Source organism: Mustela erminea, chromosome 11, assembly GCF_009829155.1.
Source record: "Mustela erminea isolate mMusErm1 chromosome 11, mMusErm1.Pri, whole genome shotgun sequence".
In the NCBI taxonomy this organism is placed as follows: Eukaryota; Metazoa; Chordata; class Mammalia; order Carnivora; family Mustelidae; genus Mustela; species Mustela erminea.
In genome coordinates, this window is record NC_045624.1 from 93,480,900 (window position 1) to 93,615,699 (window position 134,800).

Genomic DNA, 134,800 nt, shown 5'->3' on the forward strand with positions numbered 1-134,800 from the left:
GGACATGTGCCGACTGCTTGGTGGGGACAGAGGGAAGGGTGGTGCATGGGAGCTGCCGCCAAGCCGGCCACCCTGTCCCCGGGACCCTGAGCCTCCCGCCTACTCTCTGCCCGGACCATCGTCCCCCAGTTTGCTCAGCTCCGGGAAGATGTAAGCGGAGCGGAAGCTCGTGCTCACTCAGATGTGGTTTCTAGACTATTCTGACCTTTCGTAGCCCCCGAATGTACTTTCCTGGGTGAGAGTAAAGCCCGGCCTGTGAACTGATCTCTGGGGGTGGGAGGAAAGGGACAGAGCCCCATGACTCCCAGCTGGCCTACTGTGCAAGCTCACCAAGGCCAGAGCCGGCCCATGAGACGTGGGACGTCTGCTGGGACCTTTTTCCCCGTAGCTGAGCACCTGGGGACGTCCCTGCCGAGGACACTTGTGATGATGTTGGCCCCAAGGTCTCACTGCAGCTCACTCGGGGCCCTGCACTGGCCCTGCTCCCTGCACCAGCCCTGCACTGGCTCTGCACCGTCCTACATGCCCATGGCCTTGTCTGGGTTCCTGGGAGGGACCGTGAGGCCTGGTGCCCGGTGACTCAAGGGCTCGTAAGGATGGGACACAGGGCGCCTCCCCTGTGACCATGACAGAGCTTCCTGAAGGTACTACCGCATTTTCCAGGAGGGGCAGGGAGTGCTTCCGGGTGTGGTCTGCAAGGGCTCAGGATCGGTGACCGCAGAGGACAGTGGGAGTGTCTGTGCCCACCTGCAGGGCTGACAACCCGGTGTCTGCTGGAGCGCCGGCCATCCACTCTGCGCTGCTGGGGAGACTTCTCTGTGAAGAGGGGCTGGGCCTGCTGCTCTGGCTAGCAGGAACCCCTCTGTGAGCGCCCGAGAAGGGCCCGTGGCCCACGTATCACCGTGGATAACTCTTGAGAAAAACAGTGCTCACACCTCCCCTCCCGGCAGACTCATGGGGCTGAACACCAGCTCACAGGCCACAGGGGAGCCCCAGCGCAGGCTGTCACCTGGAATCGGGTGCCAACTTTGCGCTGATAAGTGATGGCACCTAGTGTTTCAGGTGTGCACTGATAAGCTGCCCCCCATATTCAGTGCAGCTCTGGTTTTTAGCTGGTACACAAAGCAAAATAAATAAATAAATAAAGCTTTAGGACACCTGGGGGGCTCAGTCGGTGAAGCGTCTGCTTTCCACTCAGGTCAGATCTTGGGGTCCTGGGATCGAGCCCTCCATCCGGCTCCCTGCTCAGTGGGGAGCCTGCCTGTCCATCTCCCTCTGCCCCTCCCCTGCTCGTACTCTCACACTCTTTCTCTCAAATAAGCAAATAAATAAATATATTTATTTTTTACTTATAAAAATGTGGCAGAGCATCCAGAATATACAAGGAAGTCCTCCAACTCAGTCATAAAAACAACCACTTTAAAAGTGGGCAAAAGCCTGGCGTTAGCATTTCTCCAAAGAGGATGTGCATGTAGTCCATAAGCTCACAGAAGGTTGCCCAACCCCAGTCATCAGGGAAACGAAAATCAAAACTTCAGCAAGCTACCACCGTACACTTCTTTTTTTTTTTTTTAAGATTTTTATTTATTTATTTGAGAGAGAGAACAAGCTGGGAGAGTGGCAGAGGGAGAGGGAGAAGCAGGCTCCCCACTGAGCAGGGAGCCTGATGCGGGGCTCGATCCCAGGACCCTGAGATCATGACCTGAGTCGAAGGCAGACGCCCAGCCGGCTGAGCCCCCCAGGCGCCGCCCGGACCGCCGCACACTGTCTAGCATGGCTATCTAAGCGAAATGGACAACGGGGCGCCTGGGGGGCTCAGTCTGAGCATCCAACTCTTGGTTTCAGTTCAGGTCATGATCTCCGGGTCATGAGATCCGGCCCTGTGTCAGGCTCTGCCCTCACCCGGGAGTCTGCTTGAGATTCGCGCTCTCCCTCTGCTCTTCCCTCTGCTTGCTCTCTCTCTCTCTCTCTCAAATGAATAAATAAATCCTCCCTCCCCCCCCAAAAAAGAATGAATTCGTGAACATGTGCTCGATACGGTTGAAGTCTGAGCGAAGTAAGGCAGAGGAAGGAGCTCCTGGTTACCGTTATGTGAACTGTCCAGAGCAGGCCAGTCTACGGAGGTGGACAGTAGACTCGTGGTTGCCGGGCACTGGAGAAGGGGAGGGGGTGCTACTCTTGGGGACAAGCTTCTTCTGGGGCCATGAAAAATTTTAACATTCGATGACCCTGTTGGCCGATAGACTCAAACCACGAAATACACTAACGATACTAAAAACACTGGATTGCATGTTAAAATGGTGAATCTTGCAGCATGTGAATTATACCGCAAGAAGAAACAGAGGACAGGCCAACGGTATGGTTGTTTCCTCATCTGCTCCATGGAGATAGCCCTGCCCATGCCCGGAGCTGTGGGGGCAGGGACAGTGAGGGGAGCCAACCCCAGGGCCGCGTGTGGGGGTCTCCTGTCCCCGCGTCCAGGATGAGGGCCAGCCCTGTGTTCTGGACACCTCCCCACAGCCTCCTGCCTCCCTGAGCTTCTGGAGACTCGTTCCGCGGACAGGAAGCAGCGAGGAGGCTAGCATCTGGGCTCAGGATTCTGACGGGAAGAGCTGGGATTCAAGTCCCGGCCGCGGAGCTCGGGGGTGGCTGCGTCTGGTCCTTGCCTCACCTCCCAGACTTTGCCTTCAATTAAGCTTTGGGCCCAGAAGTGCCCCACCCCTTCTGATTAAAGCCACTCACTCCCAGGGCCAGCACAGACTCCGGGGAGCCCACGTGGGCTCCTACCCTGGGGGCTGGAAGGGACTCAGGAGCCGAGCTGGACTCAGAGGCAGCAAACGTTCAGGACCACAGTTCCCTGTGCAAAGCCCGGACCTCTGCTGGCGTGGGGCCTGCAAGCCTGAATCTGCCCCACCCAGCAGACCAAGGGCCCCAGCAAATCACAGAGCCCGTGTCCCCCACCGTCGCAGCACAGGATAAAGCTGACACCAACCCGGCCGCTAGAGGGCAAGGTGTAGTTTGCAAAGCGCTTCATAAACTTCAAGTACAAGGATGTATGGAGTGACTATAATGCGTGGCAATAGGCTCATGGGAAGTCAGGGTTGAATAAGGAGGTTCTAGCTCCTTCCTCGTCCTGGCCCGTTGATCAACCCCTCTGACCGGATCTCAGGATCCTGCAGCCCCAGGAACCTACCCGGCAGCCACCACCGGTCTCTCGGGATGCTGGAGAATCCGTGTCTGGCTCTGGGCCTTCAGCATGCACTGTCCCCCAGCAGGGCAGGACCCCCAAATGTTGCCAGGTGGTGCGTGAGGCACCTCCCTCTGGGCTCCACGAAGCCCTGCCCTCAGCGGGGCAGCCAGGAGGTCATGGAGAATCTGGAAAGGAAGCAGGCCGGGCTGACCACTTCTGGCGAGCCACCTACTGGAAAGGGAATTTACAACCTGCCAGAGCACCTGCTGTCTAGAGCCACTTAGCATCTCCGACCCCAGCGGACCTCAGCACCCTTCACAGCCGGCTTGCTCTTCAAGAGAACAGCTGGCTTGTCTCGAAGCCACCAGCGCCGGGGACAGATGCTGGAGAGGGCTACGTGGGGGCGTCCAGGGGCCTCCATGCTGGGCTCTACAAGGTGACTCCCCAAACCCCCCAGAGAGGGGAGTCAGCAGTGACCAGGGGAAGCCTCGGGAGCTGTGAGCCATTCAATGACACACTCGACGGCCATGATGGATAGTCGCCAAACTCCCTCCACATCAACAGGGCACAATGAGGCAAGGATGGCACCCAAATTTGGTGTGTCCCAGTGGGGAGGGAGCAGCTTTGAAAGCCACGGGGCCATCTATAGAGTGACAAGAGTCAGTGGAGGTGGCAGAATGGGGCAGAGAGTAGGGCTGGGGCATTGCAGGGTCAGAGGATCTGGAGAGGAAGGGAGGCTGCTGGTGAGACGGAGTGGAGCTGTGTCCACTCTGGCCTTTCTTTGGCTTCTGAGATGCCCCAGACACAAGGTCCTGTCCTAGACTGTGGGAGGTCCTGGCTTAGAAGTCCCCAAGGTAGGGTTCCTGGGGTCTGGGATGCCCACGCCTAGCAGGGACACAGCCAACAGCTGGGACAGTGTCTGTCCCAGTGTGTGCTCAGTGATAGCCCTGCCCAGGGGGGTGGCCTTGAGACCCACAAGCTTCTCCAATAGTCAGTTGGCCCAGTGGCCATTCCCCCCCACAAGGCAAGGAGCACCCTTGGCGACTCAAGGAGACTTAGGGGAGGGGGATTGGTGGGAGGAGGAGACCTCAGCTGTGGGACGTAAAGGGCACGGTTTCCGCTCTGACCGTGGACTCCACCGCCAGGGGGTTCACAGGCTAGGGCCCAGGGGAAATGCAGTCTTGCTGCCCCACCAGATTGGGCTCCTAGGCCTTCTCCTCCAGTTCAGGACCCCTCAGGGGTCATCAGAGGACGTGGGGGTGACATTTGCCAGGTTGCTGGCCGCTATGCGGACGTCCACCCAAAGACACAACAAGTCTCACAGACACAGATACCCTTTATTGCAGGGCGCACGGGTGTCGGGCGTGGGGCTGGCCTGGAGGGCTGCCTGGGTGCGGCATGCCAGGTCAGCCACTCGGCCAGAGGAGCGTGAAGGCACCACGGCTGCAGCGGAAGTCCGGCTCTGGCTGCTCCGGCTTGGGCTCCACTGAGACGAGGCGACGGGCCCCGCGCTGGCTCAGAGGGATGCAGTCGGAGACACGGACCTCCAGGGCCCTTCCCTTTCTGAAGCGGGGGCGGGTGGGCAGGGAGGGAGACCGGTCAGCGGGCAGGGCAGACGGTCTGGGGCACCGAGAGCCAGAGCGGGAGGGCAGTCAGGAGCCGGGTGGGGGGGCGACCAGGGGTGGAACGAGGTGTCAGGGGCGGGACAGAAGGGCGGCCAGGGGGCGGGGCAGGGGCGGGGCCCGACTCACCCCTGGCAGTGCGCGGCCAGCACGCCCACCAGCTCCCCCACGCGGTTGTCCAGCGGCGGCCGGCAGCGGTGCAGACACACCACCAGGTCGTCCTGGCCGCGCGCGTGCAGCACCACCAGCTGGTCCCGGCCGCTGGTCACGCTCAGCCCGGTCACCTGCGCGGCGCGCCCGGGGCTGGGGTCAGGGGAGCGGCAGGCCCTCCTCCTCGCCCCCAGCAGTCTCCCGGAGTCTGCCGCCCGCCCTGTCCAGGCCCCCTTCCTCCCTCTCCAGCTCCACCCACAAACGGGCCGGCCGAGGCCCTGCTCCGGAGAACGAGCTCCGGATGGAGTGTTCGCGGTCCGTGCCGCTAATCCGGCACCACCGCCCTCCGGGGGCTCCCGAGTTCCCGCGGACGTGCAGGTGCTGCCGGGGCGCTGAGCCTTCTGCTTCCCTCCCACCACGTCTAGAGGGCACACAGGCGTGGCCGGCGCCCCAGACAGGCCCCCACTCGGTTCCGGGGACCCCAGGGAGAGACCGCTGCTCACGGCAACAGGTCCCACGGTCGGGCGGGAGCCCCACCACCACCACGCCGCCACGGATGTGGGTAAGAGGGGCCCGTGGCTCGGCACCCTGTCCGCCCTGAGCAGCAGAAAGGCCCGGCATCCTGAGCTGATGCTGGGTTCTAGGAAGCTGGGGCATTCTCAGGTAGGTGCCAGTGGAGACGCCCATCCCCCCCTCCCGGGCTCACCGCTTCCAGGGGCATGGCCCGCATCACCCGGTACTGGCGGCCCGGGTCCAGCTTGTAGACGTGTCGGTCAGTGAGCAGAAGCGCCCGGTCCCGGCTCTTGTTGAAGCGGTTCACCTGCGGGACAGGCATGTTCAGGCTCACCTGGCCAGCCTCCTCTCCCTGGACCCCTTTTCTCACGGACTGGGTTGGATCTGACCACTTCTGAAACCTCTGCTCTGGGCCTGGGCTGGGGCTGTCGCTCCTTGCCCAGCCGCAGGCCTCACCTTCCGGACATGACTGGAGAACAGCACAGCCCCAAAGCTGTCCTTCTCACGGAGTGCCTTCAGTCGCTCTGCGAACAGGCCGGAGGCTGTGGGGTTGTCCGTGGCCTGAGGACAGATGGGAGCTGCTTGGCCACGCTGGACCGACAGGAAGTCTGATAAATGGGCACTGCTGTCCCTCACCTTGCGAGCCGAACCGAGTCAGGCCTTGTGCCAGCCTCCCTGGCTCATCTGAGGGCCCTGTGCCCACATCCCTGCAGCTCTAGCTTCTGGTCATGCCTGAGCCCGCCATAGCTGCCCACCAAAGCAGAAGCTGAGAAGGCAGCGTCCCGGGGTCCAGGGAAGCCCTTCAGCCCCTGAGCCTTCATCCCCCGTAGAATGGAGCCAGGGGCACGGCTCACTGTGCCTGTGTGAGGGCCAGGGGAACTAGGGCATGGGTGCAGGTTGTGGAGGGGGTTGGGGGGCACCTCTACCTGACACACATGGAGAAGAGGGAGGGGCAGAGGGGCATGGCCCACAGGCTGGACAGCCAGGCAGGCCCAGGGAGAGGACGTCTGGGATGGACACCAGTAAGGTCCCAGCCCTGAGCCCCTCCTTGGTGCCCAGACTTCATGGCCCCAATACTCACAGAGGACAAGTAGTCCCTGACCCAGGCCCGACGGCAGCCCCAGTCCTGCCGTAGCTCCTGTAGGACTGTCATGGCCGCCACCTTGGCCTTGATCTGGGCCATGTCTGAAGGTGGGATGTTCTTCACCAGCTGCCGGGCCCGCCACCTAGAGGGAACCGGGTGGTCAGATGGACCTCGTGCAGCCCTAGCTTCCCCACCCCTGTCCTGCTTCCCTCACATCCATGCCCTTCTCTTGCTTCCGCTCCCCCAGCGGAGAAGGCCAAGCCTCTCTGCCTGGCCCTGGCTGTCGGGGTGTCCCCTTCCCCGGCTGGGTAGGAGGTGGCCCCGCCCACTCTGTGCCGCTCCTCCTGGAGAACTACTGGCCTTCAAAGTGCTGCTTAGACGCACTGTCCCCCCAGGGCCTGGTCCCAGCCAGCCACCCTCCCCTGCGGGCCTCCAGCAAGGAGCTGGCAGGGCTCTGCCCTGACTGTGGGGTGTGGGGACCCAGTTACTAGGCACTGCCTCCTGTTTTCCTGTTTATGAATGGGGCTTGTGGGATGCAGGCGGCTGCGTGCAGGTAGCGGGTCGAATGGGGAGAAGCGGAGGGGCGGTGGCTGGGGCCCGCACCTGCAGAACAGCGCCTGGCAGGTGTCCTGGAAGGGCTGCAGCACCGCGGGGGGCGGCGGCCAGATGAGGTCCCGGCCGTAGAGCGGGGGCTGCCTCGCCGCCTGGAACCGCCGCTGCAGCTCTGCCAGATGAGCGCGCACCTTGTGCCTCCGGAACCAGCGCATGATGGTGTAGACCGCCCGCAGTCGCCGACAACGCTGCCTGGCCAGCGTGCCACGCCAGGCCTGGGGGCCAGCCGGGCTTTCCGTCAGTCTCGGCCAGGCCCCGCCTCCCCGCCTGTTTCCCTCCCTCCCCACCCCTGCGGACCGCCCACCTCCCCCACCCTGGGAGGGGGGCGCGGGGCCAGGCTGATCTGCCCATGACTCCTGGGAGCCACCTCCACCTGGCTGCAGGGTGGCTTCCCAGGTGGGCACAGAGCCCTGCTGCGGTCTCTGCCTAACTCCTGGGAGAGCGGCTCTCCCCATTCCATGTCCTTCTGCCTGGCACCCCCAGACGGGGGCAATTCCCCCTCACCCGGGACAGCTGCCAACTGTCCACCTGGAATCCACGCTGGCCCAGGTCTGACCTCCAACTCGTAGAGGCCCCAGACATAGAGGGGTACCCCAATAATACAACCATTAAAACCCAGACTGGAAACCCTACGGCAGGGAGCCCAGGGGACCCACAGATGAAAGCAGATGTAAGGAACCTGACTCAGACCGGGGACAGGATGGCAGTGCGGTCGGTCCTAGAAATGGTGGGGCCGCGAAGACCCAGCGTGAGTGTCCCAAGTCCTACTTCTGTGACCATGGCATGGTGTCGTGTCACAGCTAAATGCGGGGTCACCACGGGTAATAGTGGGACACTGCGGAAATTCGAATATGGACTGCATATTGTTCAGATATGTAGACTGTTTAGTCGGTGTTAGGGTTCTCGTCTGCTGACCTCAGCATGGTCAGAAAAAGGAACGTAGTTGTCCTTGAGACGTGTGCTGAAATACGGAGTGGCCTCATTACTGGTATGGTTCAGGAGATCATATAAATATACCTATACATGGGTGTGGGGACAGACACATGGACACACAGACCTGGGGTGGGGGAGCGCACCACGGTAGCAACCCGGGTGGATGGTAAGTCATCACAGGCATCTCTGACTTTTCAGTCGGTTTGAAACATTGAAAATAAAAAGAGATGGAGGAATTCCTGTCCTTTGCTTACTAAAATGGCTCTAAACACAATGATTTGACAGGGCGCCTGTGGGGCTCGGTCGGTCAAGTGTCCGACTCTTGATTTCGGCTCAGGTCACGATCTCAGGGTCCTGAGAGCGAGCCCCTGAGTCCGTGTTCAGCGGAGAATCCGCTTGGTGTTTTCTCTCCCTCTCCTCAGCCCAGCCCCAGCTCACATGCTCGAGGCCTCTAAGATGAATAAATAAGTCTTTAAAGACATGTTTTGCTGAAAAATAACTGGGATGGGCTGCAGGTGTCTGACTCAAACCACACACTGGTCAGGGCAGCACAGCTGATGCTGGGAGTAGGAGGGGGAAGTTGGTGCTCTGTTCTGCATGCTTTTCTCTAGGTCTGAGATCTTTCTGAGACAAGAAAAGAAGGGAAGAAAAAAGGAAGGGGGCGCCTGGGGAGCTCAGGTGGTGTCGGCTCAGGTTCTGATCTTAGGGGTGTGGGATCAAGCCCAGCATTGGGCTCCTTGCTCAGCGGGGAGCCTGTTTCTCCCTCTCCCTCTGTCACTCCCCCTGCTTACCCACACACACTCCCTGTCTCAAACAAATAAATACAATCTTAAAAAAAAAAAAAAAAGGCTCAGTTGGTTAAGCATCTGCCTTCAGTTCAGGTCATGATCTCAGGGTCCTGGGATGGAGCCCTGCATTAGGCTCTCTGCTCAGCAGGCAGTCTGCTTCTCTCTCCCTCTCCCTCTGCTCTTTCTCAAGTAAACAAAATCTTAAAAAAGAAAAAGGAAGAAAGGGAGAAAGAAAGAAAAGTAAAGGAGGGAAGCCACATTGCTGAAAATCGTATTTTGAACACCTGGATCCACCTGGGCCTGAAGCTGGTGACCACAGGACTGAGGTAAACTAACCACATCCACACTTTTTGCTTAAGTCAATTTCGGTCCTGGTCAATCTCCTGGTAGAGGGGATTCCTGTGGGCCCCGCCAGTGTGTGCACAACTTCCCCACTCCAGGTGGCGCACACCCATTCCTCCCATCCCCCCACCCAGTGCACACCCCCCTCTCTCCCTCCCCTCCAGGTATATAGATAGCTCTCCCTCTACACCCTCTACACCCTCTCCCTCTACACCCCTCCCCCTCTATCCTCCATTTTAAGTAGGCTTCCAGCCAGGCCCCACCTTCTGCAGCAGCAGCACAATGATGGGGATAAGGCGAGCACGGCTCTGCTCCAGCATGACCAAAGTCTGAGGCGAGCGGATGAAGAGCTTGGTGTGGCCAAAGGCCACGTCCCCTTGCAGCCCGTGCTGCTCCAGGAGGGCACTCACAGCTGCCTTGTCAGAGCCCAGCAGGTGATTGGGCCACGTGTACTCACAGGTCATCTTGTACCTGTCACCACAGGACAGGGCAGTGGGCACCGAGCTCTGGGGAGAGGTGGGGAGCTGCCCCAATCGGATCCCATCCCACACACCAAGCTCATGCCACCCCCACGTGCCACTCACCCTAGCACCTGCCCACCCCATCCCATGTCACACAGGGGTCCTCGCTGTCTGTGTCGTGTGCGTCTGCAGCTGAGAAGCACTGGCTGGGTTTGGGACCCTCTGGCCTCCCCGTCTGACTCCTCATGGGACTCTGGCCCATGAGAGACACACATGGGCAGGGAGATGCAGCTCTGGGGTAGCAGGGAGTCCTACCTGAGCAGGAATCGGGGGTAGGGCTGGCGGGAAGCGAAGCCCGCCCTCCGGACCCGCACATTCTCCAGCAGCCCCAGGTACGCAACCTGATGGCGACAGTGGTCCTCGTCCAGCCTGGAAGCCACCTTGTCCTCATTGGGCTTGATGCAGCGGACATAGAAAGGCTCCTGCCACAACAAAGGACACTCAGAGCCACCAGCATCAGCTTCCGTGGCCACAGGGCAGGTGTGCAGCTGTCCCCCCGCCTGCCGGCTGCCCAGGGAAGAGGCTCTTGCAGGGGGAGGGGGGCGGAGGGGCCGGGTCAGGACGTGGTAGGGCAGCCCGGAGCCGTGTGGACCTGCAGGGGCCAGGCTGTGTCTCTGGATGTTCTGTGGTTAAGCGGGCTCTGGTGTCCCCCTGCTGCCCCCTCTGCCTTCCAGCCTGTGAGCCCCGCCCAAGAGGCAGGGAGGAGCTGGGCAGGCTGGTTCAAACTTCACGGTTACTCCAGCTTCAGCCTGACCCAGGACATCTGAATTGCAAGGTGCTGGGTTCCCCCTGGCTGGACTGGGGGTGGGGGAGCAGCCGACAGGAAGTGACCACCTTCCCCGTGATGTGCAGGGCGGTGGGCGCCCAGGACGCCGGCCAGGCACAGCCGAGAGGCCCTGCGCAGATGGGGGTGGGGGACGGTACCTTGGAAGCCAGGTTTTCCACCAGAGCCACCATGGAGTTCTTGAAGAGCGTGCCCGCGGTCAGGGGACGCTTGGTCACCTCTGTGATGTCCTGCTGCCCATCCGGCCACATAGCCCTCAGGGTGGGGTCTGAGCTGTGGACACAGGTCACATCGCCAGGCACCCTCTGGAGGGCAGCCCTTGCCCCAGCTCTGCCACTGGTGAGCCTTGTGGCCTCAGGGTCAAACCTCAGGCTGTCAGCCCACCGGGCAGGTGTCAGACCTGAGTGTGCGAAGGCCTTTCCAGCCTCGGGCCCCCACGCACCTGTTGTACATCAGCCGCTTAAAGTCTTGGAAAAGGTGGTCTCTGTTCTTGTCGATGAAGCCCTCCACTGAGTACCTGGGGGGCCGGGGCTGGTGAGGGGCGGGGGCCTCTGACAGTCCCCAGGAAGCCCCTCCCCCACCCCTGTTTTTCTGGGTCAGCCTCCCTGCCTCCCTCCCTCCCCTCCCACACCAGCTTTCTGAGCATGTTCGACTCCCGCCCTCAGAGCTGCCTCTCTGGGAGCAGGAGTTGGTGCTTGTGCCCACTGCACTGGACCCTGGCTCTCGCACATTCGTGCTACGTGACCTGGGACCAGGGACTTAACCCGTCTGTGCCCCAGTATACACCACAGGCCCAGATCAGTGCCTACTGAGTTTCGGGAACTCCTGCGGCAGGGGACTGCTTCGATTGTGCGGCACTGAGAACCTCGGGGTCCTTGTCTTGCCCTTTGATGACAAAAGGCAAGAAAGCTCGGTGCCAAAATCTTGCCACACCTGCAGCTCCTGTGCAGACTCAGGACACGGGGTCTGACCTCTGGGTGCACTGTCCTCTCTATTTGTCCTTGTGAAGGACACATGAGTCACGTGTGTACGCTGTGAGTCACCTCAAGTCCCATTCGGGAGGAGGGGAGCACAGGAAAATTAACAGTAATGTCACAGAGATTTCTGGAGGACTCCTGAGGATGTGCCCCAAGCATGGGCAGCTCCTGGCTGGGGGGCTTGCTGGGAATGCAGTCCGTGGTCTGCCTGTTCCCTACCCCCCAGCTAACCCGCGCTGCCGTAACAGTGTGCCCCTCACTGAGGCACTCCCCAAAGTGGAGCCTAGATATGGGCATTGTTTTAAAGCTTCCAGAAGCTTCTATGATGCATCCAGAGGCCAGAGCTCTGATCTTAAAAGCTCCATTTCACGCTTTCCACTTGTGAATCTGGTGTCAGGCACATCTTCAGCTGCTAAAAAGTGGGGAGGGCCTTACGTGACGTCCCCCGCATAGTGCTTGATCCGGAAGTCTCGGCCAAACTCCATGGTCTTGTCTGTGGGGCAGAGCTGGGGGATGGGGGGCAGGCCAGGGTCAAGGCACAGGGCGGGGGTCTGTGCAGCGGACAGTGCTGGAGAGGAGGCTGGGCCCCGCCAAGGTGGGCAGCACTATGCCTGGGCCGGGGGGGGGGTGCGGGGACCAGCGCGGGTACCAGGCTGCGGGCAAGGGCCGGGGCAGGGGAGCACCTGGCGGCTGGTGTAGTGGGGGTGGTGGCGGTGGTGCGTGTCCAGGCTCTGCAGGAAGATGCGGTCAGTGATAGTGCCCGCGGCGCTGCAGGCCTCGTCCAGCACGGCCAGCACGCCCCGGTGGGGCCGCTCTACCAGCTCCACGATGGTGGCATTGTTGAAGTAGTCTACCTGCGCGGGGGGCACATGGCGGCTCCCAGTCTGCCCGCGCATCGCCCCACAGCCCTGGCGCCCCGGCCCGTGAGGCCCCACTGGTGCTCACGGTCTGCCAGGTGATGCCCTCGCGCTGGTACTCCTCCTGCTCCTGCTTTAGGATGAGCTGGATGAAGAGCTGCTGCAGCTTCTCATTGCAGTAGTTGATGCACAGCTGCTCGAAGCTGCGGGCGGCACCGGGCACAGTCATGTCCTGCCCACAGGGCCCGGTGCCGGGGCAGGCCCCTCCCTGAGAGCCCCACCATGGGGGTGGTCCTCCCGCTGTGGCCCCAGCTCTGACAGGCATGCTCCACAGTGGATTTGGTGGTCATGGCCAGGGTACGTGAGTCCCCAGTTTGCCTTCGAGGGCACTGCTGGACAGGGGGCACAGCTGGAGCAGGCATGGGGCCTGAGCCCGGGGCTGGGGACAGGCCGGGACAGCTGCTGGAGGTCCTGCTCCCCAGCCCAGCAGAGCTCTGTGGGACCAAGGTGGCCCTAGGGTTTGGGGTCAGAGCCAGACATGTGGTGGCCAGGCTCCCCACCTGTTGACAGGGAACACCTCAAAACCGTAGATATCCAGCACACCGATGACCGTGTCCTTGCCGTCTCGCCGGGGGTCCCGGTCCCGGGTTTCCATGACACTGTTGATCCGGCTCACCACCCATTCAAACAGCCGCTGGTACACTGCCTGGGGGGAGGCCAGGAGCCAGCTCCTTCGGGCTGTCTCAGTCCTTGCCTCCTCCAGGAAGGCCCCCTGAGTGTCCCCGTCTCGCTCCCCACAGCTTGCCCCCAAGAGGACCTTGGCACAGGCGTCCCGGGCGTAGCTGGCCTCAGCCGCAGTGTGGCCCTTCTCAATGAGCTCCCTGCCTCCAGAGGCCACCGTGCGAGAGAGCAGGCAGCGCAGCACCAACTCCCGGGGCGTGGCCGTCAGCTCAGCCACGTGGTCTACCAGCTGCTCCTCAGCCACCTCCAGGTGCCCCTGCTCCAGCCCGGCCTCCTCCGTCTCTACGAACTCGATGTTCCCCTGGGGATGGGGAGCCAGGACAGTCAGGCTCCAGGTCCCAGCAGAGCTTGCCTGCACAGCTCTCCTGGGGGAGAAGGAAGGAATGGCAGGGCTGGGGGTGTGGCGGGGCCTGGCTTCTGCCCTGGTCGTGGGAACGGCCCTGGGAGCATAGCAGAGTCTTCTCTAAGGCTTCCTGCCCAGAACGTCAGGTCCGTGGTCCCACGGCTGCCACCTGCAGCCGCAAGACACTCCCTGCGCTCAGGCCACCTGGCAGCGAAGGGAGGCTCAGCGGTGGTGGAACCATCCAGCCGTCCAGACCGCCTTCGGGAGAGGCGTCACAGCACAGCGGCACTACAGAGCTCTCAGCTCTGGGCCGGGCCTCCGGGAGCCCCCCCACGCATTCAGCCTCCCCGGGGGTGGGATGGGCCAGTCGCATGACTGGGCCCATGGAGCTCAGTCTCCCTCTCCAGGGGCCATGGCCCTGCAGCCCCGGCCAGGCTCACCAGGTGCAGTACGGCCGCCAGGATCCGGTGCACAGATCGCACTTCCTCAGAACTGAAGCCGATCACCCGCATGGCCTCCATCACGGCCAGGTAGTGGCTCCTCTCGTCGCTCTCCAAGGCCTGCAAGACAAGGGGCTCAGCACTCGAGGGCCACGCTGGGCCTCCGAGCCCTCCCAGGGAGTGCCTGTTAAATCGGGGCCCAGCAGTCCGGCTGAGCGCCCGCGGAGCCCTGCCCCCACTCACGTTGAGCCCTGCGCCCTGCCGGGTGAAGTTGTACACCGCGGGGTTCCTCTGCAAGTGCAGGTTCCGCAGCTCTGCGTCCTCACAGCCCCGAAGCACCTGGGAGCCCACACACCCCTGCCTCAGGCCCTCAGAACTGCAAACACCCCGCCCAAATGAGCCGGAGGACCCACCTACAGACAGACCGAGAGGATCCGTCCCAAGTCCCAGCAGACCGCATCTCACCCAGCATAGACACCACCCTGCTGGTGTCCCGGGACAGTCCCCTCCAGTGAGGGCGGGGCACTGGCGGTGTCACAGCAGGGAGGAGCAGGGAGGGGAAAGGGACTGAGGGCAGGGCAATCGATCAGAAGGGCTTCGCAGGCAGCCTCACACAGCTGCTTTGGCTCACCTGGTAGAAGGCATGGAAGTTCCGTTCGCCCACGTGCTGCTTAAGGACTCGAGACTGTGGAGGGAGGGGCAGCTGGGACCTTGCCTGGGTTGCAACGCCACCCAGGGGAGCCACCCAGCCCCTGGCGCAGTGCTGGCAGAGGGGCTCAGGCAGGCCTGGCACGGAGGAGCCCCACCTACAAGCCTGGGACCTCAGAGAAAGTGCCCCCGCCCCACCACTGGGGATCCAGGCCTGGAAGGGCCAGCGCGTGAGGCCTGTGGCTGCAGGGCCCACCTTCTCCAGCAGATAGCTGTGGATGTGCCCCCCGATGGGGTCCCCTTTAAAATCGAAGTTGATGTCCATGTACTTGCCAAAGCGGCTGGAATTGTGGTTGCGGTTGGTGCGCGCGTTGCCAAAGGCCTCCAGCACACACGTGGACTTGAGCAGCACGTCCTTGACCCTGTGCGGGGCAGAGGGGCCCGGGCGGTAGGGCACAGGCCTCCTCCAGGGACTTTCCCTGCCCAGCATCCCTGCCCCAGGCCTCCCAGGGCACAGGCTGGGGACTGGCTGGGAAGGCCACCTGCCTGGGCTGTGCAGGGGTGTGGCAAGACCGGTGGCTCCGCTCCTGGGTGTGCTGCCGCCTGCAGGGAGCAGCTGGAGCCGCACACTCTGTCCTCTGTCTCCTCCGCAGGGTGGGCAGCCACCAGCCTCGCGTGCCCCCCCAACCCCACCTTGCCCCTCCCGACAGGAAGAGCCAGGGCGCTCACACAGGAAGCTGTGCCCACGGAGGCCCCACTGGTAACAGCTGGCAGTCCAGGCCCTTCCTGACCATCATGCCGGCTTCTCCCCTCTGTGGGATCTCCCAGAAGGGTCACAGTCCCCGTCTGTTGGCCCTGTGCACCTTGCCTCTTCCCTGTTCCTTGTGGCGGCACCCACCCTCACCCGTGGTACCCGGCCTTGCCTCTGCTGGGTGGACGGGTTCTGGGCGGGTCACCAGCAGAGGAGCCCTGTGAACTTGGCCGGAGGCATGCTGACTTAGATCTCTCTCCTCTCCAGGCCTGAGGCCCAGGGCCGGCCCTGCGCCAGCCCTGCCCGCTCTCACCTGTCCACCTCGGCCCTTTGGCTGGGGTTGGTCACGGCCGCAATGTACTGCATGATGTGCTTGCTGGCCTCTGTCTTCCCTGCCCCGCTCTCCCCTGCCGGACAGATGGGTGGATGGATGGTCAGACAGAAAGGGTGGCCCACGCTCCACTTGACCAAGCCCCTGGACGCCCCCTCCCAGGTGGGGTCGTGCAAGGCAGCCGGGCCTAGGCCCATACCTGAGATAACAATGCAGGTGTCCCTGGAGCGGCGCTTCATCGCCCTGTAGGCGGCGTTGGCCACGGCGTAGAGGTGCGGCGGCCGCTCATAGAGCTCGCGGCCTTGGTACTTGGCGATGGCCTCAGGCCCGTACAGGGGCAGCTCCTGGTAGGGGTTCACTGACACCAGCACCTCGCCGATGTAGGTGTAGATGCGGCCCTTCTCGAACCTGGCACAGGCGGGCCGAGCCTCAGCGCTCAGGGATGTGGGGAACACCCCAGGTGCTGGGGCGCTGGGCCCCTGTTGGGAGTCTGGGGGGGCCCTGGCCCAGCGCAGGACTGAGAGTGGGAAGGAGTGTGGGTTGACCTGACACTTCCCAGTGCCATCTTGCCGGAATCCTACCCCCAATGCAGGGTAGTGCTGGGGCCCACGCTGCTCCCTGGGTGGTGGTCAGGCCCCACCTGGGTGGGGGGGAGACCTGTTGGAGCAGGAATCTCCAGCACCTGATTTTTGAAGGGACAGGTAGAGCCGAGGGCTGGAGGTGGAGGAGAGAAAGGGCTGGAGGCCAAGGGAGGGGCCTCCAGCTATTTCCTGTCTTGGGGCCTGGGTGGGGACCCAGAGGCAGCAGGGAACCCCGCCTGGCCCCACCCAGGTGGCTGGGACCAGGCGGGGCACAGGGAGGGGGCCTGGGGATGCAGGGGCTGTCCTCCCCCAGCACATCCTCCTACTTCTCCACCCTTCCTTTCGGGAGCTCTGGCTCCTGGACCTGGGTCTGTCCATCTCTTGACCTCTCTGCCCTGGAAGTTACGCCCGCCAGCCCGCTCAGCGCCCCCTTTGTCTGGGACCCGCCCTTCCCTGGTGGCTTGTGGTCCGTCCCCTGTCAGGGGTTCCTCTTCCTCTGCCACTGCCTCGGACGAGGGAGTTCCCCCAGCTCCCCTCCACACCCTCTCTCATCTGCCCCGGGCCTGCCCCCCTGCATGCCGCCAGGGCTCAGTACTCCATTGTTAAAAAGGACATGGTCATGCCTGTCTCACAAGCTAGTGTAGAAGAACGATGTGAAATTACGCTTAGCTTCCCCCCGCCATACAAAATAGCCCATTTCCTGTCCTCTGCCTTCAACAATGTGTGCTCAAGGGGCCCCATCCCCTAACCCTGTGCTCCCGCTGGCTGTCCGGGATAAAGCCACCCTGCTGTCCAGCTCCTGGTGGCCATCCCATCTCACCATCCCCTGGCTCCTCCAGGGCAACCAGTCCCCATGTTACTTGTACCAGCCACGCCCTGGGGCACCCCATGCACCCCCAAGTGTCATCTCAGCTTGTCCAGCTCCACCCCGGGACAGCGCCTGACCCCTTCCCTTAGAGCCCACAGGGCACAGCATGACCCCCAGTGGCAGACGGACAGTGCACCCCAGTCAGCGGGGCTGGCTCCTGCCTTTCCCTGTCGGGCAGGAGGAGCAGAAGGCACCCAGGCCATGATGGGGGCAGGGATCTGGGAAGCCCGCTGCAGCACTGGCTGGCCGCCCTGGCCTTGGGAGGTGGGTCCGGCCCCACCAGGGCCCTCTGCTGTCACCCACACAGTGGTGCGGTGGGTGTGTGTACTGTGTGAGGCCCCACCTCAGGCTCCCACCCTGGGCTGATGGAGACCGGGGAGCCTGGGGGCTGGGGTAAGGGAGCCTGAGCCCTTCGTCTACCTGAGTTTTAGGTTCTCCATGAAGTCCTCCATGGTCACTTGGTCCAAAAGCACAAAGTCGGGTTTGCCGCACTCAGGGCCCTCCTCGTCCATCCTGCCAGCAGGAGCCCCCCAGGCGGGGTTGCCCCAACCTTCCTCTGCAGAACTGTGGAGGGGAGGGTGCTCTGAGCAGGCTCAGCCCTCCCAGCCGCCTCCCCAGCCGTGTGGTGAAGTAGGAAGTGGGTTCTGGTCCCAGGGAGGGGCTGCCCTCCAGGCTTGCCGCTCGCTCCCTCCGGAGGGGCTCTGACCCTGGCTTCCTGGTTCCCGCACCCTGAGGGCGGGCGCGCCTGAGAGTCCAGGTGCCCGGTGCACTGGCGGGCTCCTACTGGCCTCCCCGGTAAGTTTGGAGCCTCTATGGTCTCCACACCAGCCCCTGACCCCAACCAGGCGCGTCACCTGTCCCAGCTACCAAACCTCTGTTAACAGCCAGAGCTCCGAACTAGGGGCAACGTGGGCTTGCTACCTTGTATCTGATAAAAAGTGGGCCTTTGGGGCGGGGCCTCGGGTAACTTCAACGTGTGCAAGACCATACCAGGATGTAAATGACAAAACCACCCTCCCATCACTGTCACACTGCACCGCAGGGCTGGCGGTCTGGTTCCGCAGACAGATTTGGAGTTGGCTGCAGCCCCAGGCCTCTGGATGTCACCCGGAAAGCCACCCCTGACGTCCCCCAACCTGTCCCACTCCGCTCTCATGGCCCCATTAGAAGCCGCAGACTGGCTGGCTCAGATTTGTCCCCAGCCAGCCTCCTTGACCCCATGCACCCTCCAAGCAGGCATTTCTCTCTCAACACTCCTGGGGAGGAGAAAGTATTTGGCAAAAGTGAGTCATCCACATGCTGCCTTGGGGAACCCGCATTCAAGAGCCAGCGTGATTGTCTTTCTTTTTTTTAAAGATTTTATTTATTTATTCGACAGAGATCACAAGTAGGCAGAGAGGCAGGGAAGCAGGCTCCCCGCTGAGCAGAGCGCCCAATGCGGGGTTCGATCCCAGGACCCTGGGATAACGACCTGAGCCAAAGGCAGAGGCTTAACCCATTGAGCCACCTTGTCTTACAGATACACACTGTAAGACAAGGACGTGCTTACTCCAAAGCCTGATGGTCTGGGCTTGCACCCCATCCTCTGGGCGGGGGGCTGTTGGCCTGACCATTCCCTCAAGATGTAGTCATCATCCCAGCTCCGGGAATCCCCTCTGCGGCTGGTGCTTTTGAAGGGCTTTTCCACACCAGCACTTCAGAACATCTGGTCCCGGGGTTTTACTTCCCCAGCCTCCCAGCCAATGGGGTCCCTCAGCCCCCGGCTTCAATGGAGAGGAACAACTCCGCCTGTGCGGTGAAACCTCAGCTTGATATAGTTTGCACGGCACTGGATGGCTTCTGGTTTTTTTCTGGTAGAAACATCCAGACCTTCTGAGGTTCGGGATTTGGCCCCTGGGCGGAGCTTGGCTTAAGGCATGGCCACCCTGTGATCTGGACCCTAAATGCAGTCTGCACGCTCAGGATTCAGGCCCATGCCTTTGTCCAGAGGCTGAGGCGACACGGCATGTCTTCTCTTCCTGTCTCCTGTCCTCTTGGGACAAACCCCTTGGGAGGATCTCTGCTGGAGGACTGAGGAGGGCAGAGGACTGCCCCTGCTGATGCCACTGGTTTGCTGGAGATGCCAAGCTCCCTCCAGTTCCCCGGCTCCCTGAAGATGCAGGTCCACTGCATCTCAGGACATGTGGAACTACAGGCTGCTGCATGAAAGGGCCCCACCAGGCACCGTGGAGGCCACCTCCCCCTCTTCCCATCAAGCAGGTGTATGTGTCAAGGGTGCCAGGACATCAGGAATACACCGAATGTAGAAGTGTCTGGCTATGTGTGGGCGTGTTACTTCTCAAACCACGCCAACCATGTGCACGCCCATGGCCGAGATGAGCCTCGCTCCCAGGTCCGACCCACACTGGGGCCAAGGACAAGAGGCAGACGAGCCTGCCAAGACAGCAGAACCCATCCAGGATCCCCAGGGCAAGTGCCCAGTGGCAGGTGCCGGTAGCCAATCACCCACTCAGCACTTCGCGAAGACTGGGCGGAAGGAGTTTGGCTACCACTCCCTTCATGGGCAGGGCGCCCGCTCCTCGTATCGAGCACATGGAAAGGACACAAGCCAGCCGCATCACCCGCTGAGAAGGCTTTATTAACCGCCCCTCTGCCGCACACAAGATGCACAGCAAGGATCTTCGTTTTGGAACCAGACAGTGCGGCACCCAAACCTGGGGGCAAAGAAACGTCCGTCGGATGTGCACATCAGGCCCCGAGCCGCCCACTCCCCAGCCTGGGCCCGACCCAGAAACGCCCCCTCACCTCCCTGCATGGGAGCCAGAGAGGAACATACCTGCTTAGAGAGACGGGTGCACGAGCGACCTTGTGGGGCATGTCCGTGCGCAGGCCACACCCCAGGGTCCACTTCCTCAGACACGAGGCAGCGGCACATGCGGACAGCGTGAAGGCCGGCTGTGAACACGAGTGACCTGAGCACACAGCCAGGGACTAAATGCTGGTTGCACTGAGAGGTGGAAGGGGACTGAACCCGGAACCCCTCCTGACCCTACAGTGGGCGGAGGTCTCTGTGATGGCACATGGCAGCAGCCTGACCTTCCCAGGCCAATACCCCACTGACCCAGCAGGGTCCTGGGGAAACGGTGGCAGGTTGGCTGCACCACAGAACCGCGGCTGCAGGAGTCCAGATACGAGACCACCGCTGGCCAAAACCAGTGCTGTGAGCTTGAAGCCAGTGAACCCTTCTGGGCCTCAATCGCCTGACTCAGGAGATGGGACGGGCTTGTGGAAATGAACGGACACAGGCGTCCAGAGCATACTTACTGCCGCAGATCCCAGATCAGCCCCGCCGACACGGACCAGGCCACCTCCTGGCGCTCTCCACTGGGACCTGGGCACTCCAGCCGCTGGAGCAGTGGGGAAGGGCAGACGCCACGTGTCCTGTGCTGGGACAGGGACCCAGAGCAGAGCCTGCTGGGGTGGGGGTGCTGCCAGTCAGAAGCAGTGGTGGGTCTGACATCACCCCTGGCCCTCTGCCCCCCCCCCCGCTAGCAAGGTAGCCCCCCAGTTGCAGGGATGCTGACAGGACACATGAGGCTCACTGATTAGACACAAAGACCCCCGATTCTTCCCACGGGGCAACACAGGGGGCAGCCAGCGCATGCGGTGGCCGCGGGGGACAGGCAGGCCAGACCTCTCCCAGCAGAGAGCAGGCCCGCTCTGGAGGGAGGCACTACCTGGTCCACACTGAGGCCATCTGCTGCTCCAGCATCCTTGAGAAGAGGGCTGGGGTTCAGCCAGCGCCCTGCTCCCAGGACCACAGACCCAGGAGCCTCAGGGACTGGCTTCCCAGTGCCACCGGCAGGCTGCGATGTTCAGTGTCTGCACCTGGACGGGAGAGGCAGACCGCAAGTTGGCCAGAAGCCTCCACGTCTGAGGGAGATGTGATGTGACCCGCCACCCAGAGGAGCCCCCGAGCTTCTCCGCCCTGCCAGGAGCGTCCCGGCCCATCCCCCACGGGTAACACTCGTTCCCACCCAGGCAGATTCCCAAGGTAATCTCCCGCCACCTACGCTTCCCACGCCCTTCCGGATGCCCGGCTCCCTCCCGGGCTGGCATCTGGGAAGGTGGCCTGGGGCGGCCGGCAGGGCGACCCTGCGCCCCTGTTCTGCACTGGACCCGAGACCACCTCACGGTGGTGCTCAAAGGTCTGAATTGGGCGGAGAATGAAGGTTGAAGAGTGGACTCGGCAGGGGTGCTCGCTCGCTCTCCGGAGGACCCCCCGCCGCAGCCCTGCAAGAAACCGAACTCAACCACCAACGCAGCTTCCTGCGACTGCAAGCGGCAGGAGGCCCGGCCCGGACGCACGCCTGTCTGAAATTTCTATAACCTCGCTCTGGACGGAGCAGGGCAAGGCCTCAAACCGTTTCAGGATGCTCTGGCAAGCGCTGCAGGAATGCACAGGGTCACCGCAGACCCAAGCACGCTGGAGGCTTGCGGCGCAGGATCCGGGCTCTGTGCGCTCCTTCGGGGGGTGGCGGAGGGCGCGCGGGCGGAGGGCACGGGGTCCGGACGCCAGCTCGCTGACTGGGGCAGCGCGGGACGGGACCCCCGGTCGGGGAGCGTTAGCGAGAGGACCGGAAGGGAGCAGCGGCCTTCCGCGGGGCTCCGGCGACCCCGACACCCCGGGACAGAAACCCCTCAAGTCGCAAGCCCACGGGGCACCCGCACGCCCAGCATTACCCAGAGCGGCCTCTTCCCGCAGTCCTCTCGGCGTGGAGGCCGCCGCTCCGCTTGCACTCTGCAGCCGCAGGCCGGGCGGGTTCAAGGGCCTCCCGCGACAGCCGGGGGCCGGGCACCTCCGCGAGAGGGGACAGCGGTCCGCCCACGCCGCGCTCGGCAGCCGCGCGACCCCATCCCCTCGCCGCCGGCCCGCACCCCGGCCGGACCTCACCCGGCTTCAGTCGGGAGCGCTGGCCGCCTGCATACACCGGCGGCCTCGGATGGCCTCGGATGTCCGCGGCCCCCTGAAGTTGGCCGCTGCTGGAAACACATGGCGCCGGCTCGTACACCCGCGCGCTGCGTCATCGCGCAGCCGCCGGAAGCCGGAAGCAGTGACGTCAGGCGAGGCGCGGGGCGCGGGTACGGCCGCGGGCCGAAGTCCTTTAACGGCTGTGGCGGGCCGGGGTTGAGAGCGGGATGCCGCGTCCTCCGGGTTCACATCGAGGCGCACGTCGCCCGGGCCTCCAATGCTCTGCCCTCTGCGGACCAGTGCGCGTCCCGGGAGGCCCCGCTGTCGCCCGGTGTCCCGAAGACTTAAGGGCCCCCTGCCCGCCGTGGGGCTGGGTCCGCCGAGCCACGCAGGACGGCGAGGTCGCGCTCTGCCCTCGCATCTCTTCAGCGGGTTGCCCGGGATGCGCGCCACTTTCTGGTTTAATGAAAGTATCTTCTCTTCTGCCTCTGTGGAGAGGTCCTCTGTGTTGGGAGGAGATTTGGGTCTTAACTCGATCCCCACCCCCACCTCCACCCGCCGAGGAGGGCGCCAGGGAAGGTGCGGGTTGTTGGAGACAGAGCGAAGCGTGGTAGGGGGGCAGGTGTTCTCCGAGAGGGGTGGCAAGGGCTGCACACGCCAGACTCTTGAACATCAGACTGGGAAGGCGAGGACTTGCTCTGTAGGTAAAGAAGCCGAGCAGTGCTTGAAGCTTGTTTTGCTCCTGCTAAATTCATCCATGCATCCTAATATACAAATCCCATAATGTATTTTACTAAATCTGTCGAGACCCGGCAGGAATATTCCTTCCGGATTGCTACCAGGAGAATAACGTTCAGCCAGAGGTTACCTAGGACTAGTTAGGCGCCAGGACTTGGAGCAGGTTGTTTGCCTTCCAACTCTCTGTCATGACATGAAGAGAACCGGGAAGGCACATGGTCGTGGATATAGAGGAGCAGGGTGTAGCTGTGACGGTCTACATGTGTGACCCAAAAGTTGGGCTCCCTGAGGACTGAAAGAGAAAAGCTTGTTTTCTAAAATGGTGATAAAATTCATTGGAGACTGTTAGATGCTCCATGGAACCCCCCCCCCGCAAGTAATAAGGGAGCCAAAATATTAAAAACCACATAATCAAAGCTCAGTTGCATAGTACAGGGAGGCTGCATGAGACTGACAGAGACCGACCTCTCAGCAGTTCTCAACCACCAGGCTGTCGGAAAGAACTTTCTCCAGATCCACATCTCAAAAGAATAACTCCCATTATTCTTCCAAGTCAACTGGGATGTCTGCCTGAAGAGAATATTAGCAGTTTGGCTCTGGAAGGATACACAGAGAATTAGAGCCAAGGAGACGCCAAAGTACAGCTCACGGGGTCTCCCACAGGAGGCTACAGAGCGTGGTTGTGCTTCTGGGGTTTGGTTGGTCATCATGTACAGGGCCTGAAACTCGAAGTTAAAAAGTCATTGAGAATTCACCAGAAGTGATTGAAGAAATTCTTTTCTTCACTAAGCAAGCCAACTGGTTGGATTTACCATGGGCACAGTGTGGTATGAAGTACTGCATGGCATGTGTCAAGAACAACCCAGAGACATCTAGTTAGTTATCTGCTGTTTTGTTCTCACGAGTGGGATAGTGGATGGGTGAGAGGGACAAGAAAGAAAACACTGAAGTCTTCCCAGCCTTGGGAACAGGGAAAAGATTAACTAAAACCAAACAGCAACAACCCCACACCAATTAATGGGAATCTGGCCAGGATGTGAGTCTGGGAAAACCATCTTTGAGCGGCCAGTTGAAGATAAATCTTCAGTTGTTCAGGGCTTTCTTGAAAACTCCAGTCTAGTGGGAAGGCATCTGTCTGAGACCTTGTCTGGGTAACCTCAGTGCCCTCCCATCTTAGTCTCACGTGCCTATCATTTGTCTTGCTAGAGCTTCTTGGATGCAAAGAGGAATCCCACACAGTCTCTAAAGGACGAGTAGAGGAAATGGCATATCATGGCTAACTCTAGCGTCAGGACATGCAAAGAAAGTGCTCTGGGGCTGAAGGAGGGAAGAATTGTATCCAGAGATTTAGTGGAAGAGGTGATACTTGAGCTGGGTGCGAAAAAACCCAACAGCTAGGTCCAACAGGGACAAACCAGGCATCCAACAAAGTGGTTTATTAACCTGCTGTAAAGAGAGAACCCTAGAAAAATCTGGGTTCTGTCTCATTGTGAGAGTAGAAAGAAAATTTTGTAAGCTTTGGGATTGCACTGAATACTTTTTAAAGATTAAAAAAAAAGATTTTATTTGTCAGAGCACAATCAGGGGAAACAGCAGGCAGAGAGAGAAGTAGGCTTCTCAATGAGCAGGGAGCCTGATGCGGGACTTGATCCCAGCACCTGGGATCATGACCCAAGCTGAAGGCAGTCGGTGAACCAACTGAGCCAGCCAGGCATCCCTGAATAACTTTTTAAAAGATTATTTTATTTATTTATTTTAAAAAGATTTTATTTATTCATTTGACAGACAGATCGCAAGTAGGCAGAGAGGCAGGCAGAGAGAGGGGAAGAGAAGCAGGTTCCCCCCTGAGAAGAGAGCCTGATGTGGGGCTTGATCCCCTGGGATCAAGACCTGAGCCAAAGGTAGAGGCTTTAACCCACTGAGTCACCCAGGTGCACCAGAGATTATTTTATTTTTAAAAAACATTTGTCAGAGTGCACAAGGAGGCAGGGGTGGTGTGTGGCAGGCAGAGCGAGAAGCAGGCTCCCCACTGAACGAGGAGTCCATTGTGGGACTTGATCCTAGGACCCTGGGAAGCCCAGGAGGCCAGCTGCTGGAATTCAGACCACTGTATCTAGTGATGGCCTGGGAAGCTGCACAGCACCCCGGCACAATCCACTAGATGGATGTGCCAGCACTCGGTCGATGCCCACTTTTGTTCCGCCTCAGCCCCATAGCCCCCATCAGGGCACCCCTGAATCCCCCTTTTTCCGCCACGAAGTCTCTCCCCCACTGCCTGCCTTTGGGCCTCGGCCCGTCCAAGGGATGCACTGTCTCCATTAGAGCAGCCTCTGCACAAATAGCCTTTGCTTATTCTCATTTGGTTGGTGCTCATTATTCTCCCAACCGATAGTATGGGGGGCGCAGAGAATTTCCGGGCTGGCGAGCACGTGGAGGTGCTGGTTGAGCAGCACACCTCGAGGGGCCCGGAAGCTCCATGTGCCCTTCCCTACACCTTGCCCTTGGCATCTCTTTCATCTGGATGTTTCCCTGTACCCTTTATCATGTCCTTTTAGGATGACTGGTGATCAGTGGGTAGACGCTTCTCCTGAGTTCTGTGAGCACTCTAGCAGGCTCATTGAACCCGAGGGAGGATCTTGGGAACCCCGATTCATAGCCAGTTAGTCAGAAGCACAGGTAACAGCTTGGACTTGCTGTTGGCATCTGAAGTGTGTGTGTGGGTTCTTGTGGGACCGAGCCCTCAACCTGTGGGATCCGATGCCATATCTGGGTAGATGGTGCCAGAGTGAGTTCAAGTGTGGGACACCCAGCTGATGTCACAGAATTGCTTGTTGTGGGGAAAGCCCTCACACATCTGAGTGCTGAGGGCAGGGCGCCTGGGTGGCTCAGTTGTTTAAGCCTCTGTCTTCGGCTCAGGTCATGATCTCAGGGTTGTGAGATCGAGTCCTGCAACGGGCTCCTTGCTCTGCAGGAAGCCTGCTTCTCCCTCTCCCTACTACTCCCCCTGTTGTGCCCTCTCCCTCTGTCAAATGAGTAAGAAAGAATCCCCCCCCACCCCGCAAAAAAAGAAGGGTTGAGAGCACTTCTTTTGAGTTGAGATGGAGGAGGAGAGTGGGTTTTTCCCAAAACACAAGCTAATAGGAGTAGTGTTCTTGGCTGCATCGCCACCTGAGTGGGAGACCGGGATGGTCAGGCCTCTGTGCAGCGGTGGGAGACTAGGTATCAGACGCACTGCCCCGTCTTGCGTTTGAAGGAGCAGAGAAGGTCCAGTGGAAGGTTTCACCTGCAGCCGCTTTATGTGCCAAAGGGGCTGGAATTCTTTGGGGCTGCTTGAGACTATCAACTAGGGTCCAATCAGGAGACAGAAACAGGGTACAGGAAAGGTTTAATATAAAGAATCGTTAAGTATCATAGGGGATGAGGGTCACAAGGGATTGCCTAATAAAAGAAAAGAAAATCCTGAAGATACGAGAAGCAGCTGCCATTCTGAAGGCTGAGAGAACTCTCCCAGGGAGGAAACCCCGTCACCCTCAGGGCTGAGATCCAGCTTCGTGGGAGAGAGCCTCGCCAGCTAACGGAGCCCACCGAAGGTGGAGAAGCGCCCGCAGGACTTGCTGGGCGTCCCTCTAGAGTGCAGGGAAAGCTGCTCAGGGCGCGCGGCCTTGCGGACGTGAGGAAGGCGCTCGCCGGAGGTGGAAGGAGCTGGAAGGAGCTGGGCTCGATGCGGGGAGGCGGGCGCCGAGGAGGCCTCTGACTCTGCAGGTGCCCGCCCAGGACCTCCCGGAGCCAGGCCGCAAAGCCCTTTCCTGCCGCGCCGCCTCCCAGCGGCCCCGTTGGCTCAGCGCTGCGGTGCCGGGTGAGCGCTCAGAGGGCCGGGCTCCGCCGGGCGGAGCAGGAGCGAGTGCGCCGGGAGCCGGAGGTCACACGCTGCGCCCCGCCGGAGGACGGAAGCCGAGACGAGGACCGGTCCGCCGTCCAGCGGCCCGCAGGCTCTTACTGGCAGCGCGGCTGGTGGCGACACCGTGGCCAGTGGCCGCGGACTCCTGCCTGCAGCTGGCGGGCAGCCCTGCGGCCCGCCCGGACTCCGCTGTGAAGGGGCGGTTGTCCCAGGCGCTGCTGAGGGGCCACGTGTGTTCGGGCAGAGCCCAGGCGCCGTTGTGCCCGCACCTCCGCCGTCCTCGGAGTCGGAGTGACGGGCGCTGGCGCGGGCAGGTCTCAGAAGGGGCCTCACTGGGGCCCCGGAACCGCCGGGCAAACCGAGAGACAGAAAGGAGGGGGCTTTGCCCCCGCAGGCCCTGCCCCGCCTGCTGGCCACGCCCAACGCCCTGTCTTCCCGTTGGCCACGCCCCCTCCCCAGCCGGTCCTCCCAGTCCTGCGGCCCCGTCCCTCCCCGCCCGGCCCTCTACTCCCCACCGGCCCCGCCCCATCGCGTAGGCTCCGCCTCCTTCCTGCCAGCCCCGCCCTTTTCCCCATCCGGTCCCCCCTTTCCTGCCGGCCTAGCCCCTTCCCCACAGATCCCCCCTCACCTTCCCGCCAGCCCCGCCCCTTCCCGATAGCCCCCTTCTTCCCACCAGCGCTGCCTCTTCTCTTTTCCTGTCCTCCACCTTGCTGCCGCCCCGCCGCCCTGCCTCCCTGCTAGTCCCGCCTCCTTCCCGCAGGCCCCGCCTTCCAGCCCTCCCCTCCCACCGGCCATGCCCTCACCTTACCCATAGCCCTTCCCGCGAGTCCGGCCCCTCCCACTGGCCCCTCCCCACCGGCCACACCCCTCACCTTCTGGCTAGCCCCTCCCTCCGTTTCCTGTGGGCCTGTGCGTGGCCTTCCCGAGCGCGAGGCAGGCCGGGAAGTTGACTGCCTTAAAGATGGCGGCAGAATTGAAAAGTTGGAGCCGGTCTTGCGGCCTTGACGGGCTGGAGACGGATCCGGGGCGGGGCAGGCGCGCTCTCGTCCTCTCTGAAGGGCGTGGGGCGGGGTTGGGGAGTGGCAGGCGCGATCCCGTGGCCGTGAGGGGGCGGGGCCAGGCGGGCGCGTTCCCGGCGGCCCTGAGGCATGGGGGCGGGGCGCGGGGCGGGGCGCGGGGCGGGGCCGCTCCTCGGCCCGGAAGTGCGGGGTGTGGGGTGCAGGGCGCGGACGTCCCCTGGCGGCCGCGGCCGGAGAGTGCGGCCGCGCGGGCGGGAGGCACAGGAGCGGCGGCGGCGGCGGCGGCGGCCGCGGGGCCGGGCGAGCATGTAGCGGCCACGGGCGGCGCGGGGCTCCCGGGGCGGGCCGGGCCGCGGGGGCCGCTCGCGGCAACATGGAGGAGGAGGGCAAGAAGGGCAAGAAGGTGAGCCTGCGAGGGCGGGCGCTCCTGAGTCGGGCGGGGGGCGGGGGGCGGGCTGGACCCCGGAGCGGGGCGGCGGGGCGGGCGCCGGGGGTGGACTGGGAGTTCCCCCGGGGTTGCGCTGACGGCCGGCCGGCGCTGGGCGTTGGGCGGTCCCACGGGGGGAGGTTAGATGTGAGGTCAGGCGTGGGACGGTCGGGGGCGCACACTCTTGGGGGTAGAGGGCGGCCGGCAGGCCGGGGTTCCCCAGGGGAGCCGCGCGCTCGGGCCCGGCGCTGGGCCGCGGGCGTCGGGCTCCGCGGATGGGCCGGGAGACGAACCCCCGGACAATGGGGTTAGGTGGTCCTCCGGTCGGGCCGCGCGGCGGGGGAGGAAGGAGCCACGCCTTTCCGCCCCTTCCGGTCAGTGGGTCCCCCAACCCCGGCTCTGCACATGGCTGGGCCGGCAGCGCAGGGCGCAGGGGCTGCGGAGGGGCCGGCCCGCCGCGGCGCCGGAAAGTTTCCAGGGCCGGTGTCTGGGAGACAATGGGGAGTCCGCCCCGTGCAGAGCGGGGCCGCTCGGTGCCTCGGGTTTCGTGGTGCCGCGCACACGCGCACGGTGCGCCTCCGGGCCGCCGCGCTCGGCCCTGCTCGACCCGCCGCGCCGCTCCGGGCACGCTCCGTCGGCGGCTGCATTTCGGACATAGTTCAGGGGACTCCTCGGTTTCTCTGGTCTTCCAAGATGTGGTCTTCCTTACCGGCCGGAGTGGCTGATAACGTCACTCTCGTTTCGGGAGACCGTCGTAGCTCGGCTGCCACTGAAGTGCAGAACGGTTTGAGCGCAATTTCTCTTTCAGGTAGAGGACTTAACGACGCGCTGGGTTTCGTTAGTGTGCGCTTCTGTGTGCAGATCTCAGACAGGCTTGGGTAGGTCCTCTGGTCGCACAGCCTGTGCTGGCCCGAGCCAGCTGTGCCCTCAGCGGACTCATCCCCTTGTTTCCCAAGATGCTCCACTCTTGAAAGGTTGTGCTTGAAATCCGTGTGGCCCCTGGTGGCCCTCCACGGATGGGGGGGGGGGGTGCTTTTCCCTCACTTTCTTTCCTCCTTGTTGTGTTATGTCGGCAACGTGTTGTGTTATGTCTAATTAAAGTGTGGTACCAGCTGCAGATACCCAAGTCTGGAAAACAGCCCGAGAAAGTGATTCAGCCTGCAGGCGCTAGACAGCCGAGAGATGCTGCCCAACCTGAAGGGGAGAGCTGAGTTGAATGTTTCTGCCACAGCCGGTAGAAGGCTCCAGAAGAAAGTCACTCCACGGCCTCCTTCCCTGCTGCAGGCAGGTGGGCCAGGACCCGCACAGGAGATGGCCTGTCCCCAGCGCTCTGGGCTGCCAGCGTTGCTCCTGGCCCAGCGGGTCACCAGTCTTGGCCTCAAAGCATCTTCCACACTCAGACCAGACGGGGCTGGCTGAGCAGGGTCCCTCCCTTCCCACGGAGGCTAACCTGGTTCTGTGATAAGAAGCATGGGATAGACTGACGGACTTCAGAGCCCTCTATGAGGTTTGGTAGAAACATTAGAATATTCAGCGACGTTGGGAGAGATGAAGAATCAGTGGGACATTCCTGAAATAGAAGTGAGAAGCCAGTGAAACTCAAGAATTTTTGAAGTGTGGGCCGTGTGAAGATTTAGGCCTAGAGAAGGTTAATGATGAATGTCATTGTGTCTGTTAGAGAAGATAATCACTTGTTACATGATTGCCTAACACAAGAGTTCTGTGTTTTCTCTGTATTAGGCCCCTGCCCTAGCTCATTTTCCCATAGGCAGGCCAGCAGACAGCTCTGGGGCGGGAGTTCCTATTCAGGCCACAACTTAGCACACTTTCCTTCTTGCTCTTTGCCAGTCTCAAGCAGTCAGAGCCTTTCTGCTCTGCTCCTCCGTTTAGTGTGAGGTCACCGCCAGCTCATGACCCTTGGTGCTTATGTTAACCAGATTGATCTATTTTAAAAGTTATACCCCAATTCAAGCTAAAATAGCAGAAATAATGATCTAATAGTTTTATGAAAGTACAGTTTGGGGGCACCTGAGGGACTCAGTGGGTTAAGCGTCTGCCTTGGACTCAGGTCATGATCCCAGGGTCCTGGGATGGAGTCCTGGTTCGAACTCCCTCCTCAGTGGGGAGCCTGCTTCTCCCTCTATGATCCGCCCTGCACACCCCCTTCCCCTGCTTGTGCAAGCTCTCTTTGTCAAATAAATAACATTTTCGAAAGAAAGTACAGTTTGCTATTTTGTTTTTAAAGATTATTTATTTATTTATTTGACAGATCTCACAAGTAGGCAGAGAGGCAGGCAGAGGGAGGGGGAGAAGCAGGCTTCCCACTGAGCAGAGAGCCCGATGTGGGACTCGATCCCGGGACCTGGACCCACGACCTGAGCCGAAGGCAGCGGCCTCTTAACCAACTGAGCCACCCAGGCGCCCAGAAAGTACAGTTCAGACATTTAAATTTCTCTTCAGGTTAGCTCTCTCAACATTGCAGGTTTTTTTTTTAAAGATTTATTTATTTATTTATTTGACAGAGAGATCACAAGTAGACAGAGAGGCAGGCAGAGAGGGAGAGAAGCAGGCTCCCTGCTGAGCAGAGAGCCCGACATGGGACTCGATCCCAGGACCCCGAGATCATGACCTGAGCTGAAGGCAGCGGCTTAACCCACTGAGCCACCCAGGCGCCCCTCAACATTGCAGTTTTAACCTTTATTTTTAATTTCTATTTTAATTTTTTTTTAAAGTAAGCTCTCGGCGCATCATGGGGCTTGAACTCATGACCCCGAGATCCAGAGTCGTATCTGTACTGAGCCAGTGAGCCAGGCGCCCCAGATTTAACCTTTAGAGCTGTGGACGGTTAGGCCTCTTCAGGCCTTCAGACACTTGTGCTTGGGCTTTCTCGGGCAGTTGTTCAGGTGTGTTGTAATGTGGCCTGTTATTTCCTCAGCACCGGAGGCGGTGAGCTGTAGAGCTCACCAGAGAGTAAGTAGAATAGGGTGGGTTTCATATCAAGTGGCCCCAGGCACAGCTCCGTCCTTTCTTTCTTGAGCAGCGCAGGAGGAGAGGGAGAGGGAATCCTAAGCGGACTCCATGCCCAGCACAGAGCCTGACACAGGGCTTGATCTCACCATCCTGAGATGATGAAATGGGCCGAAATCAGGGGTAGGCTGCTGAGCTGACTGAGCCACCCAGGTGCCCCCAGCCCTGTCCTTTCTTAGGCTACCCTGGCACATAGGATGAGGGTGACCGGAGCCCCTGTAATGTCCCATGGAAAGTTCTGGGTGATGAGGTAGTGGGAGGAGCCGGTCCTGGTACATCTGGGGGATGCATGTGTGTGTACCAGCAAGTCCACTGGCTGCTAGAGGCATGGGGCCTGGGGAGTAGGAGTGACCACGGGGGGCCACTCTCCCCGCCACATGTCCCCAGAGTGACTGCTATCTCTCAGACCACAAGTCCTGATTTGGTTTTGGAGAATAATGTTGCCACCTTATAAAATGGACCCAAGTTCCATGAGTTCTGACCCTGTTCTGTCAGGATGTAATTATTTTTTGTGAGAAGCTTAGGTGTACGCATGAGTTGGACTGTATGCTTGACTAGATGAGGACCCCAGGCCATGGGAGCTCACCACCAGGCCTCTGTGCGGTTCGGGCCCGGCTTCTGCTGCTGCTGGTCACCCCTCCAGCGGCCGGGCTTTCATCCTGAATGGTTAAATATTTTTACGTTGGGTGACTTTATTGTGCTTTCTGTAAATGTAAATAAAGAAAGGCTATAAGGTACTCTGGAAATGTAGGCCTGGGTGTTAGGTAGTAGCAGGGAGTTATTGCTAATTTTGTGGCATATAATGTCTGTATTACGTGTGGCTGAGTTCTGAGCTGGTAGACCTCCACGCTGACCTGTTTATAGGTAAAATGGTGGGACGCCTGAGACTGGCTTTACCCAGATAAGAAACAAAACAGAGGGGAGATAGTGGAATGCGCTGGTCATGGGTCTTCCTCATCCATTATTCTGTTCACTTGTGTGAATTTTTGAGTTTTCATATAAAAAGTGGGGAGTAAACAGGCCCACTTGGCCGTCAGCTCCAGTAGCTGCTGGACTTTCCATCAGGTGGTGTCTGTGAGGAACTGGGGGCTTGGCTGGACCAGTGTCTTTACACCTTTGTCTCCAGATGTCAGGCAGTCTTCTCCACAGGTGTGTGTGTGTGTGTGTATAGCTGAAATGAGAATTTAAGAAAATGGTACTTCATATAAGCAATGCACTGTGAGTTTTTTACTCTCTTCTCTCCCATTAAACAACGGCCAGGGTGCGCCTGGGTGGCTCAGTGGGTTAAGCCTCTGCCTTCAGCTCGGGTTATGATCTCAGGGTCCTGGGATCGAGCCCCGCATTGGGCTCTCTGCTCGGGGGGAGCCTGCTCCCCTATCCGCCCCCGCCTGCCTCTCTGCCTACTTGTGATCTCTGTCCGTCAAATAAATAAAATTAAAAAAAAAGAACCACAAAAAGCAATGGTCAGTCACGACATGTCACAGTTGTAACAGGGGGTAACACAGGGGCTTTGGGGTCTGTGCCTTGTTTTTTTTTTTTTTTTTTTTTTAAAGATTTTATTTATTTATTTGACAGAGAGAAATCACAAGTAGGCAGAGAGGCAGGCAGAGAGAGAGAGGAGGAAGCAGGCTCCCCACTGAGCAGAGAGCCTGACGTGGGACTCGATCCCAGGACCCTGAGATCATGACCCGAGCCGAAGGCAGCAGCTTAACCCACTGAGCCACCCAGGCGCCCCTGTGCCTTGTTTTGTCTTGCCTCTCAGTCAGTTTCACAGGGACTCTTGGTGTGGTGCCACCGAGCTGGGAGGTGCCGGGCAGGGACCGTAGGCCCAGCAGCCAGCGGACGAGCCCAGGGAGGCCAGCAGTCACGAGACATGCCTGACATCGGGAGACAAACGTGTCCTCTCTGATTTGGAGAGTTGCTGTTTCCATCGTACCTGTATTTATTAGTTTCCAATGTGAAGAACTGTAGAGTCCCCTGCCGTCTCCAGACCCCATGACCCGCTGGCCGTGCCAGTGGCCCAAAACTCACGGTGCCTCTTTGCTATGGCTCGGAACATCACTCGGGAGGAACATCCTGGAGAGAAACACATTTCTTTCAGAGATGGTACCACCAAGTGGACCGCTGTGAAGCGAGGGGAGCCATCAGCACTGTGCCTGTGAGGTCGGGGACCAGTGCCTTCTGTAGCGATGGGCTTGGTGACCGCGGTCCCTGTGGCTTTCCTGCGTCTTCCTTCCTGTCGGCAGCACCAGCCCGGTTCATCCCCACTCTGTGGGGAGTCAGCTGCCACCCTTAAGTCCTGCGGAGCCAGCAGCGTGAGCCCCTCCTGTTCCCTTATCCCAGTGCCCAGGACATGCTTTGTGCCATGCGAAGCAGGGCTGGGGCCGCTGCATCCTGCTTGGAGAGCAGGTGCCCACATGGCGTGGGAGAAGGGGATGCAGTGGGCGCCAGCTCGCCCCACATGGGCCCGTGTGCATGCTGTTCAGGAGCCGGGGCCCCCGAGGTGCAGGGAGGGGTGGGGCGGAAGCTACTGGGCTGTTTGTCGCTCCCTGTAACAGCTCTTCCCTGGTGCCGACCGAGTGCCAGGACCAGATGTGGGGACACAGATGAGCTCTGTGGTCACAGCTGGAAGTGGGGCTCGGAGGACCCACGAGAGTGGAAGTTCAGAGAAAGCGCACTTTGATGAGAGCAAATGGCAAACCCTTTTTGTTGTGAAGGCATCAAGGACAAGCGTAGAGAAAATCCTTAAATAAAGCTTCTTTGCCCCAACTTCTAATACCTTCGGTGCACCGCAGCATGTTCCTTGTCTACCGCTGCTCCCCAGGTGCTCTGGGCTGAACCTTTCCCTGCCAAATCCACAGGGTGAAGGTTCCCTGGGACCTCAGAAAGGGACTGTACTTGGAGAGGGCTCTTAAAGAGGTGATTGAGGCAAAACAAGGTCACTAGGGCAGGTTCTACCCCAGTGTGACTGGGATCCTCATCAGAGGAGGACGTCGGGGTGCAGACACGCACGGAGGGACGACCACATGAGGACAAGGGGAGGAGACACTGTTCCCACACCCAGGAGAGGCCTCAGGGGTGGGGGCACCGGCCCTGCCACGCCTGGATCTGGGGCGTCCAGGCTGAGGGAGAACCGTGTGTGTGTGCTGCCTGGTCCCTGGCTTTGTGAAAGCAGACTCAGGTGGTTTGGAGGCAAACCCTGGAGATCGGGGAGGTGTGGCGGGAGTCCTGTGCAAGGACCATCTTGGGGGGAATTGGTCTCGGTCTCACCCAGAGGTTCTGAGCACCTGGTCTTCATGGTCACCTGACGCACAGACAGGCTGCTCAGGGTCACAGGACGACCTGTGCTGTGCTCTGCTGACCAGAAATGTTACTTTTTCCTCCTAAGCGTGCCTGAATAGTGGTGTTTTTTGGCCGGGCTTGTGCCAAGAATTAAGACATTTGATTGTGGGGATTGGATGCGTGCAGTGGGACTAATCTGCTTCACCAAGTGCAGCCGGACGTGGGGATTTAGGCTTTTGTTTGAGGCTTAGGAAGGTGGGTGTCTTGTAACCTGGAGGCGGGAAGGATCCTTGCACTCTGAAAGGGAGCACCGTGGGTGTGGACGAGCGAACTCTTGTCCTTTCGTGTGGAGCTGCTCCCTCGTGTTGGACCCGCTGATTCACCTGCTGCCACTCGTGACTCTGGGGAGAAAGACACTTACTTCTTTACTGTAGTTCCCCGCACTGTTGGACCCACAAGCCAGTGTGCCTCCTGTGGTGTCCTTACCATTAACTCTGCAGTCCTGGGTGCTCTAGAACATTCCATTTTCCCTCACTGTCTACCTGGTGGGGATGCAGTTTATGAATCTAATGCTTGGACAGACCATGTGGCAGGTCTCTCACCCTGCTGGTCACATGTCAGCAAATGTCCCAGGTCTAACTGCCAGGAGACATGTCCCTCTCAATGACTGTCACCCGTGTACATTCTGCGGTGTAACAGTAGCCGAAACCGACCCAACCTTCCTACGTGGAGGTCAGGCCCATGCCAGGTCACATTAGGCCTCCTCTCGGGGATGCTCGGGTGACTCAGTTGGCCAAGCTTCTGACTTCAGCTCCGGTGGTGATCGCAGGGTCCTGGGATGGAGCCCTGCATCGGGCTCCTAGCTCGTCGGGGAGCTTGCTTCTCCCTCTCCTTTTGTCCTTCCTCCCGCTTGTGCTCTCTCTATCTCTCCCTGTCAAATAAAGAAATAAAATCTATTAAAAAAAGAAGAAGGCTCCTCTCTCCCAGGATTGAATCTTAGCCTCCTCCGTGGAAGAAGACTGTGCAGTCCGCCCCCCAGCATTTGATTGTGAACCTTCTTGAATCCAGCAGAGTTGAAAGGATTTTACAGCAAATCTCTGTCCACCCACCACGTAGATTCTGCCATTAACATTTGTTACGCACACCTACCTGTATACCTCTGAGCCCGCCCGAACCCTCACCCTGCCTCTCTGGTGCATTTCAGGGTCAGTTACGGACACCATTCCACTCCGGTCTGGGTGCTTCAGCACGCTTGTCAGTAGCTGGGGCTCAATATCGTTTCCGGTTTTCTTTTGCTATAAAAGTTACACAGACCGAAACATACGCATCTTAGAAGTACATTAGCTAAGTTTTAACAGCTGTGTACACTTGTGCATCCCGAAGCCCTGCAAGAAACAGACCATTGTCATCACTCAGAAGGTCCCTTGTACCTCCTAGGATGCCTTCCCCTCCCCCGAGTCAGCCGCTGTTCTGATGGTTGGCACTGTAGATGGCCCATCGGGATTGGTTTCTGTTCGAGAACTTCACACACATGGATTCAGGCAGTATGTACTCCTTTTTTTTTTTTTTTTTTTTTTTTTAAAGATTTTATTTATTTATTTGAGAGGCGAGTGTGAGCAGGGCAGGAGAGGGAGAAGCAGAAGCAGACTCCCCTGCTGAGCAAGGAGCCTGATGCGGGCTTGATCCCAGGACCCCAAGATCATGACCTGAGTCAGAGGCAGATCCTTACTCCCGACCTACCCCGGCGCCCCCAGGCTGGGCATATTCTTTTGTTCAGGGACCCTTCACTCACCCGTGATGTCGAATGGCAGTCTACTGTACATCTACGCCATGGCCTGTTGCTGGGCGTCAGGTGCTCTCGGGTCTTGTATTCCTGTGGAAAGCTGTGAGCGTTTGTGAACGGGTCATTGCATGGACACATGTGGCCATTTCTTTTGGGTAAATACCTAATAACTGAGTTGCCATTTATGTGGTAGCTATGTATCGAACTTTGTAAGACATCGCCAAACAGCTCCCTGGGGAACTGCGTGCAGCTCTGCCAGTTACTGAGGGAGTGGTCATCAAAGCTCTAGTTGTCTCGGATTTGTTTCTCCTCATGGTTCTGTGTGTTTGGGCTTCACGTGTTTTGTTGTTAAGTACCTACACATTCTAGGATAGTTATGTCTCGTTGAAATGAGTCTCTTTCATCGTGAAATGACCGTCTTTATTTGTGGTAATGTTTCTCGTTTTGAGTTCTATTCGCCTGACGTTAATAGAGCAGTACCGCCTCGCTTGCTTTTATTTTCCTCGTAATGGTTGTGGGACTCTCCTTATTGTCTGGATGGACAGCAGACAGTGGGGTTGTCCTGTCTGCGCCTGAGCTCAATCTGTTGCTGTGTGTCATGTGTATGTATGTGTGTGTGTAGGAAATCTGGCCTCACACAGCCATGTAGCTGGAAAAGGGAGCAGTGTTTTCAGTCTTTTCAGAGAATGGTGGATTGTCCTTTCTTTTATTTTTTTTTTAATTTTCATCCTTTTTAAATTTTTAATTTTTTTCATCCTTTTTTTTTTTTTTTTTAAAGATTTATTTATTTATTTATTTGACAGAGAGATCACAAGTCGGTGGAGAGTCAGGCAGAGAGAGAGAGAGAGAGAAGCAGGCTCCCGCTGAGCAAAGAGCCCGATGTGGGGCTCGATCCCAGGACACTGAGATCATGACCTGAGCCGAAGGCAGCGGCTTAATCCACTGAGCCACCCAGGCGCCCCCTTTTTTTTTTTTTTTTTTTTTTTTTTTTTTTTTAAATCATTGCTGTATTTGTTTAATTTGTGTTTGAGTGGGCTCCACACCCAGCGTGGGGCTTGAACTCACAACCCCGGGATCAGGAGTTGTGTGCTTTACCAACTGAGCCAGCCTGTGCCCCAGTGGTGAGTTCTTTTTTAAAAAAGACTTTTTTTTTTTTAAGATTTTATTTTGACAGACAAAGATTACAAGTAGGCAGAGAGGCAGGCAGAGAGAGAGAGGGGGGAGGAAGCAGGCTCCCTGCTGAGCAAAGAGCCCGATGCGGAGCTCGATCCCAGGACCCTGGGATCATGACCTGAGCCGAAGGTAGAGGCTTTAACCCACTGAGCCACCCAGGCACCCCTAAAAAAGACTTTCTTTATTTGAGAGAGAGAGAGTGAGTGAGCATGAGTCGGGGAGGGACAGAGGGAGAGGGACAAACAGGCTTCCCGCTGAAGCTCAGGTGGACCCGGGGCTCTATCCCAGGACCCTGACATCATGACCTGAGCCGAAACCAAGTACTGGAGGCTCAGCCGACAGAGCACCCCAGGCGCCCCTTGTTACAGCTTTTTAATCTAGTCTGACACTTGCACCTTTTGGTTCTGCTTCGTGGCGAGTGTAATTATTGATAGGTTTGTGTTTGTTGGCCACATCCCCATTTGCTTTCTGTTTCTCTTGTGCTCTGTTCCTCCATCATTGGTCTGCTTTTAGGTTGAGTGCTTGTATGGTTTGTGGTGTTGCTAGCCGGTTCATGGTGTTGCTAGCTGCCGCCTGTCGCAGACAGTGTGAGCCCCTGCTGTGCTTTCTTGTGGGCCGCAGGAGCCCGTTGGCAGGAGCGCTGCACGGCTGCCGCCGCCTGTCTTTGCAGAGCTCTTGGCAGTCCTGCACGCGCAGTCAAGCCAACAGTATTAGTTTTGCTGTAGACAATTGAATTTTTACCTTTTTGTATAGAAACAATGTTAAGTTTACAAAGAAGTTGCATGAAGAGTGCACAGGGTACTCAGAGACCTTTCACCCAGATTCCCAAGTATTACCATTTCTAACCCATTTAAGAAGCAATTGCTTGGGACACCTGGGTGGCTCAGTCAGTTAAGTGTCTGCATTCAGCCCGGGTCATGATCTCAGGGTCCTGGGATCGAGCCCCATGTCAGGCCCTCTGCTCCGCAGGGAGCCCGCTTCTCCCTCTCCATCCCCCTGCTCGTGCTCTCTCTCTCTCTCAAATAAACAAATAAGTAAGTAAAAATCCTAAAAAAAAAAAATTGCAGACGTGATGTTCCATGACCCTTCTTCCTTCAGTGTGTGCTTTCTTTTTTTTAATTAGAAGATTTTATTTATTTATTAGAGAGAGAGAGACTGCACAAGCAGGGGGAGCGTTAGAGGGAGAGAGAAGCAGGTTTCCCACTGAGCAGGGAACCCAATGCAGGGCTTGATCCTGGGACCCTGCGATCATGACCTGAGCTGAAGGCAGATGCTTAACCGACTGAGCCACCCGGGCGCCCCCAGCGTGTGTTTTCTTGATACAAGGACCACTGTCCTCAGACCATTCAGTCAGGAAATTCACATCAATCCTCTATTGCCACATGATTCACAAACTGCACCCAGACTTGCTGATCAAGGTCTGTTTGCTCCATTCCTGGTGAAGCTGACTCACCACTTGCCATGTTTCTGCATTTTTCTTTTTAAGATTTATTTATTAGAGAGAGTGAGCATACAGGGTAGAGGGACAGAAGGAGAGGAGAGAGCCTCAAGCCAACTCCCCACTGAGTGCAGAGCCTGACCTGGGGCTTGATCCCATGACCCTGAGATCATGACTTGAGGTGAAATCTGGAGATAGATGCTCAACCAACTGAGCCACCCATGTGCCCCAGCCAGGTTTCTGCTTTATTTTATTTAATTTATTTCAGAGAGAGAGCAAGAGAGAGCGCACACGCACTAGTGGGGAAGGGGCAGAGGGAGAGGGAGAAGCATACTCCTTGCTGAGCGGAGGGCCCGATGTTGGGGAGCCACTGTGGGCTGGCTCTGGTGTCTGTCTTTATTTATTTATTTTTAATTTTTTTTTTTTTAAGATTTTATTTATTCATTTGACAGACAGAGATCACAAGTAGGCAGAGAGGCAGGCAGAGAGAGAGAGAGGAGGAAACAGGTTCCCCGCTGAGCAGAGAGCCTGACATGGGGCTCGATCCCAGGAACCTGGGATCATGACCCGAGCCGAAGGCAGAGGCTTTAACCTACTGAGCCACCCAGGTGCCCCATCTGGTGTCTTTATTTTTAATTGCGGTCAAAACCCCATAACCTACCATTTACCATCTTAACTATTTTTAAGGGCAGTTCAGTCCTGTTCAGTGTATTCACGTTGGCATGTGGCCGGTGACTTTTGACTAGTCCTCAGTACCCTGAGCTCTCGGTTACATTTGCTCCAAGATGTTCTAGGCTATTCTCTTGCTTTCCTGCCCCGGCCCGTCTGGAACCAGACATTAGTCCGAGAAGCCTGGTTGCTTTCAGTGGAAATGGTATCTAGGAACCAAGATCTGCCCGTAGGTATGCTCATTGTTGTGGAGGTGTTATTTCTGTTAGGAGACTAGGGACCTCTTTTGGGTTATTTCTTCTTGACGGTGTTTTGGAGATCTTGCATTATACATATGCAGTTTCTTTAGTCCTCACTGGGGCTTGGTGGCGTTTTTCCTTATGGATTGGTCCAATTCATTTCAACAGTAGCCTGTTGATAGAATTTTATGTCGCCCTTTTGCTCTCACACAAAATGCAGAGATGAGCTGTCTGCTAAGCTTTCAGGTGTGTACGTGTATCTATAGGATTAAGCCCTGAAAATGCCATTATTAGGAAGCTTTATGTACATTTGTAATTTTAGTACACACTGATAAATTGTTCTCCACAGTAGTGCCCGTTTGTATTCCAAATAGTCACTTATCAGAATGCGGGTTTTAAAATATCCTTGCTCACGTGACACATTATCAGATTGTTGAATACTTGCCAACCCAATAGATGAAATGGTATTTGCTAACAATTTTGGGTTTTATTTTCCAAAATGAACTTAAGATTTTTCCTTACTAAAAAAAAAAATACATTTACAGCTTAGAAAAATAGCAAAGTATAATCAAGAAAAAATGAAGAAAATAATCCTCTCCACCAGGAACAACTATTATTAGAGCTTTTCAGATCACTTTCCTACATGTGTCTACTTTTCTGTACACATACATGGTTTTACTTCCTTGACCTCATTTATTTCAGATACATGTTTAGTGCCCACTGGGTCCAGTGCTTTCTGGGGAGTTGTTGCCGCCTTCCTGAAACTCCTTTACCATGTTTGGGGAGGCTTAGTGCTATAAGATAGACCCGAGTGTTGTAGGAAGGAGCACAGGGTGGTGGGTCAGGATGTGCACTGTGCAGAGTGAGTAGATTCTCCAAAGGGCCCACCCCCCCCTTCTCCATCCCCTTGTCGCTTGAACTTTGTCATGTGGTTAAGTAGGGCCCACCCTGGCCAGCCTTGCTGGGGTGTGTTTATTGGCCTGCACAGATTTCTGTAGCTACATCCGGCAGGGATAGAGATAAGGTGACGGATCGCACCTGATTAAGTATCAGGAACAGTTCTTTATCCTGGAGGGGGGTTGAAGAGCCAGGGTTACTGGTTATGCATACCCCTTACAAAGATTCTGCTGTTTTGACACCTGTTACACAGAGACATCTATGGCCCTTGTGTGTCTACATCGCATGCTCTCGTGAGTTCATTCTTAGAGCTGGAACTTTGCTGTAGTCACCAGGGGCAGAAAGTCCTGTCACTGGTATCTTATCACCTGGTGTATGCAGGCGCCAGAAGTTCCCTGCGTGGGAACCTTCATTTCCAGAGCTCTTTGCACATGTCAGGGTTGTGCGTGTCCTAAGAAGCTTGTGCTTGGCTCCCAGTGGCAAGGCGTTTTGAGGGGGGGCACGATGTGACCCTTTTGGCGGTCCTGGACGCTGGCCGACATCATGGCCTCACCTCCCTCTTCCTCCGTGGCTGGGTCTTGGCCGCAGCAGGAGGGGGGCACCTCTGATGGGTCTTCCGTTTGTTTTTCTCATGTGCTTCACTGCCCTTTTCTCTGACCCCCGGGGGCAAGTTCTTTCGCAGTGGCAAACGTCTAGGCCTGTGTCACGCGGGTCCTGGCGTGTGCAGTCTTGTGGGACGAGCGCTGTTTCCATGCGTCTCTACCTCTCTCTTTATTTCGTGAGAACTTCACACGGAGGAATTGCAGGAGGAGTACCGGGCGCTCCCGTGTACCGGCAGTACGTTAACGCGGGCGGCCCGCAGCTGCTGGGAGTCTGTGCGTGTCTGCCGCGCGGCCCTGTCGCCCTCACTGCCGGATCGCCGGGCGCGCCAGCTTTTCACACGCTCTCCTGCTGGTCTCCCTCGGGGCGCCCGTCTCGGCGGGGTCAGGCCCAGGCCATGCTCTCACCAGCCGGGTTCCTTTTAGCGCACGCAGGTGCTCGCTGGCCAGGCGCTAGCCGGCCCGGCGGGCGCGCGCTCCGAGGAGGAGCCTGTGTGGCCCCGCCCCTGGGCGTGGCGTCGACTCCTGGCGGAGAGCTCGCGGGTCTGCAGTGCCCGCGGCCCGGCCAAGGCCGAGGTGTGGGGTGCAGGGTAGGAGGGCCGCCGTCTGCGTGCAGAGCGCCTGGTCCCTGCTCACGGACACCGCCAGCTGTGTCCCTCGGGGAAGGAGCCCTCCCTCTCCTGCTGGGCGCCGCTGGCCAGGCTTTCCCTTGCCGGCATGAGGTGGGGGACTCGTCAGAACTGGGCTGACCGGTCCCTGCCTTTGTTCTGGACGCTGCTCCTCACCCCTCCCTCTGGGGGCGCTCCTCTCCCTCACCTCTCCTTCTGGGGGCGCTCCTCCCCCCACAATGCTCCTCCTTTGGTTTCTGTGTGTTTGGCTTACAGCAGCAGGGGCAGCTCTGGGGTCAGGAGGTTGGAAGAAGATGGGTGCTGGGGAGGCCCGAGCTAGGCCCGGCTGTTGCCAGAGCTCCTGGCAGCAGTGAGGCAGGTCCCAGGTAGCTGGAAGTCGCGGGGCTTGGCCTCAGCGCTGCCTATCCTTCTGCTGAGGAGTGCGCAGGCATTTGGCCGCGCTGGGAGGAAGCAGCCAAAGGCCCACATGTGGATGCAGTGTGTCCCAAGAGGTTGTAAGGTGCTGGGCGTCCTCTCTTGATGGTGGCCATGGCCGTGGCCGCAGCCCTGGCCTCGCATGCTGAGCTCTCCATGGTGCTGTCCAGCTGGCTCTCGGGTGACCTGCGGAAGCAGGACCTTACACTCTGCCTGTGCAGGCATGCCCTGCACAGGTGTGCAGAAAGGACAGGTGACCCTCGCAGGTGGTTCTTTGGAAGCCACCAGTCTGCCCTGACTCCTGCCTGGTGGAGGCCACCATGCCTCGGCCCGTGCTGGCTTTGTGTGGCCAAAGGAGAGCTCCCATGGGGCACCACGGCTGGGCGCAGGCAAGCTGATTTCCAGCTTCTCCGAGGGCACAGCTTTCCTGCAGAAGGCACGGGCAGTGTCCGAGGTGGCAGACCATGCCCAGCACTGTGGGGCCAGCAGCCCTGCTCTTCCAGGCTCCGTGAAACAATGGCTTCTGGCCACGTGGGACCTCGGGCACAGACGTGGGCTCAGTAGCGCATCTGGGCCCCTGCAGGGGTGCTGGCCACTCTCCCCGAGCATAATGCCCTGCGGCTTCTCTTCCAGTTGCCTGGGTCAGTAGAAACAGCAAGTCCCGACGTACCACAGCCTGCCTTCATGTCAGTACAGGAATGCGCGGGGTGTGGGGGCCTGGGGGCCAACCCTGCTCCACAGTTCCTGCACCCCAGGCTGGGCTCTGGCTCAGATGCCATGTCCTATGCCTGCCTCCAGCAGCCCCTCCAGCTAGCTTTGCTAGTCCCTCTGTCCCACTGGAGCTCTGGCCTATCACAGAGGAGAAGGTCCTGGTCCCTAGGGTGAGTGGGTGCTCTAGGGTAAACTTAGCAGGAACATCTGAGATGTCTGTGGGACAAACTCCCAAAATACGGAAAAACAGGTTAGAAGAAGTGGGGAGACATCTCGTGTTTGGCTGGGATTGGCGGCCTCATGACTGGGTCTGTTCCCCCCAAATTAATTTATGATCCCAGTGAAAAGGCCACCAGGCTCTTCTCTGGAACCGGACTACTTGAGTGGAAGCTTCCCCGAGCTACGAGCAAGCAAGAACGAGAAAACCGTGGAAAAGAAGAGCAACTCGGGAACAGGCCCAGAGTGGCCATTCCCCTGCCGGCCGGTGTGGGGTTCTTCTGTGCGAAGCTGCAGGCACAGAGGGGCAGAGTCAGAACTAGGCCCCGCTCTGCGAGGAGCTGAGTGTGCAGGAGAGTGGGGAGATCTGACTCTTCGTGAGTGGCATGGGGAACCTGGGTCACCGTACAGAAAAGGGTGAAATGGGTCCATCCTTCGTACTGGACACCAGGATGAGCAACAAATGGGCTCTGGAATGTAAATAAAAACAAATAAATAAAAATAAATAACCCATAAAAGGAAAGACAAAAAGACCTGACCACATAAGCACAAGCAAAGTAAAAAGATGTATCAAGAAAACATTATCTGCACCTTATAAAACAGAAGGTAAATGTCCCTAAATAAGATGCTTCTAAAAAGGGAAACCGACAGACTCTTGAATAGCAAGAGACGCAAATTCAGATCACTTGGGGCCACCTGTTTCCCTAGGGCCGCAGAAACCCCTGAGCTGGTCAGGCTTGAGGGAAGGGGCCTGTGCAACCCCAGCCAGGGCATAAGGGTGACACCTGGCTCACCTGGTGTGTTGACTGACCCAGCATCCCACTTCCCAGAGACCTACCCCAAGGACACAGTGGCAAGAACAGGACATGGTCTTTGTGTTGTGTCCCTACTCTGTGTGCAGGGCGCAGGTTCTCCAAGCTATGCTGCGCCCACATGGTGGGGTTTGGGGCCATGCGGCCACGGGGGTCCCTTGGGTCCCATGAGCGGGCTCCAGGACATGCATGAGCCGGTATTCACTCTGTTGGTTTTTAAACGGTTACCCGGAGGCCAGGACGGTGTGACCTCTGAGCATAGGGTTCGTGCCTGTGCAACCATGTTATGTTTTATAATATTGCAGATGGAGTAAAAGCTTCTTAAAATGTCACTTAGGGGTGCCTGGGTGGCTCAGTGGGTTAAGCCTCTGCCTTCAGCTCAGATCATGATCCCAGGGTCCTGGGGTTGAGCCCCGCATGGGGCTCCCTGCTCATCAGGGAGCCTGCTTCTCTCTCTGCCTGCCTCTCTGCCTACTTGTGATCTGTGTCTGTCAGATAAATAAAATCTTTTTAAAAAAAGTATTAAAAATGGCATAAAGCAACACAAAGGCATAACCCCTCAGAGAAGAGTTATTTCAAGTAATGAGATCATAGACATGTGACAGCACAGCCCCAACGGGATTTACACTGAGGACAAGAAGTACCAAAAAGCCCCAGATTGTTTTCAGTAATCGTATTAGTAATAATAGTGATACTGTTATCTTGCAACTGTCTTGTAGATTTTCGCACGCAGTGTCTGTGTAGTTAGCATCCTTACACACGGAGCGCCAGCACGGGACACAGGGCGGAGCATCTGGAAGGAGGGAACCCATAACTCTGGAATCCCAAGTTTGAGCTGGAAGTGTCAGGCTGCGCTCCTAAGGGTCTCTTCCACACGGAAAGCTCATGTCCTTGCTTCCTGGTTGAAAAGCCCCAGAAATACGCACCGGTGAGCACCCTTGGTGCCAGTGGGACCTGAAATAGCATTTCCTGCAGAGGCGACTGCCCCGCGGCTTGCGCTGCTCCCCCCGCTCCCAGCCCCAGCGGTCCCCTTCCTGAGATGTTCTCCTCCAGAGCTGTCCCTTATCTGAGCTGGGGCCACCTGAGCATCCGCAGGCCACGGGTGCGGCTTGTTCCTATTCATCTTGGGCCAGTTGTTAAGGAACAGTGTCGCTTTGACAGCTTTGACCAGAGGGCAAGGAGGAAGCATTTCACCTGGCTTTTCTGGCCGAGATGAGGATGTGTGGTGGGTGACAGATGACACGGGTTCCACACTGAACACTCACCCCGTTTCTCGTGGGTTTGTGCTAAGCTAGTTTTACTGGGGGAGTGGGGGCGCCGGGGTCCATCAGTGCCGTGAGCCCCGGAGAGCTCAGACCGCGGGTCGGAGCCTGTGTCCACCTTCATCCACTGGCTCCTCACTTTCTTCTTTCCCTTTTAAACCTTTTGTCAGTTTTGTCAGTTAATTTTTTTTTTTAAGATTTTATTTATTTATTTGACAGACAGATCACAAGTAGGCAGAGGCAGGCAGAGAGAGAGGAAGGGAAGCAGGCTCCCTGCTGAGCAGAGAGCCTGATGTGGGGCTCAATCCCAGGACCCCGGGATCATGACCTGAGCCAAAGGCAGGGGCTTTAACCCACTGAGCCACCCAGGCGCTCCTGTCAGTTAATTTCTTAAAAAGAAAAAACAAAAAACAAAACTCTAGGGGCGCCTGGGTGGCTCAGTGGGTTGAGCCTCTGCCTTCAGCTCAGGTCATGATCTCAGGGTCCTGGGATCGAGCCCCACATTGGGCTCTCTGCTCGGCGGGGAGCCTGCTTCCTCCTCTCTCTCTGTCTGCCTCTCTGCCTACTTGAGACCTCTCTCTCTGTGTCAAATACATAAATAAAATCTAAAAACAAAAGAAAAAAAAATCAACCAAAACTCTAGGGTCAGATTATGTTTGGCCCTTGCTCCAGTTTTTGGTCTGGTGGAGAATATTGGAGAATATATCTTTTTTATTTTTTAAATTTGTTCTGGGGTAAAGTATACATAGTCTTTGAGACCTTAGTAATTTTGTTTTGTTATGTTAAGTCCTCTCTACACCCGTCATGGGGCTTGAACTCACACCCCAGATCCTGAGCTACACGCTCCACCCACTCAGCCAGCGGGGCGCCCCCCAGTGGAGAATATTTTTTACTTCCTATTTTTTTTTTTTTTTAAAGATTTTATTTATTTATTTGACAGAGAGATAGAGATCACAAGTAGGCAGAGAGGCAGGCAGAGAGCCTAATGCAGGGCTTGATCCCAGGACCCTGGGATCATGACCTGAGCTGAAGGCAGAGGCATAACCCACTGAGCTGCCCAGGTGCCCCTTGACTTCCTAATTGTAAGGGTGTTTTTTTTTTTTGTTTGTTTTGTTTTGTTTTTTAATTTTTATTTATTTAATTGACAGAAAGAGAGAGATCACAAGTAGGCAGAGAGGCAGGCAGGAAGCAGGCTCCCTGCTGAGCAGAGAGCCCGATGTGGGGCTTGATTCCAGGACTCTGAGATCATGACATGAGCTGAAAGCAGAGGCTTTAACCCACTGAGCCACCCAGGTGCCCCTATAAGGGTGTTTAAGAGGATCAGAACCTGTCTTCCCTCCTTGGAGCGGCGTCTGAGGCTGGAAGGTGGTGCAGGTCCGGCTGTGGTCACCTTACCCCCACACAGAACAGAGCTGCAGACGCGAGGCGCTGAGGAGGTGGCTGTGCGGGGTGAATTAGAATTCTCAGTTTGAATTCATGATCTCTCTTATTTATTTATTTATTTATTTATTTATTTTTTAAGATTTTATTTATCTATTTGACAGAGAGAAATCACAAGTAGACAGAGAGGCAGGCAGAGAGAGAGAGGGAAGCAGGCTCCCTGCCGAGCAGAGAGCCCGATGCGGGACTCGATCCCAGGACCCTGAGATCATGACCTGAGCCGAAGGCAGCGGCTTAACCCACTGAGCCACCCAGACGCCCCATGATCTCTCTTTTTAAAGCACGCATGTCTGGGGACACCAGCGTGGCTCAGTGGGTTGAGCGTCTGCCTGCGGCTCAGGTCATGATCTCAGGGCCCTGGGATCGAGTCCCACATTGGGCTCCTTTCTCATGGGGGAGTCTGCTTCTCTCCACCACCATCCCCCCAGCTCGTGCTCTACCTCCCTCCCTCTAAAATGAATGAATAAAGTCTAAAAAAAAACCCCTGAAAACCATGGATTTCTTAGATGCAGAGACACCCGGAGCAGTGCATGCGCCCGGCCCCTCGGGCTGGTCTGTGTTCTGCGTGTGCAGTCCGACCAAGCAGGACGTGTCATTTCTGCCACAGGATCTGTGCTTCCGCAGTTGTTGTCTTGCTGTGTCCAGTGTTCAGAACCAGGCCGTGCCGTAGTATCACACAGCTTGTGTCTGTGAGGACCAACTTTGGTTTTCTAGAGTTTTTAATTATTTTTCTGTATTTACTTGTGTGTCACCGCTACATCTGGGGGCACAGCCCTCCCCAGACGCCTGCAAGGGCCGCGTGTCTACCCCCGTGTCTTGAATGCGGTGTCTGCCCGTGCGCTCGCTGGCCTTGCTCTTTCTCACCCACCGGGCGACCGTGACATCTGTGAAAGCAGGCCACCTGGCTGGGGGGGCGCCACTGGGGTGTCCCGTAGGCGTGCCTGTCCCACGGGCCGCTCTGCACCTGCCTCAGTGGCCGTGTGGGGGCCAGGGCCACCCGGTCCTGCTGCGTGGGGGCGGCTTGGAGAAAGATGTCTGTGTCCAGGCCGCCTGCTGCCCCGAGCCCCTCCAGAGACAGTCTGGTCAGTGCCGGGCATTATTCGAGCGTATCTGGTTCAGGGCTGCCTTCCTGGCCTGTGGTGCCTTCTCCATCTGGGGCACGCGTGCTTGCTGTCGGGGCGCAGAGCGATGGCTTTGGAGCCCGTGGTCTCAGAGTCAGGAAGCCTCCAGCTTCACACAGTCTAAGTGGAGCCATGTGGAAAGGCTGTTTTTCTGGGCAAAAAGCTGTTGAATGCCAGCACTTTCATTTGGTTCACCCTGGTAACAGACGTGTGTTGTGCTTGTTAAAGGCTGTGGATCTGCAAGCACACATGGCCCCTTCAGTGAACCAGACGCTTCCTTACGTAGCCTTTCCTGTTGACAGGCTGTTCTGGAATATTCCGCATCAGGCCTCATCAGCACACCAGCTTCTGCTTTTCCAGATGAGGGCGTTTGACCCTAAAGACATTGAAGGGAACTGGCTAGGAAACATGCTCATCTGTGTCACGTGGGGACCTAGAACCCTGGGGACACAGAGGCTGTTGCAGGCCAAGGGCTCTAAGGGCATGCCCTGCCCCAGCCCCAGCCTGGGCGCTTGGGGCTGAGGTGGCCACACACGGGTGGGGGCGCTCCCCGAGGGGTCAGAGGGGAGCTCTGTGGGGTCCGGGTTTGCTCAGTCACTCTTGTGGGCAGCGGATTTGCAGAGCGGTGGGGATTCCAGAATCGTGTCCTTCAGCGGACCACATAGCACTGGCCAGAGACGCAGGGAGGCCACCGCAGCACTGGCTCCTGACCGCCTTCAGCATGCACTGCTCTCCTCAGACCTCTCATGCTCGTGGACGTTTGGGTTGTGCCAGCAGTTTGAGGGCGCCGCCTGCCTCTTACCCTTTTTAAACAAACGGTAAACAGCTTCAGTGGGGTTTGCTGGAGGAAGCCGTGGTTTCTGGTCTTCCTGTGCATTCACATGTTTTGTCAGAGGGAGGGCTGACATCCGACCATATTTTTCAGCAAGATCAGAAGCAAACAGAGAGTGCACAGTAACTTTCGGCAGTGGGTTGGGACCTGAGCCCCTCCCCAGACTGTCCAGCGGGTGTCCCATGGAGAACGAGGTAGGTGCAAGCCCGGCGGGTGTGTTTGTGAGCCGGGGTGACCCGGGCCCACGACCTCCGCTTTGAGAAGAAGGGAGGAAGGTTCCCACTGGGTTCCGGGGCTGAGAAGCAGTGGCTGGCAGTGGTCGGCGAGCAGGAGAGGAGGGTCCACCCATCTTAACCTGAGGCGTGGGAGGCCCAGATGTCCCAGCTGCGGGGGAAGAGCGGGTTCACTTGGGTTCACGGTTGGTTAGGACATGGGATCTGAGTTGGAATGCGACTTGGGGAAAGGGTGGAGAGAAAGAGCCTGCGCAGCGCTGGCAGACGCACGCCCGGAATGTCGCCTGTGCTGGGACCCCGCCAGAGCGCCTGCGTGGCTCCCGCTTCGGCAAGCTGTCGGGGCCCGGAGCTGGGGGCCTTGCGGTCTGGGGAGGGCCGGAGGGCACGGGCCGTGTCCCACTCCTCCCTGGGCCTGGAGCAGGTTCTTTTCCTGGTGGGAGGCACGTCGTCCCGCAGATTGCTCTGACAGCGTGCCCGTCGACCGCGTAACTGAGAACGCCGGTGGTTAGTTGATACAAAGATGAGCACTGGGGGTGAGTCTTGAGGCCAGGGTGGGGGGGCACCTGGCTGGCTCAGTTGGAGGAGTGTGCGACTCTTGATGTTGGGGTTGTGAGTTTGAGCCCCACGTTGGCTGTAACGATGGTATAAAAATAAAATCTTGGGGCTCCTGGGTGGCTCAGTGGGTTAAAGCCTCCGCCTCTGGCTTGGGTCATGATCTCAGGGTCCTGGGATCGAGCCCCGCATCTGGTTCTCTGCTCTTCGGGGAGCCTGCTTCCTCCTCTCTCTCTCTGCCTGTCTCTCTGACTACTTGTGATCTCTGTCAAATAAATACATAAAATCTTTAAAAAAATTAAAAAAAAAATCTTTAAAAACAAAAGAAGGTGGACAGTGTTGCAGCACAGGTATGACATAAAGGGACCTTTGGTCAGGAAGCTTGCAGGAGAGGGTTCGGTGCCTTGCCACGTGCGCCCTCTGAGCTGCCCAGCGGGACAGAGCTATGCCCTTGGTTTCTGTTGCAGCAGGCCTGCGAGCAGTCTGCCTGACCACCAATCTGGCCGCCGTGCCTCCCCCAGGCTCTACTGCAGCCCTGCGTGGGCCTGACCGCTGTATGCAGCTGCCCGTCCGCTGGGCCCTGGGGAAGGGACGGAGGCCCCCTCGTTGCAGCCCCAGGGTTGGGCACCTACCAAGTACTCGGTAGATGTTTGCTGAGTGTTGGACTTGTGGACGCCCGTGGCCTTGCATATGGAAAGTGTGTGTTCAGGAGCAGTTCTGAATTACGACTAAAGGATCAGGTAAGCTATGTCCTTGAGAAGGTATAGACTTGCACCCAGGCGCTCAGGGTGCCCTGCGCCGTCCCTCCCCTCCTGGCTGCTGGGGACCCCGCAGAGTGTGCCGAGCCTAGCGCTGTGTACACACAGCCAGCTGGTGTGTCATCTTGTGATGAACTCCAGGCCGCAGGCGGGGCCCACTGCCCCGTGAGTGGTTGTGCTCATTCTTCCAGAAACACATTGCTCATAAGTCAGACACTCTGGCAGAGAAGTTAGCCTCCGAGAGCCATGGAGGAAATGCACCTGCTCCAAGCCCGGGCGCCCCAGCTGAGTGGCTAACCGAGCTTCAGCCCAGCAAATCTAGGCCAGCCTGGCCCCTGGGCGCTCCTCTGGGAAACGCTCAGCAGCCAGACCGAGTGTTTAAGAGCCACCTTCTAGGTCCCCAACTTCAAAAGTGGTTTCTAGCATAAAATGGAAGATATTATAGGATAGGTAAGGATCTGAGGCTTGTTTCCAACTAGTCCAGAAAGATCCCCCCAGTTATCGAAGCGGCCAGTAGTCTGTGTGCCGCAGAAGCCCCATGTCCCTGCCCTGGACCCTCAGGGCCCCATATCTTCACAGAAGATTCAGGCTCAGGTGGACCCCAGGCCGCACCCAGTGCGGGGCTCCATTATTGAAGGGACATCGTCTCCGTTGTGCTCCTTCTGGGGGCTGAGTTGGTCCTTGTCTTGTAGGCTCAGGGATTGTGAGATCCTTTCGGTGGGGATTGTGAGCGTCAGCACTCAGTAAAAATTCCTATGGAGTGAGGAAGGCGCACGGGCACTATCAGACGTGCTTTTAAAAACTTGACATCTTGATCTGGAGAATATTGCAAAAATTAAAGGATCTATGATTGTGTTCGGGAACCCTGCTTCTGTGTCAGGATATTCTGAATGGTCTCCCCTGTGTTTCCTTAACCAGAACGTCACTTTACATTTTTGTGTTTAGAGCAGCCTCCGTTCCCAAACCCGAGTGCCCACCTGGTTGCGGTGTTTCTGGAGAGGCAGGGGTGCGGGTGGGAGCGCTGCCTGATGCCGGCAGGGAACCCGCCCCCGACGCGGGCTCAGGTGGCCACAGGAAGGGTCAGGTTTGCCACAATCCGTGTCTCCACCCAGCGGTTTCAGCCTTCCGCCGTCAGGGAAAGCTTGTGCAACCACTGAAAGTTGCTGGAGATGTTCACAGCAGCAGCCAGAAGCCTGCAGTGTGGCTGTTCAGGGCGGAGGCTGGAAGCTGGGCACTCCTGGCCACTCCCACGGGGTCACGGTGGGCCAGTGGGTGCCCCCGTGCCTCATGGGCTTGTGCCTTGTGGCCGGGGCGGGGGCACCTTTAAAGGCGGAGCAACTGGCACTGAGCACGCCTTCCAGGCGGCAGGCTGGCGGTTTTCACTGTGGATTTAGTGCTTGTTCGCTGGCTTTGGGCTCTTCTCCGGCGTGACTGTACCCTCTTGAGGTAGGAGCTGTCTCATTCCCCGACGGGGCCTTCCCTACGCCTGGCCAGCGCGGGCACTGAATGCCCACTGACCAGCACCGGTGCTGGGAGTCCCCTGCAGGGTCCCAAGGGGTGGCGGCACAGGAGGACAGGTCGGGCTCCGCTTTGTGAGCAGGGGCCCTGGACTAGTCGGAGGCCTCTGGAGTGGGCGGTCCAGGTTTCCTCGCCACGGGGGGCCGCACATGTGCCCTGGACCCGGCGGCTGCAGGGGTGAGGCCCCGGATCCTCCCAGTGCCGACGGGCCGTGTGTGCTGACTGCCATTCCATGAGCTGTGCCTCACCCGCAGCGCATGTGGTCTGTGGCCTTGGTGATTTGGCGTGGGCCTTGCGGTGAGAGGCTGACCGTGGCAAACCTGTCCTGTCAGAGTCGTTTTCCTGGTACTCCCAGGAGCAAGGGAGTAACGAGGTGGGAGAGCGCAGTTGTGTGTGCCGCTGGTCACACTCAGGCTCAGCCTGTGCCCGGCGGGTCGTGGTCCAGGAGGGGGAGCTTTGTGGGGTGGCCAGGGAGAGAGAGGGCGTAGGCACGGGTGTCAGCATCTGTGAGGCTCGTACATTCTGACAGGGTAAGGTGTGCACGTGCCCACCTTCGTTTCTGCACCTGTCGCAGGAGCTGGGAGGTGCTCTGCACACGGAAGCGGGGGGTCCAGAAGTGCTGCTGACTGGGGTGTGGGCCAGAGGGGCAGCCCCGGTCTGGTGTGGCCTGCCAGCCTGGGGTAGGGCTGGTGAAACGTGGTGTTTGCTTTCCTACATTTCCAGGGTCATTTTCAACTTAAAATTTACTGTAGCTGTTCGGCCCATTGTGGCCGAGCGTTCCCCATCCCTCCCCATGTGAGCTGCCCACAGTGTCCACCTGCTCCCATGCAGCACCCCCCACTCTCCTCACTCTTGGCCATACCCCGAGATTGTGCGGGCTGAAACTCTAGGGGCTGAGGAGAACGGGGCCTGGACAGACCCCAAGGCGGGCAGGCTCCTCGCAGATGCTCCATCCCTTCTGCAGCCCGTCCGTGTGCCTGGGAGGCCCTGGGCATCCTGTCTTAGCTGATGTGTGAGCGGCTGCCGGCCGGAGCGGCCTCGTCCTTGCATGAAAACCTTGCTGAGGTGGAGAACAGGCAGTGTAGGCAGCTGGAGAGGCGAGTAAGCGAGGCCCCCAGCTCACACTGCGTAGGTTTCCTTGGGTGGGAGGTTAGCCTCCATGGTGTGGGTTGCGCAGTGCGGTCAGCGCCCTGGGGCAGAGAGGCCCTGGGGGTGGGAAGGGCTTGCGGAGCACAGATAGGGCACAGGGAGCGGGTGGGCTTTCGGCTGCTGAGGTGTGTCCTTTGCTGAGGCTGGGGTGCCTGCTCCCGGGTCCTGGAGCGAAGGGACCTGCTGGAGCCAGGGGCTCGGGTGATACTACGTTGCTGTCTTCTGGGGGGTCCCCCCCTTCCTGCCCTTTACCGAGCCATGAGATTACTCGCCCGGACAGCGTGCCCTCACCTTTCCGAGTGTCCGAGAGCCGGTGGAGGACGGACCCCCCACTCCATGTGCCCAAGGCGGCACCAGCCGCCCCCACCCCGACCCTGGCTGGCATTCTTGGTACCGTCCTCCCCGGGCCTCACAGGCAGCCCCTTTGCATGGGGACCGTGGTGGTGGCTCGGCCACATTGGCATGTGCGCTGTGGGGGCTGTGCGAAGCCTTCGTGAATAACAACCTCCAACCCTTGCCATTTCTGCCTGCAGCCTGGAATTGTGTCGCCTTTTAAACGAGTGTTCCTGAAAGGTGAAAAGAGTAGAGATAAGAAAGCCCATGAGAAGGTGACAGAGCGGCGCCCTCTGCACACTGTGGCGCTGTCCCTGCCCGAGCGCGTCGAGCCCGACAGGCTGCTGAGCGACTACATCGAGAAGGAGGTGAAGGTGAGTCCGGCTGCGGGGTGTGCCCCCCGCTGTCCCGCCGGCGCTGCTGTGGCAGGTGACTGTGCCCACGCTCCATGTTCCAGTTTGCTGGCCCCATTTCCAGCTCTTTCTACAGGAGCAGCCGCCTCATTTCTCTCGAGGGCGGGCGTGTGTGTGCCGAGTCCCCAAACCCTGTCCGGTCCTGTGTGCAGGCACCTACGGATAAGCGTGGCACGCCGGGCCCCCAAACACGCTGAGTGCAAGTGAACCGGGGAGAGGGGCTGTGGCCTCGAGGTCAGGGTGGTGGAGGGGCTCTGCCAGGAGTGGGGCGCCTGTGCTTGGAGAGGCTGCCCGGGAGGGTGGGGCTGCGGATTGCATGGAGCCAGTCCGCTTCGAGTCCCCTCAGGGGATGCAGAGCTGTCCAGTCCCAGCCCCAGTTGGGGAAGGTGTGGGGCGGTGGTGACCTCGGAGGGGTTTCTGCTCTTGCCTGGCCGTCAGGTGACAGGGGAGGTGGGTGGTGTCCCCATCAGAGACAGGACTGGGGAGGCTCAGCTGTGGGGACACTTGGCACAGAGGAGGGTTGGAGTAACCCCGAGTGAAGACACGAGGCTAGCCTGGGTGCGGAGTGGGAGTCTCCTGCCCCCTCCCTGCCGCGCTTCCTGAACACCTGTGTAAGCCTATCTCACACGGGGGTCCTGGGGTGCTCTCGGGGTGGGGGAGCTGGGGTTACCGCCCGCCAGGCTGAGCACAGTCGGCAACCGTGCCTGTGCGCGTGGCTTCCGTCGGGACCAGCGTGGATTTGTACACATTCAAGGAGATAGAGCCTGCAGCAAACATGGGACAGAGATGTGGGCCTGGCTGCAGCCACACGGGAAACCGGGGGTCAGTGTAACGTCCTTGGAGAGGTGAGAGCAAGCACGGTGATCTCAGAAGTTCCAGGCTTCACTTCTGAATAAAGAGGGGTGGATGGGAGTTTTTAGAATGAGATGTACGTCCATGTGTGTCTTAACACGTTCACTGGAGGGCTCAGGAGAGTCCAGAAAGGCGCCCAGAGGAGTGGCAGAAGGTGAAGAGAGGAAATCAGTCAGCGGGAGACAGAAGAGCAGATGGAGATGGAGGGCCCACGAGGGGGGCCCAGCAGGAGGGGAGGCAGCGCTCACGCGGAGACGTGGGGCCTGTCGCAGAGTGGGCCAGCGCTACCTCATGGGACGAAGGTGTCCCGCCACGGTGACCAGGTGGGCCCAGTTCTGAGGGAGACATGGGAAGACGGCTGCCTCACAGTGTGGGACACACCGTGAAGGCGGAGACGCAGGTCCAGAGCCCAGGGTTCCCCCTAGAAAGGAGCCAGGGGGGTTCCTGGTGCAGCACAAGAGCGCAGGCCCCGGCAAGACTCTGAGGGCCGAGCGTGAGCGCCTCTGGGAGAGGCAACAGGATGTTTTTATGTGTGGGGAGAGGCTGGGGAAGACCTGGGAAGAGTCAGAGCCATATGTGAGGACAGCGCAGGTGTGGGTTAAGGAAACCCTGGAAGAGAAAAGTTGGGGATTTCTGCTTCCAGAAGGTGCGGTGCATGTGCCTCTCCCTGGGCATGTCACTTTGCACAACGACAGTCCTGGATGCTCCATTAGGTGACTGTCGGCTCCTCTGCGAGGTGGACACAAGGCAGCCACACAGGGACCTGGGGTCCCCAGGGGAGGCCTCCAGCTTCTCTTTGTCCTCATGTGCCCCAGGTGTGGAGTTAAAGAGGCTGGCAATCCAGAAACACAGACAGGTGCGGCCAGACCCCACCGAAAGCGGCTCCGTCGGGACCAAAGAGCAGCAGAGGGGTGTCAGCCACGGCCGAGCAGGGCAGCACCCACCTGGGGGAGGCCGGGCCGGGAGCAGGGACTTTGGTCCCTGATGAACCCGGGTGGGACCGGAGTGTCCGTGGGGCCCCGGGGGCACCAGAAAGTCTGCCATGCCCCGAAGGACTGAGGGGCCACCTTGGCGGAAGCTGTGGGACCAGAGCACGTTCTCCAGCGTGTGTGTCGTTGGAGTCCTGGCCGGAGGGGCTGAGAAACTGTTCCGGGGAGTCGTGTCCGAAATGTCATTCATTTGGCAAAAGACAAACTTAGAGGTTTAAGAACTGGAGCGCGCTGTGAGCAGAGTGAACCCAGAGCCGTGCACGCCGGTGTGTCCCCTTGAAACTTGTCAAGAGCAAAGCCAGCAGGTCTGGAGAGCAGAGAGGGGAGCAGTTTCTCCACTGGGAGATCAGGGTGCCGGCAGCCACAGGGTCGGCCGGCACATGCACTGGCTCCCGAGGAGCGCCCCCCGCCATGTCCTGCGGGCCCTTGCGGCTGCCTTGGACCGCTCTGCGACTGACAGGGACGCTCAGGCTGTCATCTGGAATCTGCTGTCGGAAGGTCTCCAGGCCCGTCTGTTCTTACTGGAGGATGTCCTCATGTGTTCAGGGAACGGATGCCAGTGCCACAGTCTCTCCTGGAAACAGAAGGGGAGACCTTGCTCTGAAGGGGTGCAGGGCCAGCTCGGAATCCATCACATCGACAGGCCAAGGTAGAAATGTCCTGGCACCCTGTCAGTTGACGAAAGAAGCACATCTGACTTCCGATCCATGGTGAAAACTCAGAACAGGATGTGTGTGTATGCGCCACGTTACATGTCCAAACTGAGCTCAAACTTGAATATGCAGTAGTGTTTACAGGCGCTTCAGAGACAGACAGACAGGTACAGCTGGACCCGGACGTGGATGGGGTTTCCTGAGCGCACAGTAGGGGCGCAGAGAAGCACAGATCTGCGTGCTGGGAGCCTGCCACGTCCGTGGGTGGGGGACTCAACCCGATCACTGTGGCATGTGTCCCCAGACCCGTGCAGCGCTTGATATAGTTCTGACTGAAATCCCAGCGAGCTTTTCATGGATACAGAGATGACTCCAAAATGTGTGTGGAAAGGCAGAAGGAGCAGAACTGCTGAAACGGTTTTGCCGGAGCTGCTGGTCACCCCCAGAGACAGTGTGAGCTTCCGCCCACGCTCCACACCCGAATGCTCGGAAACTCACCGGGGATGGACTGCAGACGGGCCACACGGGCAGAGGGACAGCCGGACCCGCAGCTGGGGTATGCGTCCGTTCTCACCATGAAAGAGCGTTGCCCCTGCGGGGCTGACCAGCCACCTGGAGCCTGGTTGGCCCCCTTGCGGGACGGCGCCATGTGGGGCCCGTGGAATTGGCCCTGGGACAGGGACTGTGTGCTTAAGCCTGTCCCCCACTGGGTGAGCCCAGCTTGGCCTCCGCCTGCCCTCAGCTGCGCCTAGGCTGAGCTACGGGGGGGCCCGTGCGTCTCTGCTGGGGTCCTATGGCTCGGGGTGGGACCAGGACTGGGCTTTGCTCCATCCCGGGGGTGAACGGGAATGGCTCCTTGCGGCTTTGGAGAGGAATGTGTGTGTCCCCTGCACTCACTTTCTCTCACGAAGAATCCGTCCGGCTCCCTGGTGCAGGCCGTGGTCACGGCCCACCAGTTCTGCAGAGCCAGGCAGGGCGGGAGGTGAAGCCTGCTGTCCCCGTGCCACGGAAGTCCCGGAGGGCAGCTTGCCACGCTGCCGTGGCTGCTGGCAGTGACCCCGTTCCTGCTTCGGAGCCGGGACGGGGGCCTCGGCAAGACGAGTAGCTCCCACATCCTGGAGGCTACTGGGTCTGCCTGCTCCTGCTCCACAGGGGACGTGGGTCTAGATGCAAGGACACACTGTGGGCCGTCTGGGTCCGGGGGTGCTGGCTTCGTCTCCAGGTCTGTAAAGGGTGTCCTGGTCCCCAGAGCGCAGGTGCACCAGGGAGAGCCATTCCTCCGGGGCCGCTGGGGCATCTCTGCACCTCACCTGCTGGGGCGCCGTGGGGGCCTTCTCCGGGGCTCCACTTTGCTTCAGCCATGTGTCTAGAGCTGGAAGCCATCAGGGATCTGTCCCTTGTGCCCGAACAGCGCACTCAGCGGTGTCCTTGTGTGTGTGTATTAGGCGGTGCCCCGGGCTCCCGTGTCGTGGGAGCCGGCTCCAGGGCCCCTGCAGGCCACACCCCACGGCCACTCCGTGGCCTCTGCTACGGCTCCTGCAGCTGGTGCCACTGTCTGGCGCTGCTCCCTGGGGCCCTGTTGTCCCTGGGCTCCGGGGTGCCTGGTTCTGTGAGCATCTCCTGCTGTCTGCTCCTTCTCGGAGCTCCTGGGCCTTCAGAGTGGGGTGTCTTCCTGGCCCCCAGGGAGCAAGGGGAGCGGCGGCATGGGGTTCCCAGTCTTACCTGGGGGACCTGGTCCAGCAGGCCCACCTCTGAGTCTTTTCAAGCCTTCACCCACAGTTTGCCATGGCCTGTGTGTGTGTGTGTGTGTGTGTCTGTTCACGTGTGTGTGTGTGGTGTCGTCTGTTCGTGTGTCATCTGTCTTCCAGCACGTGGGGGCGGGCCACTTGTGCGAGCCTGGTGTGTTGAGAACTCGTGCACCCTCCCTGGTGTCCTTGTCCCCGTGTGGGAGTCCTGCCCTTCCTTCCATCAGGCCCCGCTCTGCTGCAAGGTTCTTGCCGACTGAGTCCAGCCGTGGGTGCATGTTATCGGAAGGCCACCTCAGGGATGTCCATGGTATCCCGTCAGCAGTGATTTTTGGAAGCACCTTCTGTGCTTGGAGCTGGAACGTGAGCTGGTTGGCACGCGTCTGCGCCAGCTGTGTCCCTGTTGGGCAGCAGGCGTGGTGCCCGAGGAGGTCTGGCTGTCTCATCTTCGGCCTCGCGGGTGCCAGGGCCATTGACAGATGTGACTGCTAGCCCTGCGTCCCCTCGGGGTCTCGGATGCATCATCACGTTCAGGCCTCTGGAACTGTGCCCTTGACTTGCTATGCCCCATGGCGGCTACGGGCCGCTGCTGACTCTGTCGGGGCACAGGGCATGCATTGGGGACCTTGCAGGACAATGGGACGCGTGTGGTAAGCCCAGTCCGGGAGGCACACCTGGTTGCATCTGGAGTGGTAACAAGGATGACAGCTGCAGTGAAAGTCTCTTACCAAGAATTCTGTGGCCGTGAAGCTCATCTCAGATGATGGCGGCTCCCCTTTCCACAAAGAAAGTAGGCCTCTCTGGAGATGTGCTGGCTGGGTTTGCAGCCAGCAGAGCTAAGGGACAGGGAGGAGATGATGGCATCATCTCCTGAGGCAGCGACGGGGGCGGGGGCAGTCCTGTGCTTGTGCATCAGGGCCCTGTGAATCAGCAAAGCCCTGAAGCCGGAGTGACCGTTCATGGACAGGATTGTACTGCTTAGGATTCAAAAAGTTGTTAGCAAACGAAATTATTGAGTAAAACTAATAAGATGATTTTTTTTTTAAAGATTTTATTTTTATTTATTTGACAGAGAGAGATATCACAAGTAGGCGGAGAGGCAGGCAGAGAGAGAGAGAGGAGGAAGCAGGCTTTCCACGGAGCAGAGAGCCCGATGTGGGGCTCGATCCCAGGACCCTGGGATCATGACCTGAGCCAAAGGCAGAGGCTTTAACCCACTGAACCACCCAGGCGCCCCGATGATTTTTTTTTTTTAAAGATTTTATTTATTAATTTGAGGGAGAATGAGTGAGAGAGAGCATGAGAGAGAAGGTCAGAGGGAGAAGCAGACTCCCCAAGGAGCCGGGAGCCCGATATGGGACTTGATCCTGAAAGTCCAGGATCATGACCTGAGCTGAAGGCAGTTGCTCAACCAACTGAGCCACCTAGGCGCCCAAGATGATTTTCTTTTCTTCCTTTCTTTTCTTTTTTTTTTTTTAAAGATTTTATTTATTTATTTGACAGAGAGAGTGAGCACAGGCAGGTAGAGTGGCAGGCAGAGGCAGAGGGAGAAGCAGGTTCCCTGCTGAGCAAGGAGCCCGATGTGGGACTCGATCCCAGGAGGCTGGGATCATGACCTGAGCCTAAGGCAGCTGCTTAACCAACTGAGCCACCCAGGCTTCCCCCAAGATGATTTTCTAATATGGTAAAATATACATGGCAGAGGGCCTGGGAGGCTCAGTCAGTTGGGCATCTGCCTTCCGTTCAGGTCATGATCCCAGGGTCTGGGGATCGAGTCCCGTATCTGACTCCCTGCTCAGCGGGGAGCCTGCCTCTCCCTCTCCCTCTCTGCCACTCTCCCAGCTTATGTGCTGTCACTCTGTCAAATGAATATATAAAATCTTTATGACAAAATTTTCATTTTAGCTCTTTTTAACCAGGTTCAAGTGTGCGGTTCACTGGCATTAAGCACGCTGCCGGTGCTGTGGGGCCACCACTGCCCATGTCCGAAACGTTCTCAGATCCCCGAACGGAAGCTCTGTCCTCACGAAACTCCAGCTCCCTGTCCTGTCCCCGGCGCCCCCCACTCTGCTCTCTCCTGTGTGGATTGGACCACGCTGGGGACTGTGTGCATGTGGAGTCACACGGTGTGTCCCTGTGTGACTGGCTCTTCCCGCTCCGTCTCACGTCCCCCTCTGGCAGCTGTGTTGTAGGAGGTGTAGGAACTTTCTTTTTAACGCTGAGGACAACTCTGTGTATATACCCCCATTTCATCGATATGTCCACACATCAGCGTGGTGACGTTTCCGTCGTTTCTGACTGTTGTGAACTTGCTGCCGTGCACATGGGACCCAAGCGTCTGTCCAGTCTCTGTTTTGGCTTTGTCGCTCTTGGTGGTGTTCAGTGGGCTCCCTGCCCAGCGTGAAGCCCAATGCTTGAACTCATGACCCCGAGATAAGACCTGAGCTAAGATTGAGAGTTGGACACTTAGCCGGCTGAGCCGCCCAGGCACCCTTTGCTTCCTTGCTGCTTTGTTTTCTCGTGTGACGATACATGTGACCGAGTTTCCTCCCTTAACCATCTTCAAGTGCACAGTTTGGAGCAGTAAGATCGTTCTTGCTGAACAAAACTGCAGGCCGATTTCAAGGAGTGCGATGCCACCGAGGCCCCTCCCTGCTGCGGCACACTGCGGGGTCCCTTCCTGTTCAGAGGCTGAGTCATGTCCCATGGCGTGGATGGGCCGCAGTCGGTGTCGCCACCGTCGGTCAAGGGTCATTGGCTGTCTTCCACATTCTCGTGGTTAGGGTGTCACTGCCGCGACAGCGGCGAGCTCTCGAAGGTCCTGCTTTCCGTCTTTCAGTTGTATCCCCGGAAGCGGGGTCGCTGGGTCCTGCGGAGACTCTGGTTCTCAGCGTTTGGGGAACTCACACCGTTTTCCGGGCCGCTGTGCCATTTTGTGCTACTGCTGGCGTGTCCTGGTCCCGCTGCGCCGCGTCCTCGCTGGCACATTACTGTAGGTCTCGCTGGGAGCCGTGGCGGTGGGTGCGCGAAGCGGCCTCTCCCTGTGGCTTTGATTTGCATTTCCGTAGGGACTAGTGATGCTAGCATCTTTTCGTGCACTTGTTGGCTGTCTGTGTCTTCAGAAAAATGTCCGCTTGGAGCCCTTTGCCTGCTTTTAATCAGCTTGGTTAGTTTCGGGTTGTTGGGATGTAGGTGATCTCTGAGTGTTCCGGGGACCACCGCGCATCACATATGGCTGCAAACACCAGCTCCCGTAGGCAGTCGTCGCCCCACTTTGTTGCTTATGGTCTTTTTTTTTTTAATTTTAAAATTTTTTTATTGTTGCTTATGGTCTTTGATGCACAAACATTTTTAATTTCGTTGAGGTCCAGTTTGTCTCTTTTGTTTTATTGCCTGTGCTTTTGGTGTCGGAACCAAGAAATCGTTGCCAAATCCAATGTCATGAAGCTATTTCTCGGTTTTCTTCTAAGACTCAGAGCTTTGGGTGTTATATTTAGATGGTTCATCCGTTTGAATTATATTTTATATACGGTGTGAGGTAAGGGACCATTTTCTTTCTTCCCTGTGTGGACCTCTCGTTTTCCCAGCACTGTTTGTTGAAAAGACTGTCCTTTCCCTATCAAGGGTCTTGGCTGCCTTGTCAGACATCAACTGACCATGTATGTGAGGGTCTCTTTCTGGACTGTGTTCCACCCCATCAGTCTGTATGTCTGTCCTTATGCCAGCACCACATTGTTCAGTCATCATAACTTTGTAGTAAGTCTGGAATCTGGAACTGTAAGAATAGATGAAACTTAATACAGACTGGTGTGAACAGGCATCTGCATTTGGTGGACACGTGCACATAGCGGATGGAAAGGCACTGGCCAGCTGCAGCACTGTGGGAACGTTCTGGAATGTTTATTGGTGAGAAGCTAAGTGTGAGCCAGCGGTTACATGTGCCGCTTATTTACTCTTAAACCGCTCTCTCAGAGGGAGATTCCTAGCCCTAGAGAGGGTAGGTAAGCCAGTGCACAGCTCAGCTTTATTCCCTTTCCTCAGTCCCCAACTGAGAGAGGATGAAATACAGAACTTCCCAGAATGAGTGTGTGTCTCCCGACAGAGCTGCCCGGCACACACGGACAGTTGCTGAAAGAAGCTTTCGTGAAGTTTCAGCCACTTGACTTGTGTCTGCTGCTGTGTTCTGGGTGCCCTGCAGCCCGTTCTCCTCGTGTGAGCAGGCGGTGGCCGGGCACAGCCCTGGGCGCACCAAATCGGGCCCGTGTCCACGTTCCTTGCACTCAGTAATCCCCAGAGGGACCTGTTTGGTTTCTCAGAGAGAGTGTCTTTGAGCACAATGGTTGGGTTTCTTCCCTCCCAGTCCGTACCTTTTCCTTCTTTTTCTTGTCTCATTGCATTAGGTGGGACTTCCGGGAGTGCTGGAAAGCAGTGGTTAGAGGGAATATGTTTATATTTCTCCTGATCTGAAGCAATCTTTAAGCATCTCACTGTTAATTAGGATGCTGGCTGTAGGTTTTTTACACGTTCTGTATCAGTTTGAGGAAGTTTCTTTCTATTCCTCGTTTGATGATATTTTTGTCATGAACGGGCATTGGATATTGTCAAATGCTTTTCTGCATCTGTTCATCTGATCATACGATTTTTCTTCTTTAGAGTGTTGGTGTGTGATGGACTACATTAACTTGTTTCTGAATTTTGAATCAGCCTTGCCTTCCTGGGATAAATGCAACCAGGTCATTGTGTATATTTGTTATCTTAAATAATTTATATCTTTATATCTCATTGGATTCGATTTGCTAATATTTTGTTCAGGATTTTCGCATTTATGTTTATGAGAAATATTGATCTGTGATTTTTCTTTTCTTGTAGTATCTTTGACTTGGATATTGGGGTTGATGTTTTCTCTGTTTTTATTTTCTGGAAGAGATTATAGAGAATTGGTATCGTTTCCTCCTTTAGTGTGTGGTAGAATTCACCTGTGAACCTGTGTGGGCCTGGTGCTGTTTTAGAAGGTTATTAATTACTAATTAATTCAGTTTCTTTTTTTTTTTTTTTTAAAGATGTTATTTATTTATTTGACAGAGAGAGATCACAAGTAGGCAGAGAGGCAGGCAGAGAGAGAGGAGGAGGAAACAGGCTCCCTGCTGAGCAGAGAGCCCGATGCGGGACTCGATCCCAGGACCCTGAGATCATGACCTGAGCCGAAGGCAGCGGCTTAACCCACTGAGCCACCCAGGCGCCCAGTTTCTTAATAGATCATGCACCTACTCAAATTTCTTTTTATGTGTGTTTTGGTAGTTGTGTCTTTCTTCCTTGGTTGCTTTTGTTTTTGTTTTGTTGATTTTATACTCATGAAAGCAACTCTCTGATAATGGATTAAAGATTTTATTCATTTATTCAGGCTCCCCATTGAGATTGAAGCATGGGCTTTGATCCCAGGACCCTGAGATCATGACCCAAGCAGAAGGCAGACACCCAACTGACTGAGCCACCCAGGTCCTCCTAAAGATTTTGAATTCCTAGAGATTTTATTTATTTGTTTGGCAGAGAGAGTGAGAGAGCACAAGCAGGAGGAACAGTAGAGGGAGAGGAAGAAGCAGGCTCCCTGTGATGTGGGACTCTATCCCAGGACCCTGGGGTCATGACCTGAACTCCAGGCAGAGGCTTCACCTTCTGAGCGACGCAGGCGCCCCTACAATTGTGTCTTTCAAAAATTGCATTGTGATTTGGGAACATACTGTGTATGGTTTCCAGGCTTTGAAATTTGTTACGGTGTGTTTTTTGGCCCAGAACAAGCTGTTTCGCGGTGAGTGGTCACGTGAGCTGAAGGAGCATGTGTTCTACCGGATGAAGTAGTCTGTAGGTGTTGGTTACATCCTGCTGGCCGAGGGTGTCCCGCTCCCCTGTGTCCTCGCTGACTTTCTGCCTGCTGGGTTGGCGCGTTTCCGACAGAGAAGGGCGCCTTGAAGTCCCTGGTTGCCATTGTGGATTCGTTTCTCTCTCCTTGAAGCTCTGTCTTCGCCTTGTGTGTTGATGCTCTGTGGTCAGGTGCGTACATGGGAAGCATTGTCATGTCTTCTCGGAGGACCACTTTCATCATGTAAGGTCGCTCTTTAAAGTGGCTTTTCTTGGGCATGTAGTTGGGTCTTGAATTTAAAAAACAATTTTAGGGGCTCCTGGCTGCCTCAGTTGTTCAGATGCACAATTCTTGATCCCAGGGTCATGAGTTTGAGTCGCATGGGGGGTGTAGAGATTATTTACATAAAACTTAAAAAAAATTTTTTTTTTTAAGATTTTATTTATTTGACAGAGATCACAAGTACGCAGAGAGGCGGGCATAGAGAGGAGGAAACAGGCTCCCCGCTGAATGGAGAGCCTGATGCGGGGCTCAATCCCAGGACCCTGGGATCATGACCTGAGCCGAAGGCAGGGGCTCCAACCCACTGAGCGACCCAGGCACACCCCCCACCAAATTTTTTTAAATAAAAAAGTTAAAATTAAAAAACATTTTTAGTAAGCTCTGTGCCCAACACGGGGCTTGAACTCACAGCCCTGAGATCAAGAGTGTGTGCACACACTCGTGCTCTCTCTCAGATCAATCAGTCAGTGTTAAAATCCCTCAAATTGTGTTTGTCAGAGAAAGGTTTTATTTCTCTGTTGCTTGAAGGACTGGTTCCCTGGGCACAGATTGCAGGGGGGATGGGTTTCCACCAACGTTTCAGGGTTTCATTCCTCTCTCGCTTTGTAGTTTCTGAAGAAAAGTCCAATATCATTCTTTTTTTTTAAAGTATTTTTATTTATTTACTTGACAGACAGAGATCACAAGTAGGCAGAGAGGCAGGCAGAGAGAGAGGGAGAAGCAGGCTCCCTGCTGAGCAGAGAGCCCTATACGGGACTCAATTCCGTCCCGACCCTGAGATCATGACCTGAGCCAAAGGCAGAGGCTTAACGACTGAGTCACTTTATTTATTTATTTTTTTAAGACTTACTTATTAAAAAAAGAGATTTATTTATTTACTTACAGAGAGTGATAGAGTGAGCTCATGTATGCGGGGGGTGGGGGAGCAGAGGAAGAGGGAAAGAATCTTAAGCAGGCGCCACAGCGGGTCTGGAGCCCCTGATGCGGGGCTGGATCATACGACCCTGAGCTCATGACCTGAGCCCAAACCCAGAGCCGGCCGCTCACTGAACTGAGCCCACAGGCGCCCCATTCTGACCCTTGTTACCCTTGTTCTGCAGGTAAGGTGCTTTTGTCCTGGGGCTTACTGCAGGTTCTCTCTGTGGTGGTTTACCGCTGGACTTTGATGTGCAGGCATTGGGCTGCTTCTGGTTTTATTCCCTTTTCTCCCCGTGTGTGTTTGCTTGGTGCTCTCGGAGTCCCCAGATCTGTGGTCTGGAGCCCGTTTGTTGTGAGTGCTTCTGGTCATCCCACCACACGCCCGGCCCCACTTTTGGAACTTAGTGACCGTTCTTGGACATCCTGTTCCATCTTCTTCATACTTTTCCCTCTTTGCTTTCCATTTTGGGAAGTTTCTGTTGACATATCTTCACACATCTGCATGCCCATTGACCCGTCCCTTGGCTGTGTCCAGCCTGCAGATGTGTCCATCAGTGGAACCGTCAGTCTGTTTCTGTTACGGTGGGTCGTTGGCATTTCGCATCGGTCCATGGTTAGCGTTTCGAGCTCTCTGCTTACATTATATACGAAGCATGATGTCCACTTTTTCTGTTAGAACCCTTAGCACAGTAATCCCACTGCTTTATTTATAAATTGTATTTTATTTTTTTAAAGATTTTATCTATTTGAGAGAGAGAGCAAAGCAGGGGGAGTGGGAGGCAGAGGGAGAGGTTGAGAAGCTGAGTCCCCACTGAGCAGGGAGTGTGTCCGACACTGGACTCGATCCCAGGACCCCGAATTCATGACCTGAGCCAAAGACAGATGCTTCACCAACTGAGCCACCCAGGCGCCCCAATGCCACTGCTTTGAACTTTAGGTCCGGTGGCCCCTGAGAACAGCCCTGCCGTGTCTGCGTCTGGTTCCAGCGCTTGCCATGTGTGTTCAGATGGCATTTTGCCCGTGAGCGTGCCTTGCCATCAGCTGGACGTGATGTACAGGGTGACAGGGGTGGTGGCGGACAGGCCTACTGTGTGAGGCTGTGTGCTTATCTGGGGAGGATGACGTGTGGGGAGGCTGCACTCCCCTGTCCTGTGGTCAGTCTGTCTTGGTCCTCCCGGGAGCCTGCGCCCCTGGACCGCGACAGTCACGCGCGCTTCTCGTTCTGTTCCCCCTTTTCCCCCTTTAGGCTGGAGCCAGGGATTTCCGTCCCTGGCAGAGCTCGTTCTCCTTGAGGAAGGGGCCCCGTTAGGGATATCGTCCTCATGGTGTGGGACAGCGGGAAGTGTGGCAGTGTCTCCTGAGCCGGGACACTTTTCCAAGAATTCAGAGCACGCTTCCTAGCAGAGGCCTCCCACCCCCGAGCCAGGCCAGAGGTCTGGTGGCAGAAGGCGGAGGCCAGGCTGTGTCCTCTGTGTGTCCACGACAGTCTGGGCTGATCTTCCCTTCCTCATGGCAGCATCTCTCCTCACTTTCTTGCAGTACTTAGGTCAGTTGACGTCCATACCGGGATACCTGAATCCCTCCAGTAGGACCGAAATCCTGCATTTCATAGACAATGCAAAGGTAACCCCATCCTTCTGACCCTGACCTCTGACCCCTGGCCTGTGACCCCCCTAACTCTGACCTCTGCCCTCGCACTCTGACCCCAGCTCTTGGTCCTCTGACGCTGGGCTTTCCTGGCTGGGAGGGATGACAGGGACGACCCCGTCCCGTTGTGGCATGGGTATGCTTGGCTCTCGGGCCGTCAAGACCAAACCTGTCTGAATGTGAGCTTTCTTCTCAGGATTTTGCTCCTTGTACTTTTGGGCTGTTTTCAGAATTCACATTGTCCAGAGCGTAGAGCACACCCCACGGGTCTGGGTGAGGGTAGCCGCGGAAGCCGCAGAGCACCCAGGGCGGGCCTGGTGCAGCTGCAGTAGGGTACGGGGCTGCGCATGGGGCAGGGAGCCTGGGGCCTGCGGCGGGCCTATGACTGACGCACTGCGGTCCCCAGCAGAGAGCCCACCAGCTCCCCGGACACCTGACCCAGGAGCACGACGCTGTCATCAGCCTGTCTGCCTACAACGTCAAGCTGGCCTGGCGGGACGGGGAGGACACCATCCTCAGGGTCCCCATTCATGACATTGCTGCCGTGTCCTACGTGCGGGATGACGCCTCACACCTGGTGGTCCTGAAGACAGGTAGGGGCTGGGGCTGGGGCGGGCGTCCTCGGGGGTGAGCCTGGGAATCCAGGGGAGCTCTGGACACAGTTTCTCCGCACTGGGCCGGCCGCCACCCGAGAGTGGGCCTTCGCTCAGTGCTGCCAGTGTGCAGGCCCTGCCTTGGGCCACAGGCGTCCCAAAGCCGGGTTCAGAGAGGAGACCGGACCATCGCGAAGCGCCTGGTCCGAGAGATGTGCTGAGCATGTCCTTGTAAGAGAGTCAGGAGGAATCTTGAACAAGGTGCTGGCCCCCAGGCCTCTGCTCCTGGTTCCCCCTGCCACCCCTGTCTTCTGGGCTCTCCGGGTGAGCCGGCCCCTTCCCACCCCCAATGCCATGGCCTCTGCCTGGTACCAAATCATTGAGACACAGGGAGAGATGTCACATCCCTCTGGGTGGGCTTCTGAGGCTGGTGCTTCTGAGACCGGTACTGACCCGGGCTCCTTTGGGTGTTCTGGGGCCCTTTGGGGTCCTGAAGCCGTCCATCGCCAAAGCGCCTGTGACAGGGGCCAAGGGGGGCTCAGGTGGTACAGAGGGTAAATTGTCTGTCTGCCTGAGGTCGGCAGATCATGGCGGATCTGAGAGATTCCCTAAGAGCCGGGCCCTGGTGAGCCTCCTCGTGTGACCCCTTGAGCTTGGGGGGCTTCCACGGCACAAATCCACTGGGCTTGCCGCGGGCCCACACACCCCTCTGCGCTCTGCTTCCCCCTCATTGCCCTTCTGCGAACATCTGTTGGACGACGGACATTACTTTAGTTTGAACAACATGAAGCGTTTTAACGTACAGAATGTACAGAAAGGGCTCACTGGCAGGAAGCCCAGACGTGGATAACCTGGTATGACATCCAGCTCAGCGGGCAGGAGGGCCGCACTCTCCTACTTCGCAGATGGATTTACCAGAGCACAGAGCTTGAGTGACCGGCAGGGGCCCCAGCAAGGCAGTGGAGGGGCCAGCCAGCCTGGGAAGTGGACGGTCCCACAGGAGGCCCGAGGTCTGGGGCATCCTGAGGGACAGAAGGCCACAGGAAGACCAACCTCTGGGCAGCGCCTGCAGGCATGGAAGCAAGTGGGTGGGGGACTGGGTCCCCCCGCAGGTTTGTTGTACGGTGGGACGCGTATCCATATTCATCTTTGGAGCGAATTGCTAAGAAAGGGGTAGCAGATTTTTTGGAGGGAGAGAATGAGCTGCATAGGAGATCCTTTGCGAAATGAGACGAAAACAGGGACCCAGAGCTTTGAGGGCTTCTGAGTTAAAGGGAGAGAAGGAATCCCTGTGTCCTGGCATCTTCCTCATTTTCGTGGGTGGCCCTGAAAGCGAGGTCCTGCGACCCTGAGTCTGTGTGGCCCCGTGGCCCCAGCGTGCCGTGTGTGAGGTCATGCACATGGTGGCCTACAGCTCAGTGGCCGTGACCCTGACATTTATTAAGTGCCCACCACACGCAGCCCCATGCGCGTGCTTCTGCAGGTCCAGGCTTGACTGGTGCCCAGGGCTGTGCGGGGTAGGGAGGGTGTGTGGGGCCGGGTCTGGCTGTAGGGGCTCTGTGTGGTGGGTGACCCGCCGTCCAGGCAGGCCAGGGTGGAGCAGACAGTGCAGACATCTCGAGGAGGGTGTCTCTGTGGGTATAGGAGTCTGAAGCCACGGCTGTGGCGACAGCTGGGGGACTGCGGTCGGGGCCCAGATGGGAGCTTTTCAGACAGCCCGTCCTTGCTGTGTGGGGCTGTCCTGACCTGAGTATAGCCCCGGAGCTACTTAGAACATTCTAGTAGCCATGGAAAAGGAGAAGGAGAAGGAAGCAAGGGAAATCAGTGTTACTAATATATTTAGCCCTTTGTGTCTACATGTATCAGCATGACTGTCATTAACAAGATGTCCCCCATCTTCTTTGTGCCGCCCCCGAGACGCCGCACATGGCACCATGGGGACTTGCCGCATTTCACGTGCTCGGTGCCGGAGGCCCGTGGCTGCGGGGGTGGCAGTGCAGTCCTTGGGTCTGATGGCGGCGTTAGTGGGGCTCACGGGGTGCCCGGCCCCGGGCTCTGCAGGCACACCTGTCCCGAGGGTGGCTTCTGCCTGGTTGCCGGCTCCCAGCCACGTCTGAGCCTCAGAGGGGCACGTCCAGAGGTAGCCGGCAGGGGCATGGGAGGCCTCACTCCCGCCCCTGCTCCCCAGTCTGCTCCCCGGTCTGCCGAGCTGATGTGCCTGTGCTTCCCAGGGTGGGAGCCTCCCTCCCTGCTGTGGGCAGGCCCGGGGTTGCCCTTGTCCGAGGAAGTGCGGAGCCTTAGAAACATGGGCCGGGGCTTGCCCGGTGCACATCCTGTCCTGGACTGTGCCCCCTCACACCCTGGGGCCCACACACCTCGGGGTCCCCGTCTGTCAGGCTTGTGCTCATGCCCATGGTTCCTGCAAGTGGAATCCGGGGAATCCCGTCTCATGTGTAGACCGAAAGCAGCTGACTACTGGGCGTTTCATGTCCTAGCCCAAGATCCGCGTACCGTCCGTGGTGGGGACGCCGGGGGGTCCTGCAGAGCGATGGTTCTCAGGAAGCACAGCCAGGGCAGCCTCCAAGGAGCGTGAGGGCAGGGGCAGCTCAGCGGAGGGGGCGAGGGGGCACTCCTGAGCCAGGTGGGCACTGCCCACAGCAGGCTGTGGAGCTCCCACAGCTGCCCTAACCTGCTGCGCTGTTGACTTCTCAGCCCAGGACCCTGGCATCTCCCCCAGCCAGAGTCTGTGTGCAGAAAGTTCCAGAGGCCTCACCACAGTCTCCCTGTCAGAGAGCGGAGTGGGGCCCGTGGAGGCCTGCTGCCTGGTGATCCTGGCCACAGAGAGCAAGGTGAGTAGAGGGCGGGACTTGGGACTCAGGCACCTGTGCTGCCCACAACCTGCCTGGTCTCTTCCTATATCTGTACCCCAAGCCCCTCCCATTACTGACCCAGGCCCCGCCCACCACAGGCCCGCCCCACAGCCCAGCCCCACAGCCCAGGCCCCTCCCACACTGACCTGGTCTCTCCCACCTCCTGACCCCTGCCCTTCCTTGTGTGTAGTTTGTCTATAAGACTGTGGGGGGGGGGGGCGCCTGGGTGGCTCAGTGGGTTAAGCCGCTGCCTTCGGCTCAGGTCATGATCTCAGAGTCCTGGGATCAAGTCCCACATCGGGCTCCCTGCTCAGCAGAGAGCCTGCTTCCCTCTCTCTCTCTCTGCCTGCCTCTCCATCTACTTGTGATTTCTCTCTGTCAAATAAATAAATAAAATCTTAAAAAAAAAAAAAAAGACTGTAGAGGGGACCTCCTGCCTTGGGGACCCTTTGATCACTGCGCCTCCTTGGCTCTGCCCGCCCTCTAGCCGGCAGTTCTTCCTCACGGGGCTGCCTCCCCAGCCTGTCCTCACTGCAGGCCCCTCTGGTGACTGCCCAGTATCAGAGAGGACTCTGCCTTAACAGCACGTGTGTGAGCCGTGTTCCCGGCTGGGAGTGCCGTCCCCGAGCCTGGGGCTGCAGCAGAAGCAGCATGTTGGTGGGCAGGTTGGGGGGACAGGAGGGCTGGCGGTGGACACACCTGGCCCCCTCGGGTCCAGAAAGCCTCCCAGCTGTGGGCTGGTCCACTCGTGGCCCGCTGGGCGGTGGGTGCTGGTGCTGGTTGGGCATCTGAGGAACCAGGGGGCCAGCAAGCTGCCCAGGAAGGCCCAGCTTTGTCCCCATGGCAGGTCGCTGCGGAGGAGCTGTGCTCCCTGCTGGGACAGGTCTTCCAGATCGTGTACACCGAGTCCACCATCGACTTTCTGGACAGAGCCATCTTTGATGGGGCCTCAACACCCACCCACCACCTATCCCTGCACAGTGGTACGTGACTGTGGGTGCAGTGATGCTGTCCTGTCCCCGTGGCTTTGCGCCAGTGCCTTGTTCCCACACCCCGTTGCTGATGTCCCCGGCGAGCCTCTTGTACCACATCCCAGGCGGGGAACGCCTGATCAGCTCAAGTCCCTTCACCTGCCTGAGAACGGGCAGGGGGAGGGGTGTGTGGGGCGGGGAGGAACCCACAGACCTCACAGCTACTGGGTGAGGGCTTTTTCCAGGACCGAGGCTGCCGGGTGCTGGCACGTGGCAGCTGCCCCCTCCTCTGAATCTGCAGAGTCCTTAGCCCCGTGTTCCACACGCCAGGAGCGCCCCGTGCTCCCGGTCACCCCAACTCCACGAGCTCAGCAGTGGCACAGAATGGTATCTGTGCCTCCCACGGTCTGTGTCACGTGGACCCAAGGTCCCCTGACCAGTGTTTCCTGAGTAGCGGCTGTGTCCAGGGCTCTTGGCGGGTGGGAGGGGCTCAGCATGCTGGGGTCCCACCTCCCTGCCTGCGCGGAGCCCACCGGCTCCAGGCTGGGGGTCAGCCCTGCCTCCAACCTTCTCTGCTCCGCCGACACCGTGCGTTGGGGCAAGTTATCCGACCTCTGGGATCCCACTCCTTGTCTGAAGTGAGTAGAGGGGACAAAGTGACACCCTGGGACACTGCACGGCAGCTCCAAGTGGCCCTTGTCCTATCTTTGGCCCTTGGGGAGTGCCCTTCAGTCCCCCATTTGGAGCTTTGTGCTCGGGCCCACACCTGCAACAGGTGGTGGCCGTCGGTGGAGAATGCCTGCAGGGGGAGCCGGTGGGGGGCTGCCTGAGGCTGCCGCTGGGTGGGGGGGCTTTGCCCAAGAAGGCCTGCAGACCCCCCGCCAGGGCCCACATCTCGTGGGGTGTGGGGCCCGGGGACTCAGGGCCCCTCCGCCCACCCGTAACCCGAAGCCTGTGTTCTGCCCCCTGCACAGACGACTCCTCCACCAAGGTGGACGTGAAGGAGCCGTACGAGACAGACGTCAGCGCTTTGTGAGTCCCCGGCCCCAGCCGGCCCCCCACGAGCATGCGGGCGCCCCGGTCGGAAGTGCAGCTCTGCGGGGGGGGGGGGGCGGGGATCCCGGGCCTCAAGGTGAGCTTGGGAGCCCCGTGCCCATGGCTCCTGTCCTTGCAGCTCCTTCCCTGAGTGCGCGCACGCAGGCGGCGTGTCGCCCTTGTCCTTCTGCATGCAGACGGCACCGCACGCCAAGACTGCCAGTGAGAGCGAGCTGAGCGCCACGGCCGCCGAGCTGCTGCAGGACTACATGCTGACGGTGTGCGCGCAGGGCTCGGAGACGGGGCGGGGCGAGGCCGGGCGAGCGGGGGGGCTTGGGCGCACGGGGGAGGGGCGGGGGGACAACCGCTGCCCCCCCAACCCCCTGCCCACCGTTGCTGACCCGCACCTGGTTCTGTACGTGTCCCTGGGCTCCTTGCGGGCGCACTCCCCGGGGTGCCCCGGGTCGAGTGGGAGCCGCTGCGTGGGCTGGCAGGGGGCACCGTGGGCACCGCTCACTGCCGGCACCCCTGCCCGCCCTGGGCAGCTGCGCACCAAGCTGTCCTCCCAGGAGATCCAGCAGTTCGCCGCGCTGCTGCACGACTACCGCGACGGGGCTTCTGTACACGAGTTCTGCATCAACCTGAGGCAGCTGTACGGGGACAGCCGCAAGTTCCTGCTGCTCGGTGAGCCCTGCGGGGGGTAGGGGTGCGGCCGGGGCATCGAGGGTTCCGCTGGGGATCCGCTGCCCAGAGCTCTTCCCAGAGAACGCTCGCTCCTGGAGCAGGGGATGGAATGGGGCTCCTGGGGCGGGGTGTGGGGGGGCATGGTTCTCGAGGGGCTTTCGGTGGGTGACCAGCAATTTGCTGGGCAGAGAAGTGGACCCTGTTTCTGGGTAGAAGCACTGTCCGTTGGGATGTTGGCCCTGAGAGCTGGGTGGGCAGGCTGTACACCTGCCCGCACCCTCCGGGTGACTGGGTGGCCTTGTCTCCCACATGCTGAGCCTAGAGACCCCATGGGCTGATGGGGGCTGGTGGAGGCTCCTGAGCCCTGCCCCCACCATGCAAGGGGGTGGGTCATACCCTTCTCAGCAGCCACCCAAGGGCTCGCCACTCACTGGGAGGTAGGGCAGGAGGCCTGGCCTGCTGCGTCCGGTCTGAGCTCCTGCTGACCCTGTGGCCTCCCCACCAGGGTCAATGCAGCCAGGGCTGGGGTCCCAGGCCCCAGCCCCAGCTCTGTTTCTTTCTGGCTTATTCTTGTAGAAGTGGGTAGTGCCCCTAGAGGTCAGCTAGCCCCTTCTGTTCTATATCCAGGCCTATGAGTGAACTTAACGCCAGCCCGAGGGAGGACATGGGGTCAGACACTTGTTGCAGTGCTGGGACCTGGTGGGCCTGCGGTGCCCGTCGAACTGGGCTGGATGCGGGCAGGCTGGGTGGGCAGACTCGTTCTCCCCATGGGAGGCCCAGCGTCAGCCCCACTCTTTGTCCACAGGTCTGCGGCCCTTCATCCCAGAGAAGGACAGCCAGCACTTCGAGAACTTCCTCGAGACCATCGGGGTGAAGGACGGCCGAGGCATCATCACCGACAGCTTTGGCAGGTACCGGCGGGCCCTGAGTTCCGCCTCCACGGGCACCGGGAACAGGGCCGCGGGTAGCTCCGACGACCAGTCTGCGCCCTCAGAAGGGGACGAGTGGGACCGCATGATTTCGGACATCAGCAACGACATCGAGGCTCTGGGCTGCAGCATGGACCGGGACTCGGCCTGATGGTGCCGGGAGGGGCCTGCCGCTGCGCCCTCTACTGTGAAGGACCGGCCCGGGCGCCAGTGCCCGCGGCCCGCTCCAAGAGGGGTCCTGGGGGTCCTTTCGGTTTTGCACACGACATTCCTGTCGAAACTCTCAGAGACCTTCAAAGAAGTTTACTGCGATGTGAATAATTCATTTCTGGTCCCAGCATGCTTCTGGTCTCATGGGGTGGGAGCCAGGCCCGCACGTCTGGGCTAGGCACTGTGGCCTGGGGGCCGGCTGCCCTTTGGTGCTCATCGTAGCAAGCCGGGTGGATGGGATTGGGGCTTTTGCTGCATGGACGTGGGGTGGGCAGCAGGGGGCCTGGGCGCTGGTGCAAGTGTCAGGTTCTTGCCCCTGGGAGTGGCTTCCGGGTTCCTGAGTGTGGTGCCTGCCTTCGGCCTCTCACCCGAGTCCCCCAGTCCTCAGTCTCATTGCCACCAAGGTGGTCTCCACTGCAAACTTGTTACCCAATCCCTCGCCAAAAGCATCTCATCTTAGAGCCCAGGGACCCAGGGTCCTGGTCTCCAGGGGGCTTAAGGCTGGGGAGGGGGGCACCGTGTTCCTAGGTCTTCCCTGAGTGGGGTGCCTCCCCTGCCGTTGGCGCATGGGAAGGCAGGGGTGGCCCTGGAGACATCCTCCTTACCTAGAAGGTGCCTCTGTCCTGGGAGGCCCCTGACAGCACGTTTGGGAAGCCCCGAACTGAGTGTGGAGGGGTGCTGGTGTCCCGGAGAAGGGAGGACAGCCCTGGGCAACTAGTGAGGCTATGGGGGGGCGAGGTGGGATCTGGCTCTTGGCCAGGGGCAGGTTGGGATGGGAGGAAGGCTCTCAGACTTGGTTCTGGTGTGGGGTGTCCAGGAGCTGGTCGTGGACGCAGGCCGGCAGAGCTAAGGGGAATGGGATAGGTCTCCAGACATGAATGCAAATCAGCCTGCTCTGGAAGCATTTGGAAGAGCTGAAGTCATCCAAGCAGGGCCAGCCCACCCTGGGTGTGAGTGGCCGTAGCAGGCAGTCCAGGGTGGGTGGACTGTGGAACCAGTTCTGAGTGTCCTGTGTAGACGGCAGGAGCCGCTCCCTTCTCTCCAGGGGCCCACCTTTGTGGGTCACTGGACTTTGGAGAAGAGGGAGCACGGAGAGCATGGACGGCCACTGCAGAGCTGGGTGCCAGGAGGACCAAGAACTGGTTGCTGCCCCTCCCCCCACCCAGGAACCGGCTTTCCCTGGTAAACCTGCCCAGCCTGAGAGTCTGGGGAGTTCCTTCCCAAACCCAGCCCCCAGGCCCAGGCTTGGGCCACAGCTGGGTGCCTGCTCACCATCTCTGGGTAGGGTGGGCACCGTGGACACAGTGGGGGTGGGGGAGGAGGGACCCCCCCCACCACCTGGAGTCACTGGACGGATCCCACCCTCTGGGGACATGGTGGGGAGAGGACTCCCAGTCTCTGGGGCCACCGGAAGGCCACACCCCCCAAGGGGGGCCAGACCTCCACCCTCTGGGACTATCTGCACGGACGGACGCAGGAAGCGTCTCTGCCCCTCTGCCCTCCACAAATCCCGTTTGGCCAGAGCACGCGCCCAGCACGGAGGAGCCAGAGTAGAGGCCGTGTGGAGACACCTGTTTATTGAGCAGTGGAGCCGGGGGCAGGGACGAAGCCGTGCGGTCGGGGCGCTCCTGGCTACATGGTGAGCTCCTGCAGAGAGAGGAGACAGAGAGAGCAGGCTGGGGAGGGGCCCGGCAGGGCCAGCAGCAGGGGGCCGAGGAGGGCCTTCCACTCACCATGATGGCGTTGACGATGTCGCTCTGGTTGTCCCTCAGGGCCCGCACGGCCCTGGCCCTCGAAACGTTGGCCTGCGCCATCACTAGCTCAATGTCACGGAGCTCCAGTCCTGCCTCATCCACCTGGACGGGGGCAAGCCGGCAGGTTCTGGGGCTGCCCCCACCCCAGGAAAAGCCATGAGACGCCTCCCCAGCCCTCTCCCGTGTCCCTGCTTCCTACCTCCTCCTCCTCTTCCTCCTCCTCTTCCTCCTCACACCCAGACCTCACCAGCGGCCCAGGTGCAGACTCGGGGACCAGGGCGGATGGCTCTGTGGGCACTTTGAACTTCTCAGCAGCAGCTCTGTGCACTTGCTGGGACAGGTCCTCGATCTGCAGGGGCACAGCGGTCAGCCCCAGCCCATGCCCCGGGCCCCCACCCCACCCCCCGTGGCCGGCCAGACCTTGGCCTCGCCGAAGACCACATAGGTGTCTGAGGCTGGGCTCTTGAAAACATCAGGCTTGGCGATGACAAACAGGATGTTCTTGGATTTCTGGATGGTGATCCTGGTGACCCCCTGGATTTGCCGTAGGCCCAGCTTGGACATTGCCTGGGGGGGGGAAGGGGGGCTCAGACCTGGGAATCAGCCTGGGGGTCCCAGGCTGGGGTGGGGAGGAGCAGGTAGGCCCGGGAGAGAGCACACTGATGGGAGAACAAGGACTCTGCCACCAACTCTAGGGGACCCTCTGTGGGCTCTGGGTAGAGCCTGTGGGGATAACCGCCCCCCAGGTGTAGGGTGGGATACCGGACCCCAGCTGTGGGCACGGTCTCAATGGTGCTCTGGCCCCAGCGGTTTCACGACCTGATGGCCCCACCCGTGGCGTCTGTCAGCCACTGGGTGTGAGGGGTCCCCTTACACAGCAGGCCTGTTCCCCGGGGAGTGGCCCTGGCAGGACCCCACCCACCTTTCGGGCCTTCTTCTCACTGCGACTCTGCTTGGCTTTGGCCACTGTTTCCTCGCTGCTGCCGCCTGCTGGGACCTGGGGAGGACAGGGTTTGAGCACCCAAGGGAGGGTTGGGTAGGGCCTTCTCAGGGCTGCAGCCTCCCCCATCCCGGGCCTGCACCTGGGTCGGGCACTGTGCCGTCTGCGCTCCCGAGAGGTCCTGCTCCTCCAGCTCCGCCGATGACTCCCCGTGGCTGTCTGAGTGCTGGCCGGATCCTGGAGCCCTCGGGGGCGAGTCTGGGCATGGGGTGGGGGCGTGTGCATGTGAGGACGGCTTCTGCCTGGTAACTCATCCCTACGGCCCGCCCACCTGCCCCCTGTGGCCCCGGGCTTGGGACACAGCTCCGGCCCCTCAGCCCCCCTCACCTTCCTCCAGGCTGTCCTGGTCATCCTGTTGCTCGGCAGCTGGGAGCCCTCGAGGGCCAGGAGGCACTTGGCAAGGGGGCGAGATCCGCCAGGCCTGGTCTTTGGCATGGGTGTCCCCCATGGGGGCCGTTTTGGGGCTGAAGAGGGGGGAGTGGGGTGGGAGGCTGACTCGATGCCCAGCCCCAGGAGGTTTTGTGGTTCCTGAGGAGGCAGCCACTGCCCGCTGGGCTCCTGCACGTGGTGGCTGGAGGCCCGGAGAGCCTGGAGGCTCCTTGGCCTCCGTCGAGTCTTCCCTAGGTCCCTGGCAAGGGCAGGGCGTGAGGGGTGCCATGGGGCATGGGGCTGCCTCTGTGGAGACCCCAGGAGCAGCGGGCTCTGGGCCAAGGGGCCTGTCTCGGGTCATGCTGGGCAGACCCCTATTAGGGCTTCCGGGGGCTTGTGGTGGGGACAAGCTGGGGCTTCCAGGGGCTACTTGAGCCCTCACTCCACTGCCTGCACCCAGCACGGGTTCCAGCCGCCAAGAGGGTGCTGGAGTGGTGGGGGCAGGCTCTTCAGGGAAGCCCCTTCCAGGCCTGACCACAAACCTTGGGGGAGACTCAGAGTAGGAAGCCAGCCCAGCTTCTGAGGCCACAGCAACAGAAGACCTGGGCTCGGGGTTGGCTCTTCCCTCCTCTGCTGGGTTCTGGGGCCATGTGTGACTGACCTCGGGGAGAGCAGCAAGATGTACCTCTGTGCCACTATCCCCAGGAGCCTTCCTAGCACTGTGGGGTGCTGATCTGAGGCCTCCAGCCCCCTGATTCTCACCCCCTGGGTCCTCCTTTGGGGGAAAATGGGGCTCAACTCCATCACCAGCAAAAACACAGGCACTGGCACAGGTTTCTTGCTTAGGTGCCAACAGACCCTCAGCTACTTCTTCTCTAATGGAGGCAGGCTTGGGTGGGTCTGTGGCCTCCATGGCAGACCCAGGGGGGCCTGTGGCAGGCTCTGAATATTCTAGGGCCTCCATGGCAGGCTCAGAAAGTCCTGGAGCTTCTGTGGCAGGCTTGGGGCATTTGAGGGCCTCTGTGGCAGGCTGTGAGCGTTCTTGGGCCTCCGTGGTAGCTTCTGGGGCTTCCGTGGCAGGCACAGAAAGTTCTGGGGCCTCCGTGGCAGGCTCTGGGCATTCTGGAGTCTCTGTGGCAGGCTCAGAATGTTCTGGGGCCTCCGTGGCAGGCTCAGAATGTTCTGGGGCCTCCGTGGCAGGCTCAGTGCGTTCTGGGGCCTCTGTGGCAGGCTCTGGGCATTCCAGAGTCTCTGTGGCAGGCTCAGAATGTTCTGGGGCCTCTGTGGCAGGCTCAGAATGTTCTGGGGCCTCTGTGGCAGGCTCTGGGCATTCCAGAGTCTCTGTGGCAGGCTCAGAATGTTCTGGGGCCTCCGTGGCAGGCTCTGGGTCTTCTGGGGCCTCCATGGCAAGCTCAGAATGTTCCGGGGTCTCCATGGAAGACTCAGAATGTTCCAGGACCTCCATGGCAGGCTGTGGGCATTCTGGGGCCTCCATGGCAGGCTCTGGGCTTTCTGGGGTCTCCATGGCAGGCTCAGAATGTTCTGGGGCCTCCATGGCAGGTTCTGGGCATTCCAGGGTCTCTGTGGCAGGCTCAGAATATCCTGGGGCTTCCATGGCAGGCTCTGGGCATTCCAGGGCCTCCGGGGCAGGCTCAGAATGGTCTAGGACCTCCATGGCAGGCTCTGGGCTTTCTGGTGTCTCCATGGCAGGCTCAGAATATCCTGGGGCTTCCATGGCAGGCTCTGGGCGTTCCGGGGCCCCTGTGTCAGGCTCTGGGAGTTCTGGGGCTTCCATGGCAGGCTCTGGGCTTTCCGGGGCCTCTGGGGCAGGCTCAGAATGTTCCAGGACCTCCGTGGCAGGGTCTGGGCATTCCAGGACCTCCGTGGCAGGCTCAGAATGTTCCAGGGTCTCCAGGGCAGGCTCAGAATGTTCTAGGGCCTCTGTGGCAGACTCAGGGTATTCTGGGGCCTCTGAGGTGGGCTCAAGGAGTTCCAGGGCCTCATTGGCAGGCTTGGTGCATTTTGGGGCCTCCATAGCATGTTCTGGGCATTCTGAGGCTTCCATGGAAGGCTTGGAATGTTCCGGGGCCTCTGTGCCAGACTCCAGGCATTCTGTAGTCTCTGTGACAGATGGTGGACATTCCGTGGCCTCCGTGGCAGACTCTGTGCATTCTGTGGTCTCCATGACAGGCTTGGGGCAATTTGTGTCCTCTGTGTCAGAGCCAGGGCATTCCACGGCATCTGTGGCAGGCCTGGGGTGTTGCAGGGCCTCAAGGGGGTCTGTGGCCTCTGTGGCAGGCTTGGGGGAGTCTAGGGCCTCCGTGGCAGGCTTGGAGGTACCCCATGAGGTCCAGGGCACCCCGGCGTCTGCAGCTGGCTCCAGTCCATCCAGCTGGGCCTGGTCCCGGGCTGGAGGCCCCAGGCCTCCCGTGCAGCTTGTGTCCCTTTCCTCAGGTGCTGGCCTCAGTTCCGAGGTCACTCGTCCTCCCTGTTGGGCTGCAGTGACCACAGGGTCGATCCCTGGCACGCAGCCTGCATCTACCCACAGGGTCTCAGGCCTGGCCTTGGCAGGAGTCCCTTGGCCTGAGGGGAGGGCTGCATCCTGCAGGGACACAGGTGTGGCCTCACAGTCAGGGCCCTGGTGTAAGGTCCTGTCCGTGTCCCCCGGCTGGGGCACAGGGCTGACTGTGGCGGCGGGCGCCTGGCCTGAGGGGAGGCCGGCGTCCTGCAGGGACAGAGGTGTGGCCTCAGATTCAGGGCCTTGGCCTGCTTCTCCTTCCAGGTTCTGCAGAGAGTCTGGGCCTGGAATGAGGGTTCCCTCTTCTGGGGAGGTCCAAGACTCTGGGCCTAAGGCCGCGCCGTCATCCTCCCATTGGGGCTGAGCCGTGCCCGCAGCAGCAGGCACCAGACCTGAGATGGAGCCCATGTCCTCCCCCCAGGTCCAGGGGCTCTCCCCGGTGAGGCCCGGGGTTTCCTGTGCTGCGGGAGGAGCGGAGGCCTGGCCCATCTCGGGAACCCGGGCGCCCGGCTCCCGGCTCTCGGAGGCTCGGCTGGCCACCCCCGCGGAGACGGTAGGAGCGGGCTCGCCGGGGGTGTCCTGGAGCAGGGCGGCAGGCTGCGCATGGGGCTCCTCGCTGTACAGCCTCTCGTCGTCTGCCCCCGCATAGGAGGCCGAGTCGGGGTCGGATGAGGCCGCCGAGGTGTCGTCCCGGAAGGCGAAGGCCTCGTCCATGCCCTCGGTGATGGAGAGGTCAGACAGGGACTGCAGGGAGGAGGCGAACGTGCTGTCGTCCTCGCCCTCCCCGGCTGGGTCCCCTCCAGGGACAGGGACCTCCTCCTCCTCCTCGGGGGCTCTTGGCGTCACCTCCACAGCCTCCACCTGCACGATGAGGCTGCCTCGGAAGGGCAGGAGGGCGGCGGGGACCATGGGGTCGTTGGCCAGGAAGTCCAGCTCGAAGAAGTGGCCCTCTTGGCCCCAGGAAGAGCTGCTGTCGGCTGAGACGCTGGATTCCGGGGACGGGGGGCCCGGGGGCCCCGCGGGAGGCAGCTCCTGCTCATCGGCCACGGAGCCCGGCGGGGAGAAGCCCCAGCCTGAGGGGACATCTAGCCCTTCGGCCGGGGCCAACAGGCTCAGGGAGCAGGACGGGGATGAGGCCCAGCTGTCTCCATCTGCTGTGATGTAGGAGCCCGATGGCGAGGCGGGCGGCGAGTCCCCTGGCTCAGCCGGGGCCTCCCTGCGGGGCCCGGGGCCAAGGAGCAGGGCAGAGGTGGTCTCGGTGGGAGTGGAGGGCGGCGTGAAGTAGGAGTCAGGGTCTGGGGCAGGGCAAGGCACAGGAGGGTCACCCTGAGAACACAACTCGGGGGGTGGGTCCAGGCTGGGGTGCCCACCCTCCCAGTCCCTGAGCTCTGGAAGGGCTGCCCTGGACGGCAGGGACACCCGGCAGGTCTCCTCGCCCATCACGATCCGGGGCTCCAGGGTGGTTGGGGGAGGGCCACCGGCAGGCTGGGCCTCGGGGGAACCCAGGCTGGGGCTGCCTTCTGTGGGGACTGCCCAGGCCGAGGGGGTGCCTCCCGGCCCTGCATCCCAGCTGGCTCCCTCGGGCGGGAGCCGGGCGCCTGGCTTGCTGGGCAGAAACTCCAGGGCCAGGGTGCTGGGTCCAGGGGTCAGGGCACAGTGCTCCAGCCGGTCCCCTTGTGGGGTGGTGGCCACGGCCACATCACAGGACGACTCTGTGGAAAGAGAGGGGTGTGAGAAGGAGAGGCATCCTCCAGGAGTGTCTGGGAGAGAATTTCCGAAAGGTGCGATGCCAGGGGAACAGCCTTGGGCTGGGGGTGGGGGGCATGGATCCTGAGGCCAGGACCAGCACCCATCTGCAGATACTGGCTGGCTGGGACCTGGCAAGTGACCTCACCTGACCTGCATCAGAAACCCCCAGGTCGGGGCGCCTGGGTGGCTCAGTGGGATAAGCCGCTGCCTTCGGCTCAGGTCATGATCCCAGGGTCCTGGGATCGAGCCCCGCATCAGGCTCTCTGCTCAGCCGGGAGCCTGCTTCCTCCTCTCTCTCTGCCTGCCTCTCTGCCTGCTTCTGATCTCTCTCTGTCAAATAAATAAATAAAATCTTAAAAAAAGAAAGAAAGAAAAAAAACCCCAGGGGCAGGACACCTGCATCCCGCTGGCTCTGTGATGATCTAGGTTTCCCACCTCCTGTGTGTGGGGGTCTCGCCTCTTGGCCTTGTCTCTCTCCTTGCTGCCCACACCTGAGGCCAGCCTCTAGGGGTGCCACCCGGCTCTGCTCTCACTCCTGCTCACAGAGAGAGAAGTGGGGCCACTGTGTGTGCGTCCTCAGGCTGCAGGTCCCACGGAGGCTGAGCTGGAGTGTGGGGGTGGGGGTGGGGTCCCATGGGAGAGGGCAGTTGTGGGAGACGGGCTCCAGGACAATAGGGCCAGCCGGCCATTCCGTGGTGGCAGCCGCCCCGCGGGGCTGGAAGGGCTCCCCCTGCCAGGAATATGCAAGCTGGTCCCAGGGCAGCATCACAGGGGCTGCCTGGGCCCCGACCACCCGTTCAGAGGGTTCCTGCTTCCTACCCATGATCACCCCACAACTATGTTTGTGCCTCAGTTGTCTCCAAAAGTCAAGAATCTGCCAGGATTAGGGATGAAGTTTTTACGAAGGGGTAGTGCCCTCCACTGCCCATTGGCCTGCAGCAATGGGGGACGCTCCCTTGGGTGCCGGGGCCATACTACTGCAATTCTGAGGTGGCCAGGGGATCCTGAGAAGGGGTCTTTCGAGTCCACTGCCGTGTGACAGACACCGAATGCCTGGAGGTGGGTGTGGTGGGCAGGGACGGGAGGAGATGGGGCTCAGAGCGGGTGGTACCCTTGCCGTCCCGTCCTGGGGCAGGGAGAGGGCAGAGCCCAGCCATGGGGGATGAGGAAGGGAAGTCAAAAGTCAAAGGTTTTTAGAAGCATTCAAGGTCATCAAGCAACTTGAGACCCTGGGTCTGAGAAGTCCTAGTCCTCCACCTGCTTTACTGGACCCCAGAGGGAGTCCAGGCCCCTGGACCCAGCTCTGCTGACACTCCCAGGTGACTGATCCACAGCAAGGTGCCCTTGGCCCTCTAGGGGTCACTCATGGGGTGGCTGGGCCACCCTTCTTGGTCCTTTCAGACCCAGGTAGACACCCTCAGCCTCCACCCAAACTTGCTGACCTCGCCTCTCCAGTGATGTTTGCCTGCGCCCTGGGGCACTGCCCCCAGACCTGCTCCCCCAGGGGATCTGACCTCCCACCCTCACAGCCTGTCGCCCAGGCTTCCCCAGGCTCTAGCTCCAGTCCTGCTCCAGCTGCCCAGGCCACCATCCCTGAGGCAGCTTCAGGCCTCTAAGGGGCGGGTGCCCCTGATGATGGGGTGCAGTGGAGAACCCCCCCACCTCTGTTCAGGGCCCGCAGCTGCTCACAGACAATGGGGCAACAGCGGCAGCCCAGAGGGCGGCACACCAGCCGAGAGCCACGGAGCCCTGGGATGCTCACAGGCCCTTGCATCGCTCCCGGCTCCGGGAGGACATCCCGTTTCCGCCCTTCCCCGCAGTCCTGAGCTGGGACGTGCGGGGTGGGGCGGGGGGGTCAGCATTCAGGTGCTCGAAAGGGCAGGGCGCCAGAAGGACCGGAGAGGGGACGGGGTGGCGGGGGAGGGGTGATTGGAGAAGGCAGAAGGACAGAGGGGACAGCAGGAGAGGGATTAGACAGGGGACAGGCAGGGACAGGGCGGCGGAGACAGCCGCAGGGGGCACAGCCCGAGGCCTCACCTGTGCGGGGCCCGGGCCTGCCCGCCTCCGGCAGCAGCAGCTCGGCGCGGGCAGCCTCCCCGGGCATGGCCTGACCGTGCGCCCTTCCCTCCGTGCCCGGTCTGTCCGTGCGTCGGTCCGGCGGAGCCTGCGCGGCCACCGCCCCTCGGCCAAGGGGTAGGGGGTGGGTGGGTCATCGGATGACGTCAGCACCGCCCCGCCTGCCCGGCGCCCCGAGTGAGCGTGCGCGTGCGCCCCAAGCACTGCAGAGCGGCTGGGGCGGGGGGCGGCCTTCCTCCTTTCCCCGACCTGGGCTTCGCCCTCCTTCCGCGCTGCCCGGCCCCGCCTTTCCTGCAGCATTCCCCTCTGGACGCCAGGGGATTCAGGGCCGGTCGGAAGCTGGACCAGGGAACATCAACCCTAAGCAGGGCCTGGAAGAGAAGGGGGTGGGGAGGGTCGCCAGCGCGCAGGGTGCAGGGGCCTCAGCGCCCCGAGGGAGGTGGCGGCGCCGACCCGGTGCCCGGCCTCCTGCGCGCCCCTTGCCTCCATCCAGGAGGTGAGCCGGAGCCGCAGCTCCGCGCCGATTGGCTGCGCGCGCTGGTCTCCGTGGCAACCGCCTCCCGGCTCCATGGAAACTGGAGACCGAGCAGTGCGGGAAGGCGAGGGTGGGGGCGCGCCCCGCAGCTCGGCTCCCGGACAGGCGGAGGAAGAGGAGAGCCACGCCCCCGCACCGCTTCCGCGGCCGCCTACGCCTCCGCCGCACCCTAGAGCCGCAAGCCCTCTCGAGCCTCCCCGAGTCGTGCCCTTGCTTCCTCCCGGGCCCTCCCGCGCTCGCACCCGCCTAGTGCCAGGCTCCGGCTCCAGGAGACAGATGACCATTGTCGCCACCCAGAGCTGGACGGGGGCAGGGAATCAGAGCGGTCATTGTCATGGGGGTGGGGCTGGGCGTCTCCCCAACCTGTCTCTGCGTGGCCGCCCGGGATGCACCGTGGAGCTAACCCCCTTGCCTGCCCTAGGCAGCAGCCCCGCCTTGCCCAGCCTGAGCCGGCATCCTGCACCCCTCTCAGGCTGTGGAAACGCTGGAGACCCGTTCATCTATCCCCGACCAGGACCCTCCTCTTCCCCTCCTTCCCCACACCTTCATCCGCGCCTCCCAGACTCCTCTAAGTTGCCTCCGCCCCCTCCACTCCCGCCCTTCGCCGGTGCTGCAGCCGGGGCTGAGTCCTTCTTAGCCCCACTGCTCCACGGACCCTACTATCTGGCCTGCACACACTTTCCGGAAACCAAAAGCCCTTCAGCATGCCCTGAGGGCCTTCTAGCTTTGTCTGCTTTGTGGCCTAGCTTTGTCTCTTTGCCCGACTGCCAATAAATGCAGGAAACCAGAACAACTCTCTGACATGAAAAGCGTGAGGTGACATGGTGGGGGTCCCCAGGGCTGGAGGAACAACAGAACAGCCCCACATAAGGGGGTCCAGGATCACGTTTCTTGACCTCCCCCTGCCCGCCCCCATCCTGCTACCAGGAAGAGGACCAGGGGTGTGTATTCATCCCCATGTGGGGCTGGAGTTCCACTGCGACTCTAGGGGTGTCTGCCAGAACTGGCAGGAGGATCAGGGAGAGGCCCATTCCTTCCCCACCCGGCTCACTGTCCCTCTGCCCCACCAAGATGCCCCAACCTGAGCACTGGTTAGGGGGTGCCCACAACAGGCTTTCAGCCCAGGAAGTACTCCTCGAGGACCAGATTCCCCAGCCCCCGGCCAGAGTTCCAGGTTTCCACCGAAACCACAGGCCACTAGAGCATACCCAGGACCCGCCTGGGGAGCCCGAACAGGACGGCCACCTGCTAAAATACAGAATGTGAACCGAAATTACCCGACTGTTCAGGGGACAATAAAAAATCCCCATCCTACCAGGAAACTCAAGGAAACCCCAGACCCAGGAAAGGCACATCAGAATAAGAAAGAGGAACCGGCTGATGCCCAAACAGGGGCGGAGATGCTAGGATTATCAGACAGGGACTTTAAATCAGTCGTGCTCGAAAAGCTTCCATAAGGAATAACAGTTTATCTTGGAGCAAATGGAAAATGTCAGCAAAGAAAGAGACATAACACAGAAGAAAACCAAAATCACAGCACGATACAGACTCATCGAAATGAAACACTTGCTGGGCGGCTTATCTGTGGCCCGAAATGACAGGGGACGTCCCCGTGAGGCTGAGGATGGGTCCACAGAAAGGACTCAACCTGTTTACAACAACAATAATGAAAACGCTGGGGAAAATTGGACAGAGGCTCAGGAACCTGGGAGGTAACAACACAAGATCCGCTGTTCACATAACCGGAGTCTCAGAAAAGGGGCAGGGGCGAGTGGTCGGAAAGAGTACTCAAATGATGCCTGAAGCTCCCCAACACAGCCAAAGACAGAGACGTAGAGATCCAAGGAGCTGAGCAAATCCCAAATATGGTACATCCAAGGAAATCCACATCTGGACACTTGAGCTGTAAGCTCTGAGCACTGAGGACGAGATCATTGAAGCAGCCAGACGAGCGTGAACCCTACAGAGAACGCTGAGGGCAAGTGCATTGCTCTTCTGGTCCAGAGCCCACAGCTGGAGGGAAGCGCACCCTGTGTTCCAGGTGTTAGAAAGTGAGAACCATTCAAGAAGAAGACCCTGGCTTTGGCCGTGTGCCTGTGCGCGTGCACAGGAGCGACGGAGAAATGCACCCTGAGTGAGGGGACTCTGAGGGCTCCGGCCCCTGCCCAGCGCCCCACAAGCCTGGGTAAAGCACGTCCCTCCACCAGGATGGACACGATAAGGGTGTCCTCTTGGGGCACCAGGAGGGAAGAAGGAGCACGGGAAGGACAGAGAGCAAGCTCTCCTCCTGAGTGCCCGGCGGCATGTGTGACGATGAAACAAACATTAACACCAGCTGACACTCAAGAGGGTTTTTTTTTTTTAAGATTTTTTTAAATTTTATTTTATTTGACAGACAGAGATCACAAGTTGGCAGAGAGGCAGGCAGAGAGGGAGGGGAAATTAGGCTCCCCGCTGAGCAGAGAGCCCCATGCGGGACCCTATCCCAGGACCCGGAGATCGTGACCCGAGCTGAAGGCAGAGGCTTAACCCACTGAGCGACCCAGTGCCCCTCAAGAGGGTTTTTTAAAAAAAAGATTTTATTTATTGGAGCGCCTATGTGGCTCGGTGGGTTAAAAGTCTCTGCCTTCAACTCAGGTCATGATCTCAGGGTCCTGGGATCGAGCCCTGCATTGGGCTCTCTGCTCAGCGGGGAGCCTGCTTCCCCCCCCCCCCGCCTGCTCGTGATCTGTGTCAAATACATAAATAAAATCTTAAAAAAAAAAAAAAAGACAAAACGAGATGACATACCCCAAACCATTCTATGTAAGTCGAGATACAGTCCTTTTAAATGGTCAGAGTCCACAGAAGGGGCGCCTGGGTGGCTCAGCCGGTTAAGCCTCTGCCTTCGGCTCAGGTCATGATCCCAGGGTGCTGGGATTAGAGCCCCGCGTCAGCCTGCTCAGTGGGGAGCCTGCTTCCCCCTCTCCCCACTGCTTATGCTTTGTCCCTCTCTCTCAAATAAATAAATAAGATGTTTAAAAAGAAGTGTTCAAAGAGTCCACAGGAAAGCAGGATGAGAGAAATGAAAGAACAAGGAACAGAGGCAAACAGGAAGACAACAAAACGGCCGGCTTTGGGCCTTAACACGCACAAACGTGAGTAGGCTAATTGTACAAATTACATGAGACATGGTAACATGTGCGCGCACAGAGTGGGAGGCAAAGACGGGCGGAGGGGACACGAAAGGCCGATGGAAGCATGTGCTGTTTATGGGAAAGTCACTTAGAGTCACGGGATCGGTGGGCCGGCGGCAGCGGACTCGCGGTGTGGCCAGCAGCCCAACAGCAGGCAGCAGCCAAACGAGGGCGCCGCACGGGGCAGCATCTGAGAAGGCAGACCTCTGAGCAGAGGCATGATGTCGGCAGACTGACAGTGTGTGGAGACACGCTAGAGGCTGGGATCAGTCCCCTAGGAGAACATGACTGTCCCAGATGTGCTCATGGCAGCTGTTAGAGCCACAAAGTACGTGGGGTGGAGGCCAGCGCAGCTGCGGGGAGGCTGCCGCCGCAGGTGTGGCTGTGGACCCCCCTCCGGCCTCCGGACGACCCACCGCGCCGCTGGGCAGCGAGCCAGCCCCGTGCAGGACAGCCACAGCACACCTGCCACTGTCCCCACGGGCCGCCTGGCCAGTGACGTGGAGTGATCCTGTGTTCTAAGTAGGGGACCTCTCATGAGGAAGCTCACAGCTCAGGTGGAAAACACACCCCGGCGCGTCCAGATCACGGCGTTGTGTTCAGACCACGGCAAGACGACAGGAAACCCTGCAAATGCTGGGAAGAAAACCACACTCTGGCAAGTGATCCGGGGGTGAAGGGGGAGGACCTCGGGGTTTTTAACACAGAACTGACCTGAAGAAGAATGATACAAAACATCGAAGAGTGTGGTCTGCGGTAATGCAGCCGAAGGGATATGTATACGCATCAGAGAGTGGCAAGACCTCAACATCATTGACGTTCCTGCCTCATGGAACTAGGACAAGAAGAGCAAAATAAGACCGAAAGCACCAAAAAGAAGGAAATATTGAAGTCAGGAGTGGAAATCAGTGACAGTGGAAACAGGAAATCAATGAAACAAGATGGTTCTGTGGGGATTTAAGACCGACCGAGCCCTAATGAGGCTGACAACCTGAAGAGGACAGAAGCCCAGTAGCCGAGCGCGCTGGGATCTGAATGCTTAGCTCGGCGGCGGCCTGACCGGGCCACATGGCGCCGGACGCTGGGTGAGACTGTTCCCGGGAGTGCCAGGGTGATGTCTGAAATCCCTGGAGGCAAGAAGCAAATTAAAATCACCAAATTCGAGCAACCGAGTTGAAGGAGATGGTCTGAACAGTGCCGGAACCATGAAAGACACTTAATTTGTCATTTAAGAGCTTACCCGAAGAAAACTCCAGGCCCAGAGTGCACCGGCCACTTCCCCCAAGTATGCAAAGTACAATGTCTGTTTGAAGCGGTCTCTTCCAGAAAGCAGGAGACGAAGGAGCACATCCGAGCTCATCTCCTGAGGCGAATTCAAATACTGCACCAAAACCAAGCTAAGACGGTGCCAGAAACAAGCAGCAAACAAGAAGCTACAGACCGTGTTGCCCATGAACTTTGGCACAGAAAATCTCAGTGCCAGACTGGCAGATTGAGTCTGACACTGTATAAAAAAAACTACACGACCGTGACCAATGGAATTTATTCCAGGTGTGCGCGGACGGCTCGGCACTTGAAAACCATTTGGTGGAACCCACCATATCTGCAAGCTAAACAAGAAAAATTATGTGACCGTATTGAGTGACACACGACCCCTCTGACGTAATCCAACAGCCGTTCAGATGGTGAAAAACTTCTTGGCAAGTAAAAATGAGCTCGACTGAGATTATGCAAAAGCTTGGAGCCAACGCCGTGCTCAGTGGCGAGACTGAACGCTCTCTGATGTGGAGGCAGGAAAAGGGCATCTGTTCCCGCCTGTTTTCGACACGGGACTGCGGGGTCTAACCGCACAGGGAGGCAAGAAAAGGAGTGAGGGCAGCCAGACTTCCAGAATGAAAGCCTGTTTCCCAGTGAAACTGGTGGAAATCATACCACCAACACTCAGGGCTCCTGGAAATGGTCTGATGGGAAAATGGACAAAGAAAGAGCTATTCAAGGAAATTGGGGCCAAGTTATTTTGCTATTTTTTTAAAGATTTATTTATTTATTTGAGAAAGGGAGAGAGAGTGCGCACATGCGCATGGTGGAGGGGCAGAAGGAGAGAAACTCAAGCGCATTCTGCACAGAGTGCAGAGCCTGACTCAGGCTTGGTCCCCCGACCGGAACTGAAACCAATCATTGGACACGACTGAGCCACTTGGGTGTCCCGTTCAAAGTTTGAAAGAATGCAGAGTCAGTGGTATCTGATGCAGCCAAGCCGCTGCCTCCCTCCCCTCTCCCTGCTCACGAAGGTAGAGAATGCACCTGACTGCTGAGCCAAGAACGCGGGGCCCCCAGGATCTCAGCGTTTCCTATCCTATCCTGGCACGTGTTGCTGAGCCTGAGTCCCAGGCAAGTGTGAGTGAGGTGGGGCTCCCTTCCTCTGATTAGCCCCCACTTGTGGAGGGAGACTCTACCCTGGGCCTGGCATGTGAAGTATGTCAGCTCAGGGCCATGGTTCCACTCCAGAAGAGGCTGCTATCCCCCCTCCACTGAGTGCTCAGCTCCCAGTCTCTTCCCAGAGGAGCCGACTTGCCATGCAATAGCGCCTGGGGAAGTTTGAGTCCGAGGGTTGCTCTCAAGACCGTGGAGGTTATGGTCAAAGGCATCTGGGAGGAGACTCACAGAGCCAGTGAAGCCAGAGCCCAGAGAGCAGGCCAGGGTGACTGTGGGCACAGCCATGTACTTTCCAGAGGAAGGGCACCAGAGGCCGCACACCGCAAGGGAAAAGCGGAAGACTTCACCAAGATAACTTAGCCAGTCCCGCAAACGAGCAAGTAACAGTGAGAAGCCCCAGAGGAGAGAAAGTGTTGGCCCTGAGCCCAGAATTATTACAGTATTTTATTAAAAATGCCCAATTTCCAACAGAAAATTACCAGGCACAAGGAGAGGAAAGTAGGACTATATATACCCCTGTACGGGGAAGAAAGCGGGCAACAGAAACTGCCCAAGAGGATGGCAGGATGACACACCTCACAGAGACTTCGAGGCGCCATGGTACACGTGTGCCTGAGCAAAGAAGTTAAGGGAGGTCAAATGATAAGGTCACATTAAGGGGAGAACATCCAAAACGCAGGGAAATGATGACATTCACTTTAAGGGGTGAACAGAAGATTCAAATGGGCAGGAGAATGATGACATTCACTTTAAGGGGTGAACAGAAGATTCGAATGGGCAGGAGAATGGGTGAACTTGAAGCCGGACAGACCATGCCAGCTGAAGAACGGGGGAGAAGACAAGCGAACAGAGTCTCCGGGAAATGCAGAACACGTTAACGGCCTGGACACCCCCATCGTGGGAACGCCAGGAGGAGAGCGTGCGCTTCCACAGAAGGCGCGGCTCACACTTCTAAGCTGAATACAAAAACCTCCCAGACATCAGGAAGCCCAATGGACTCCAGGTAGGATATAGGCAGGCAGAGCCACAAGCAGGTGTCTATAAAAATCCTAAAGTCAAGGACAAACTTGACAAGCAGCAGCGACAATCAGTTCAGCAAGGCTGCGGGTTCAAGAGCAGTACAGGGAGGTGGACGGTCAGTGCCTCACAGCCAAAGCGATCCCAAGAAGGAGCAAACGTGGAGGTGCCATGCGCCCACACTTTACACTGCACTACAAAGCACATAATCAAAGTGATCCAAACAGTACGGGTCTGGCGGGAAACAGACACGGGTCAGCAGAACTGGAGAGAGTCCAGAAATAAAGCCACACTTAGGGGGTCAACGAACCTGTGAGAAAGAAGGCAAGAATGTCTGACGGGGATAAGACGGTCTCGCCGACAGACACTGGACAACATGCAGAACGAGACTGGGCACTGCCTTACCCTACACGCAAAAATAAATTAAAAATGGACAAAAGACTACAGTGTGAGACCCGAAGCCATAAACCCCCAGAGGAGAGCACAGGCACGTTCTCTATCGGTCTCGCAACATTCTTTTCGGAGTCTCCTCAGGCAAGGGCGACACGAGACTGCATCAGCCCAGAAAGCTGGTGCACAGGGGGAACGAAACACGAAGGCGGCAGCCTACGGAATGGGAGGGTGACCCGCGAACCACACGACCAAGTGAGGGGCGAATACCCAAAATACATACAGAACATACGCGATAAAACATATAAAACAAAGCATATGCAATTAACAAAAACCCAACAACAGATACCTTGATTAAAAAACAGGCAGAGGATCTGAATAGGTACTTCTCCAAAGAAGAAAAGCGGACGCCAACAGACGCGTGAAAATATGCTCAGTGTCACTCATCGCCTGGGACACACACATCACAACAGGGAGAGACCACCCTGCATTGTCAGAATGGCTAGTATCAAAAAAGAGATATGAAAAGTGTTAGCAAGCGCGTCAAGTTGGGACACTCGTGCACTGTTGATGGGAACATAAATCGATGCAGCCATTTCTTGGAGTGGAGGTTCCTCAAAAAACTACACAATAGGGCACCTGGGGGACTCAGTTGTTAAGTGTTTGCCTGCAGCGCAGGTCAGGATCCCAGGGTTCTGGGATCGAGCCCTGCATTGGGCTCCCTGTTCAGCGGGGAGCCTGTTTCTCCCTCTTCCTCTCCCCCTGCTTCTGTTCCCTCTCTCACTGTGTCTCTGTCAAATAAATAAAATCTTTTTCAAAAAATCCTACAAAATTGTAAAAAATCGAAAACCCCAAACACAAAATGGCAACAGCTTCAAAGAAGGGTGACCAGAGGGAGGGGCCGTGGGGGTGGTACACAGACGAAGCGGATTAACAGGCACAAACTTCCAGTTAGAAAACATGTAAGTCATGGGTACAATGTACAGCATGGGGAAGACGGTCAACAATGTTCTTGTAACTTCGGTGACAGAGGTAACTAGACTCATGGGGATCCGTGTACAAATAGAGTCACCATGATGTACACCTGAAACTAACAGGATATTGTACATGAATTATACTTTGGGTAAAGACTCAACTGTATATTTTTTAAGGTTTTATTTATTTATTTGACAGAGATCTCAAGTGGGCAGAGAGGCAGACAGAGAGAGAGGAGGAAGCAGGCTCCCCGCTCAGCAGAGAGCCCGATGCGGGGCTCGATCCCAGGACCCCGGGATCATGACCCGAGCTGAAGGCAATGGTTTAATCCACTGAGCCACCCAGGTGCCCCAAGACTCAACTGTATTTCTATAAATTTGTAATAAACAATCCAAAATTGAAATAAAGAGAATGCCATTCATAATAACCCCCAAAAGAATAAAGTCCTTAGGAATTAGTTTAGCAAGGGAAGCTCAAAATTTACACTCTAAAAATTACAAAAACTTTGAAATTAAGGAACAGCTAAATCAATGTGCAAACATCCCACGTTCATGGATCAGAAGGCATAAGGTGGTTCCGAAAGCGCTCCCCAAACTGAGCCGAGGCTCCCTTGCTATTCCTCTCTGAGTCCCAACTACTTCTTTGTAAGAACTGACCGGCTTCTTCTAAAATTCATACGCAGCCACAAGGGACCCAGAATAGTCAAAACCACCTTGAAAATGTACCATCAAGTAGGACTCACCCTCTTTAAAATTCCGGTGTGGTTAACGTAGCGTTGTATGAACTGCAGGCGTGGAGTGAGCCAACGCTTCCGGTCACTCAGTGCTCACCAAGCACCCCGGCCCCTCGGCTGCCTCCCCCATCCTCCGGGCCACCTCCCCTCGGGTATGCATTTGTGCTCTATAGTTAGGAGTCTGTTTTTTAGTTTGCCTTTTTTCCTTTTTGTTTCATAAATTCCATACAGAAGTGAAATCCTATGGTGCCTTTCTTAGTCCACTTAGCGGACTACCTTCCAGCATCATCCACATCATTGCAGATGCCAAGTTTTCCCTCATGGCTGTAAACAGCCCATTGTTGTGTGTCATGTGTGTACACCCCTCCTCTCCCCTTTACCCATTCATCAGGCAACGCGCACTCAGATCACTTCCGTAATTTGGCTGCTGTCAATAGCTCTGCTCTAAACCTAGAGGCACGGGTATCCCTTTGAATTTGTGTTTTATCTTTTTTGGGTAAATAGCTGGCAGTGCGATTGCTTGGGCTGTAGGGTGGCTCTATTTTTAACTTTTTGAGTTAACTCCATACTGTTGCCTACAGCGGCTATACCAGCCTGAATTCCCACCAACAGTGTATGAGGGTCCCCTCTCTCCACATCCTCGCGGACCCCTATGGTTCCGTGTTAATTTTAGCCATTCTGACAGGTATGAAGTGGTGTCTCACCTGATGCCGAGTGATGTGGAGCATCTTTTCATGTGTCTGTTGGCCATCTGGATGTCTTCTTAGGAGAAATGTCTGTACATGTCTTCTGCCCATTTTTAAACTGGAAGGTTTTGTGTGTGTGTGTGTGTGTGTGTGTTAAGTTCTTTATATGCTTTAGATCTTAACCCTTTATTGGATGTGTCATTTGCAAATATCTCCTCCTATTCTGCAGGCTTTTAGTTTTGTTGGCTGTTTTCCTTGCTGTACGGAAGGAAGCCTTTTCATGTAGTCCAGGACTCACACTAACTTCAGAACGTCCTACAAAGCAACAATCAAGAGACAAGAGGCTACTGAGAGCCAGAAATAACCCCAGACATCTGTGGCCAATGGAGTTTCAACCAAGGTGCCAAGACTATACAGCGAAAAGAAAGCTGTTCTCCTGGTAACGGTGCTGGGACAAGTGGAGAGTCATGTGCAAAAGAACAAAGTTGACACCAAGCACACACCAAATACAAAACGAACCCCAAACAGATGAAAGGTATTGAGAGCACAGTTATAAAATTCTTAGAAGAAAATGGGTGTTATTTCATGATCTAGATTCACCAAACAAAGGATTTTCGGATATGACCCCCACAAAGCACATGCAGAAGAAAAAAGATACAGTGACCTTCATAGAAACCTTTCGTTGGTTCAAGGACACCACCATCAAGGAAGTGAAAACCCACAAAATGGTAGGAAGCATTTGCAAATCCTTCATCCGGTAAGTGACTGGTTTCTAGAACATCCTCTTACAACTCAGGTCACGTAATCAAAAATGAGACGCAGAGCTGAACAGTTATTTCTCCAAAGATGATACAAACGGGAGTAAGGACATGCAAAGGTGGAGAGAACACCGGTCGCTGTGGGAACACCAAGATGGCAGAGGCCTGACGCACATCCCCCTGATGTCCAGAATTTAGTGCTCCCCAGCACGAGCTACAGGGAAGATGCCCCATCTTCTAGAATCCGAGCCATCTAGGACAACACCACATGGCAAGGACACAAAGAACAAAAGGCTCCTCACTCTGCTGGTGGGAGCGTAGGCCAGCGCAGTGCCAGCCGCACTCCTGGGTGTTCATCCGAGAACTGGGGTTTGCACCATCCTCGGGAATGGGGCTGAGCCATCCAACCGCAGGGGCAGGGAAGGGCCAGACCGGAGCACCTGCATGAGCGCTGCCCGGAAGGACCTGGCGCAGATCCGACCCGAGGGCTACGCAGTCAGACTCCTCTATAGAAGCTCTGAGGTCAGGGGAGAAATGGAGAAAACGCGTGGCAGCTAGCAAGAGGGACGTGCAGGTGTAGAGGGCACAGGGGTCCTTGTGCCGAGGAGCAGTCCTACTTGGGGACTCCCATCCCTGTCAGTATCTTGGTGGGACACCCGCCAGTGCCACGAGAGGTCGCCACTGAGGAAACTGGGAGCACACAGCTACTGCGTCCCTTCTCACAAGCACAAAGGGACTCGTGTGTGTCCCATGGAGGTAGGTGAGCCTGAGCAGCGTACAGGACAGGCTCACACGTCCTCAGGGGGCCGCGCCAGGCCCCTCGGAGCTGATCTGCACCCGGCGCTCACCCGTGCCAGTCCTTCGCTTTGGCAGGTCTCTTGCCTGGGCCACTGTCGCTACCCCCTCCCACTTACGGAGGGACAGCCACCCCCTGGGCAAACGTGTCCACCCCCGTGCCTGTGTGAGCTGCGAGTTCTCTGGAGGTGTGCGGAATGGCTGGCCTCGGGACCCAGGGTGGAGGTGGCCTTCCTCCCCAGCTCCCTTCACCCTGGAGCCACGGACGAACTGTTCTTTCCAGCATCTAGTAGCACTACTGCTGCAGTGGGAAAGGAGGCTTGGGGCACCCAGGCCCGTGACCCCAGGAACCTCTGGCCCGGACAGGCGGGGAGGGGTCACGAGACCTGCCATGTCTGCCAAGCATTGGTTCTGCTCCAGACCCAGCACCTCCTATCAGCTCAGCTCCTCAGGGCACCCACACTCGCCTGACACCCCAGGCAGGAGAGAACCTCCCAGGATGACTGTGCTCAGCACCCACACAAGGAGAACCCCAAGCCATGTCCCCAGACCCAGGGGCCTGCCTGGGAAGGCCCTCACAGCCCCAGGGCCGGAGGCGTCAAGCTCCACCTGCGTAGATGCGCGGCGTGTGCAACAGGCAGCTGTGTGCGTGCCAAGGGGGCCCCGGGGAAGGCAGAGGTGGGGACAGGCCAGTAGCGCGCAAAACAGGGCAGAGGGCGGTGAAGGCAACAAAACCCGAAATGTCTCCTGCTGTTGAAAGCTGAAATCACAGGTTTATTGCCCATAAGAAGCAGACGCTGCAGGCCAGCACGCCCCTCTGGGCAAGCTTGCCCAGGCACGAGTGTCCAGTGGCCCCGGCCAGGCCTCGGGAGAGCCTGGCCCCCTGCAAGCACAGTCCATGGCTCGAGACGTGTCACTTGGCCAGCTCCTCTGCCACTGCTTTTCGCATCTTGTCCTTCAGGTAGGCGCCTTTCTGCCACTCGGACTTGAGATCCAGCCACTCGTAGTAGGGGACCTGCAGGGAGGGCATGGCTACCGCGGCTCTGCCCGATGTTCTGCGCCTGCACCCCTAGCCTCCCAAGCCCACAGAGCCGCAGGACTGTGGCCGGCGAGGAGGCCTCACTTCCCTCAGTGCTCAGAGCTACAGCACCCTGACCCCTGGGCCAGGGATCCGGAACGCTGTAGCGCGCAAAAACGGCTTTTTAATTTCTAAAAACCACTGAAAACAGAAAAACATCCAAGACGTAAACGTGACAAAACCGTCCCCCAGCCTGTAAGACCATCTGCTCTCTGTGGCCAGCATGCAGACTGGGTCTATCCAAGACGTGAACGTGACAAAACCGTCCCCCAGCCTGTAAGACCATCTGCTCTCTGCGGCCAGCATGCAGACTGGGTCTATGAGGCTCTGAGTGGCTCCCAGAAGCTGCGGCCTTAACGCCACCTTCAAAGCTTCCCTTTCTTCCGTGTGAAGGGGACCCCGACGTGGCTGACCCCAGGCCCCATGGTACTCACGTCCACCACCAGGAAGCCAGCGGCCTGCACGTGGCGCCGGGCCAGCGCGAAGCGCCCCAGCAGGTCTCGGCTCCGGCTGCCATAGCTGGAGAACTCCCAGCGCAGGAAGGCCAGCCTGGCAGGGAAGGGCGTGGGGCTCAGGTGGAGTGTGCTCCTGGGGCCCGCGGAGGAAGCAGGGAGCCCCAGGGAAGGCGTCTGGCTGCCTACCTCTTGGCTCCGGGGGGCAGCGGCTGGCTCCCAGATGGTGGGGCGAGATGAGGGGCCACAAAGTTCCTGAGGGGCAGGAACTGACCGTCGGGGTCCAGCAGCACCTCAGCATCTAGGAGGGGCGTGGGTGCACGTGTTGGGGACCGTCCCCGGGGGCGCAAGGCCCTCACCACAGAGGACTGGAATGAGCAGCAGCCCCGTGGCCGTCAGTAAGGGGGTGTGCGGGGCTCACCCAGGACCCAGCCGTACTGCGTGGGCACCGCGAAGCTGCCCCTGTCACTGCTCCCCAGCAGCCCCTTCAGCGTGTCCTGCAGCTCCTTCTGCAAGGGGGTCACCTTCCTGTTGAGGGCAGACAGTCCAGGGACCAGGGCCGCAGCTGGCAGACACGGGCCAGCGTACCCGGGGTGCTCCAGCTGTGCGCTAGCGTTCACATGCAGCAGCTTCCTCAAGGTGCCCTGGTCCTTCGGGGACTTGGCCTCTAAGGGAGAAGACAGTGTGAGAAGAGCGGGTGGGCTGAGGGACACGCAGGCCAGGTGGGGGACAGGGCACCCTGCCCCCACACTGCCCCCTGAACCACATGCGCTATCAGGGAAGAGGGTCTGGGGGGTCCCACCCCCACAGGGAGAGAGCAGAGGAGTGGTGAATGCCAGGTGAGCTCAGGGGGCCGCCTCTCCCCTGCCCTGGCAGAGGCGCGCAAAAGCAGATGGGCACGTGCAGTGGCCGTGGGCTGGGGAGGAGGGGACGCCCCACCCCTCACCTAGAAACTGGCCGTGCAGTTCAGGGCGCAGCACGGCCCGCAGCTCTGCCTCCTGCGCCTGCCGCAGCACGCACAGGGCCCACACCACGTCCACCTGCAGGGCCGGGTGCAGTCCGGTCAGCTCCGAGTCCAGCTTCTCGTGAACCTGAGCGAGGACAGGGCAGGCAGAGAAAGCGGCTGTGCTCAGCGGCGGCCAGCATCCTGGGCCAGCAGCGCTCAGGGCTCCCGAAGGACTTAGCCACCCCGAGGCCTGAAGAGCTACGGGGACAATCCTGCCCACGCTCCCGGCTAGACTTGGGACAGCCCCCGTCGAGAGTACCAGAAACCCTCCTCGGCACCAGCACAACTTTCAGCTGGAGCTTCCCCCAGCCCCTCCCAGCAACAAGGGTCTGTGGTATGAACTCATGTCTCCCGTCACACGGGGTGCAGGCCCCAGGCCGGGAAGGTGTTTCTGGCCTTGAGGGGACTTGGAGACTATGGAAGGGGCTGCAGCTGGCCTGCCAGACCCACAGACACCCAGGGTCAAAGCCGGTGCACATGCAGAACGGCTCACCCTGCGTCGATGCACAGGTGACCCATGTGGCACGCAGCTCTGCCCGCAGCTCACAGCGACGGCAGGGCGTTAAGGAAGCACCAGGATTGGAGACCAGGGATCCCCTGGCCCTGTGCGGCCCGCGAGGGAGCCGGCCGTTGCCTCTGACCTGCAGCTGCTCTGGGCCACACAGCAGGTGTGGGGGACTACGCGTCTTTTGTCCCCAGGACAATGTGCGTCATGTGGCTCTAGCCTGCTTCCCTCGCATCCCCATGGCCCCCACGCAGAATTCCAGCCTGGAGCTGCTCCCCAGGGGACCCGTAGCAGCCGGCAGGGAGAGGGGAGGAGAGGAGGCAGGGGTGCACAGACCGTACCAGGCTGAAGAACTGATCCTCCTGTTCCGGACGCTCCGGACGGAAGTTGAGGTGCGCGAAGGCCAGAAGCACATTGCACAGGTGCGGTACCGGGACGGTCTGGGCTCTGTCCAAGACGTGCTGGGCCGGCCAGGCCAGGCGGGGGACAGTGTAAGACAGACCCATCCTTCCCATGGCCCATGACCCCAGCCGTCCAGGGCCACCCAGACCTTCCCCGCCAGCAGCTGCCATCCCCAGACGCTGGGATCCCCAGGAGCCGCCCCGTAGCGGCTTTGCAAATGCTGCGGCTGCTCGGCATGGCCTCAAGCAGCTGCTGGCTGCGTACACACAGACACGTCTGTCCCCGCTGCTGCCCTGGGAGCTCAAGCGGATTCCAGCCTCGCCACCCATTCGGCTCCCTGCGACAGCCACCCAAGAACAAACTCCTCCGAAGCTGAGAGAACAGAAAACACCGTCCCCACCCACGACGTCTACTTCCCGAATGACCCAAGGAGAAACCCCCATGAACAACCAGGCAGTGTGTCTGGCCAGCTGTGCCTCCCTGATGCAATGGGCAGGGAACCCGCTCCAGGGGAGTCAGGCCCCCACAGCATCCGAGCCTAAGCCGCAGGGCTCTGCCCGGCTCACCTGGACGAAGGCCTCGAACAGAGGCCCACTGAGCCACTTGAGGAGGGCAAATGACTTGGCGCAGTGGGCCACCTCGCCGGATGTCAGGCCGGGCACGTGGGGCAGCAGGTCAGCAGCCAAGCGCTGGAACACCTGCGTCTGCTGGAAGCCGAGTTTGCCTTCGAGACAGAGAGAGTCCAGGGTTCACCCTCGAGGGTCTACAGACTGCCCTGGGAGCCACCCAGCCATCCCAGCCTGGCCTTGAGTTCTGGGGACGAGGTGTCCGTGACCAAATTTATCCCTGAGGCCCAGCAGAGGGGACCAGGGCCCATGGGTCACTGTGTTTCTGTGGCAGCTTCTTGGGCCAGCGCCAGCCACGGGGTGGGCGGGCACCGAATTTGACACAGCTGCAGCCAGAGCACCCTTCTCCCCGCTGCTCCCAGCCGGAAGAGCTCACCGTAGGCGTATGCCAGGTCCAAGAGGACGCCTTTCGTCAGGGGGAAGGGCTTCTGGACCAAGTGGTAAGAGACGGCTCGCAGCAGGGGCACCGACCGCCGGTTCTGAGCGGCCAGTGTCACCAGCACCTTCCGCAGCTCATCGGGCCCGAACTGTTCCACCAGCTCCAGGCACTGTCAATCACAGCCGCAGGGGTCAGCGGGGCGGCCGAGGCCAGGGCTCCTGCGCGGCGCTGGGCGGCCCCTGTGGGACAGCAACTGGGCCTGAGCTCACTAACCCCAGGCCCCGGCCGGGTGGGGCCTGCCCCAGCTCCCACCCGGGGAACCCCCAGGCCCGGGTGCCCTGTCTGCAGCCAGACTTATCCCCAGGTCCCAGCGTGGGGAGCCTGGGGCCCATGGGCTGCACGGCCTGCTGTAGCAGCCACCTAGGCCAGCGCCCGCTACGACGGCAACGGGGGCTGAATTTGACCTGACTGCGGGGAGGGTGGGGTGGAAAGTGGGGTGTGGGGGTGTGTGGCACAGCACATCATCGGGAAGCGTGAGCCTGGAGTGGGTCCACCCACCGGCCCAGGTCAGGCCCACACAGTGATTTTAGAGAAGGCGAAGCATGCTAGGCTCATCAGCATGGCCACAGAGCGTGCCTGTGGCTGTCCTGTGCCCCTGCTCCAGTAGTACCTTGTCCTCCAGGCGGTTCATCAGTGGCTCCGAGAGGGGCCCCGCCTTCGCCATCAGGGCCACAACTGTGCGGCCGTCCTCGATCTCTGCCCACCGCCGCTCCAGGCTCACAAGCAGCTCGGCCAGCAGCTCCTGGGAGCCCCGCTGCTGCATGTAGGTGGTGCTAGACTCCGCCAGGAAGGCCAAGTGCTTATACCGGAGCCTGCGCAGGCGCCAGCGGACCTCCTGCTCCACCGACTGCAGCTGCTTGCAGGCCGCGGGCAGCGCCAGTGTGTAGAGGCTCCGGAGCAGCCTCACGAGGGGCCCGTGCCAGACCGAGGCTATCTGGGCGAGGAGGACACGGGAAGTCACACCCGAGAACGCACCTGTACCCACCTGTCTAGAGCCAGCACAGCTACCCGCCCACGGCCGGAAGGTGGGCACTTCTGGCAGCCCACCCCGCTCCGCCAGCGGTCTGGGTCCCCTGCGAACATGAGCTCTGTGCGAGGAGGAAAACCCCCCAGGCTCCTCCAACGCAAATTCCACGGAGGCAGGTGGTTACACAAAGACCCGGCCACGGATCTGTGTAGTGGGCCCGCCGGACGAGTGCCCCATTCACGCGCAGACATGAACCTAACAAGCTGCCGAGTCCAGCAGTCAAGGGAAAAGCCTGCAGGGCTGACTCAGGTTCAAACTGTCCACCTGCTGGCTCCCTGGCTCGCAGTGACTGTAAGCAGTTAGCTGAGGGGAGAGAGCCGCCCCACACAGCATGTCCAGGTGCGGCGCCCTGCTGCCCCACCCTCCCACCAGCCCCTGCTCTCCGAGGTGTGTGGCTGCAAAGCAGCCCTGGTATATGTGGGCAAGAGAAGGCCTGGCGACCCCACACCCCCAGGTACCGGGACGAGGGGCTGGCTGTTCACAAGCTACCACCGCTGCCACCTCAGGGACCCACACCCCGTGAGGCTTCACACCACAACACACGGTGTCCCCAAGCCCTGAGGCAGTGGCACCAGCACCTCCCTCCTCCTCGGGGGCTGTTTCTGATAAGGGGGACCCCGCTGATGTTTCCAGTCCTCAGGGATGCGCATGGGCCTCTCTAGCCCAGCTCACGCCCTCGCAGAGGCAGAATGTGGCGGAGGGCCCCCAGGGAGCCAGCATGCAGGGGCTCAGGTGGGGTCCTGCCCACAGCACTGAGCCTCTAACTCAGCCCCACTGGTGGGGCCGCTCCCTTCCCCGGTGAAATGGGACTGCACAGAGGAAGCAGAGTGTAAACAGGGGAGCCAGGGAAGGGCTGCGGAGGCCAGCAAGTAAAAATTTCAGTCTGTATCAGGAAACGTGGTGCGGCATCTGTGTCTCCTGGAAGGCAGGAGAGCTTTACAAGGAAGCTCGGCCACCACCTGCATTACACTGTTCCCTGTTTGCTTTGGCTCATGGGTTTGCTCCGACGTCTGCTCTCGTCTCTTGAAACACACTTCAGTTGTCTGTGTGTGTGCAAAACAGTAACTACCAGGATCACAGTCGCAGAGCCAGAAGGAGGCTGGTAAGAGGTTACAAGCGACAGCATCAGAGAGAAGTGACCTTCTGCTGTGACCTCAGTGCCATGCACACGTTTCAAGAGACAGAAAGCTCCACACCTCCCTTACCACAGAAGCACTCTGGCATTTTCTCTGCCGGCCTATATGGCTGTAAAACCAGCCGGCCACACCCACTGCTTTCCCACAACGTAGTCGAAAACCCCACCCTTAACCTGTGACTCTCCTCGGCCTCGGCCTCTGACACCTGCACACAGAGCTCTGGAGCTCAGGGACCAAAGCAGGGCTTCCCTCCAGCATGGACTGGGGGAAGGACTGTGGGCCGACAAGGCCACCTTGGCCAAGAGCTGGTGTGTCACCCCACCCCCGTGCCACAGAAAGGTGCCCTCTGCACTCATGTGTTAAGGATTTGACCAGCTGGATGACGGCTGCACCCAGCTCCCTGGGACCCTTCCTCAGCTCCCCGCCCCCCGTATCTCCTCCAGCTTTAGGGGCATGCCCACCGTTAGCCAGACACTGAAGGGCAACTACACAGGTCAGGACAGCCTGCCCAGGGCAAAAGCACCCGGGAAACGGAGAAGAACCAGCTTGCTTCCTGCGCATCCATGTCCCGTGTCCCATTTGCTGCTTGGTAGAGAAGAACAGCAAAATTCAGCTAAGGGGACCGTGCGGACAATTAACCAAAGAATGTAACGAACTAGGCAAGCAAAAAGGTTCCCAGTTACAGAAAGCGACTGGCTGCTCTGGACGCCAGTGCCACTGTTTTCTGCCCATTGAACCCTGAGAGAACATTCTAGAAACCCACCTGGCTGTTGACAAGCTGGAGAAGCTGTTGAAAGCGGGCATCCTGAATGAGCGAGGCCTTGTGTTCTGGCTTATCGGCGAGAAGGCGGGAAAGCTGGATGAGCACAAGGGCTGCGTGGTTCTCGTGCAGGCGGTGACCACCACTGAGCAGCTCCAGGAGCTCCTCTGGCTGGGTGGCCTTCTCGATGAGCCGGTCCACCTCCTGCTGCTGCGGCCTGGCACTGAACACGTGCTCCTTCTCTAGGAGCCCAGACAAGGAACGTGGGAAGTGAGAACTGGGCGAGGTAGCTGAGGAGGTCAGAGTCCTGCGGCCGACCTGGGCAAGTCTTAGTCGACCCATGGGAGCCACGGCAGGAGCCGCGGCAGGGGGAACAAGGGTGGCCTCCCTTAGGAGACATGCACATTGCTTCACCAGGCGGGCAGCCATGGCGGCCTGGGGCTGGCGGCAGGGGGCGGCAGGTAAGACGGCTAGCATGTGGTTCCACAGCCCTGCAGACAACAGAGAGAAAGCAGTGATTCGGGCGAGCTCCCGTTCCCGGACCCGAGAGCAGGACCCACAAAGGGACGGCCACCCTCCCCACCAGCTGGAACCTCTCCTCTCTGCCTGTCCCTGCGTGGGCCGGTGCCTTCTGCAGCAAAAACCTCACAGACTTGGTTTCCGCGAAGGACGTGACTGACCACCGAAGTGCAGGGCACCAGGGCTTGGGCTGCGGAGCAGCTGTTCTGGCAGCGCCTGGAGTCAGCCAGCTCGACAATCCAGACCCCCGCCTGTCTCAGGCCTCCCGGTGGGGCTGGCCCGGGGCCCCCCTCACTTCAAAGGCCCCGAGAGTTAGAAGAGCTGACTTGGGGAGACGCAAGGGAAGACGTTTTCCATCGGACCGCACCTGGAAAATCCACACCCCACAGCCTCGCCCTTCCGCCCCCACCAGACCCCGCTGCTCCCCAACGCCACAGACCCAGGAAATCACCCTTCATGCCTCCATGCCCAGGCGAGACGTCAGCTCCTCCCAGGCTCCGTCGCACATCCCGCTGCTGCGGCCTCCAGCCGCTCGGACCGTCTCGCTCGGCGGGGCGATCCCGCGGCCGGCGCACGGCAGGTGCCCGGGCCTCCCCTCCTGCTAAAGCAGAGCGTGCGCTCGACTCCCAGCTGCCCGGAGCCTGGCCCCAGGCCGCACGCCTCCCTCGCTCGCCGGCGCACTGCAGCTGCGATGCCTCGGGTCTCACCACCTCACAGCCCAGACTCCGGAGGACAAGCGCACGAAAGCGACGTCCCGCACCCCCGGCGCCCGCCGGCGGGGACGCCCCCCACGGAGGACAGCCCTGCGGCCTGGGGACGGAGCTGAGGCACGGAGGCCCCGCTGGGGTCGGGCGAACACCAGCCCCGAAGCCCGGCCGTCGGGGGCAGACAGAACACCCGCACCCGGACCCGCCGGCCGCCACGCGGCATGGCGGCGGAAGAGCGCGCACGCACGGGCCGGCCGGTTCCCCGCCTCCAGCCGCAGGACCCCGACCCCCCGCATCCCGGTGCGCCCTCCAGCCCTCAGGACCCACGCCCAGAATCCTCCTCCCCACCTGCGCCAGACGTACGCAGCAGCCGCGGGAGCCGCCGCTGACCTCCATGTGCCCCCGCACCGTCCTCGGCTCACGGCGCGCGGCGCGCTCGCTACGTCACTTGGAGCGCCGCCGGAAACGAGCCTAGCCGAGGTCCGCCCGACCGGAAGTCGTGCCCATACCCTTTCCAGCACAGTGCCATCTTTGCTGAGGGCAGACACCGGAACTCACGCTAGCCACCGCCTCTCTGGCCGAGTACCATATTTGCTGAGGGCACAACCTAGGAAATGGGAAGTAGCGGGGCGAGAGGGAAGTGCTGGGCAGTTCAGGAAAGATGGGAACCGGGAAGAATGAGACCCCCGGGACCCGGGGCTGACGGCCGGGCGTCCGCAGCCCCGCCCTGCAGCCCGCCCCGGGTCCTGCGCGGAGGGGCTGCGGTGGAGCGGATCCCACAGGGTCGTGCGGCCGTGCAGGCGCGGTGTGCCTAGTCCTGCGGGCGCTCTGTTCCCGCCGCGGCCGTGGGGCTCACGCACCGTCTCCGGCTCGCGGGTGCGGGCGTGTCGTTTTGGGAGGGCGGGAGGCGGGCCCCGCGCCTCTGAGGGCTGTGCGTGGTTACTGCCCCTTCCCGCCGCGCTCTCCCCGCTGCGTGCGGTTCGCCCCGGGCTGTGGCCGTCGGGTGCGGCTCCCGGAGCGCGTCAGAGTCCGGCGCCTCTCCCCTGGGCGCTCCCCGCCCGCCTCGGTCTCTGCCGCCGGCCCACCCCTCGGGCGGGTCCCCGCGCCTTCCGACCGGCCGTGGGGCCGTCTGCCGGGTTCCCTTCTTCCCGAGGGCCGTCGGCGGGGTCTCCCCCTCCCCGGGAAGATTAACGGGGTCCTGCTCGCGCAGTCCTGTCGCTGCTCCTCCGTCCGCGCGGTCCCCGGAGGGCGCCCTGGCTCGCCCTGGAGAGCTGGCGCGGCGAAGGCAAATTCGGACCCCGCGGGTCTGAAAGGGCGCGTCCTGTGTCCCCCCGCACTGGCCGAGGTTAGAATCCGCTTCCTGCTGTCGCGGGATCTCGGCGGACCGTCCGGCCTCCTCGCTCCCCTGGCTTCTGAGTCCACAAGTGGTGGACTCAGGACTGTGGTGTCAGTCCTTCCTCCCGCCCTCCCTCCCTTCCTTCTTTTCTTCCTTCTGTTTTCTCCCTTCTTTTGTCACTTTTCTTATTTCTGTTTTAACTTCGAAAAGCTGGCTTTTCATTATGCCCGCGGCTCTGACATCTCCCGGCGCTGAGAGTCTCCCTCCTTGCCGGAGCCCACGGTGCGCCCCCCCCCGCCCCAAAAGCCCTGTCCTCAGGCTAGGGTCCTTGTTTCCTGGGTTGGGCTATCCTTTCCTTCACTTAATCTTTTTCCAAAATGCCCAGGTTCGAATATTGGCTCTTTGAGTCTGATTTCTGATTTTCCCTGTTTTTCCCATTTTGTCTCATCTTGGCTTCTTTCCATCTCCTGATTTTTTGCTTCCTGAGACGTCCCGCAGCGTCTGCTTCTGACTCTCCTGAGGCCTGCTTTCTGCCGTCACACTTAGACTTACTGAGGTCTCCTTTTTGGCTTTGAATGTTCCTTTTTATACTATTTTTTTTCATGATTGTGATATTTTCTCTTATGGAAGAATTTTGGTGAAAGGAATTTTTTCCTCTAGGTTTTCCATTTCCCTGTGGGGTTGCTCTTCTCTCTCTTGCGGTTATTATGCATCCTGGTTTGGTTTCTGGCCTCAGATGTCTACTCCGTTGCTGGTGGGACTGCAGAATGGTGCGGCTGCTTTTAAAGTTTCACATTTTGTTACAAAACTAAACATACTCTTACCATAGACAATGGACCTAATGGCCGTGTCCTCCCAGTTCATATGTCGAGACCTGACGTTCAAGAGGATGGTGTTAGGAGGTGGGGCCTTTGGGACGTGATTGGGTCATGAGAGTGGAGGCCTCTTGGTGGGATTAGTGTCCTTAAAAGAGACCCCTGGGCACCTGGGTGACTCGGTTGGTTGAGTGTCTGACTCTTGGTTTTGGCTCAGGTCATGATCTCAGGGTCATGGGATCGAGCCCTGTGTAGTGGGGCCCCACGCTCAGCACAGAGTCTGCTTCCTCCCTCCTCTCAAGCGTGTGCTCTCTCTCTTAAAAAGAAAAAGAGACAGAGACCCCACAGAGCCCCTGGATTTCCACCATGTGAGAGCACAGCAGAAAGTCTGCAGTAGAGAAGACAGCTCTCCCCCGATCATCCCGGTGCCCCGATCTCGCTCCTCCAGCCTCCAGAACTCTGAGAAACAGATTTCCGTTGCTCGTAAGGCACAGAGTGGATGTTATTTTTGTGATGGGGGCCAGAACACACTCCAACGCCACGCAGGCTCACAGTCATGCTGTTTGGTATTCCCCCCGAGAGCCGAGAACCCACATCCTCATGGAAACCTGCATACAGATGTTTCTAGAAGCTTCAGTCCTCGTTACCAAGACTTGCAAGCAACCAAGGCACCCTTCAGGAGGGTAGTGGCCAAGCAAACTGTGGTCCACCCAGCTGGTGGGGTATTACGGAGCACTAAAAAGAGTGAGCAGTCAAGCCTCGAGAGGACACGGAGGGACCTCGAGTGCACGCTCCTAGGTGAAAGAAGCCTATTAGCAAATGCCGCATACTGTGTGATTCCAAACGTAGAATGTTCTGGAAAAGGCAACACTCAGCACCGTGAAGTCCGTGGTTGCCTAGGCTGAGGGTGGGAAGGATGAACAGGCGGAGTGTGGGATCTTTGGGGCAGTGAAACCATTCTGGGTGATACTATAACAGGTGGGTATCACACGTTTGTCCAAAGCCACTGGATATGTACACCAAGAGGGAGCTGTCCCGTCAGCTGCGGACTTTGGGTGTTCGTGGTGAGGCCTTGTGGGTTCATTGATCATAACGAGTGTACCCTTTGCTGGGGAATGTTGATGGTGGGGGAGGGCATTCTTGTGGGGACAAGAAGTAGATTTCACTGTTTTTGCTGGGAACTTAAAATTGCTCTAGAAAAGGAAGAATATTAAGAAAAAGCAATGAATAGCAAGTCATGTGGTAATACGGGTGCGTCTCAAATCTAAGACGCAGAGTCAGAGCTCTTACACCTTTCTGGTAAACGGCAGCGGCCCTGTTGCAAACCAGTCACAGAGTGGGAGTAGATTCTCTCCGAAGCGCCGTCGCTGGCCTTCAGGAAGGTGCCGCTCGCAGCCACAGTGCGGTGCCCATTTGCACCACTTTCATGGTGGCCATGAAAACCCCCACCACAGAACCCGGGGGACGACCGGTGCTGGCGAGGGCGTGGGGAGCTCCATATGCTGAGCGTAGCCGGTGGGCGTGTAATGCGGTGTGGCTGCTTTTGGAAAATGGGCAGTTTCTCGAAACAGTGTGACTCTTAATGTGTACACCCTGAGAAAACAGAGAACGTGTACGTATGACACTTGTACACAAGTGTTCCCAGAAGGCCCCAACTAGACACGGTCCGGTGATCATCAGTGGATCAACGAGTGTCCCTGATGGGATGGTGGCCAGCCAGAGCCACTCGAGATGAGCCTTGAGGACATGCTTGGTGACAGAGTCCCGACAGGAGACGGTCCTGGACACGCGGGTCCCCATGCGCAGAAGTAGACGAGCGCTTGCCAGGGCCGGGGTTGTGGGGCTGGGATGGCTTCAGGCGGTGGACACGCTCTGGATTGGGCGGACGCCCAGTTAACTGAGAATACGATGGGCCCCTGGGTTCTACAGGTTGGGGGTGGATGTGTGTTACGTGAATTGTCTCAGTAAAGCAGGTGCGTCGCACAAAGTGGGGGGCCCATGAGAGGGGCCTCTGGCCCATGAGTGGGCTTCGTCATTAGGCCACGTTTAGGGCACCTGCCATTGTTGTCTGTTTAGTTCCTTGGGCTGGTGGGACATCAGAGTAGTTGCTAGAGCTGCCATCGGGAGCCTGGGTATGGGTCAGCTGGCCTGGGGAGCAGAGGTCATCAGGTTTGAGCACGCAGACCTTGCTATGGCCACAGTCTCTGTCGCCATTGCTCTGGGAGGTTACGAGGGGGGCGTGCCTGGGGCCCACTGTCTGGGGACTCACTGGCCACGGCAGGGAGCCCTCTGTGGCCCCTCAAAGCCTCTCTGACTTCCCAGGAGCCCAGAGTCAGCTCCCCCTGGTGACTGTGTGGGGCTCTGACCTTAGGGGAGCTGTGTCCAGGCCTGGGGGCTATGTCGAGTCCCCACAGTCACTCAGATTTTTGCAGGTGGCCCCATGCTCAGAGCTGGCTGAGGCAATTCAGTCTGGAGGCTCTTGGCCACAGTCCCCAGAGAGGCTTCTGCCCTCATGGGTGGGTTTTGTGGGTTGGAGGAGAGGATCTGAGTTCAAACCACTCCTGAGCACTGAGCTTGGAGCCACCGCTGCTGTCAGAGGCAGTGGACCCAGCTGGATGCCGGGAAGACGTGGGCGGCTTCTTTCTTGTCGTTGTCCTGGTGGTGCTCCGTGAGCCCCCTCCGCATTCCTGCTCCTTACCCCAGTCTCACTCTATTTCCTGTGCCCCTTCGCAGTGAGGCTAGCCTGGCTTGCTCCCTTACTCCCCAGCCTGTTGGTGACTTGAGTGCAGAGTGGCCTTGGGGTCCCAGCCCGGTGCCCTCAGCAGGGTGCTGGGGAAGGTCAGTGCCCTACATGCAGCCTGCTCACGAGGCCCAGGGCACCAGACTGACAAGGCTGGATGAGATGGGTTCGGCTCCCTTCGAGAGGGAGGGGGAGGGATGGCCGGGAGACCTCAGGCCACCCTGTCCGTCACACTTGCTGGCAGTGGAGTGACAGAACCAGAGCAGTGAGCAGACAGACGTACCGCTGGAACCAGGACCCGAGGAGCTGGTGATGGTGGGGGCAGGGGGCCGGTGGCTAGGGACGTGGCTGCTCAACTGTGCCAACACAAGGGCCTTCCTGGGTCTACCCCGGGGGGGCATGGCGTGGTGCTGGCCCCTGTGGGACCTCTGCCAGGCTGGGGTTCCACCCCTCTGGTGTCCCCAGACCAGCCCCAGGGAAAAACCCTGAGGAGCTTCCTGGGCGGACGTGACCGCTTGTGCGTTGCTGGGGAATCCAGCATCACCTTGGTGGCTAGTTGGGGACAGGTCTGGAAGCTGCTGCCTGGCCGCCTCCAGGGTTCTCCCCTGTGCCTCTTCCATGTGTGAGTGTTGCTGTCTCCTGCCATAGTACATCTTAGCTGTGGCTGAGGTGCAGTGCTGCGTCCTTTGTAGGATCACAGAGCCTGGGCGTGAAAGACCTCCCCAGACCCCCAGAGGAGGGGGAGGGGGAGAAGGAGGGAGAAGGGGAAAGGGAGAAAGAGGGGGAGAAGGAGGAGGAGGAGGAGGGAGAGGAGAAGGTCCTTACAACTTATACCTCCTCCCTCTTCCTCCTCTCCTTTCTCTTGTCTCCACTTCTCCATCCCTCCCCTGTCCCATTCCTCCTCCTCATCCACCCTTCTGCCTTGCCCATCCTTCCGCCATGTCCACCAGGAAGTCCTGCAGAGCCTCCTGGGGCGGTGGGGTAAGGATAGTGTGTGGCAGGGGCCTGGCCCCGGGCGGTACTGATGCCCTCCCAGCCTCTCCTGGCTCTGGCCCACCTGGGCTCCAGCACAGGGGCCCTCAGCTTGGAGGAGGAGGGGAAGCGGTGCTTCAGGGGGATGAAGCTGGGTGGCCTGGGCAGGAGGCTGGCAGGGTCTGGGAGCTCTAGGGTGGGCTGCCACGAGCACGCGGTGGGAGGTGGTGGAGCAGGGAGAGGGTTTCCAGCTCCTGAAAGCGACTGTTTTAAGAGACCCTGTGGTAGGGAATCCTAGGTGTGGCGAGGCCACAGGAGATGAGTCCCTTCCCCCCGCCCCCTCTGCTCCCTGTCTTCTACAACACCGAGTGGAAACTGGACTCATGTGATGGCACATCTCTGGCAAGGCCACCACGTGTGAGTGTTGTGGTCCCCTTGGGTCGCGCTGGGATGCACAGCGCCCTGGTGGGTCCTAGCAGATGCGGTGCCAGGTTTGATCCCTTGGGTCGGTTGGGACGAGCTCTCCACTATGGGAGAGCTCCCCCTGGTGAGTGGTGAGCAGGTCTACGGGATGCTTTGAGGCTGTGACGTTTCTCCCAGTGGTTTCCCCACCACCCGATGCCACCTCCTGGAGTGATGATGACTTTAGAGTTGTGGAGGTGGGCTTCCAGTCCTGTGCCTCCTCTCCCACACCGTGTTGACCAGCATTTTCCGTAAAGAGCTTCCTGTCTGCCACCGTAGCTGCTGGGGTCTGGTTGTCTGGTGGTGGCCACAGGCGGGCGCTGCTTTTGACACACGGTGTCCCATGCGGCCTGGTCCCGTGTTCACTCAACTGTCTCCAGGGACTCCTTGTTCCTTTTGCTGGAGAAAGGCAAAAGGAGAAACAAAAGGCTACATAGTTGGTGCCCTCTTCTTGGATAATCGTCCTCTCTCCCCAGCTCTTGTTGTGTCAGTGGGCACCTGGCAGGCCGTGGAGTGTGCACGAGCTGGGCCAGGCTGGCCGAAAGCTCCCACGCTGGCTGCACACTGGGTCGCCATCAAGAGCTCTGGTCTTTGGGGGCATCTGGGTGGCTCTGTGGGTTAAGTGTTTGCCCTCTGCTCAGGTTATGCTCCTGGTGTCCTGGGATTGAGTCCCGCATCCCTGCTCCTGCTCTCTCTCTCTGTCAAATAAACAAATAAAATTTTTTAAAAGATTTTATTTATTTATTTGACAGAGAGAGATCACAAGTAGGCAGAGAGGCAGGCAGAGAGAGAGAGGAGGAAGCAGGCTCCCTGCTGAGCAGAGAGCCCGATGCGGGACTCGATTCCAGAACCCTGAGATCATGACCCGAGCCGAAGGCAGCGGCTTAACCCACTGAGCCACCCAGGAACCCGAAATAAATATTTTTTTAAAAAAAGATTTTATTTATTTATTTGACAGAGAGAGAGATCACAAGCAGTCAGGGAGGCAGGCAGAGAGAGGAGGAAGCAGACTCCCCGCTGAGCAGAGAGCCCAATGCGGGGCTCCATCCCAGGACGCTGGGATCATGATCTGAGCTGAAGGCAGAGGCTTTAACCCACTGAGCCACCCAGGCGCCCCAACAAATAAATAAATCTTAAAAAAATAAAGAACTCTGGTCTTTGTCCCCTCCCTGGAAGAGTGCTACAAAACCTTGCAGTTCCCTGGGTGATATGAATGTCCTGTGATATTTGTAAGGACTCCTTTCTTATACCCGAGTTTATGCTGATGCGGCTCTGGGGTCCTCAATGGCACAGGACAGGGGCCAGCAGCCCGAGAGCCAGCCCTCAGGTTAGAGGGTAGGGGCTGAGTTGGTCAGCAATGGCCAAGGGTTTCATCCTGTCCATGAAGCTTCGAGACCTTTCTGGGCACTGAAACGCAGGGGGCTTCTGGGATGGGGACACGTGGGTGTGTGGGGAGGTGGTGGCCCCCCCCAGCGGGGACACAGCCTACTGTGTCCCCGCCCCCACCCCCACGGTGTGGTCTGTATTTGGCTGTCGGGAGCCAGTACAGGAGGCCTACTATAAGAGCTGTAAGGGACTGAATATGATTGGCTGTTCATTTAGGTCCACTCACGCGGGAGGTGCATGAGCACTGCGGTGATTGGCTAGGCGGGCTAACTTGCCGGTGTATATATGCTTGAATGTACTTGTAGAGGGGCGGCCCGCCAGGAGCCAGGCCGCGCTGCGCCGCGCCGGCCGGAGGGGGCCGCAGCCCGGACCATGGCGGCGGCGGCCGCGGCCGCGGTGGTGGCGGCGGCGGCGGCCGCGGCCGCGGTGGTGGCGGTGCGCGGCCCTGGAGGCGGCGGCGACGCCCGAGCGGGGCGGCGGGAGCTGCGTGCTGTGCTGCGGGGACCTGGAGGCCACGGCGCTGGGCCGCTGCGACCACCCGGTGTGCTACCGCTGCTCCACCAAGATGCGGGTGCTGTGCGAGCAGCGCTACTGCGCCGTGTGCCGCGAGGAGCTGCGCCAGAGGGGGAAGAAGATAAAAAGAAGCCATTAAAGAAGCTTGTCTCCACGTCGTTCTTGCTGGCGAGAGCGACATTTGGCTCTTTCTGGTCTGTGTCCTTTGTAACAGACTGTGCGCTCAGACTTCTGTGGGTCATCCTTACCACTTGGTGAGCCTGTGGAGTTCGTGGGAACCCCTGAATCCAGAGCTTAGCGAGGCAGGGAGCAGGTGGCCTCCGGAAATTCTGGGGGTGCTTGCGGTCGGGGCAGCCTGGTGGCAACCCCGGGGGCTCACGTGTGTGCTGGGTGGGCGCGCTTCCCTGCGGGTCCTAGTGAGGCTGCCCCAGGCGCTATGGGCACTGAGGCTCCCTGCGAGCACACTGCCCTCCGCATCAACCACCAGATGGGGTCACACGCTGCCGTGGAGAGAGGCCACATCGACGTCGGGGCCCCAGCCCTCCCTGCAGTCTTTGCTCTCCCCCCATCCCCATGCCAGCGACGCCTCTCAGCAGGGCCGGACCCCGAGGGCTGAGTGGGCAGCCTGGGAGCTCCCAGAGGCCTGTGTGCTTTGTCCCTCCTGGCAGGTGCCCCGGACAGACAGACAGACGGAGAGACGTGAAGCTAAGTGGGTTTTTATTGGCAGCAGGTGGGAAGTGTCTCGCGCTCTCTGGATCGGGGAGACGAGGTTCTTGCCAAGCAGGCTCAGGCTGGTCGCTCCCGGCAGCCGGGGGGTTCCTGGGGAAGCCCCTCACTGGAGTGGCTCCTCTGCAGGCGACACGGAGGCCTCAGAGGAGCGGGACCCAACCTCGGGGGCCGCTCCACAGCCTTCCCACCCCGGCCTTCCCCATGGCCCACAGGCAGGCTTGGGCACAGGGGGCCAGGGTCTGCGGTTCCCGGCTCCTGCCCCAGGCCTCCTCCCACATTTGGGAGCCCAGCTGCCTCCCAGGGTTACGTGGCAAGGTCACAGGCCCTCCTCAGCCTGGGCTGGACCATGGCTCGCTGTGCCGCTCAGACGAGTCTCTGAGTCTCCGCTTCCTTTGCTCGCCTGACGCCTAGTCTGAGCCCAGGCCGCCTTCTGCCACAGTGGCTGGGGCTGTGGCCGTGGCCGTGGTGCGGTCCCGGGAGGGCGTGGGGCGCTCACCTGCCTCAGGTGAGAGACACCTCATGGCGCAGGTGCTCAGGCAGCACTTTCTGTCACCCGCACAGTGGTCGTCCCGGGAGCACTCACTGCTCTCCAAGCAGGGTGTGGGCGTCAGCGGGGCCGGCACCCAGGGGCAGCGGCCGGCCTTCTGCACAGGCGCTGGGGAGAAATGGCCGGCCCTCAGGCCCTGAGTTCGCCCTGCAGCTGGTCTCCCCTGCGACTGGTGTCCTGGCCCCCAGGGCTGCCACCGTGCCCTCTGGGCCCCTAAGGAGGGGACCGCGGCTGCCGCTTCAGAGAGCTGGGCCTGGGCGATGCTGGGAGGAGGCTTGTGAGCCTGAGCCCGCACGCCAGCAGGGGAGTGGGCTTACTCCCGGGTGGAGTTCGGGGAGCTGGGGAGGTGGGTCACTAAGAGGGGTCTGGGGTGCCCTCTCAGGGGGGACCCTAGAGCAAGCTGGCTCCTCCCACCCCCAGATAGGCCTCAGCTGGGACGTGGGGGCCGCGGTGTTACCGATGAGGGGGACCACGCAGGAGCGGCTGCAGGGGCTCCTGGGGCAGCATTTGGTGCCTTGGGGGCAGTTCTCGTCTGAGTTGCAGGAGACCACACAGGCGTCCTCCTCGGAGGAGCTGAGCTCCGGACACACAGCCTGCGCTGCACACAGGATAGGCAGGTGAGGGGGGCCCATGGACCACCTCCCCCGGGGCTGCTTGGTGGGGGGCAAGGTGGGGCGAGAGCCATGGGCAGTCTCGTCCCCAGCACCCTAACTTGCCCCCTTTCTTGAAAGGAAGAGAGTAAGCAGAGCGTGACCTGGGAACGAAAGGGTGCGTCAGGTCCAGGCCCACGGCAGCAGGTGGGGTTAAAACCCAGGGGTCCAAGGACGGGGGCCCGGCCTTGTGGCACCTGGGGGTCTCTAGGCAGTGCCTTGCTCTTTTGCTGTGGGGGACCCCTAAGGGGCAAGCCTCCTCCACCCTGTGCCGCCCGTCCTATCACCAACATATCAGGGTCAGCGGTGTGTCGGGGATGCACCTGGGGCCAAGGGAGGCCAGGAGGACCCTCCTGACCGCCACCCCCCCACGCCCGGCCAAGGGATGGCAGCTCAGGCCTACCTGGCAAGGTGAGGGCCGGGGCTGGGGCCAGGGCCAGGGCAGCCTCCAGGGCCAGCAGGGCCAGAGCTAGGCTTACAAGACAGCGCATGGTGGCAGGTGGCAGGCAGAAGGCAGATGGTGGCCTGTGGGCCCCAGGAGCCTTTAAAGGCAGCAGTGGGAGGAGGAATGTGGGGGAGGGGCTGGCGCTGGCCCAGCTGGCCCAGGGGCTTCCGCCTTGGATGGACCGCTGCATCAGGGACACGGTTTAAAACTTAAAAAAGGCCCTGATAAGGTGCGCCATTTCCCTCCCTCAGGGAGGTATCGCCTGAGGGGCCGTGGGGGTGGGATGGGCTGCCTGGCTGTCGGTCCTTAACAAAACCAGGTTCATTTGTGAATCGCAGAGAGAGTGGATCTTAAAAGTTTCCATCACAAGAAAAGAAAATCTGACAGTGCGAGCTAACGGGCGCTCAGGAGACATCATGCAGATCGTGTCCGACGGGTTCGCAGACATCCAGTCACCCAGTCACCTCCCCCCACACCTGAAACCAGTATCTTGTCACAGGGCAATGGTACCACTTTAAAAAAACAAAGGTAAAATGAAACAAAAAAAACAAAGGGCAGAGAAGGGGCCCGTGATGCTCCCCAAGAGGTGCGTCCCCACCCTGCGCTCAGACCCTGGGCACTGTGTCTTGTTTCTCTTGTGGTGACGTGTGTCTTCCCTGGAACTTTCTATGAGAACAGCCGCCTGTGTTAGAGCACCAGCACCGGGCCAGGGAATGTCCCGGCTCTTTCTGTGCAGGGCCTGGTGGCTACCAGGAAGGCCTCTTCCTAGAAGGGCCCGCTTGTGGCAGGCCAGCCAGGCCGCGTGGCTGGTGGTACTCCTGGGATGGGGAGGGAGCTTCCTCCATCCTTCTTCCCTGAGGGCCAGTCAGAGAAGGGGCCTCGGGGTGACTGAGGCCATTGCCACTGGGTCCAGGTCACCTTCTCTGCCCGCTCGTGACCTTGGTCTCGGACAGCTGTCTGCTGTGGCCCTCAGCCTCTGCTCTGTGGATTTCCAGATGTTTCAGCCCAGATGCTCCCCTGCCGGGGCTTAGATAACCCGGCTCTTCCTGACGGCCCCAAGGGGCACCGTGATGGCCTCACGCCCCCTCAGCAGAGTTCTGGGGCCTCAGCCCAGGCCCCTCCAGGATGGCCAGCGGCCAAGATCCTGGCCACAACAGTGACCGGCGGCCTCATGCTGGCAGTTCCCAAATTTTTCCCCGCTGAAGCCCAGGAAGGAGGCAGCACACGGGCCTGATGGGGGACACCAGGCCTAGGAGGACAGAGGGGTAGCGAAGCCACGGTCACTCGCTGGCAGGTCCTGCTGGCTTCCTGTCCCCGCTTTCTGTGCCTCCCCTACACCAAGACCAGGGGATTTAGGGTCTGGTTTGCTTGGATGCTAGGTCTGAGGCCAGGCTGACCAGACTTGCCACCGGCTCACCAGGATGTGGCCTCGGCTTGTGGGACCTATGGTCACAAGGTCTGGCAGGCCATCCTGCCTGGTCCCCTCCTCTCTGACCGCTTGGAGCACCTGAGCTCCTTCCTGCATCTAACCTCCCATTTCCCTCCCTTCCCTTCCCCTCCCTCCCTCTCCTCCCCCACCCCCACCCCACCTTGCACCGTCCTGGTGGGCTGCTCCCCCAGTGCTCTCCTACTTGGGGTCCTTTTGCCTGTCCCCTCTGCTCTGCTGCCCTGGCCTCTTGCTTCCCAGCACAGGCCTAGGGAAGCTCCCTTCTGGGATGTTTACTGTCTGCTCCTCGGGAGCATAATCTGCTGGGTCAGGGTCCTTGTCCATCATGCAGCTCAGTGTGTCCCTGCATCTAGGCACCCATGGACAGTGTGGGAGGGGACAGCATCAGGCCTCTTTTTGCAGACGGTGACCCACACTCTGGCCCGTGACCTCTCACACCGCACACCGCAACATAACCCTCTGGCCTGGCGCCTGGAGTCCGGACCCAGGCGTGGCCTGATGCCCCTCCAGACAGGGATGGCTGGGCCCCTGATAGTTGTGTGGCCTCTGGGAACTCCCCAGGGGGCTGCCTGGAGTTGGGGGCTGGGTCAGCCCTGGGAACCCATGACGGAGGGAGCCTGTCCAGGAGCTGGAGGCCCTCCGACAGGACCTGGCCTTCCCTCCCCGCCGGGTTTTCCTGTTGGGGCCATGCAAGGACGGTAGGAGGCCACTGCTGGTGGCCAAGGTGCCCCCGGCTCTGGGAAGCTTTCTGTGATGCAGCTCATACTACTTAGAAAACAACCCCTAGTCGCTCTGATCAGAAGAATAACACGCGTTGTAGGAAGCTGGGACAGTTCAGAAACGCGCGGAGAAAACAGAACTCACGCCCGATCTGCGTCCTGGAGCTGTCTTGTCCCCGGCTCACCTGGACTTCCTCTCGTTTTCCCTCATCTGTCCGTCTACCACCTGCCCACCCACCTCATGCCCCCCTGCAGAGGTAGCCGTCCCCCCATCCCCCCGACGACCTCGGTCACAGGGGCCACACTGCCCGAGGGTACAGACACGCACACTGATCCCAGGCCCTCTAGACTTCCAGAAAGCACCACGCTTGGGGCGGGGGACTCTGTGGTGGGGGAGCGTGGCCATTCCCTGCAGGCTGGCACCATCGTAAACATTTCTTCACCTGCAATGGGAACCTCCTGTGTGTCTGGGCCACCCTTCGCCCTGAGCTGTGGGTCTTGCGGTAGGGGAGTGCGGAGGTTGGCTGTAACCCCCTGGGGTCACGAGCCGTGGCCATGCCGGGAGGGGATGCACAGCCCAGAGGGCTGGGGTTGGGAACAGAGCAAGAGGTGTTGGCAGGAGAAGCGTGGGTGTAGGGCCCATTTGCCTTCACAGTCCTGAGGGCAGGTGGAGAAACCAGAGGTTTCCAGGAACGGTGCTGCCGTGAGCTCTCCAGCCGCGGGGCAGGGACGTGCGCTGCTTCTTCGCCCCACCAGCCTAGCCTCAGCCCATCTTCTTCCAAGACAGTCAGGCCTTCCTGCTTCCTAGCAGCCCCTGAAAGCCAGGACAGGTGGGGAAACTGAGGTCCCACTGCGCTCACCTGCAGCATCATGGCCTTCGTGGGCTAAGCACACAGTATCCCCACTGGTCCTACGGGGTCGGCTGGGTTGGGGCTTCCTCCAGCTCTCAAGGTGGAGACAAACTTGCCCCTCTTTGTGGGGGACATCATGGCCCCTGAGTGGGATCTTGAGCTCAGTCCCCATCATCAGGTGTCACAACTCCTGGGGGGGTCCTGTCCCCATCACTGACATCATGAACCCTGGGCGGCGGTCCTGCCATCACTGTCATCAAAAGCTCTGGGCAGGGCCTGTTCCCATCACACACATCACGAGCCCTGGGCAGAGGTCCTGTCCCCATCACGGGTGTCTCGAGCCCTGGGCGGGGGTCCTGTCCCCATCACTGGTGTCACGGCCCCTGGACGGGGGTCCTTGTCCCCACCTTCCTTACCCCAGTCTCACTGGGTCATGCCCCGTACACAGTGGCTCCACCTCCTGCCTCCCACTCCTCTCTGGAATGTTCTCTCCCACCCACAGTCTCTCAAGGCACCTCCTGTGCAGGCTCCTTAGTCTGTTGGATGTCTAGGGTGAGGAGTGGTTGGTGGTAGCTGCTGGGTGGTCCTCAGGGTGGAAGGCAACTGTAGGGCTGGCTGTGTGGCTGGGACCACCGCCAGATGAGGTGTGGTCCTCTGGCCCCAGGGGACACACCGATGCAGGTGCGTCACCCCTGCAGGAGAAGGCAGGAGGCGCCCACAGTCCAGGTGCCATGACCAGCAATGTTGCCGGGCACAGAGAAACGGGGTCTTCTGAGGGTAGCTGATGCCAGGGTCACCAAGGGGGAGAGGCTGGGAGGCCGCGGGGCCAGGACCACAGAATGCCATGGGGCCAGGCCCGGGTCAGGTGGGGGGGCCTGAACAGTGGACTTCATGAGGGCCCCCCGTTGGCTGATGGGGGTCGGGGGGGGCACCCAGGACAGCCCACTGCCTGTCCTTGTGAGACGGGACCAGGGTGGCTGGGGTCTTGGACAGAGGAGAGAGGCCCAGCCTTATAATCAGGGACCAGCCAGGCTGTGGTAGGAGGGCAGGGTGGCAGGGGCCTTCTGTCTGGTGTCTGCCCTCACCCTCTGATGTGCTGGCCTGGCGGTGGGTCCCACTTCAGAGCCAGCCTGCACCGGAGAGCTGGACACCACGGGCCGCCACAGGAGGAGCCCTCCCACAAGCCTGGGGAGCCAGAGGGGCAGAGGCGTGGAGCTGGAACAGGCTTCGGTGGGACCCCAGGGCCAGGCTGACGGCCACACCATCGCTGGCTACCTGAGACGGCGGGGCCCCACTAGCTCAGAGGCTCCCAGGGCCCGGGGTGAGGCTAAAGAAGCCCTTGGACGTCCTCTCCAGCTGATGCTGAGCTGGGGGGGGGTTGGTTCCAACAGAAAAAACTGTCATTTCCCTCGACAATCTCGCAGCCTCATCCCCTGCCCAGCATTTAAACATCTAATTTTCCAACCAACGTTCAGAGAACGGGAGATTTTCTGTTAAAATCTAGCTTTCTGGTGGGGAAACACGGGAGTCCCTGTCACATGCATGAGCAGAGGCCAAGAGAAAGGCAGGGGAGGGGAGGGTTTCCCGGTGGAGGGGGGCGCAGGACTGGGGGGCGCTGCAGGCCTGGGGCGCTGGAGGGGGCTAAGGAGAGGTGGGGCATCCCTGTATGATCTGTGTAGGAGAATGTGTGCACTGGCCCGGACGGGTGTCCGTGTGTGCGCATATGGTACATTTGTATGTGCAAACTCTGTCAGTGAATTGTGTCTACAGCTGTGCAAACTCTTTGTCTCCAGTGCACTTTCCAGAAGGACCACCAAGTTCTTTCCTTCTGCAGCGGCCTCTGGGAAGGATGTGGACCCTGTCTCTGGGCCTGGCCAGAGTGCAGACCCCAGTGCTGTGAGATGCCCTGGGCCCATCCTCGAGATGCCGCTCTTTGGCCGAACTCCAGGCTCCTGGAGTCTACACCAGCGTGCTTGGAGCCTACTGGCCCCCCTGACCTGGAGTCGAGGGGCCGTGATGGGAAAGTGATGGCAGGCACATCAGCCCAGGGCTGCGGTGGGGTCTCCCCACCCTCTACCTGCAAACCCTGGCTTGGAGGCCAGTGGGGCCCTGGAGAGTGATCTGTCCACCGTGAGGAGCCAGTGGGGTCCACCTGGGACACCAGACCCACAGGGTGTCTGCAAACAGGCATTGGCAGGAATCTGGGAGGGCTGCAGGGGCTGGTGCTCAGTCTTGAGCAGGAGGGCTGAGCCCTCATCCAGACGGCCAGGGCTAGGCCTCTCTGACTCCGCTAAGCCCCCCTGGTCTGTCTCAGCAAGAGACCTCCGGTGTGGATAGGGAAGGACATTCACAACATCCTGAGGGGTTGGGAAGCACTGATGAGTGAGACATGGACATGACATTTGGCGTGGACACTATGTGCTGATCCCCGCCTTGACCCTGTCCAAACACGGGGCCACCTGTGGGGACCCCACGAGGCAGGTCACAGCTGGTCCCCATGACTCTCCTTTAGGACAACTGGGTTGGGATTTTCACCCCCAGAAACACTGCTGCCGAGCCAGGTTTAGGGACCCCCAGATCTCACTGAGGGCAGAGGGACTTACACAGAAATACCTATTTTCTGAACATGAACCCACAGTGCGCTGTCCCTGCTTGTTACTATGGAGCTGGGAGCGATTTCTCCTACAAGAAGTGTGACCTTGAGACACAGAGTTTCTCAACAGCACGGACTTCTCCAGGCACGGTCCATCTGAGTTCCCAGGGCCTCAGGAGTGAGCCCCGCTGGCTGTGTCTGGGGCTGCATCTTCCTGTGTGCCACCTTCAAGGGGCAGGTGGGGGAGCTGACGTGGGCAGAGGAGGCCAGGCCTGGGCCCCGCAGGAAGGTGCCCGGGGCTCCTTCCTGGTTGGAGGGAACAGAAAAGCTGGCCTCCAGCCAAGGCCGATGAGGCGGGAGGTGGACAGTGGGCTCGGCTTGCAGGGCTCCCCAGGGCTGCTAGAGCCCACCAGAGGCGCGTGTGGATGTGGCCACTTCTCCCCACAGGTCTGAGAGATGTGGGCAAGTCCTCGTTTAAGCGGAAGCTGTCAGCAGTACCCCTCTCAACGACTGGCAGAATGACTTCAAGGAAGATTTGCAGGAACGTGGAAAAAACTCAAAGCCAGTGTCGCCCACCAGGACCCCTCTGACGTCGACAGGACTCCCCATCCACCAACAGCAGGGGACGTGTTCTCTTCAAGTGCCTGCAGACCAAGATGGGCTCATCCTGGCCCACAGAACAAGTGAGACCACAGAGTGTTTTCCATGAACACAGCAGAATTAAAAGTAGAAATTAATAACAGAAAAATAATAGGAAAAGGCCCCAACTCTTTTTTTTTAAAAAAGATTTTATTTATTTATTTGACAGAGGTCACAAGTAGGCAGAGAGGCAGGCAGAGAGAGAGGGGGAAGCAGGCTCCCCGCTGAGCAGAGAGCTTGATGTGGGGCTCAATCCCAGGACCGTGAGACCATGACCTGAGCTGGAGGCAGAGGCTTAACACTCTGAGCCCCCGCCCCGTGCCCCCCCCAAACTCTTGGTAACTAAACATGGTGGTAACTAAAGCCACGGGTCCAAGGGAAGGTCTGAGGGACAGGGAAAACCCACCTGTGCTGAATGGCAAGGAAGCAGCCTGGGGGCAGCCTGGGGGCGTGGCCGGCGCAGCACCGCCTGTCAATCATCTGAGCGCTCCCCTGGAGGACCAAGAAGGGAAGATCAAGGAGAAGGAAAGGAACAGTTAAGATCAAGGTAGAAATCAGTAAATCCGGATAGAAGCACAGAGAAGAATGTGTGAAGGAAGCTGCCCCGCAGACTCAGTCTTTGGAAGCTCAAAAACATGGGTAGCCTTCGAGCGAGACAGAGGGGCAGCGTCTGCGCTGGGAGCAGGGATATGGCCAGGGAGGGGGGACCCTGTGGAAGGCCGGCTCCCCCTTTCATGGTCCCTGTGACAACCCGGACCCCGGCGTCCAGATTGCAAGGACTGAGCTCACCCAGGACCAGGCCTTCGGTGTTGGGGGATGTTTTAACACTCTTCATCTGTCCCTGACGGTATCTTCCCGTTGGCTTCGTGTGGTTCACTTTCTTTCATCCAAGTGTCACAGTTTCCAGCACACAAACGTTCCACCTCTTGGGCAAACGTATTCCTCAGTGATTTATTGTTTTTGGTGCTAGTGTGGATGGGCTTGTTTGATCTACTTCTCAGATACTTCAGTGAAAACTCAGGGAAACACAACTGATTTCTGTGTATCCTGGAACCTGACTGAATTCATTGATTAGTTCCCATAGTTTTTTGAGGAAGTCGTTAGGATTTTCTTTTTTAAAAAATTTTTAATTTTAATTATTTATTTATATTTATATTATTTTTATTTTTATTAATTAATTTATTTTATTTATTTTTTCTTACCTAATTGCTCTGGCCAGGACTTCCAGTACCATGTCGGAAAGGAGTGGTGAGAGTGCTTTTGTCTTGTCCCTGATCTTGGAGGAAAAGCTTTCAACCTTCCATTGGAGAGTATGAGGCTAGCAGTCGACTCGTCTTTTATGGCCTTTGTTGACTCCCATTCATTTCTTTTTTGTCGAGCACTTTTATAATGAAAGGATGCTGTACTTTGCCAAATACTTTTTCTGCATCTATTGAGATAACCATATAATTTTTATCCTTCATTCCATTAATGTGATGTATCACATTGATCAGTTGGTGAATGTTGAACCGGTCCTGCATCCCAGAAAGAAATCTCCCTTAATCCGGGTATATAGGGCTGAATTTGGTTTGCAAGTACTTAGTTGAGAATTTTTGTTGAAATTTAGTTGAGATTTTGATGAATCTATATTGGTGAGGGATATTGGTCTGTAGGTTTTTCCCCCTTGCCTGGCTTTGGTATCAGGGTGGGTCTGTTCTCATAAAACAAGTTTGGGAGCATCTCTTCTTTTTCAAGTTTTTGGAAGAGTTTGAGAGATTGATGTTAATTCTTTTTTTTCTTTTTTATAAAGATGTATATATTTATTTGAAAGAGCGAGAGAGAGAGCGTGCATGAGTGAGGAGAGGGGGAGGGGCAGGAAGAATCCCAAGCAGACTCCATGCTAAGCTTGGAGCTGGACAAGGGCTCGACCCCACGGCTCTGACATCATGACTTGATCTGAAATCAAGAGTCAGATGCTCAACTGCCTGAGCCTCCCAGGTGCCCCAGCAATACAGTGTTTTCTAATTAAAGTATGTACATTGTTTCTTTAAGACAGGACGCTATCACACGCTGATGGAGCGGAGAAGTGTATAAACATAATTTGCATGTGCAGTGGGAAACCAAACAGTTCATTTAACCTGCTTCATTGCGATGCTCACTTTATCACAGGGCTCTGAACACAATGCCTGTATTTTGAACTTGTATTTTGAACTTACTGGGCAGATTGCAAATTGGGAAAGTTGCCTTTTTTTTTTTTTAAAGATGTTATTTATTTATCTGACAGAGAGAGAGACGCAGCGAGAGAGGGAACACAAGCGGGGGTGGGGGTGGGGGTGGGAGAAGGAGAAGCCGGCTTCCCAATGGGAAGGGGGCCCCATGCAGGGCTCCATCCCAGGGCCCTGGGATCATGACCTGAGCCCAAGGCAGATGCTTGACGACTGAGTCACTCAGGCACCCCCATAATTGTGGGGCTTTTTTGGTGGTGTCATGTTGCCTTGATTTTTCATGTTCCTTGGAGTTTTGTGTTACTGTCTTCACAATGGAAGGGGCAGTCATACCTTGCAGTCTTCACCTACTGATTCCCGGGGAGATGTGCTTTCCCTTGACTCCATTAGGGATTCTCAGGCTTTCTTGCACTGGTGGGCACTCCCCCTTCCCGGCTCCTGGCTCCTTTTTGTGGCAGAATTCTTTAGCTTGTACGCTTTTCCTCTATCCTGCCATGTCTAGCCACATGCCCTCAGCTTCCCCTTTGCTTTCCCTGAGGGGGCTAAACCTCGTTTGGGTCTGTCCCCAGCTTGCGGCTTTGGGCTGGTTTTCTGGGCGCACCCACCAGCCGTCTGCAGGAGCTCCCTCTTGCCACTGCTGGGGCTTGTGAATGTGCATAGGCTGCTGGCCACGGTGTGTGTGTGCACACGAGTGTGCGTGTGTGTGTGTGTGACAGGCGGAGTGCTGGAGGTGCCCTGGGCTGACACAGCGGTGCACGAGACTCCTTCCAGGTCCCTTGGTATTTGATGCTGGTGACAGACCAGCTGAGTGGCTGAGTCCTCAGGGGTGAGGGGAGGTTTCCTACTCTGCAGCCCTCGGTCCCTGCGTCGGCAGCCTGGGTGTGGGCCTGGCTTCTCAAATCAGCTTTCATCAGTCTTGGAGCACAGTGGGGTTCCACAGGGTCCTGGCCGGACCCCACAGCCCCTCGAGACCACTGTTGTCACGGCCAGATGCCCCGTTGGTTTTGTCAAGGGGGACCTGAGTGAGGGACATCCTGGTGGCCGCCTTGGCGATGTGGTCTAGCCTTTATTCTTTAATGCAGGACAAAGCTTATTCTTCCTGCCTCCAGTTTCGAGGGCTCAACGAGCTTTAAAACGGGGCATGTTCCCCAGACATGGCTCTCAGCCTCATCCTTCCTACCGGGGACCGCACAGCTCTGCACTTCTGTTGCTGTCTGCACGCAGAGGTCCCAGAAGACCCTTGTAAGTTCCCCGGGGGCCTGGGTGGCCCACCTCAGCAGGTCATGACGTTGGCAGGATCACATTCTACACACTTTTGGAGTTGGAGGTTTGAAGCTGACTTGATTTTTCAGGAAACATGTAATATTATATATATTTTTAAATATTTTATTTATGTATTTGACAGACAGAGATCACAAGTAGGCAGAGAGGCAGGCAGAGAGAGAGAGGAGGAAGCAGGCTCCCCGCTGAGCAGAGAGCCCAATGTGGGGCTCTATCCCAGGACTCTGAGATCATGACCTGAGTCAAAGGCCGAGGCTTAACACACTGAGCCACCCAGGCGCCCTGAAACATGCAATATTTATGGGTGTTCAGCCAGGAGCCCAATCCCCCACGAGGAAGGGGGGGGCGTCTCCGTGGCCATGTCCCACCCCTTGTTCACTCTGTCCTCCCTCCCCCGTGGTCAGCTCTGCCCTGCCCGATCCTGAGTGGGGGGGGGGGTGGCTCCCCATGCCAGACTGTCTTCCTCAGTCTCCTCGTCGTGTGCATCTCACACCACTGCGTCTGTGCTGCCCTTCCCACCCAGGCCAATACCAGCTGCACAGCCCTCCAGGCAGCCCGCAATGGCCGTGGGGAGTGTTGCGCTGTCTGACCCTGCAGAGGCCCCATGAGGGGTATTGTGCACTGTCTGCAGCAAGGGGACAGGCGTGGAGAGGAAGACACAGGAGTCAGGGTCCGAAACAAAGTGTCCAATTCAAATACAGTAACTACCTCCTTAGAACTTCCCTAACTGATTGTTTGTTGAAATTGTCCTGCCCCGCCCTGGTTCAGATTTAGGCGAGGCTGGGGTGGGGGGGTTAGTGAGGAGCCGGTGAGCGCCCGCATGTCCGGCAAACGGTGGCCCAGTGGTGGCTGGACGTCCCTGTAGAAATTCCGAGCAGGAGGGAAGGAGACCTGAGGGGTGGGCGCACCAGAAGGTCAGTGTGTCTCCAGGGAGGTGTCGCAGCTGGGGACGCCGGAGAGAACTTCTGTATCCCGTGGCATCAGGTTTCTATCTCCTGGCCAAGAAACATCATTTCGTGAGCCTGCCACGGTGACTTCATTCCTCAGGGAAGGACACTGATCAGCCAAGACATGTAATAAACTCTTACAGCAACAGATCAATGTTGCATCGGAACAACCATCCACAGGACAGAGTGCGATCCAACCCCAGCATGGGTAGCATGGTTTCCTGGGAGACAGAGCCACCTGCAAAGGGCCAACGGGAACCTGGCTGCACAGAGGGTCAGGCAATGCTTAGTCAGAGATGCGATGGCCTCAGGCTGGCACGTGTGCATCCCGCATCCTGGCGGTGACGGACTGCCGACCTGGACAGACACCACCCTGCCAACTTGCCCAGTGCGCATCTTCTCTTCCCCCTCCTCCCCTCCCCCTTCACCTCCCCTCCCCCTTCTCCTCCCCCTTCTCCCTCTCCTCCCTTCCCTTCTCTTCCTCCTCCCCCTTCTCCTCCCCCTTCTCCCTCTCCTCCCTTCCCTTCTCTTCCTCCTCCCCCTTCTCCTCCCCCTTCTCCCTCTCCTCCCTTCCCTTCTCTTCCTCCTCTCCCTCCCCCTCCTCCTTTCCCCTTCCTGTACCTCCCTCTCCTCTCCTTCTCCTCATCTCCCTCCCACTCCTCCCTTCCCAAACCTGGCAAACCTCCTTCTTTCCCTCCTCCCCCTCCTGCCTCTTCTACCCCTCCTCTCCCTCCTCTCCCTCCTCTCTTCCCCTCCCCCTCCCCCTCCTCCACTTTATACTTTGTTGCTCTGTGTTGTTTCCACCCTGTGAATCTCTTGATTCTGTTGCAATCATCAGGTACTAACTTTAAAAAAGGGTTTTACAATTACCAAGTGGTAAATGATCATAATAAATCAAGTGAAAAAACTTTTGGCATCTTCCCTGTTACTTAATTTTACATGAATCTCGTTTAAGACATTAAAAAGCAGTTTGCACAGCCGAAGGAGATTCTTTCTTTCTAAAATAAGTTTGTAAGAGATGGTGTCTATTACCTTTTGATTCGCTTCATTTCTGTTTTTCCCTGAAATGATGTGTATTACTTCTATGAATGGGGGAAACACAAACAAAAACCAGGGATGTCACCTGTGCTCCCCAAGTGGAGCCTGCGGACTGGCTAGGGACAGTCCGTCTCCTGGCCTTCAGCCTTCGGCCCCAGCATGTGCTCACCCAGCGCTGTTACAGCCTGAATTCCCAGATGCTCCGCCGCTGAGGCCAAGGGCCTGCTTCCTCCAGGCATCTACTTCTGTACTTCTGGGGGCGTCTCTGTGCTATCTCTGGCTGTCTGGCTCTCTTTGTGCTGTCTCTGGGCTGTCTCTTGCTGTCTGTGCGCTGTCTCTCTGCTATCTCTGGGCTGTCCCAGCTCACTTGTACCAGCCCTGCTGGGCCACCAGCTCCTCTGCACGATCGTGGGGCATGCCCTGGTGTTCTGGGCATGGCACCCCTCAAACATTTGCAGTCGGGGGAGGTGTGCCAACGAGAAGCTGGGTTTTAAGTTTGCTGAGTTGCAGTTGTTGGGATCAACAGCAGCTGGTAGTGAGGGGTCCTTAGGGCTGCAGCTGGGGTACCAGAGGGGGACCTGCGTGGAGGAGGAGCTGCCCTTGTCTTCCTCCTGCTCCTGCTTGCTCAGGGCAGGGTCAGTCCTTCCTCCCAGGCTCCTGAGCTCCTGCCCAGGGCTGCCTTGGGCCCCTGCAAGGTACCAGCATGGCCAGCCGGTCCTAGCGGCATGCCCTGTTCACCTCCACATTTCCTCCGCACCTGGTACTGCATGCAGACCCCAAGAGACTGGGAAATGAGGCTTACAGTGAGGTTCCCCTGCGTGACTGCCAGAGCCAAGGAGTTGTACCCCGCGGCTGCCCACCCCTTCCCCAGAGCCACCTTCCCTGTGATCTGGGCCCTGATTTTTTTTTTTTTTTTTAAAGATTCTGTTTATTTATTTGACAGACAGAGGTCACAAGTACGCAGAGAGGCAGGCAGAGAGAGAGGAAGGGAAGCAGGCTCCCCACTGAGCAGAGAGCCCAATGCTGGGCTCGATCCCAGGACCCTGAGATCATGACCTGAGCCAAAGGCAGAGGCTTTAACCCACTGAGCCACCCAGACGCCCCATGGGCTTTGTGACTAGGCTCTGCGGTGGTCGGTTCACGTCCCTGAGTGCATACCTGAATGTCTGCCTCTGCACCCTGACCTTGCAGAACCCATGGTGCTCCACATGCCTGCAGGGACAGGGGTGCTGTGCCGGGAGGATCGCAGCCCAGACCCCCCAAGTTCCGGAGCTCTTCTCTCCATTGGTCATGTTCTTCCTGTGAGCAGCGTGATCTGCTTGTCCTTAGGATCTGGAGAGACCCCCGCCTGGTCAGGGCACAGGAAGTGGTCAGGTGACCCCCTTTCTCATCCCGAAGTGCACCTTTTCTATTCACCAAGTCCATGAGGCTGGTGCGAGCCGTAGGAGTCACAAGCGCACATGGGCACACGCATGTACCACACACACACACACACACACACACACACACACACACGCATGCGCACATGCTCCCGCAAATTCCCAACACACACACACGACATAAAACCCACCCTGGGCCCCTTGTGGCACTGCAGGGAAAATGAGAAAATAGAATGGAGCAGAAGAATTCCTCCAGATCCCTCCAGACCCAGAAATGACCAGGGCTAACATTGGAGCATCTTTTCCTCAAAACATTTCTGATTGATTTTACAAAATTGCAATCAAAGGAAGGTGAACTTGCCTTGTTTACTTAAAAGGGAAGTGGGTGACCATATGAACAAGTAGACAGAACGTGGCCTGGCAACGCCGTGGTCCGTCCCCAGCCTGGAAGAAGCAGGAGCCCCTGACCCGCTCCCGCGTGGCTGACCCCAGAGGCCGCCACGCCGAGTGGAGGGAGCCGCGCACAGGACACGCTGCAGGGTTCCGGCTCTGGGTGGTGCTGGGAGGCGTCCAATCCACAGGGCCGGAGAGCAGACGGGGGCAGCAGCGCGGGGGCAGGGGATGGGGGCTAGTGTCTCCCTTGCGGGGGACAATGCCGGGGAGAAAGTTGTAGGGATGGACCGTGGTGGTGGCCGCCCCCAGTGCGGACGTGCTTGATGCCCCTGAAGTGTGCGCTTAGAGCGGGTGAGGACGGGGATGGCAATGCTATGTGCGTTTTATAATAACAATGATAATGACAGTGATCGTGGTAAGACATAAAGAGTTGAGTCCTGTGTCCTGGGGCAGCTAGGAAGTGGCTGCAGGTCCCCCTCTCCAGCCCTGAGCCTGGGGGACCTTCCCCACTCCCCTTTGCATGGTCCCGCAGGGCACTGGGGAGAAGATGCAGTGGCCGGCTGTGTGCCGGCAGAGGGAGCCAAGCACCCATGTACCCGCCTGCTGCTGTGGCCTCGCAGGTCAGGGCTTTGCAGGGAACCTCCCAGAATTAGCAAGACTGCCGGACTTCAGCCCCTCCTACGCTTGTGCACACACAGTGGGACGGTTCTTTGACTGGTCTGCCAGGCCACTCGCAGGGGAGCAAGACCACTCAGGATCACCCTCGAGGGCCCGGCTATCTCCGCAGGGCCTGGGGCCACCGGGAGCCTCAGGGAAGGCACTTGTCTTACCTAGGGGACTCATACTCACCCGTGCCTGTTTCTTCCTCAGAGGACCTGCCCTGGGGTCCAGGAGCCTGGAGAGACCCCTCCTTTGTGAGAACACATGCTCAGTCTTACACCTGGGAAGAGTAAAAAGAGGGGACAGGACTTTCAGGGATCCGTCTGCAGGTCTGCTGGAGGAGGGGGTACTGATGGCCTTGCACTCCTGTTGTAGAAGCTGCCTGCTCAGGGCCACAGGGCAGCAGGGGGAGACCCACGGGGCTGTCACTGTCGGGAAGGAGAGCTGCTCTTGGCCCTAGCCGTCCTGGTGCTCCCCACCTCCACTCCCCTCCCCCTGTGCCATGTATGTCAGCATGGAGTGGCCCCCTTGGCCTCAGTCCTCACCCTTAATCTGGGAATGAGGCAGGGCAGTGATTTTCTGCAACTTCAAGATTTTATTTATTTATTTGTCAGAGAGAGAGAGCGCTTGCAGGGAAAGGAAGAGGGGGAGAGGAGAGGGAGAAGCAGACTCCCCGCTGAGCAGAGAGCCCATCCCAGGACCCAGAGATCATGACCTGAGCCCTGCCACATGGAGAGGCGGCCCGGCCCGGGGGGCTGTAAGGGAGAGGCAGACACCATCTCTTGCCCGAGATTCTCTTCAGCCTCTTGGAGGAGGAGAAAGCCCATCATTTCTAGGGGAGCTTGGGGTAGATTCCTATAAAACCTGATCGGGCTGTCCTCAAGGGGGTCTGGGCTGAGCTGAGGGCAGCTGGAGAGGTGAGAAACTCAAGTGACCATGACATTCTCTTCCTTGGGGGCTGGACTGCCTTCCTGGCTTGGACCCCTGGACAGGGCAGGAGTCCCAGGGACCTGGGGAGGGCGGGCTGGGTGCAGGGACACCACCTTCTGGAGCAGAGATGGCCAAGAGCTAGAGCAAAGCCCCCCTCTGGTGCCCACTGACTGCCTGGCTGAGCCCTGAACTGCATGGGGCCAGGCTGCCAACCAGAGGTACAGGGGAGGAGGGGAACAGCAGGGGCGTCCATGGGGGAGGGTATCCCCAGTGAGCGGGCCGCAGGGGAGTCAAAGGGGTCTGGTCGCTCAGCAGAATCAAGTCTCAGTGCCTCTGTGAAGGGACAGGTGGAGGAGAAGGCCTGGGGCTCCAGCTGGCCCACAGGCAGTTGCGGGTCCTCTCTATGGGGGGGAGCAGATAGCCCTGGGAAAGAGTGTTTGGCTCTTTTTTTTTTTTTTTTTAAAGATTTTATTTATTTATTTGACAGACAGAGATCACAAGTAGGCAGAGAGGCAGGCAGGGCGGGGTAAAGCAGGCTCCCCGTTGAGCAGAGAGCCCCATGAGGGGCTTGATCCCAGGACCCCGGGACCATGAGCCGAAAGCAGAGGCTTTAACCCACTGAGCCACCCAGGCACCCTGTGTTTGGCTCTTCTAGGGTGGCAGCTTGTGAACTCAGGGAAGGAACCAGACGTCAGGGCCGCTCCCGCCCTGGGCCTGATCTGTCCTCTCTGCCCTGAGTCCTGAGGGCTGTGGCTGGCCTGCGGGGCCTCCCTAGGATCCCACGCCAGCTTGGCTAGAGGAGCTGGAGGGAGGGATCCAGGCTACTGTCTCTCCGACTGCTTGTGGGTTCACCATGCGTCATCCTCAGGGAGCCCCGAGTTAGCCAGCACCCCCGGTCATGAGCATGGACCCTAACCCAGCCCGTCCGGTGTGTTCCCTCCCCCCTTCCCCTCTCGAGCTCATCCCTCCACCAGGACAGCTCCTCTGTTGGCCCTGGGCACGCCGCACCTGTGTACCCACAGTTTACACCGCCGACACGCACCAGTTCTCACTAGCCTGAGTGCCTGGCTCCGCCGGGAGGCTGCCTGCTCAAGGTGGGTTCAGGCCACCCAGGTGCCCACCAGCCCGGATGTCTGAGTGGCTGGAACGTGGGGGGCGCTCATCCCACGGTCGCCCACAGGGCTGCTCCTTGTCCAGGACGAAGCTGCTCCAACCAGGAGCAAGAGTTGCCGATCTCGTCTGTCCTAGCATTGCAGTTTCCCGAACGGTCCTTCTGCCATGACCCAGGGGTCCCTGCAAACACTAATGCCAGCCTGGATCTGGGCAGGGTGGAGGCCGTCTATGACGACCTGTGAGGGGAGGAGTGGCAAGCTTGTGGCAGAGGAGGTAGCTGTGTACAGGGGTGGGGAGGGGTCCATGTGCCCAGCGGGTGCCAGGACAGGAAGGAGTCAGGATGAGGGGGAAGGGCAAGGACTTGTCCTCACCCCTTCTCGTGAGCTGTGTGAACCCCCTGCACCAGCAAGCTCTTGCTCAGTGCCCAGCCAGAGCGCAGGAGGAGCTCACAGCGACTCCCTCTAGCGGGGAGAAGGGGTGGTCTATGAAGCCCCAGGAGCTCCTGGGCCTGGGGGGCTGACTGGACCTCAGAATGCGGGAGGGGAGGGCATTCTTGGTGGGGGAGCAGCTTCAGCTGGGTCCAAGGTGGAGTGTACAAGGCCCTCAGGCTCTCAGGCCGTTACCGCCGCAGCCCTGCCTGGCCAGGCTGTTCATTGCCAAGGACTGCCCACGGAGCCACAGTCCCCAGGCTAGCACAGACTCCTGGCTGCTGTCTGACCAGTCCCTCTGAGTGGGGAGTGAGGGTGTCTTGGGAGTCTGGCCAAGCCCCTCCCGTGAGTGCCGTGGGCACTGGCAAGTCTGCACTCTCCAGGGATGCTGGTGGCGCCCGCACTTTGTTCCTGCGTTGTCTGGGCGGGCACAGGCCATTCGAGAGGGGGTGGCTGGCACAGAGCTGAGCTGAGCCCGTGGCCCCTCTGGGTGAGCCAAAGGCTTGGGCTGCTCCTGTGCCTGCCCACCCCACCGCCTCTGGAGGAAGGCAGGCCGGAAGGGGCTGATCAATGTCAATTAGCTCTAAGTCTCTGTTGAGATAATTCTGGCTTCTTCCAGAAAAGGCACAGAAAGCTTCGATCCCTTACTAATGTGGGAAAGGTCAGATCAACTCATGTGGCCAGCAGTGGTGGTGACTGCCACTGTCACCTGGATTTCGGGGTGACCCCATGGGTTGTTACTACCCCCTACCTCTGCCACATAGAGAGGCTGAAGGCTTGTCCAGGTGGGGAGTCCACCTTCTCCTACCTCTGGGCTGGGCACAGGCAGACAGCAATTCCGGGAGGGTGGGTGGGGTGGGGGGAGCCCAGCCCTCCAGGCTTGGCTCTGTGAGCCCTCAGATCAATATGCGCTCCCAAGGCTGGATTGTGGGTACCGAGGACACAGGGTTCCTCCTTCCAAGGGGCTCAGGAATGGCACTGTGACCAGCGGTCTGCTGGGACCAGGATCCACACTAGGGGCTGAAGGTGATGGAACTGATCTATGCGCGTCTCTCCCTCCCCCACTTCAGGCCCCTTGCGGTCAGATCTTCCCGGTTCGCAGTCACTCTCCTGGCCCCGATTTTGTCCTTTGAGGTTTCCCAGAGGTCACTGGGCAGGGATCAGGGCCTGAGGACTGGGGCTTCCAGGCAAAGGTAGTGGTGTGCGCGCGCGTGCGCACCAGGGCGCCCTACCTGCCCAGGCCCCCATCCCCTTCAGGTGCAGAGGGATACAGAGGCACAGTGAAGTATCTTGGGGGGCCTGGGGCCAATAGGGACTCGGGGATCAGCTGCTTCACTCTGGTGGCCCCTCTCTGCTCCACCCCTCCGCGGCCCCGCTTCTCCTCCGGCTGGTGCCGCCCCCGCACACCCTCCTGTCCGGTCTCTCTTGGGCTCGGAGCCGCATAGCAATCCCGCCCCAGACACCTTCCCAGCCCTCGGCCGCCCGCTTCCCGCCTCCTGGCACACTCCCGCACGCGCACCCACTTCTTCCCGCTCCCTAGGCCGCCCCTCCCCCCCGGCCCGCCCCCGGCCTGCCAACCGCGCGCTCGCCGCCGGCAGCACCCCGGAACTGGAGGGCCGGGGCTTGCACCGGGAATGGGGGTCTTGTCTTGAGGGTGTGCGCTCGGGCTAGGGGGCGAGTCCTGGGGGAGGTGGGGCGCTTCCCGGGAGGGCGCGTCCCGGCCAGGCGCGCGCTCTGGAAGCAGGAGTGTCCCCTGTGGGTGGGCGCGTCCCCGAGGGGGAGGGCGCAGTCTAGGGGCGGGCTCTCCGCCGCCCCACCCTCGGCCGCGTCCCTCGGCGCCCCCCGCGCACCCAGCCGCGACGGAGCCGACCGCGCGCCGCAGCCATCCGGCCATGGAGACGCGAGAGCGGCGGCGCCCGCAGTTTCGGCTGCTGCTGCTGCTGCTGCTCTGCGGTAAGGGCCGCGGGGTCTCGTGCCGGGGCGCCCCGACTTCCTCCGGGGCCGCGGGGACCCGCGCGGGCTTTGACCTCCCGCGCCCGCGCCGGGCCGTGCCTCCTGTGCTGCACGGATCCCGGCCTGCCCGGCGCGCGCGGCTCCGAAGCGGCGAGGCTTGACCCCGGCGCCGTCCCCAGCCTCCGCGGGAGGGTCCTGTGCACCGTCCTCGGAGGATCCGGAGACGACGGAAAGGGTCTGGGAAGGGAGGCGCGGGGTCTCGTACAGGATCTGTCCGGCCAGCGGGCGGGGGCCGCGCCTGCTCCTCGCAGCTGCGATGTCTCGGGTCTCGCTGCCAGCAGGCTGGGGATGGCCTGCCAGCGCGAGCAAGCGAGCAAGCAGAGACAGCGCAGGTTCGGCTCCCAGTACCCTGTTAGGTAGTGAGCTCCCTGTCCTGGAGCTCTTGCGCACCCCACGCTCAGGGCTTGGGTGGGAGGAATCCAGACCCCATAGAGGGCTGGTCCTTTCCACTTGTCCTTGTCCTCAGAGGACAGCCCTTCCGTGTGTGTGCGCGCGTGTTCCCGGGGGCTTGCAGGACCCGGAAGGCGCCGGCTTCTTGAGGCCTCGCTCCCAGGCCCCTCCTCCAGCAAGAAAGTGGGGCTCTAGAAGATACCTTGTTTGTGAATTGGGAATGGGTCCAATGAAAAGCTTGTTTTGAAAAATTTTACTTAAGAGATGATCCAAGATCAAGTAAGAGGCATGTGTGTGTTTGAGGAGGGCTTCCCCTGGAGAGGCTGGGTGGGCAGCCTGCTGAGGGGAGCTGGGGAGCCCTGGCCTGGGGGTCCGGTGCTCAGGGCCTCTGGGAGGGGTCACTATCCCCTGGGTCCTGTGGAAGGCCAGCCTTGCCCTCGCTGGCCCATGTCCCGGGCTATAAGAGGCAAAGTTGACCTTGTTTGAAACTGCGGTCGGCTTTGCTGGTTTGGAATCCGCGAGGAGGTGGGAAAGGGCTTTCCCGCTTTCTGGGCCACCCTTTCCCTGGAGATGTCTGGGTGGAGAAAGTGGGGCTTCGTCTCACCGTCCAGGGTCAGAGCCTAGGAGGTGGATTTTTGTGTTGAAGGGAAGGGTATGTGGTGGTTTCTGGACATCGGGAGCATACCGACTTGGGATTTCAGTAAGCCTCCCCTTCGAGGCACCTGGAATGGAGATTGGGTGCCTCAAGGGAAGGGAGCTCTTAGCCTCATTTCCAGGATGACCGAGGCTCCCCTGGCCTGCCTCCAGCATGGGATTGTGAAGGACCAGAGGCAGACCAGAAGTATCTGGTCCTCCCTCGGTGGCTCCACGGTCTCCCTCCGGCGGGTGGGGCACTCTGGCCCGGGTGGGGCACCAGCCGCTGCTGGTCCTGCCAGAGGGAGGGCCTTGGGAAGGGGCTGCTGGCTGAGTGGGATGCAGGGAGAGTCAAGACCTGCTCATGGTCCCACACCATGTGTCACCAGTGGGGCCGAGCTCTGGAGGTGGCTGCTGACAGAGGCTCCTTGGGGCCCGACTGTGGAAGGCCAGGCAAGGAAGGTGAATTCAGGTTTCTTGGGGTGGATTCCAGACTTCCATTCGGAGGCACCCGCCACCACGCAGGACCTCGGGGTGGCGAGCTCACCTGTTCTCACCCCGATTGTTCATACTCTAGCCTGGCCTGGTGACACAGGTGGTTGGCCGAGAGGGGCCTCGAAGGTCTTCTGACCCTCCTCCTTGTTTTACAGATAAGAAACCAAGGTCCAGGGTGGGAGGACTCTGCCCAGACTCAGGGGCAGGAGTGGAGCCTTCCAGAAACAATGGCCTAGTGCCCCGTGTGGCTGCTCCTCATTTCCATCTGGGGAAGGATGAGAGGCTCCTGTATTTCATTTCCAAATGCCCCTGTAAGAGGCCTTTCTCTGGGAAATGCGTCTGTTTGGTTGTTTATCATCTCCTGGAGTCTGGAAGTCCCCGAGACAAAAGGAGCCCAGCGCTACATTTTCTTCGTTTCCCTGGTGGAACCAACGGAGTTTTGTGTGTCAGCTTCATTCCCGAGACCTTCCTGATGTAGCTGGCAGCCTGTGGCAGCCGCCCACTTTCTTGGTGTTGTCAGGAATCTGCGTCTTTACCTGCTGTTCTAACACTGGCTGGGGTGT

The 134,800-nt window shown here is 59.0% G+C and overlaps 6 protein-coding genes, 1 long non-coding RNA gene and 3 other non-coding genes across 39 annotated transcripts in view; 2 read left to right on the forward strand and 8 right to left on the reverse strand.

Annotated features, from left to right (window-relative positions):
* Positions 1-4,508: 4,508 nt before the first annotated feature.
* MYO1G (myosin IG) lies at positions 4,509-18,079 on the reverse strand. Of its 10 annotated transcripts, none has more exons than XM_032304794.1 (23): positions 17,998-18,079; positions 17,497-17,632; positions 15,827-16,035; positions 15,610-15,703; positions 14,802-14,967; positions 14,529-14,582; positions 14,141-14,236; positions 13,898-14,017; positions 13,191-13,415; positions 12,934-13,079; positions 12,462-12,576; positions 12,200-12,370; positions 11,952-12,022; positions 10,982-11,056; positions 10,680-10,812; positions 10,011-10,177; positions 9,498-9,705; positions 7,163-7,386; positions 6,557-6,701; positions 5,932-6,036; positions 5,669-5,782; positions 4,942-5,096; positions 4,509-4,753 (listed from the first exon to the last, which is right to left on the reverse strand). In XM_032304794.1, exons 1-23 carry the CDS (start codon positions 18,062-18,064, stop codon positions 4,597-4,599), a joined length of 3,153 nt encoding a protein of 1,050 aa, XP_032160685.1. In that variant the 5' UTR covers positions 18,065-18,079; the 3' UTR covers positions 4,509-4,596. The 10 variants fall into 10 exon arrangements, 7 of the variants coding, with proteins under 7 accessions (XP_032160685.1, XP_032160687.1, XP_032160686.1 ...); XM_032304796.1 differs by lacking the exon at positions 17,998-18,079 and adding an exon at positions 17,931-17,949; XM_032304795.1 differs by lacking the exon at positions 17,998-18,079 and having other exon boundaries at positions 17,497-17,878.
* A 1,614-nt stretch (positions 18,080-19,693) lies between these two features.
* LOC116569208 lies at positions 19,694-22,184 on the reverse strand. 3 transcript variants are annotated; one of them, XR_004276924.1, is made up of 5 exons: positions 21,820-22,184; positions 20,814-20,964; positions 20,401-20,550; positions 19,913-20,031; positions 19,694-19,790 (listed from the first exon to the last, which is right to left on the reverse strand). It is a non-coding gene; the product is annotated as an uncharacterized LOC116569208 (long non-coding RNA). The 3 variants fall into 3 exon arrangements; XR_004276925.1 differs by having other exon boundaries at positions 20,401-20,547; positions 20,814-22,184; XR_004276923.1 differs by having other exon boundaries at positions 20,814-22,183.
* Positions 21,445-21,576, reverse strand: LOC116569768. The gene has a single exon (XR_004277191.1). It is a non-coding gene; the product is annotated as a small nucleolar RNA SNORA9 (small nucleolar RNA).
* Positions 22,185-27,747: 5,563 nt separating the features above from the next.
* Positions 27,748-73,980, forward strand: CCM2 (CCM2 scaffold protein). 4 transcript variants are annotated; one of them, XM_032304393.1, is made up of 11 exons: positions 48,709-48,868; positions 49,981-50,199; positions 53,418-53,591; positions 66,466-66,549; positions 66,980-67,166; positions 69,879-70,015; positions 70,884-71,019; positions 71,982-72,039; positions 72,182-72,320; positions 72,588-72,726; positions 73,532-73,980. In XM_032304393.1, exons 1-11 carry the CDS (start codon positions 48,857-48,859, stop codon positions 73,804-73,806), a joined length of 1,560 nt encoding a protein of 519 aa, XP_032160284.1. In that variant the 5' UTR covers positions 48,709-48,856; the 3' UTR covers positions 73,807-73,980. The 4 variants fall into 4 exon arrangements, with proteins under 4 accessions (XP_032160287.1, XP_032160284.1, XP_032160285.1 ...); XM_032304394.1 differs by having other exon boundaries at positions 48,712-48,868; positions 66,983-67,166; XM_032304396.1 differs by lacking the exons at positions 48,709-48,868; positions 49,981-50,199 and adding an exon at positions 27,748-28,106.
* A 1,436-nt stretch (positions 73,981-75,416) lies between these two features.
* On the reverse strand, positions 75,417-84,958 carry NACAD (NAC alpha domain containing). Of its 9 annotated transcripts, none has more exons than XM_032304390.1 (10): positions 83,293-84,958; positions 78,358-81,218; positions 78,208-78,267; positions 76,947-78,177; positions 76,702-76,817; positions 76,542-76,616; positions 76,040-76,186; positions 75,819-75,968; positions 75,599-75,721; positions 75,417-75,512 (listed from the first exon to the last, which is right to left on the reverse strand). In XM_032304390.1, the coding sequence occupies exons 1-10, from the start codon at positions 83,357-83,359 to the stop codon at positions 75,498-75,500; spliced, it is 4,845 nt and encodes a 1,614-aa protein (XP_032160281.1). In that variant the 5' UTR covers positions 83,360-84,958; the 3' UTR covers positions 75,417-75,497. The 9 variants fall into 9 exon arrangements, with proteins under 9 accessions (XP_032160281.1, XP_032160279.1, XP_032160278.1 ...); XM_032304388.1 differs by having other exon boundaries at positions 78,298-81,218; XM_032304387.1 differs by having other exon boundaries at positions 78,208-78,237; positions 78,268-81,218.
* Positions 84,959-95,580: 10,622 nt separating this feature from the next.
* On the reverse strand, positions 95,581-103,962 carry TBRG4 (transforming growth factor beta regulator 4). 7 transcript variants are annotated; one of them, XM_032305061.1, is made up of 12 exons: positions 103,853-103,962; positions 103,243-103,380; positions 102,267-102,754; positions 99,951-100,274; positions 99,278-99,449; positions 98,842-98,999; positions 98,215-98,334; positions 97,309-97,453; positions 96,784-97,029; positions 96,552-96,663; positions 96,345-96,459; positions 95,581-95,847 (listed from the first exon to the last, which is right to left on the reverse strand). In XM_032305061.1, exons 3-12 carry the CDS (start codon positions 102,738-102,740, stop codon positions 95,746-95,748), a joined length of 1,968 nt encoding a protein of 655 aa, XP_032160952.1. In that variant the 5' UTR covers positions 102,741-102,754; positions 103,243-103,380; positions 103,853-103,962; the 3' UTR covers positions 95,581-95,745. The 7 variants fall into 7 exon arrangements, with proteins under 7 accessions (XP_032160952.1, XP_032160951.1, XP_032160948.1 ...); XM_032305060.1 differs by having other exon boundaries at positions 103,234-103,380; XM_032305057.1 differs by having other exon boundaries at positions 103,222-103,380.
* On the reverse strand, positions 99,098-99,232 carry LOC116569764. Its single transcript, XR_004277187.1, has one exon. It is a non-coding gene; the product is annotated as a small nucleolar RNA SNORA5 (small nucleolar RNA).
* LOC116569765 lies at positions 99,617-99,753 on the reverse strand. The gene has a single exon (XR_004277188.1). It is a non-coding gene; the product is annotated as a small nucleolar RNA SNORA5 (small nucleolar RNA).
* An 8,460-nt stretch (positions 103,963-112,422) lies between the features above and the next one.
* Positions 112,423-118,451, reverse strand: LOC116569659 (whey acidic protein-like). 2 transcript variants are annotated; one of them, XM_032306050.1, is made up of 5 exons: positions 118,377-118,443; positions 114,043-114,268; positions 113,447-113,587; positions 112,939-113,097; positions 112,423-112,562 (listed from the first exon to the last, which is right to left on the reverse strand). In XM_032306050.1, the coding sequence occupies exons 2-5, from the start codon at positions 114,128-114,130 to the stop codon at positions 112,546-112,548; spliced, it is 405 nt and encodes a 134-aa protein (XP_032161941.1). In that variant the 5' UTR covers positions 114,131-114,268; positions 118,377-118,443; the 3' UTR covers positions 112,423-112,545. The 2 variants fall into 2 exon arrangements, 1 of the variants encoding a protein (XP_032161941.1); XR_004277124.1 differs by lacking the exons at positions 112,423-112,562; positions 112,939-113,097; positions 114,043-114,268 and adding an exon at positions 117,617-117,793 and having other exon boundaries at positions 113,249-113,587; positions 118,377-118,451.
* Positions 118,452-132,354: 13,903 nt separating this feature from the next.
* RAMP3 (receptor activity modifying protein 3) overlaps positions 132,355-134,800 on the forward strand; it is an 11,476-nt gene continuing 9,030 nt past the window's right edge. The window contains exon 1 of the mRNA XM_032305000.1: positions 132,355-132,659. Coding sequence (XP_032160891.1) covers positions 132,599-132,659 — 61 coding nt within the window. The 5' untranslated portion in view covers positions 132,355-132,598. The remainder of the gene's footprint in view (positions 132,660-134,800) is intronic.

Bases quoted from the DNA above. Each gene is read 5' to 3' on its own strand.
- MYO1G (XM_032304794.1), bottom strand. From the start codon at position 18,064: ATGGTCTTGCACACGTTGAAGTTACCCGAGGCCCCGCCCCAAAGGCCC. The intron at 13,416-13,897 runs GTGAGCCTGGCC...CCCCATCCCCAG, and splicing joins TGGCGGCCGTACTGCACCTG to GGGAACATCGAGTTCGTAGA. The intron at 6,702-7,162 runs GTGCGGGCCCCA...GGTTCCCTCTAG, and splicing joins TGCCAGGCGCTGTTCTGCAG to GTGGCGGGCCCGGCAGCTGG.
- CCM2 (XM_032304393.1), top strand. The intron at 53,592-66,465 runs GTGAGTCCGGCT...ACTTTCTTGCAG, and splicing joins ACATCGAGAAGGAGGTGAAG to TACTTAGGTCAGTTGACGTC. The intron at 72,321-72,587 runs GTGTGCGCGCAG...CGCCCTGGGCAG, and splicing joins TGCAGGACTACATGCTGACG to CTGCGCACCAAGCTGTCCTC.
- NACAD (XM_032304384.1), bottom strand. From the start codon at position 83,359: ATGCCCGGGGAGGCTGCCCGCGCCGAGCTGCTGCTGCCGGAGGCGGGC. The intron at 76,617-76,701 runs GTGCAGGCCCGG...TGTCCTCCCCAG, and splicing joins CGGCACAGTGCCCGACCCAG to GTCCCAGCAGGCGGCAGCAG. The intron at 76,187-76,541 runs GTGGGTGGGGTC...TCCCCCCCCCAG, and splicing joins GTGAGAAGAAGGCCCGAAAG to GCAATGTCCAAGCTGGGCCT.
- TBRG4 (XM_032305057.1), bottom strand. The intron at 98,335-98,841 runs GTGAGCCGGGCA...TGGCCGGCCCAG, and splicing joins TGTTCGAGGCCTTCGTCCAG to CACGTCTTGGACAGAGCCCA. The intron at 97,454-98,214 runs GTACGGTCTGTG...GTCCTCGCTCAG, and splicing joins AGGATCAGTTCTTCAGCCTG to GTTCACGAGAAGCTGGACTC.
- LOC116569659 (XM_032306050.1), bottom strand. From the start codon at position 114,130: ATGCGCTGTCTTGTAAGCCTAGCTCTGGCCCTGCTGGCCCTGGAGGCT. The intron at 113,588-114,042 runs GTAGGCCTGAGC...TCCTGTGTGCAG, and splicing joins CCCGGCCCTCACCTTGCCAG to CGCAGGCTGTGTGTCCGGAG. The intron at 113,098-113,446 runs GTAACACCGCGG...ATTTCTCCCCAG, and splicing joins CTGCGTGGTCCCCCTCATCG to CGCCTGTGCAGAAGGCCGGC.